Raw genomic sequence first — 122,466 nt, forward strand, 5'->3', positions numbered from 1 at the left:
TTTTCAATTATTTTTTCCATCGGATGTACTCGTGCCATTGGATAATGCCTAACCTTAAAAATGTATTAATTTCGTTTAAACTGCGAACGAATTGTATAAACATTCTCGTTTATATAATACTTTATTTAGAAGTCGACCCCGTTCTTTTTATATCAAGTGCATTATTTTAGGAAACTTATCTCTGAGATGGAACTAAATTAATATGTTAACGGTTTTGAAATCAATGAAACTTATCAGTTATCGGTAGTAAATAAACTTTCCAAAGTTGTCATCTTTGTGTTCGCTGCTGTGTAATAATTCAATCTAACAAGCTAATTTTCCTATCAGTTTCTGAATGTATGAGAGAAGAATTTCAACAGCATTTATATTTCAACTTCTTAAGAGCTACATATCTAAATTTAACCAAATTATGTTTTCGAAATACTGAACAAAGAGTATTTTAAATGATTTCATAGTCAAACAAAACTTTATCGCTCGCACTATCATAGTTTTAGCTGTATTCGTGCCTGTTTGTGATCCTCCGCCGAAGGCGGAGGGTTATGGTTTCGGCGTTGTCCGTCCGTCCGTCCGGAGCCAAATCTAGTTAGTGGTTTGGTATATTTGAAAAAAATCATATACATGTTCACCACACAAGGGTAACATGGCACGTCAAGTGTCAGTCAGATTGCCCAAGTAACACCAGAGTTATGACCCTTAGTAGTTTCTAGTGTTAACTATATAGGGTACTATAAATATGGCAATTTCTGCTTCATAGCTTCTGACATGTTTGACCTAGAACTATGAAACTGAAATGAAATTAAAATGAATTTAGAACACCTGAATGTGCTAGTGCACACACAATTTCATCAGGATCTCTTTAATAACTGCAGAGTTATTGTCCTTTAATTGTTTGAAACTCCACATATTTGTACATAACAAACTAACCAATTTCATGAAACTTCTTTCATTTTTTTCCATAAACAGTTATTATCAACATTTGGAGTTGTGTACCCACACCCGGTCACCTCCACCGCCCTGGACACACACCATCCCCCTTCCTACCCTACCTCACATTTTTTCTTATATTTTTTTCTTTTTTTCAAACCTTAAACGTTCCGTGAATATTTTTCAGCATGCAAAGTTGTACCCTTCTTCCACCTCGCTCCTTCGCCAGTTACATCCACCACCCAAATCATGCACCACTGACTGATTTTCCATCAAATTGAATATTCAATATCAACATTTTCAACATGAAAACTTCCTCACCCGGTCACCTCCACCTTCACCCCTCCACCAAAAAAAAAATATCATTCCTATCATTCTTTTTTTTAATTTTTCAAACATTCCATGTGAAGTTGTATCCCTTCCTCCCCTACTAACCCCTCCCTCTTTCTCGTAAGGACATCTGTCCTTTAAACTTCAGATGTAATGAAATAATTTGCTTCTTATAAGCATCCTTAACTTTTTGCCGAATATATTTCTTTGTCATTCCTCACCACAAACCCATTCGGCGGGGAATAACAGTTCATCGAATTTGCTTGTTACTATTATTTTGAAATGGTGTCTTGTGTTCAGCATACATATTTTCTGTACAGTTTTATGTATGATGCGAATCTCAGTTTTAGTTCAGTACTAGACCCTAGCACGAGTCATAAATTCTGCGGGAAAAAATACATGCTTGACAAACTTCGTTTTCTCGCGGAAATTTTCACTTTCTTACGTATGTTACACCTCTACATAACAGTAGAACATAGCCTCGCAGACTTAAGAGCTAAGTGTTATTTTCAGAATTCTTCGTACATTCCTCGAGTTGGCATTTTCCATAACAAAATGAGAAAAAAATCGCCTAATAATCTAAAATATTAGAAGACTTCTAACGATTTCTAATACTATGATATAAATGTTCAGTATCTAAGCAAGTTTACCTACTTTCATTCGTACCATTTAACAAAGTACGTGTATAAATAAAAAGGTATTGTAATGAAGAAAACCGTGCCGCGAACACGTTTCAAATAAATGAGGGATTTAACTTCTATACTCTTGAGTTATAAAATGAACATCTCTTGTAGACTCTATGTTACTTTAATTCAATCTACGTATTTTAAAGATTATTAATACTGTGAAGATTATTATTAATATTTTTTAAAACAGTTTACTATAAAACAAACACTTTGAGACCTGTAAGATTTAGATACGAAAAAGAAATAAATATTGATGTATTTTAGGTATATTTGATATGATTTTTTCTAACCTCGGCCAGTGCAACTTTTAGCAAATACCAACCTCCCTAAACGACAACCATTGTATATTATTTTACAAAAACCTTTCTCGCTGGATCAGGGAATAGGTTAAAGGTAAAAATATATGTAAAAACAAAGCAATCCATATGCTGTTAATACATGGTTTTTTTACGAATGTTCAATCTTGCGCAAATGTCCAGAATGGTAAATAAAACTTGAACCTAAATCATAATGCCAGCACCTATAAAAACGATACACGATAGTCTCTATTTAATGTTTTACGCAAGAAATCGACAGTGCACAATTCTTCCATGTATTAAGGTCTGCAGAAGCCCTTGGTATATGTTGGTGACCGATACCGAACTAACACTCAATCCTTCGGGCTCGGTAGACTTTAAATCATAACACGACGTGTATGATCCCAATAATTTCACATCACTCTGAAACAAACATGTATTAAATGAAAATATGTACCTGTACTAAAACATACGGCGTAAAAAGTCAGTAAAAATTAACAATGATGAATTCCTTTCAACTAGCCGAATCGAACACTTCAGGCATCTTCTTGTTGTACAGATTAAAAACAGTATTCGGAATACTTACCTGACGTAGAATTTGCAGTGATAACAATACAAAAAAAACACTCAAACTGCATTTTATGCGTGTGATTATATGTAGATACTTACGCCAAATGTGTCTATATTATCGTTTAATTCAAATAGTATCACTTGCAAATACTTGCGGGCAATAAATAATGTCAAAATTGGCGATAATATATTGAAAAGGCTATGAACGTATGAAATGGAGCTTTGATGGTTCCCGATATTGAGAAACTTACGTAGTACAGCCATAATAACACATAAACCAAGTAATAATCAAAAGAAATATTCTACGCGAGAGTTTCTATTCATATCATTTAATTCACGAGTGGAAAATTTCTATATATTTTGTTACCGATGTCATACATATTGAAATTGCTACAGCCAAACGAAGGCGCGAAATCGTTATGGTTAGTGTCATGAAAATAAAAAAAAATGCTAAAATAATAATCTGTCTGAAGCTACAGTAATTTCATTTCATGCACTTTATTTTTCCTAATGTAATAGAATCAGTACGCCTGATGTAATAGAAAGCTGCGTGGACTACATATCAGAGTTACAATTCCGATGACGGCTGCACTAGCATCTCCAGGAAGCTACGTAGTGCAAATTCAATTTCATTTTCTCTTCACAATTTAACTTAATATTTTAAGTACAAAATTGAAATCTAAAAGCTAAACTGTAGACATGCGAATGCAAGTTGAACCTGTGCTAGTATTTTATCAAACAGAATATTACACTGCATTGCCAACCGTTGCTTTTCGGTGTATTTTATTAGTGTTATTAAACAAGTTTCTTTACATACACGGGTTTGTTTAGAACTGTATAACACATATATTATTCAGATGCATCATCAATATTCTATTACTTATTTTCTAATATGTTAGACAAGGCATATTGTTAAATTGGAACTATGAGACAACAGATGATGTAAAACAAATTTAAGGTAGTTCTGTACGTTCGTAACAGATTTTTCCTACAATGTACAAATTGAGTAAATCCTGGGTTTTAAAACTTTAAAATGCACTTTAAATATTCGGCAAATAAAAAAATTGGATCGTGTACTTGAGTTTTTGCTAGACAGACTGGAAAACGTTGGACCTTACACAAGTTTTGCGTCTATGGGAAAATCTCAGTATTGATAAAATTTTCGCGAACAGAAGTTTTTTTATAATGTAATTTTTGATGATGAAACTTCGCTCTGAAGCATAAATGAACATACCTATCTGTCTATAATATGGTGTCTATAATATGGTGAGAAAACTGTACAGGTTTGAAATATTTGCCCAAATTAAAGAGGTCAGCAAATTACACCCTTAAAAGACATTATTTGAACTTATTTAATGTATCAAAAGTTTTAATATCAAATTTTATCTTTAAGCAGGTAATAACGTTGCCAATTTAAAAAAAATAACTCATGCATAAGAATGAAAAGTGGATGGGGTATGATAAAATTTATCTGCAAAAAGTACAAGGACTCGGTACATTAAATGGATACTGTTTCAACCTTTATTAGAACACAAAGGAATGCTCACCAAAATAAAGACGAAAACCGCTCAAATAAGAAAATTGTTGTTGAATAACATATGACTCATTGTGAACGTCCAAAGTCAACAATTAATAGCTTATCGTGTGAAAACCATAGCACAATACCTTGTTCAAACATTTATCAATATCTTACAAATATTATTGTATCATAGCTCGGTGTTTTTTCTTAACAAATTTGGTGCAGGTAATTCGTATACACTGGGTACAGGGTGCGGTAACTAAAAGTGTGCGGGTACTTAATACCCGCTTGCTAGTTACCGCACTGTTGGATAGGAAAGTATGCCAGCGTGTCTGGAACAGTAGACAGCGAAGTGTATTTTATTGATTTTCTGCTCTAGCATTGGTTTATTTTACCTGGGTTTTACACATTTGTTAAGCAAGGATTTTAAGTACTTACTGAACTGCTGTATATGACAATGTGGAACGCCTATAACTACCATCTATGGATGGCTATAATACAAAACAAAAAGAACATTAAAACTCTCAGGTAAACGATTTATACTCGGGGGCTACGTCCCCTCTTACAAATCGTTTACCCTCGAGTTTCAATGCTCTTTCTATTACATATAAAGAAAAAAGTGAAATAAGTCTCTTTTTTTTTATTTTGCACACAGTAAACTAAAACACAGTATTTAGTTTGTTAACAAAGTAGTGCATAATTTATGTAAAGATATGGTGGTCAAGAAAAACAAAAAGTGTAAATTCCCCTTTATACATTATACAATTACGGTTACAGAAGTTGAGTTGCTTGCAATTAGGGTGTAGAAATGATCCCATTATCCATTTTTACATGGTATATACGAAATACAATGCATTTAAATATCGAAAAACAGTTAAAAAAAAACTTCAGAATAAGTATTCTCTTAAAAATCTAATAACTATGGTATGAAATTGGGTTGAGAAGTCAAATCGATGTGAATACGTGCAAAATAACTTTCAAATCTTATCTATCTATCTATCTGTTTATCTATCTCTGAATACTGCCAATCCCGCGTATGTTAAAGGCAGGAAATAAGTGCACGTCGGATTATTAGTAAATAGGTGAGAGAGAGATAAAACCTGACAGTGAAAACATGTCAGGATAAGTGAGACTGGAAAAGAGTTCTAGTCATGATTAAAATGTTAATAGTGAGAAAAAAGTGAAAGGATAAAAAGTAAAAACACCGGGACCCAGACTAATACTGCATGCTTGAACTGATCAAGATCGGACGGGGTGGCAATATGACTTAGGAGTTTGTTCCAAAGTACAATGCTGTGAGGAAGGAAAGAGTACTCGTGGTAGTCAGAGGAAACCTGTTTTTGTTGCACAGATAGAAGTAGCATGTGTCTTGTTAACCTGAGGGCTTTGGATAAATGGCGGGAGATTAACAGCAACTAGGTTATGGTATATTTTCTAAAACATGATGAGCCTGCAGTCTAGTCTGCGATGTTCAAGGTCAGGTCTTCCTGCATGTAGTGTACACTCGAGAGAGGGAAGTAGTCCTCTTTACCCATCGTATCTCTGGACCATTTCTACCTTGTGAATGTTTTAGTGTAGGAACTCCAGATAGTTGACATACTCAACCTGTGGCCGGACCAGGGACTTGTATTCTAGTTCTCTGACTTTTTTATTTTTCGTTGTTACTTTCCTTTTAATGAAACCAAGAGACCTGTTTGCGTTGGAAGTTATTTTAGATGTGTGTATTAAACTTGAGGTCAGTGAATAGATCTAGTCCGAGATATTTAACATAAAATACAGATTTTGAATTTGGCCATGGAGCAGATATTGGTGTTTATCACAGTTTTGTTTTTGGTTATATGAATAACTTGGCACTTTGAAGGATTAAACTCCATGTCCCACTGCTTTTTCCAGAGTACCAGGATGTTTAGATCACGACAGAGTGTTTGAGGGTCTGAGGAGGAGTTGATGGTAAGGTACACAGCAGTATCATCAGCAAATAATCTGACTTGAGCATCTTACACAGAAGAAGGTAGCTGGATGATGTAGAGAAGAAAGCAGAAGGGTCCTAGGACTGACCCCTGGGGGCACCCCAGAGATAACAGGCACTTCGGAAGAACAGTCACCATCCACAACTACTGTCTGTCTACGGCCAATCAGAAAAGATCGAACCCAGTTTAGGGTTTGAGGACAAACACGTTCTTGAAGAGTGTATAGGAGTTTGATATGGTTCACTTTATCAAAAGCTTTGAAAAAATCAAGGAGTATAAGATCTGTTTATGTCATAAAACGTACTAATATACAGCAGGAATATTATGGATCAAAACTCAACTAAAATGCAGTTATCTTCACATTTATGCCATTTAAAATGTGCCCCTGAATTTCCACCATACTTTTCATAAATCTATTTCCACAAGAAAGAACTTAATAATTTTCAGATATTGAAGACACATTTTAATAGAATTCATTACTTGATAAGAATTTGTACACATCGATAGTTTGTCCAGCGCAATAATAATTTTTGCAGCGAATCGCCGATAATCCGTATGAAAATTAAAAACCATATAAATAAACTAAAATTAATCACTTTTTCAAGATCAATTTCAAGTGTTTGTTTTTGCTTTTGTAGTGTTAAACGTCGCACCGACACAATTATAGGTCATACATGCATGGCGACTTTCCAGCTTTAATGGTAGAGGAAAACCTCAGGTGCCCCTCCGTGCATTATTTCATCACAAGCTCGCACCTGGGTAGAACCACCGACCTTCCGTAAGCAAGCTGGATGGCTTCCTCACTTGAAGGATTCAACGCCTCGACTGAGGCTCCAACCCGCATCGTTGAGGGGCAAGTGGTTTGAAGTCAGCGACCTTAACAACTCGGCCACATAGGCCCCTCAATTTCAAGTGATCAACATTATGTATTTATCCCACCAGACCAGTGTAGCATCCTAAATAGCTGTACTAAGGTATTTATTTTGCAGAATGTCATGTTATGCCTCCACTCTGATTTATTTTATTTTTTTTTTACATTTTTTCAGTCAGAAAGATGGCGTCCAAGTTGAGATGGCCGAGCGTTAGGTTTTTACCTGTTTAAGGAAACCTGGTACTTTAGAAAGAAAAACGCAAAAGTACAATATGTTATGTTACACTGATAATATATGAAACATGTTTTTCTTACAGAAGCTTACTATTTTGTGTTGGCTGTACTTGCACGAAGACCTCTGTTTTCTAATTACATTCATAGTACCACACACTTATCCACAGACTACTGAATATTCCAGATGTCCATGAGAATTTTATCAATTTAGGAATAGATTTTATTATCTACCTACCATCAATTTCTTTAAAATCCACCCCTTCCTCATTTCTACATAAATTTCGAAGCAGCACTCTGTGCCCTCTTAATAAAATAAGCTTATTTCGTCTTTCTTTTCTTCCGTTACATCTGCAAAATCTCAAAATATTTTGCTTTCGTAACAAATTGTTATCGGTTTGAATGCCAGTGTTTCTCCTCACAGTTGTGAGATATTGAGTAGAAAATAATTCTAAACTCGGTTTTTGCTGAAATTTATAAATTAATTCCAGCTGGAACTCTAAATGAGAGTTTATTCAACGTGCTTCTGTATACTTTAATTTATTTCGGACTAGGTTTAAGGTAGTATAATTGAATGATAGTGTGCGCGAAAGTCAAAGAATATATTTTGATCACTGAGTAACATGTTAATCCCTACAACTGAAAATCACCAAAACACAAAAAGGGTAATATCAGCGCACAATGAATTGTATATGACTAAGCCATTTAATAATCAATAGTTTACACTAGCTTGTTTTAGGTCGATTTTGAAACAAGTTCCACAACTTATATTAATCACTCTCGACACCTCATCCCTGATGGAATCCATCGCCACAAGGGTACGACCAATAACAAAATTTAATAATCAATAACCAGAACATTGTCAGCCACAGAGGTATGTTGGTATCAGTGATTATATGTTTGTTTGTTTGTTTTGGGTTTAACGCCGTTTTTCAACAGTATTTCAGTCATAGTTCTGTACCTTAGTGTTAAGTGTCTTGAATGGCATTGTTGATCTAAACAAATAAATATTTCATGCAATATCTGTACTAGAACGGTCGGGGCTAAGTACAACATGTCACAAGTTATTATTCACACCTATTTGGGATGTTAATAGTCCCGCTCTTTAGAGGGAGTCAAATAAAAAAATTAGGTTAATTTGAACTATACTGAGCGAATTTTAAATTAACCATTTTATATGGTACGGAAGCTAGGGGAGCTTAGCTAAATGATTTCGGAGAAAGTGCCATTACATTGCTCTTAAAATAAGTTTTTATTATGTCAGTTGCTTTTCTTGTTTGTTGACTTAAAGCCAGTCCTAGTTTTGAGACATCATGTTTGTCAATTATTTATTTATATTCTGTTGTTTTCCAGAAGGTTCCATCTCAAATACACAGGGTGTTTTCATTATTTTAAAGTCCGGGTTTTTTCGAATTTTTTAGAATCCTCTTTTTATTCTTGGTTATACTGGCTTGAAGATTCCATGAATATTTAGTAAGAAGCTTCATTAGGACAGGTCAGAACCTAAATAAATTCTTGTTAAAAACTTTCCTATATTTCTTAACTAAAAAATATTACCAGTCTTGAATATTTAACAGTTGATGGGTTAACATTTATTATGTGGATAATTTTTTTTTTTTTGGATATACTAAACACAGTTTGAATTCAGTAAGGAATTTAGAATTAATACTGACTAGATTTTAATTTGACCAGAACAGGACTTGGACAATACTTGTAAATTATAATTGGATTTTATGGCTAGTTAACATTTTCAAGGTATTTGATTTCTTACTTTCCATAATATACTTTGTTATTGTTAATAGATGCTGCTTTGCCACTCTTCTACCTTTAGTATTTCAAGTAACAAGCATTTGTTACACTAAGACGGAGCAGGATAAATATATATTAAAAAAATCGTAGAAAAGGTTATTGTATACAGACAGAGAATGGAGGGTGCGATGCCTAACACAGAACATATTTTACATCGCACTCTACGGAAATCGTTGTCATTATGTCTAAATAAATCACTATGTGATATGGGAAAGTCTTTGAGCATGCCTAGCATTATGTCTGTATACAGAGTTCTCGACCAAGCTTGACTTATGTTATAGGACAGTCTTTCAGCATGTCTAACGTTATGCATGTATGAACAACTCTTAAACTTCCATCAAATAAAAGCCGGAATACAATAATGAAAAACATGAGGTTTCAAACGTAACAAGATGATTATTCATTAAAGACAGTCTCTATTTTTTTTTTACAAAATATAGATATAAAATAAAACAAAACTCGACAAAATGCATGCAGGTATCTATATATTTCTCAAAGTGGTAACAAACATTATCACAATCACATTAATATCACAGGTCTCTGGTTAAGAGAGTTATATCAATCATATACTTTATATATGTTACATAAATTAAGAATACACCAAAGAAACAAACTTTAATATTATTTCAAGACTAGATTTGTAGAAAGACTATGAAAAAGGTGTGTGTGTGTGTGTGTAATAACCTAGGATGGCCCATGAAAGCTCAATAGGGTCCAAGAATATAATACTTACTATTGGTAATATAATAAAAGTTCAAAAAGAAATAACATAATATAATATAACAATAAATAAAAGGATGTTGGAAATTGGAAGTTTCTATATAATTTGTTTTAATGGTTTATTAAAGACAATACACAATATTGTAAAAAAATCTTATTAATTCAATAGATTATTAGATTTTTATCAAGAAATAATCACAGTTCTGCAACGGAACATTGTGCGAATTTAGGGAGCGTAATATTATTCCGCGAAAGAACAATTGCACATTTTTCGATGCAAATCTAATAATCTTTTCATTACATACATATACTACACTTACAATTTAATATGTAGATAAAAGAAGTTTGTTCTTTAGCCTGAGTAAAATTGAAATGATCGTTCTTTAAGACCTTTTGAACGCGACGATGACGTCACAAATCAACATCTGATGCCATGTAATGGAATACTTACGGGGTGTCGGTCAATGAGTCTATACTGTTATATTCAAACCGGCTTTAAGTTAACATTTCACGTTGTTCAGATGCCATTATCTCTCTATATCAGGTCATATTAGAAACATTCATTGTTGAATCGCTTTTATCGATTAAAGTTTACACAACAATTCTTGTTCAAAATAAGATGTGACAATGACTTCATTCGAAGTATATAAAGCTTGCGTTTTGAAAAACTTTATATCTCCCGTTGAATTACAGTAACAAATAAATTAACTGGCGCTTGAATCAATGACCATTGATTCGCGAAATACTACACTAGTGCTTAAAGCTTTATGAAGGCTGAACTCTTGTTAGAAGCATAAATTTAACTTTTTCACGGAAATAATCGCAGTTTCAATAAATATACGTTTGAAGATATATCTTAAATTATTATGAAAGATTGTGTTCCGAAATATTCAGGCGCCACAATGTTCATTTCTCGTTCGCATCAGCAAGTGCATTATATATCGTATTTAAATATGGGAGTAGTGCATAATATTATGTTAAGTTAGTGTAATAGAACTATAATGAGCGCACAAGGCCAGTAATCTAAGATTATACAACGAAACAACAGTAAGTTACTGTATTCGGCTGAACGTATGGTAGTGGATGGTGATTTCCGCTCGACTGAATTTCTTCCATGTGTGATTTCGGCATTCTCCAGCCTTTAAGGAATCAATTGCCATTGTGTGCTACATTTATCATGGCCGACGAATTGCGATAGAATACTAGACGAGAATACGCAATCGCACGGAAATTGCCGATTGTCATTACGGACCATCTTCCTTAAAGCAGCTGTATTCCCATTGTGGGGGTTTCAAGTTATAAGTGCAAACGTTCTATTTCTTGTTACCAATGACATAATTATTAGACGTATTGCATTCAAATGAAAGTGCGTATTCGTTACGATTAGTGTGCTGAACGTAATTGTAGCTTTAGGTGTTATCTGAAACATTTTTCTGCAGCAATTAAATTTCTTGCATTAACGCTGAATTCATTTAGTTTCCCTGGTGCAATACAGACAATTGCAGCGCGGATACGGTATCCGCTTCTCAATTCCATATGAATCAAGATTTACCACACTATCAATGACAGCTGCATTGAAATCTCCCGGAATTTTCATTTCCAATTACTCTTCATAATGTAATGTAGTATGAATAAATTAAACTAAAGACTAATATCGAAGCAATTAAACTGTTGATAATATGGCAAATTCATGATAATTATCACATCAACATTGGTTGCTTTCTGGTGTGTTTGAAGAATGTTTTATACAAGTTTGTTAACATTTTTGGGGTTGTTTAGAACTCATTAACGTCTTATTACTATGACCAAAGCAATACCAATATAACTGAAAAATGGAATTGTTTGACTTACCTAAGAATAAAACAAGACACAAAAGTTCGCTTTTAATGTTTGTAAAGACGCCTGGTCAATTCTGAAACATCTGATATTAAAGCCAATACTTTTGCCTTTGTTAGAATTTATCTCATGCATCATACATGTTTGCTTCGTTTAAAGGGAATTCCGATAGTTTTTTATGCGCATCTTTCTGCGCAGCCGATACTTTCTATAGAAAACTGAACTGAAGTCAACATTTGTTGAAACATGTTACAGACAGTCTTAAATATGAGGAATCTTGAATGAAATAACATTTTTGATAAGTTTTATCAGTAATCAAATGTTGATACTGGTTTATGTTGTATTGACAAGTATCATGCCTGACAGGTATCTTGGTATTTTTGTGGTTGTGATTTTACATCGCATTTTGGTACAGACAGTGTTGTTCATATAATGTAAGATAATTGACTTAGTACTGATAAGACAATATCACCTTTCAGATTATTTAGTATTCAATTATAGAAAGAATTAAGAATTTTTAAAACTTTTTTTTAACTTCTAGCAGACATACATGTAATCAATTTGGCCAGGTTCGCGCCATTTTCCGTCCGAACAGATGTATTCTAGCGGTCTTAACATAAAATATAGCCTGGTGACCCATACATTTTTAGCCATTTTTATGCTCACAATACAATTATATATACCCAGGAAAAACAGGAAAAAATTCTATGAAAGAATTTTTTTCAAAATTTAAAAAAATATTCTTCACTATGGGTATTTTTCACTGAAAAAAGTTCACAAAAGTAAATATGAAACAATATTTTTTTTTTCATTTGTACCCATTATTGTAAGGATAGAGTATTACAAATATGACTATGATATCAAATAAGTATATAATAAAATCTGTAAAAAGAAAAAACCTTATTGTGCTGTCTTGATGTATATTTTGGTTGGTATTTATAAAAAAGCAGAAGATTATGAAAATGTTGAAAAATCGCTAGCAGTTTCAGCAACAGTGGGTGTGTTCAAAACATTTTTTCACAAAAACAAGCCTGGTGACCTATTGTTTTTATTTGTTCATTGTTTTCAGCACAAATTTTCCTATCATATATGTGAATTTAAAAAATTTCTATGAAAGGAAAAAAACTATAGGAATTCTCTTTAAAACTCTACTATTCAAACAGTGTACAATATCTACAAAGCCTCAGAATATTTCGGACTGGTAACAAATTGTTATTGGTTTGAACGCTGCCATTTCTCCTCACATCTGTTTGATTTTGAGTAGAACATAATTGTAAAGCTGGTTTTAATCAAACTTTATAAATTGCTTTTGAAATGTTAAATGCGCATATTTTCCCACGTGCATCTATTTTCCTTTATACATTCTGAACGTTTTACCAACTAAATTACAGTTTCGACCAGGTGTAAATATATTTGGGAAGAACAATTCTTCTGACTATTTTCGGAGCCTTTAAACTAAATTTGACTAAAATGCATGAATACTAGTGTATGCGAGGAAGAATAGGCGATATGTTGATCGCTTAGTACCTGGAGGGTAAGATGACTCATAAGATATAATTTATGAATGAATGAATGTGTACATTCGTACACTACCAATATCGTATAAGTGCTTAATGAAAAGCATTCGTGTTGTTGTATTTCTCCATTTTTAATACGGATGATCTTGTTTTAATTACTATTCCTTTTAATATTTACATGTATATATATCTTTGTATGTGTTATTTAATATCTTTGTAAAGCACTTTTGAACGCACATATTGTGTAGGAAAAGAGTGCTATATAAATGTGGTTTAATAAATAATAATAATCCATGGAAAAGTTCTTCATTATTTGTATTGACATTGTCTTAATAAATTCAGAAAATGAGACTAATGTTACGTGGAAGTGCTTGTGCATGACTAACATTATGTCTGTATTAAGAGCTTACTAGAAATATAAGTCGTATACACAACAGATGTGTCTATTGACGCAACAATATGATAAAAATAATTGTTATAAATGACACACTGATTTCCGTTGATAAATCAAATGTCTGTAAAGAATCGAACACACATTATCGATGGGTGACGAAGTGTAGCACTTGAATGTTTTTTTTTTTTATATAATGTTCTTTAAGGATAACATGGTGTAATAGCCATATTTTATATCTTGTAACTAGATGGTAATATTTAAATGAAATTTGGTCACTTTAAAGGCATTCATAATTAAAAACTATTCACCGAGAGATTTTTCAAATTTTATCATTTATTGGGGAGATAATCGGTATTGAAGTTAACAGTGATGCCTATGGGAAATATATAATTTCTTTGATTATGAGAAGCTGAACTCGAGTTTCGAGTAAATTTTGCGGTAGAAAGCTGCATTATATGATTCTGATACAAATAACAAAAAGAAATCTAAAATTCCCCGTAGGGAAAAGGAGAAAATCATATTTTTTTAGTTTTCAGGGGAGATAACTCATGAAAAACCAAAATTATCAGGGGAGGTAATCTAAAGGAAATTTTTGAGAACTTCTGTCACTATATAACTTGTCATTATGCACCTTCTTTCTATCGTTTGACATTTTAAAAGCTTAAATTATCAAGTTGTAAGTACGCTTTGGGTGAAATTGAGGCCTATTACACCATCATGTTATCCTTAAATTGTTAGAACAAATAGTTGTCAAAGGATAGACAAATTTGAGCAGTGTGTCATTCATGTCAGATTTTTCTACTGATGAATTTACACGATTATATCTTTAACTTACACACGAGGCAAAACTTATGAAACAAGATGTGAATGTCAAGCGCATTTCTTAGGCCAGTGTCACACTCAGGGGTCAAAGGTCATATAAGATCTTGTCTAGGCCGCATGTTTTGCATGCATTGAACAAACATTTTTAATTTAGCAGATGTAATTACCCCAAAGAATCATGTATTGCTACAGGACATAAGTCTCTGTCTCAAAAGTTAAAGTCACACTACACACTAAGGGGACAAATGCCATAAAAGTTTTCACTCTTAGGAATCCTATTCTAGCATGTAATTTATTTCGAAAGATTCATAATCACAGTTGTTTATTTTACCCCCTCCCCTGCAAGTTACAGCATTGGCGCTCTTAATACGTTTTACACATCTGCAGTTCAATTTTCGTTATTAGGCAGGCCCAATACGTTTTATGGGTATGCCTGTAAATCAATTTGGGATTACCTATAAGCTGTTTATTTCATTAGCAATAGTTTCGTCTGTATAACATACCAGACCATGTGAAATATAACTAATTACACTCAAGCTCCTACGTAAAATTATTTCTGAAAAAGAAAAAGCATTCTCTATACACGATCCTTTTTACTTCAAATACATATCTGCATATTACAATGCTTGTGTTTATATTTTGTAAAGACAGCTTAATCCATTTATAACTTTCAATAAAACTGTTATTCAGATAACTCCTTTGAAATGCCACTTTTACCGACAAAATATACTCAAAGGAAGAAAAGAACTTACGCACGTGCGTGTGGGCATTCAAACTGAGAATGTTTGATGTTTTAATTTGATTCATATTTTGTACAGACTGATAATAGGTGAAAGGAAATACCACAGCGTCTATTGCACTTGCTTTCCTGAAGGCACGATTCCATAAAGATAATATATACTGTAAAATCATTTAAAATTCATTGGCATTTAATTTCGTGATTTAAAAGTATTATTTTTTAGGGATATGAAATCGTTGATTTCTAGTTGTGAAGACAAAATGAAGGATAATTCCGGGTGATTGTTGGTATTAACTTTCGTGGATTGGCGCAACCACTTATTTATCGAAAATAAGTCCTTCGCGAAACTTATGGAATATATACTAGTATACACTAAACCAATCCAGTAACACAACATTTAGTATTTTTGTCGATACTTAACACATTTGATATTGTAACGCATACTGCACATAATGTTCAATAACGTAGATGCAAAATCTTATTTTTCTTTAGTATCTGCACCCATTTTAAAAGGTTGCAAAGTACAAATTAATAACACAGTAAATTGTATTTTTAAAGTAACTTTTCTCACATGTTTATGGCAAATTGAAGATATCTAATTTTTGAAGGTGGCATGCGAGATAATTAATTATTCTGACAATAACTTTTGCAGTTTGGATTCATTTTGGTCAGCATATTCTGAAAGGGTGTTGGACGAGTGTAACTGAACCCAGGCCACTTTTGACAGGATGAAGAAAATGAACATTTGCGTGTGTCTGACAAATATTTGTTACGGCATTTCACTAATGTTTGCTTTTTTTTAAGCCGCTGATACGTTTACACCACACTTGGAGTATACAGTTCCATTTGAATTAGCGACCACTTGTATCAAGGCAAATGGTCGTAAGCAGCTAGTCTGCTAACTTCCCTAAATTGCTTTTTTATCTTATATCGACAGCAGCCAGGCTGTGACTTTCCCTTGGTTGGCTGCTTAATGCAGATTTGACTGCATGGAGATTTTCACAATAATAACCAAAAGTGTATGCTTTAAATGGGCGAAACCCTTATCAAATCTTACCAAAGGTTTCTCAAAATATGCTTAAAAAATTATTAACTTTCTACAATTGGTAAAACAATAAATGATATTATACGAGTTTGTGTCAAAATAAATTTACATGCTCGTTCATATATTTATATTTATGTTGTGCGTTTGATATAAATCAGCGAATGTTGCTTAACTTTCTACGATGTTAGACAATTGAATGAATTGTTTATTTGTTATGCTTAACGGTATAAAAATCAATACTGGTGCAGACTGTGGTGTTGGCAGGATTGTAACAACATTGGATTTTCTGTGCACACATTCCAGTTTCTTTCATTAAGAATCCAAATAAGATTTTATTACGTTAAAATCGGTTGTTTAAGAGGTGTATAAATTTAATATTGGCACTTCTGGGACCGTATCGAAAAATTGAAGATAGTGCTTGATGAAACATTCCGCTGCTCTTTGTGCATCTGTTTCAACTAGAGTAAAATGCAATATCGTAATGTCTCATCTTGGACAGAAATGTGGTTGGATTTTGTGGAGTTGCCATGGGCATTGAAATATTAAACATTTGTGATTGTAGGATTATTCCGAGACGTAATCTTGAGAGGCAAAATAACAACATTCAAGGTCGAATCGAAACTCGAGTGTTTTTAAAAGCAAAATAACTGTATATTGGCATGAAATACAGACTAACAATATTACCAGCTAGTGACAGTTCAGGTAATATTTTGCATTACTATTTTATCAATAGATTTACAATTTAATCAGATGGCAGATAAGGAATTTAGATGTGTTATTATGCTTCAGTTTGTAAAATGTTTGCTGACTTTTATTTTAACATTTAATAGTGTCAAAATCTTGCAATTTATCTTGTACTTGTTTTAAAAAGTGGTAAAAATGCGAAAATATTGATATTTTTTCTTGTTCCCTTTCAGTTTAAGAACTTGTATGTAACAAGGGAGTTTTTTTTTAATCTACACGATTTCAGTTAATGTAAGGAGAATACAATAAATATTCTATTCACAAAAAATATGGGTATTGAAGGTTAAGTTATAAGGATATTCTGTTCTGTTTAAGCAAATGGCTTAAACAGAACCATAGTCGCAGAGCCTTTGCTAAACAGACAAGGAAGAAATATAATCGCAGATCATTTATAACCGCAGAGCTATTATTTAACAAGGCAAGGAAGAATAATATCCACAGAATATGTGTAAGCTTTACTTAACCCTTATCATACTGGACACGACTGATTCTGGCTTTGCGAACAGTGTAGATCATGATCAGCCTGCACATCCGTGCAGTCTGATCATGATCTGCACTGTTCGTCATTCAGTCAGTATCTGTTTGGTATGCACCCCTTTTAACAGTTAATGGTACTGTCCAAATTGAAAGATGGAGAAGTTCATTATAGACATTTAGCAGGCTTGGGGTTAATAGACCAGGAGAAAAAGTAAGTAGAAAACAAGACCCGGGGGTAGTAGGTTCAAACTGGCGCGATTCATGGATTTGCAAGAAGTCCAAATCTGGTTCATACCCACATAAACGCACAAAATATCATTTGATTCTTAAAGATCAGTCACTCGTCCTTTATTCCAAGCGTGTTTTCTCCTTGGCTGAACATAATACGTCCATAGTCATTCGTCCTTTACCCCAGGCGTATATTCTCCTTGTCTGAGGATTATACGTCCGTAGTCATTCGTCCTTTACCCCAGGCGTATATTCTCCTTGTCTGAGGATTATACGTCCATAGTCTTTCGTCCGTTACCCCAGGCGTATATTCTCCTTGTCTGAGGATTATACGTCCATAGTCATTCGTCCTCTACCCCAGGCATATATTCTCCTTGTCTGAGGATTATACGTCCATAGTCATTCGTCCTTTACCCCAGACGTATATTCACCTTGTCTGAGGATTATACGTCCATAGTCATTCGTCCTTTACCCCAAGCGTATATTCTCCTTGTCTGAAGATTATACGTCCATAGTCTTGTCCTTCGCCCTATGCGTATATTCTCAACGACTGAACATAATATGTCCACATTCTCTCGTTCTTTACCCAAGGCGTATATTTTCCAAGGCGTATATTTTGCAATACGAATATTCTCCAAGACTTTCGGAGTACACTCATATATACTGGTTAGGTTAAAGTTCTATTATGTTTTAATACATAAATCAGCTGTCCAAAATAGAAAACATGCATGACTAAATGGTCTTTCAATATTACATTAGACCTCGTACTGTCAGGGCCATAAAGGGAGGTAAACAAAACAAGGTTTCAATACTACCTTTACTTACTTCGATATATATTCAAATATATGACAAACATGTGGGAAGAAATTATCCAAAAATCATTTAACAAGAAATAATGTTATAATATTTTATTTTTTTTATATAAAAATGTGGCTGCAACATTTTAAACAAAGGTATCATGACTCTTTTTATACTTATGGCCGAATGTAATTGAAATAATGTTGTTATTTTGCCAGAAATATGCTTATCAAAAAGCTGAAGCACGAATAGAGATAGCTGCATATTTGCACTATCATTTTATGAATTAAATGTAACTTTGGATTTACTACTTATTTACAATTATTTTAGTGATGTGCAAATAAATGAAAGTGTTTTACGAACATAATCTTTAGACATGCCACATAAAAGACATCTTACGAGGAGTCTGGAATAAATAAATATGTATATATGACATATGTAGTGATTCGAAATAGTATTTGTGCATTAACTATTTCTATGTTTTATTCTTAGGTGAGTGATGTTTAATGGGTCATTTGTCAGTTGCACGTGCATTTTCGGTTCGTCTGCTCTTTGCTTCACATGGTGTAGTTTCAATATGGCGGCTTGCTAACGTCACAGACGAAAATAAGTTCTGGTATTTAGCGGGAACTCTAGTCCTTCTATTTTTGGAAGCGATGGTTACATTGGTCAAACGTCAAGGAAAAGAGTGGAAATGGTAAGATTCTTTATACTTTTTATGTACTTTCTTTGTTATAGATTTAACTTTAAATTGAAATGATTTTCGAATCCAGTTTAAGGAGCATAACGGCTGTTGTATGATCACAGAGTGTGTATAAAAATTTTCTCAAATGCAAGGATTATACATCATTTTAAAGGTTTCCAGAGGTGGTACATGTAGTAGGAAATTTTTGAATATTTCAAAATGTCGATTTTACAATGTATGATAAAAAATGTATTTTCCCTGTGTAAAATTTAGGCATATGAAACATTTGAATTTTATTTTTCGAAATGGTACAAAACTTTATATGGAAATGATGCTTTTGTTACTTAAAATATCCTGAAAGTTTTTACATTGATCCAACGAATAACATGGAAATTGAAATTCAAAAACAAAATGGTGTCCAAAATGAATAAAACTTGCAAAAATATACGATGGACAACACACCCATCAAAATCATAATCTTTTTACGATAAATTTTAAACGAATGAAGATATTTTAATTTTTAACAGTTACAACCCTCGGAACTGAAATTCATTACACTATATAAAATTAATTGTTTTTACTTATATTTTAATAGAAATTAGACCGAAGAAAAGATCCTGTCACGGAAAATGTAGATCAAATATAGTAAGGGAATATTTAGCAATTTATTTTTAGTAGAGTACATTGTGTATAAAACTGAGATCTTTACAAAGCAGCATCTTTGCTACGTGTAACTTTTGACGGCTGTCACTTGCTGTGTTGTAATAAAACAATCTTGATTATTTTTTTATATTAAAATTTGAAACTAAAAGGAACTGTAAAAAAGGTGTTAATTATAAACTAGTTGTTGTATTAAAATTAAGAAATAATAAATCTGCTTCTATATTTTATCAGCTAATAAAATATGGGCAGGAGTTTGGATGCGTAATAATTAAATCACGAGTGCGTAGCACGAGTGATTTAATTATTCGCATCCAAACGACTGCCCATGTTTTATTAATTGATAAAATTATTGGAACATATTTATTATTTCGATTCTAACAACGCAAATAATACGCATTTTACAGTACTACATTTTCAGCGAAATACGTCATTCGGGTCATATGCTGTTACAATTTACCCCCTATGGTCAGAAAGTGCTGCATAGCCAATGGAACGTATAGATATTTGTTTCTTTTTTATCAGAACTTTGAAAAGTATTTATGAATTAGTAATCTAACAGCTCGCAACTGATTATGAAGAAAATCATCAAATTCTAAGGGAGTTGACCCTGTGTTACGAGTTACGAGCTTAACTTTATATGACGTCACATCATTATGACGTCATACTTTATGTCATACATTTATGACGTCACCGCTGGATCATAATTACTAATTGAATTCGCTCGTAAAGATCAAAACGTGTTTTACATAGGTCAGTATGACTTTTTATCATATTTATGTTTTTGAAATGCTGTTTTCAACCGTTTGGCCCTGAAATTATTCGTATGTAATGGAACTGAAGTAGAATCTCTTATGCCCCAATCATAGGGGCGTGAAATGTAACAGCTAATCATATTTTATCGTAGATTCATGTATAGGCGATTTCGCTATATGTTTATATAGCAATTGCTGCGGATCGTGTTAGAATGTAGCTTAACCACTGTTTATATCTTGTTTGTATGATAATTTAACAAAAATAGATAAATGAATAAATAAAAAGAAAATAAAAAATCAAGATCTTCTTCGTATTGCTTATAGTTTGACTTACCACGGTTCAGAGTTTAAACTGCATGAATTGAACAACTAGGACGTGAGCACCTAACGTCATGCGGCTCTTTGATGCCATAATAGACGTCTTAACCTTCTTTTAACGGCCATTGCGTCTACTGCTGTTTATCACAGAATATACAATGCTTGACTCAATTCCTTTTTTACTGGCACAAAAACTGAATCGTGTAAGAAGTATCAAATATTTAAGGTCTTTGAGTAGTTTTCTTTGATTAACCACGGTTCAGAGTTCATATACACAGGAATTTAACGTCCTCGTGGTTAAATATCTTATCATCCGGCCGAGAAAGATTGGTAAATCATACGATAAACCGCAAAAGATCGTGTATATTTTCATCCTAAAATGTTATTGAAATATTATAATGAATATTAGGTTGGACTTCATTTATTTAAATAGTAATGAACCGGATGTCATTTGACGTCAATATTGAGTCATAAGGTTCTCTCACCTTTCCGCGAGCCAAACGTTGTTATCACCCGCCAAAGGCGGAGGGATATAGTTTTGACGTTGTCCGTCCGACCGTCCGGAGCCATATCTAGGAAGTGGTTGGGAATATTTAAATAAAACCTCATATACATATTAACCACTATAAGGTGATGCTGCCCGTCAAGTTTCAGTCACATTGTTAACTATATACTATTAGGTACTATACATATGGCAATTTCTGCTTCATAATTTGTGATATATTTGACCTAGAACTATGACACTTAAACTGAATTTAGATCACCATAATGTGGTAATGCACACACATTTTCGTCAGGATTTCTTTAGTAACTTCAGAGTTATTGCCCTTTAATTGTTTAAAAATCAACATATTTGTACATAATAAAACTAACCAATTTGTAGAATTTCATTAAACTTCTTTCATTCTTTTCCATGAACATTTATTGTAAACATGTGATGTTGTGTACCCACACCTGGTCACCCCCGTCGCCTTGGTCACACCCTCTCCCCCTCCCGCTCCCCACCCCCTCCAAAAAAAATTTTTTTTTTCATTCCCTGTTTTAATTTTTTTCAAACGTTTCATGAATATTTATCAACTTGCAAAGTTATACCCTTCCCCCACCTGGCTCCACCACCCAGTCACCCCTACCACCCCGATCATGAAGCATCCCTCCCCCCACCCCCGACATTTTTTCTTCATTTTTTAATTTCGTCAATATTTATTATCAACATGAAAAGTTTTGTACCCTCACCCGGTCACTCCCCACCCCACCACCTCACCCGGTCAACCCCCTACCCACTCCCAAAAAAATCAAAATATTTTTTTTTCATTCCTTTTTGTTTAAATTTTTTAAACCTTCCATGAATGTGAAGTTGTAACCACACCCACCCACATTCCAGATTTCTTACTAGATTGTGCTCTCTTTAAAGGACATCTGTTCTTTTAACTTCAAATATACATGTTAAACAGCGACACTTGGTGCCAAACTACTCAAATACAATAGTTTGTTCAAGTTACACTTCAAGCTCACATTTCAAATAACCATAAAATGGAATATATAATTATGAAAGCTAAGCTTATTACAGTAAACATATTTCATTGCCTAATAATTTCATTAGTCACGATTAAAACGTAACATACATTTATTATGTACACTTAAAACATTTATTTTCTGTTAAATTAATCCTGATTCATGAAATTATTTGCTTCCTAGTAACATTTCTAACTTTTTGCCGGATATATTTCTTTGCCATTCCTCACTACAAACCCATTCAGCGGGGGATACCAATTCATCGAATTTGCTTGTTTATTGCATATTTTCTGCCAACCGTTGTTTATTGCAGATTTTATCACTGTTGTTTTCCTTTTTTGTTTTTACTTAATATCTTAGAGTATGAAATTTACAATTTCAGGTTCTGTCCAAGTGTTTTTATCTATCTATTGACATCTGTGCCGGCTATTTGGTTTCTCGAGCTGCACGAATTTGATAAACGTGCACAGTACATTGAACAGGCTAAGTTGTTGTCACAAATGAGCAATGAGACGATATATTTTTCAAATGGACTTCCAGAATTACAAGAAGATCTTAGTTCACCTATTGGGTCAATACTTGGGGTAAGAATTACTAGTATATGCTTTTGAAATAGTTATAATTTATATGATATCATGATGTGCTGGTTTAGAATTACTTCATGTAAGGAAGCCATCCAACTGGCTTTTGAATGGTGGGTTTTTTTTTTCAACCCGGGTGTCTACGCTTGCCTGGAATAATGTAAAGAGCGGACAAGTGTCTTTTTGTACCATCAAAAGCCTGTGGTGTGACCGATAAAAAACAACAATGAAAAATAATTAGTATAGCTAATAAGAACGTGTGAAATATGTTATTAAAGTCTTCGTTACTCACTAGATCTGATCATAATTAAATATCTTATTAAATACCTAAGCATTATATGTTTAATGCTTCCTTGCAACACCTATAAGAACGGACATGGATGGCGGATTTTTTATGCGCAACGAAATGACTGACTTACAATGATGCAGACTGGTCTGTACAGAGATGATACACGCTTTTCTTTGTTATGTTGTCACGATTTGTCTATTTCTGATATTTTGATTTTTCGGGGCGGGTTTACCCGCTACCAAAGTTATGTGTTCTTCCGACAATCATAGAATATTTATTTTATCCCTAATCACATCAAGAATATGTTCATGCACTACACAATATAGTTCCATTCATGAAATTATCAATGATCAAGCAGTCTTATGATTTACATTTTATTGTAATGTATTTATTACATACATTATTTGAGTCTTGAACAGTACATGGTTTCGCTTTCATGCTGTTGTGATAACAAAGCTGTTATAAATTGCAAACTTATACTTTTAAAACTTACTTCAGAGTAACCAGTGTTACTATATTTTACGTTACCAACAAAACAATCAACATATATTAAAATAGATATACTTCCTTATCCTATCCAGTACCAACTTTTGTCATTCTTCCTCTTATCAAATCCTTATGCTACTCTGCATTGTCCCACAGTAAACCCCTTTAATTAAATCTATGAGTAAATCCTTTAATTATTTCTATTGAGTCGGTTCATAAGAGGTAATGAAATGTTCAGCGCTCCTCACGGTCCATATCCCCGGCTTAAGCGGTATTCTAATAGAATCCATTATTCATGATAACTGAATGGAATCCATGATTCGAGAAAATGGAAAGACGCCATATGGACTATAATTATTATTATCATACCAGACTTAAATATAGCACCCTTTTCATGATAAACACGTTCTAAGGCGCTTTACCTAGCGCAAAGGCTGCCACTACAATGTTGGTATGAACATAAAGAAATGCAAGTTTCTTTAAGCAGTTTTGGAAGAAACCTGAATCCGATGTTTGTACCTCTATCTTTTACCTGCACTATGTTGTTTGAGACGAAAAGTGTCTTTTTGTAATTGCTGACTTTTATATAAGGTTAAATATCGTTAAAACGTTTCAACGTACCAGGAGAACAAACTTTTCTGCATCATGTTATCTTACTCGTATGGCATATAAGTGTTACATAAAATGTAACATAAAATGTTTAATATGGAATCAAATATAACATGCAATTTTACAATGCTAAACAGCAAAAGGTAAAAAAAATATTTTGAAGTAATATATTTCATCATCCTGTTATTAACAAAAGGCATGCTAAAAATATACCTACCTAAAATTTAAAAGCACTGTGTCCTTGACGTTTTGGTACATTTTATCACGTAAAAGACAAACAAGTACATTACAACAATTTTACGATTGTGCATTCAACCAAGTGAAAAAAAATAAACATTTAGCATCGGATACAGAATTGTTCATGCACATATTCTGACAGTCTATAGAATTTCCCTTATAATCATACACATATTTAACCCTCCACCCTCAACTCCCCACTCGCACACACATACACACAGGCGCACGAACGCACGTACGCACGCATGAATTGTTATAACAATTGAAACAAAAAAAAATTAACATTTTTATTGGAAAAATACACTGAATGTATTAGGTTTACAAGCGTTTTGTCACATATCGGTAATATGTATCCGTCTCGTTACAGACATTTCATTTATTAACGGAAATTATCGTGTCATCTAACCCTCATGTTTTCCATTATATTGTTGCGCCAGTAGACCGATCTATTTGTATACGACTCTTATCTTTAGCAATGTCGAGAGTTCTTAATACAGATATAACACTATGCATGATCAAGACTTTCCTATACATAAAGTTCAGTTTACAATGCCAATACCAATAACTATACATATTTCTGTAAATTGCTATATAAAACTGTTTCTATACGAAATGTTATTTTAAAACAAAAGTAGCTAATAAGAGCAGTGTTCACGTATTTTGTACACGGACACATCAAGCTTAGCTTTACGAGGCAATTTACCAGACGCTATGTTTTGTTTAAAATTTCAAAAATTAAAAGTGAGAGACTGGTAGACTCCCTGGAAGCTCGGAGCACAGTAAACAATGCCAGAGACCAATATCACACAAAAGGCAACCCACAAATAGAAGCTGTAGTAGAAGGATATAGCAGACGGATTGCCTCGATAAGTTATCAAAAAAGTACAGTTTATTTATATGAAAGAGATAAGAGATATTGGAGAGGGAAAGATGTATATAAAATGAGGGGAGGGGACATAAAAGGGAAGAGGGATAAAGGCTTAACTGTTAACATCTCAAGTCAGTTACTTGAGCTATAATGCTTGTACGTTGCAATTGGTCCGTTCTTGTACAGTGATGACATTTTGTGCAATCATTTTAGTATCAATAAAACCAGTCAAAGTAAGACCGTTTAAACACAGTAGAACACTTATTTATATAGGTTATAAGTGGAGACTTAGATATCTGAAAAGTAATGCTGTATTTCTTAAGAATGATCTGAAACTTGATTATTGAAAGACTATATGTTACTGAAACACATGCGTTGTTTTTACTACTCTTTACGATGAAAATCGAAAAGCGTACTAGTATGTAACGCTTTACTCGAGGTAAATTGCCTCGATTATAAATATCTATATTTAGCGAGCATTTAACACTAGGTCCTCTATAGCTGTGTTGGTAACGACAGCGGATAACTTCTTTATTGCCGCGGCGGTCCGGGTTCGATTCCCGACGCGGTCATCTTTTTTTCTTGATTTTGGCATTTTTGAAATAGTTTAGAAACAAAACCTCATACTCAAATGTTGATAATATGACCAAACTACAATTTAAAAGAAAGATCATTTTTAGCCAAAATCTGTAGGTCAGTGCCTTTAACAAAATCGGGATAAGACGTTGACGTAGACTACAGAAATGGAAATGAAATAAAATCATGACAACTCTGTTGAATATATTGTTAATGGTTTAGAAGTGAAAGCGATTTCACTATTGATGAAGGCATATTTGACAATGGAATAATTTGAAATATTATTTAAACAGCCGTATATTTAGTAAGCCTAGAACCTTTATTTAAGCAAAACGACTTCTTTTCCGAATTTAATATATAAATGCTATTACCTTCTCTTAAACCATAAAAACAATAAAATCTACCGCGTAGGAATTACCTTGAAGAGAATAGTATGATTAATAAACCATTACCACACACGGAAAAGTTTATTCACTAAAGATAAACGGATCATGTGCACTGATTTCAGAACCGTTAATATGCTAATTTGAGATAATGTTTCACCCAAAACACACGTTTGACTTACTTCAAACGGATCTGATCCCCGCATCAAACGTTCATATACATAAATAAAACTAGGATATTTCGCTAAACAGTAAAATCCAGGCATTATCTCAGTGTACCCAATCATCTTCTTTGTTCTGGTGTAGTGTGTTTCTTTATAAACGAAATATTATAAATACATGCCTTCGATATTTAGTGGACAACAACATTAAAAATATAACGGTTAACACTATGTGACGTGAAATTACGTCATGATGTTAGAGGCAATTAGTGAACAGGTTGTGTATAAGGAAAAGGTGTGTATTAGTGAACATTTATCGTAATAGTAGTGGAACATTTAATTTATACTTCATTTTGCAAATATGATCAACTATTAACAAAATCAATCTATTTGCCGTTTTCTGGCGTTTTCTAATTAATATCTGATTAACACTGATTATTATGAACATCAAACACCAGTTACCACCAGTGTGGTTACGCAAGACATAACGGCCAGAATTAAATTGTAAAACAGTTTATCCGCATTTACTGTATGCCTAAATGTCGTACTCGGATAGGAACAGCATAACAAAATGTATCGGGCAACAAACGCTTATAAGTATTTTTTTTTTGCTCTAAGCAAACAAAAACGCTCAATGCAATCAACTGCCATAATCATGACTATTATACGGGTAACCTACTGCTAAAAAGTAATTCACGGTAGCAACGTGGCCAGTATTATCATACGACGAACAATAGTTTTCAAAGACAGTCATTCGTTAAAAGACCATTAAAATTTTGAAAATCAACGGCTTGTACTGGAGTTTATGAAATTTTCTGATGTTTTGGTGACGTGTTTAATGATAGTCACATTCAAATTCTCCGCTATTTTCCCTTCACTAAGGACTTACAATGACTCAACACTAGGCAGCCACGTTAGACAATTGTAACAGGCGATCCAATTGTTGCTGGTCCCATCAAACTCGCATTAAAAGCGTAACACTAATTTTGTTCTATTGAAGTGTCATAGTCTGCAACCGAAGTTCGTTATCATTATTCAGTGATTCACTACATGAATTGGAATCAGTGTTTCGTTGCGGTTTTGCTTTACTACCCATTGACTCATTTTTGTCTGTTTATTTCTGATTTCATCTTTGCATTTTTCTTTCACTGCTCCTTCCTTCAGTTTTTTTCTATTGTTTCTCTTGTTGTAATAGTTTCGTTCTTCTCATTGTTTTTGTCTTTCTTCCTTACCTTGCATTTCATCATCTTTCTTCCATACTTATCTTTCTGCCAGTATTTCATAGAACTTTTGGTAGGTAATAGCCATGCAATGTTGGGTTACGTATGTTTTCGGCATGATATGAGATTTTGTCAGTTAAAAGAGGGCTGATGACTGTGTTGGCGGCTAATTTGACAATTTCATTGCCACTTTAAATATACCTGCAACAGCAACACTACACCCAACTCAAGCCCTTGAAGTAGAAGCTGATTGTGTGCTGTATGTAGTTTTCATAGTTAAAACAGACAAGGAGGAAGTAGAAGCGGTGGTTGCCAAAACTGCTGTGATTGTCATGCATGGTTCCACTTGACATGCTATAACCGTACATTTTCTCTAAAGACATGATGTGTGCTATTCCATACTGGTGCTAGAGACCAGTACTGACCATGTGCTTTAATTTGCATCGACTGGACAATGGAAATTTTCTTCAGATGATTTTAAGAAGATCATGCTTGGCTCCATTTTCAGAGTTCCCAGTTTTCGAGGATCAAGAGGGAACAGACCACTATCCCTAAACTCTTTAACGGCGAAATCTACAATGGTCTTTCCCCATGCTTATTTAAATACACTGGCAAATCTACACTTTGTTGCGTATTCTTCGCACGGACTGGCGCCAAGAATCTACCAGAGGACTAAGTAATTTCAAGTCATCTAGCTTGATGATGTATGATCCATGTGCAAGTAAACAGAATAATATATTATAATTCTGACGACAAAACATTGATGTGGCAAGCGTTGAATGTGACAAAGTTTCATTTGGAGTCCATCTAACCCAGGAACAACTACATCCAGGTAACGAAAAGCTCGCTGTCCATCCAGACTGAATCAGTGCGACCCATTACAGCTTCAGGGCCTCATTCAGGAGGATTTGTTGAAAACCTTTTACCAGCCTGAGGGTAAACGATAAGTGCCTTCATGTAATAACCATTGGTGCTGACGTACACCAAAACAGTTACTTGTGTTTGTCAGATGAAGTGAAGTAATAAACATTTCGAACATCCATTGAGGTCAACATCTTAACACTTTAGGGACAAAATATTAATCCATATTCGTCAGCATGAAATTATCTGGATGGTACATTCCTTAGTGTCGGCACTTCGAGAAATCTCGGAACCAATTTTCTATTTCTACAGCCGTTATTTTGTTGCGCTGTGATACTACAGAGAGCCTTTTAAGAAAAGCGAAACAGTCTTTACCTGCGTTTGTGTTTGAATGGTGTTTTCTGACCATCTTTATTAAGAAATCATTTGTAAAAACTCAAGTTGAAAATGAAATTAGTAAACGCATACTCACCTTTTTCAAAGCAGACGCTCGTTTTGACCGGAAGTGTGAAAAGGGAGTGTGCAGGAAAAAAGTAGGAATTCAACAAGCACATTAACGAGACCTGACGTGTTCAATAATTGCCGACAATACACGAATACCCAAACCCGCTCTTAGACTAGTTTTAGTTTTTCGCAGTGAAATACAACATAAAGTAGGGAAAGATATATTTTGTAACAGTAATATTCATTCCGGAACGAATTTGGATTTTGTTTGATAGTTGCTATGCATCATAAAATTTATTTAAGTTTTTCTTCTCCTGGAGGCTAGTCCGTGTATCGATTTTTGAAGTTCAGTCAAAATATAGCCACTCACATGATTAATGTTTGACGTGCAACGTTCTATTGTTGTCAGAACTTGCTTATATGGGGCACATCATGCATTCGCTACAGTGGTACTTGTGTTTATGCAGCTTTCGAAACCTCGACTTAAATGAGACATCTCAATATGTTACAACACATTATATATGTGTACTGTAAATCGATGTCATACCTTGGCATGCAACTGTTTTAACAATTAAAACATTGTATCAGTATGATTCTGCCATTTTCTTATTGGAAAAGAACACTAAAGTTATTAGATTTGCTAGCATTTTGTCGCTAGCTTGTTTTCGTCTTGTTACAGGCATTTCATTTATTAATTTAGAGACCGTACTAAGAGTTTTTTGCGTACTTTAATTTTGATGATGGACCGAGATTTATTTGTACATCGGTGGCGAGTAAATGTAAACTATGGACTTTATACCTAGAATGAATTAAATGAAAGAAGATCAATCTTGATTAATGTGTCTACAGAGAGAGAGAGAGAGGTGATCAGTTTGTAATTTCCTAACGATTAAATTCCTGTCAAAATCGGAATATCATTGCTAAAGTTTGGACAAATTTTGCTACCTTGACCGTTTGCCCGCTTTTAAAAGGCAAATAGAAAAGATTCGGTGTGTAATATTTCACTGATACTGCCAGTTAGCAGTTATTCATTCTCTAATAATCACGTCAGAGACATGTAGGCAGTTTTGACAGATTAAAATGTTTTTACACGACAATTGCCGTTAGCTACCACAGTCAATACACCGGAGATTGTGACAAAACTGTTCCAGTTCACGTTGTTTCAATGGGTACAGTTTAAGGGTGCACTTACACTAACCATCAATAGAAACAGCTATTATATCAATGTGGCGGAGATAGGCCTTAGATGTAAGAGGTATTGCGTTCGAGTCCCAAACAAATGTATATCATTTATGTAATAATTATAAGTACAGATGCTTATGTAATAAAACATTATTAGATTTGCATCGAAAAATACGAGGGTCCTGCAAAAAGATCTGTCACTAATGGGCTTCCGTATTTTTATCCCAGGTAGTATTTAAAACGCTTCGTTGCACGTGAATGATGTGTCCAGTAGCAAACCATATCCGTTTGTTTTGCGCAAATTGCTTTCAAATGACCGAGCTATTTCAAATTGAAATACATGCAGTCATATACACTGACCAATTTACTTGTTACATTGTAAAGTGGACGAAAAGACTTAGATTTAGTAAGAAGTATTTAGTTCTGATCTGTCCTCCGCCAGCTTCCTATTTAAAGTACCATGGAAGGTTGAAGCATTTCATGTACAGGGGTTCCACTAGACCTGAAAACCCAAGAGTCCCAGGACCCTTGGGGTCCAAATTTTGAAGGGTCCTTTTCCAAAATACAAGAGTCCTGTCCCAACACGTCGATACAATTGACTATATTTTCTTATATAATAATACTATGTTATAAATAGCTAATAAAACAATAAAACCAGGAACATGTTACAGCATAATAACAGTGTCTGTTTCAGGTCATATAATCTCATATTGTAAATTAATATTTATCAAAATTCATGTTCATTTGATGAGGTTTTCCTTCAATATTTTTATTTTTTAGCAGAAAAGTGCTAAAATAAACTCTGTAAAACTGTATCCAAAACGTACTATCCGGATACTGGTACACTTTCGGAATGTCATCTGAAATGTTGATTTTGCTCAGTTTGCTCTAGGTAAACTAATGATAGTTCCTCAAATAATGATGCTTCTTTTCATTAAAAATTGCATTGAAAGTCGTTTTTTTAGTGAAATTTGGAAAAAATGCATATGTCATCAGGTGTAATTAGAATCGTGAACGGACATTCTAAACTTATTTTTACTTTCCAAATTCATTAAAATTTGTGGACATTCTTGTTGAAATTAAGGTACGATCACTAAACAATGATCTTATTTAAAGTTTGCATGAAGAAATCTTGCAGAGCACTTTTCACATGCTCGATAATCAGCTGGTCGCTTTAATACAGATAATTTAATAACTGGCGCCATTTTGACAGTACACAATCAATACGCTTTATTAATTAATCTTAACACTTCACTGATTTTCATTAATTACCTATGTGCACTCGCCGTGACGTAACTTGCTGATCAAGAAAAATCAGCCAGGCATGTCTACAGTATAAAGGGCGGGATTTGGCAGAAGATCAAAGGCAGGAGGGCATGACCGCGAGTGTTTATTTTGAATACACGTGTTTATCGTAGACATAGTTTTACTGTAGGAAATGAATGATAAGAGGAAGGATTATCAAAGGAAAATGCCTCCGGGTCCCGAGTGACGCACAGGCAATTATCATGCCGGGTCCTTTGAGCGTCTTTTGAAAATCTCCTGGGTCCGGACCCGAGGTCCCGGGTCAAATTGAAACCCTGTATAATCAAGACTAAACAAAAGATTAGGAAAATCCAGTAAAACGTAGATTTTGAAATAAAGCAAACACCCTGTTTATCATTATTGTGATTGAACCTTCTGAAAAACCATAGAATATAGATAACTTTTTGACATACATGATGTCTCATTAAAGTAAACATTAAGTTATCATTATAAAAAAATGATATGAACTAAGCTGAAGGAAAACAACGTGATTGTTTAACTAACAAACAAAGCAACTAGCATATAATAATTCTCTGAAATTTTTTAGCTGAGCAGCTAAGCTTCACTAGCCAGCGTTCTGTTTAAATTTTGCACAAAATAATTTAAACCTTCCTAAAGATTAGAGTTGTAATTAGCGCTCTTTTTTCTTGTACAGTTATTGTACAAAATGTTTATTTGTCTAAATCAGCAGAACTATTTCTTCACTGACACTTACATACTTGTAAGGCTGACGCTAATCTGGTTATCGGTTATTAGTTGATTGAGTCATATAGAATATGTATTTTATTATTCATTGTGCGCAGAGATTTACCGTTTTCGTGATTTCAGTTGAAGGGTTACCATGTTACTTAGCGATCAAAATATATTCTTTTCTTTCGCGCATACGAGCATTCGATTAAACTCCCTTAAACCTTGTCATCTTTAAAAATGGTTAGTCCGAAATAAATGAAAGTATACAGAAGTTTGTGGAATTAACTCTTATTTAGAGTTCCAGCTGGAATAAATTCATAAACTTCAACAAAAACCGGATTTACAATTATTTTCCACTCAATATCTACATGTAACAACTGTAAGGAGAAACACCGGCATTCAAACCGATAACTTTTTTTTTGCGAAAGTAACAAATTTTCAGACTTTGCAGATGTATTTACATTTGAATGATAAAGGTTTTAGAAGAAAACAATATATGAAATAAGCTTATTTTATTAAGTAAAATAAATTAAATGACTTTTTTATTTAAGTACCAAGAACAGACAACAAAACACAAATTGAAACAAACAAACGAGGAAAGGAAGTTGATTTTGTTTTTTATACCATCTATTTCTCATGCCTTATCTAAACTGTTATAAATAAGTGATTATTGATGATGCAGATGACTAATATAAAGTTATAAACAAACCCGAGTATGTAAACAAACTTGTGTAATAACGTTAATCTAATACACCGGAAAGGAACTGTTGCCAATGCTAAAAGATTCAGTCTGTTAACAGTGTAATATTCTGTTTGATGAAATACAAGCACAGGTTCAAGTTGCGTTCGTATGTCTATAGTTTAGCTATTATTTTTTAATTTTGTACTTACGTTCTGTTCAACCCGGGGCTAGAGGGCGTGGACGGTAGCATGCATTTCCACTACCGTCCATGAACAGGATCAATCAAACCGAGCCTGCAACATTTTCGTTTTTGTCGTGTTGAGCGACCTGTGGAGTTTCCACTTTAAATTTTCTATTTTAAATATTTAGCTAAATTTTGAAGAGAAAATGAAACTGAATGTTACACAACGTAGCTTCCTGGAGATGCTAGTGCAGCCGTCATCGCATTTGTAACGCTGATATGTTGTCCACGCAGCAATTATTTCTATTACATCATGGAACCTAATTCTATTACATCAGACAAACTGATTCTATTACATTAGTAAAAATAAAGTGCATGAAATTAAATTGCTGCAGTTTCAGACAACTCATAATTTTAGCATTTTTATGTTCATGACACTTACCATAACGAACGAGAAAGGGCCATCAGACGCTAATACGTTTTATTACGTTACAGGTGCGGAAAGGATATAGAAAGTTTCCACTTGTGAACTCTCGCGTAGAACATTTATTTTTTATTAATACTTTACATAACATAATTAACGCTTTTTGAAATATTAAGCTAAGAAAAATATTAAATACATGTAGATGTTATATTAATATGCATATTAAATTACAGGCAATTCTCGGCGTTTTGCATTATTCTCGAGAAAAACATGCACTTTGGTTTATATGTAATTTTGACTCTACTAAGTAAGTTTCTTAAAGGCACTCGCTACAGTTTTTCCGGACGGGTCGATATTTACCCCAGCACCGTGCCAATTTGGTTTCGACGTAGCTCACTGCAGGGTAGAGAACACCAATTGTTTTCCCATAGACTTCCATTATAACATTATGGCGTGTACGGCCTTCCATATATCGAAACATGTATATCCAATCACATTTTTTTCAAGAACTATCTTAGTTCCACCAAAATATCGGACGAAAAGCATATGAATAGTGATACTTTATTTAAGTAATTTTCGTGTGAAGGAGATGACCCCCTGTTTACATCGTTGTCATGGCGGGAGAAATTCATTTGATGAAACTTTTTTTCAATACACATAAAATGTAGCAAATTTTGTCAAAATGTATAATGAAATACTGTAAATGCAGTAAAAATATTCCATTTTGAAAAAAAAAAAAAATCACTTCTTGGCTTTTTTTACATGACTGACCAATCAGAACGCACAGATGCTACCTTATTCCCAGGTATACACTTACCTCATTCCCGGTAAGTTCCCTGTACTTTTTTGAATTGGTGGTCTCTGACCTGCAGTGTTGGTGCGGTCCTCTGCGTTGTAATTTGATTTAAGTGAAATCTAATATGGTGACCTATCAATTTTCTTTTTGTTTTAGATTAGGTAGACATAACCAAACGTATGTGCAGAGTTTGATTAAATTCTATTATGTGAAACTAGATAAAATAGCAGAAGTACCAACTTAAACTGACAAAAATATGCAAAAATAGCCCTTGGGTCTGCTGAACAAGTATTCCTTTCTGTACAAAATCATGTTCTTTTGATTTCTCTGAGCATTTTTCAAATAGATATACTGTTTTCCGTTATAAAAATGCTTAGAAAATCAAAGTTATGCTGATTATTGTACTTTACTGAAATATATTTTAGGATTACAGAAATTTTGAAAAATGTTTAAAATAGCACCATATCTAGGGGCAAATTAAATTGAAACAAAGCTGGTGACCTATTTTTTTATTTCATTTTTCAATATATCATAACATTATCTTTTGATACAAAACATTTCATCAAAATCTATTATTGAGAAAAGAAATACGAAACTGTAGCGAGCGTCCTTAATAACGGGAACCATCAAAACTCAATTTAATACGTTTTTGCCTTTTCAATATATTATCGCCAATGTTGACACTATGCATTGCCTAAAAGTAAAAGTACACGTGATTCTGTTTGAATTAACCGACATAATAGACACATTTTGCGTAAGAATCCACATAAAATTACATGCAAGAAATGCAGTTTGAGTGTTATTTTTATATTGTTATCACTGTGACCAGGTGTGGGTACAAAACTTCACATGTTGATAATGTTGATAATAAATATTGATTGAAAATAAAAAATGAAAAACAAATGGTTGGGGCTACATGATCGGGATGGTGATTGGGTGGAGCAGAGAGGTCGGGGATGTACATGTTTGCATGTTGATAAATATTCATGGAAGGTTTAAGGTTTAAAAAAAAAAACTGAAAAATGTAAAAAAAAATTGTGGGGTTAGGCGGGGAAATATTTATGTGACCAGGGCGGTGGGGGTTACCGGGTGTTCGAACACAACTTGATGTTGATAATCAATGTTCATGGAGAAAAAATGAAAGAAGTTTTATGAAATTCTACCAGTTAGCTTCTTATGTACAAACATGTGGATGTTTAAACAATAAAAGGGCAATAACTCTGTAGTTTCTAAAGAGATCCTGACAAAATTGTGTATGTGCTACCACATTAAAGTGATCTAAATTCAAATTTAGTTTCACAGTTCTAGGTCAAATATGTCACAAGTTATGAAACAGAAAATGCCATATTTATAGTACCCTATAATAATTAACAAGGGCCATAGCTCTTTTGGACAGTCTGACTGAAACTTTGCGTGCCGCATTTCCCTATAGTGGTGAACATGTATATGATGCTTTATTTAAATATACTAAAACACTTCCTAGATATGGCTCCCGACCTACGGACGGACGGACAACGCCAAAACTATATCCTTCCACCTTCGGTGGGGGATAATAAACAGGTATGCATATCGCTAAAATTATGGTAGTGCGAGCGATAAAGTTATGTTTTACTATGAAATCATTTGAAATACTCTTTGTTCAGTATTTTCTAAACATAATTTGGTTAAATTTAGCTAAGTAGCTGTTAAGAAGCTGAAATATAAATGCTGTTAAAATTCTTCTCTCATACATTCAGAAACTGATAGGAAAATTGGCTTGTTAGATTGCGTATTAAATTGTTACATAGCTGCGAACCCAAAGATAATAACTTTTGGAAGTTAATTCACTATCAATAAACGGATCAGTTGCACTGATTTCAAAAGCGTTAACATGTTAATTTAGTTCTATCTTAGAGACAAGTTTCCTCAAATCATGTACTTGGTATAAATAGAACGGGAACGGCTTCTACATAAAGAGTATTTTATAATTTATATAACGGGGACTATTTATACAATTCGATCATAATTTAAACGAAGTTAATGCATTTTTAAGTTTAGACATTATCAAATGGCACGAGTATCTCCGTTGAAGAAAAAACAATTAAAAATCATATTCTTTCGATATCAAACATAATACGACAGTTTGAATCCCATCAAACATCTGAGGGATAATTTGCACCAGCGTGTTAGACGTCGCCCTATTCTACCGTCGAACTAACACAAGCCTTAATTCAGGAGTGGAACAATATTCCACATGCCGAAATCAACACACGGGTCGCTTCTATGCGCCAAAGATGCGAGGCAGTCCTCGATGCTCAAGGTGGCCATACCCGGTATTAATGTGTGACTTTGGTGTACGATCCCTACCATATTTAATCAACCATATCATCAGTTTTGGGTAAACGTAGAGCGAAACAATTTTCCACACAAATTCACATTATCACATTGCAATACTCTTGCAATACATATAAAAATAATTTAACCATTATTTTCATATTTACGTATATCTGTACTTAAACACTGCGGAAGTTACTTATTTTGTTCAGTATATAAAGTTTGATTAGTCAATTTTTTCTTGGAAAGTAACTGACAATATGTTGCAGTTTATCAATATCGTTCATGCTAGTCTACTGTATATTATTAGTTACACTGTTGGTGACAGGATACGGGATATACGCTGTCGAGGAAATCCATATCAGGCAAGAGCGAAGCTCGAGCCTGATATGGATTTTCGAGACAGCGTATATCCCGTATCCTGTCACCAACAAACAGTGTAACGATTTTATCTTGCTGACTACCCTTTACTTACGATATGGATTTTCGAGACAGCGTATATCCCGTATCCTGTCACCAACAAGCAGTGTAACGATTTTATCTTGCCGACTACCCTTTACTTACATGCTATAATCAACACATTTTGTAAATTAACAAACCTCTTACAGTGCAGACTGGAATCTTACAAATCATTTGTTTGGTCATCACTAGTTGATTTACACCAGCCATAAAATGCACAATGACCTGTGTTTTGGTTAAATCACAAAACACAAAAGCTCATTTACACAGGTTATGAACTGGTTTAGATGAGAAACACTAAAAAACTTTTTGTTCCATCCCTTCGAAAGTTACCGGATATCACGATGTCATTTTTATACGCCCGTTTGAAAAACGGGACGTATTATGGGAACGCCCCTGGCGGGCGGGCGGGCGGCGTCCACAAACTTTGTCCGGAGCATATCCTCTACATGCATGAAGGGATTTTGATGAAACTTGGCACAGTTGTTCACCATCATGAGACGGAGTGTCATGCGCAAAAACCAGGTCCCTAGGTCTAAGGTCAAGGTCACACTTAGAGGTTAAAGGTCAAATTCAAGAATGACTTTGTCCGGAGCATATCTTCTTCATGCATGGAGGGATTTTGATGAAAGTTGGCACAATTGTTCATCATCATGAGACGGAGTGTCATGCGCAAGAACCAGGTCCCTAGCTCGAAGGTCAAGGTCACATTTAGAGGTCAAAGGATACAAGAAAGAAAACTTTGTCCGGAGCATATCTTCTTCATGCATGGAGGGATTTTGATATAACTTGGCACAAATGTTCATCACCACGAGGCGGAGTGGCATGCTCAAGAACCAGGTCCCTAGGTCTAAGGTCAAGGTCACACTTAGAGGTCAAAGGATACAAGAATGAAAACCTTGTCCGGAGCATTTCTTCTTCATGCATAGAGGGATTTTGATATAACTTTGCACAAATGTTCACCACCACAAGGCGGAGTGTCATGCGCAAGAACCAGGTCCCTTGGTCAAAGGTCAAGGTCACACTTAGAGGCCAAAGGTCAGCTACAATAATGACTTTGTCCGAAGCATTTCTTCTTCATGCATGGAGGGATTTTGATGTAACTTGGCACAATTATACACCATCATGAGACGAAGTGTCATGCGCAATTCCCTTCTTTAGAATTACCTTCCTTTGTTGTTACTATAAATAGCTTATATTGTAACTTTTTCATTACTAGTCGTAGGGAAAAATCGAGACCACTTTTCTGTAGTACAACATGCATGCTACATCCAATTATGAGGTGTATTTTGACTAATCTCTACCTGGTAAAGATTTTTGTGTGGACTTACAATTTTTTGGGGATTTTTTTTTCTTTTTTTAAGATTATCTTCCCTTAGTTGTTACTATAAATAACTTATATTGTAACTTTTTTATAATTGACCGTAGGGAAGAAACAAGACCACTTTTCTGTGGTACAACATGGATGTTACTTTCAAATTTTAGGTGTATTTTAAGGTATCTCTACCTGGTAAGGATTTTTTTTGTGGACTTAGAAAAACAAATGACTTACAATGATTACTAAACAACCACAAAATTAAAATTCCATTTGCAAATACAGGTGCTAGAGAAATTTGCTGTGACGGGCGTATATTGTGACATTCTGGCACTCTTTTTATAAATGTCTTGATACTTCGGCTTTCATCCCGTTTCCTGTTAAATCATTTATCTTTCACGTAGATTAAATGATCCTACAACGAACTGCTGAGTAACAAATATGTCAATTCCTTTATTTCACGATGATTTACTATTTAACTTCCAAAACAAGATTTCAACGTCCGTGTATTCCATACAGAGTTATTTCGCTTTTACGGCTAACTTTTGTCAAACTTCATGAGCCTCAACTTAAGTAGAATGAAATCGGCAAGAAAACACTAAATTTACTCTCGGAAACGATACTATCACCGGAGCTGATAAATAATCTGGTTTGATTCAATTAAGCCAGCAGTGTGGCAGCCATTTTGTTTTAATCAAAATTCATATCTGAAATATACTAGCAGGATATGGAATATATCCTGTCTCCACGTGACGTCAATTGACCAATAGAAATGCAAGAAACTTGTAGGAGGCAAGATAAAATACAATTAATAGCATATGGAGAATATATGCCCTGTCATTATAAACTGAACACCGAATTTAACAAATGCATCTCATCTTCAGTTTGCTGATTATAATTATTACACTAAAGATAATCCTGTTATTTTATTTGCAGAAAAAAAAACGACATGAATGACACACTGCTCATATTTTCGTTTGCATGTTACGATGACAAAATCATTTAGCATAAAGAATATAGTTAGTTACTCTATACCTATTTTATTCATCCAATCGTGAACGTTTATTTGCAACACGTGACAGTACAATATATTACCGTATTGGACGCACGTGCGTACAAAAAAAAAAACTGTATTTTTTCCGTATTTGGACGTTTAAAAAAATCCCATGTTAAACATAAGATACAGCCCGAAACGCGTGAAAATGTTCCGAATGTAAATCGGGTGATGTAGGCGCTCTATGTACAGAGTTTGAGCGTCTTGAAAAGGTAGAAATACAATATTCAGTGAATCATTTTTAATTTAAACTAAAATAGATATAGAATAAAAAGGTTATTAACATTGTACTGTTCAATTCGAGATATTAGCGGCTCGTCCAATGTGGTTTTCTCAGCTGGGTACGAGTCCAAATATACTGTTAGATAACCTAATATTATGAAAAAATAATGGTTTGTACAATTAAAAGATCATTGTATCTGAAAGCATTTAATAATGTGTATTCGTATCTTTACAGACATCTTATTACAGACATCTTATTTATTACCGGAACTTTTTGCGTCATTGATACCTCATGATCTGCATTATAATATTATATTGCTACGTCAATCTGTTGTGTATACGATTTATATTACTAGTAAGCCCTTAATACCGACGTTGTGTTAGTCATGCTCAAAGACTTTTATGTAACATTAGTCTCAGTTTCTGACTGTACGTATTTACACAATGTTAATAAAAAATAATGAATCAGTGTTCCGTGGATTGTGATTTTAAACATGAAATGTGCTCTGTTTCGAGCATCCCCCTTCCATTTTTTTTCTGTCAAATATAAATTATTCGACAAATTATAAACAATTTTGATAAAAAAAAATGAACCATTTACACGTAATGAGAGCTATGTACATGTAATTTCTGAGGAATTGTCTATCTAAGCGTTATAGGAGGAACCTACCGCACGATATTTTTGTTTATAGCACACACAAAATAATTGAATCTTACCAGAAGTTTACATCACAAACAGTTGACTTCCTCTGCATAAATGAAGTCATTATTAATATCCTAAGTACATTGTAGGTGACATGAGCATTATCAAGTCTTTAAAGGTTGTTATGTTTGTAGAGTGGGGACACGATTTCAGTAAAATCATGCAAATATAAATCCTTAATATTAAATCTCTGCAAGAAAAGATGGAAGACTATAAGTTCCATTTACTGGTTTAAGGTGCAGGTTGAGGATAACTGTTAAGGCGATAACGTGGCTCTGTCGATTTGCTGCAAAAACAGGTACCAGAGAGCATAAGTTTTTCATCCACATATTCATCCAGTGATAGATTCTTTATCACGCATACCATATTCTTAAAAAAAATAGAAGAAAGACAACAAAACGAATGCTTTTCGTTTAAACACGTATTTATTTTAGTAGCTTATGAATTTACGCATTCCTTCATAAATTACAACTCTTACACTCCGGGTACTTTGTGACCAACATATCTATTCCTCCTCGCATACTAGCATTTACGAATTGTCGTCAAATTTAGTTTAAAACTTCAAAAATGGTCAGGAGAATTGTTCTTCCCAAATATATTTAAATGTGGCCGAAAACGTAATCTAATTGGTGAAGCATTCAGATCGAAAAAGATCAATGTGTATAAAGGAAAACAGAAGCACAACGGAAAACGCGTATATATAAACTTCAGATGCAATTTATACAGTTTGGTAGAAAGCAGGTTTGCAATTATTTTCTACTCGATATCAGACAAATGTAAGGAGAAACAGCAGTGTTCCAACTAATAACAATTTGTTACCAGTGCGAACAATTTTGAGATTTTGCAGATATTTAACAACATTCGAATAGTAAAGGCTTAAACGAAGAAAAGATGAATAAGATAACGTTTTTCAAATAAAAACATTGATTAATAAGATTTGGCCAGGCAAGGCATTTTTACAAACATGAAAAGCGATTTTTTTTCTATGCTTTTTTTTGGTCTGTCAAATATATATATAGGTATTGTTAGAAATTAGTAATAAGACGTTAATGTTATACTTAATAAAAGTTCTGAAAAGGCCCAAAAATGTTAACAATTATTGTACAAAACATTCATCAAATGCACCACATGTTTATGTAATTATCACGAATTTGTCACGTTATTAACAGCTTAATTGCTTCGATATTTGTTTGTTGTTTTTTTGTACTAATTAATCCATGCTATATTATGATGTGTGATTGGAAATTAAGCTTCCGTGCGGTATCAGTGCAGCTGTCATTGATAGAAAGGTAATGGTGATCCATATGGAATTGTGAGACCGAAACAGTATCCAAACTGCAATTTCTGTATTACACCAGGGAAACTAAATGAATTTAGTGTTAGTGCAAGAAATTAAATTGCTGCTCATAAAGGCCATAGGTTTATTTTCAGTACACTTACCTTCCTTTGGGTGCAATACTTTTAATGATTGTCATTGTTAACAACATATAGATAATTTATATAACGCACTTACTAACTCACATACACCGAAGAGCCACTTGGACGACTATGTCTTTGCTGTCCGCAGGCGAGATCGAGATCGACAAAAAGGGTTACATCGATTTAATTTTCTTCCGCTAGTAAAAACTAATTTTAGCAGGTCAAACTTTGTAAAACTTAAAACTAGCTGAGGATACGCCAGTTGGCAAAACGTTCAATATATGAGCCGCGCCACGAGAAAACCAACATAGTGACTTTGCGACCAGCATAGTTCCAGACCAGCCTGCGCATCCGCGCAGTCTGGTCAGGGTCCATGCTGTTCGCTAACAGTTTCTCTAATTGTAATAGGCTTTGAAAGCGAACAGCATGGATCCTGACCAGACTGCGCGGATGCGCAGGCTGGTCTGGATTCATGCTGGTCGCAAAGCCACTATGTTGGTTTTCTCATGGCGCGGCATATAACAGACATTGTGTCAGGAGTAATTTCGTCCTCCAATTATGAATCATGTGGAGAAATTGGCAGTTACTTGCGGACAACAGGTTTATACTGAACACTAGTTAGGTTAACTGCTCGCCGTTACATTACTGAAATACTGTTGAAAAAAAAAACGGCGTTAAACCAAAAACAAACACTTATTGATATCATAGTCGGATGCACATGTTATGTTTTCTAAAAAGTAACATTTGATGATATATGGCACTATTTTTACCTGTGTATGCTGCATTGTTTGTTTGTACAGTGAGTATTGTCTATATACTTGTCAGTGTTGTCATCACATGCACATTATATGCGTTGATGTGAAATAAACTTGAAACTTGAGTCGTAGACTGGCTCCCGTCTCTATGTTTGTTCTGTCATATTTTTCTTATATGAGCCCCGCCATGAGAAAACCAACATAGTGCGTTTTCGACCAGCATGGATCCAGACCAGCCTGCGCATTCGCGTAGTCTGGTCAGGGTCCATGCTGTTCGCTAACAGTTTCTCTAATTGTAATAGGCTTTGAAAACGAACAGCATGGATCCTGACCAGACTGCGCGGATGCGCAGGCTGGTCTGGATCCATGCTGGTCGAAAACGCACTCATTTTAATTGCAAATTTACCGATTGATCCTACTTATGAAATATGAATGTAAAACTGTCTAAATTATTATGCCTCACTAATACAGTAAATATTCTATCTCATCCAGGCTTGTGCCTAATTATAATTATAATTTAATTAATTATAATTAATTAACAAATTTGAAATAAGTGAAAGTAATTAATAATTGCGACAAAAGTCAATTAAAATAATTGTAATTAAGTAATTACTTACTCAAATTTGACCAATAATTGGCAATTAAATCTAATTATTTTTAATTATTGTGCCTCATCTATTAGTGCAAAGGTGAAATTTCACACTAAAGTAGTGATAATTTACACCTATTGTGCTATAAATAACAAGGTGTCAACACCTTTTGTGTTCTTTCATCACTTGTAGCTTTAAGGTTCATTTCTGGTCTGAAATAACTTTAATTTTGGTTGCAACACAAAATCTGTTTCTTTAGAAAATAATCTATTAAATGATAGTAATTCCCTCTGGCCTTTTTTCAATCTATTGAAAAAAATAACAGGGCAACACGTTTTGTCCAGTAAATACTGTTTGCCAATATAAAATGCTTTTTACCGAAGAGTTATTTTTGAGTGAATACAGCAGTTTCACTTCATAAACACTGGCCAACATGTAGGTAGCACGTTATTAGTCTAGTTTGCTCCAGTAGCATATTCAGTTTTATACCAACAACTCCATCACGCAGAAGGCACACATTGGGGGCACATCAGGACAAATGTCAGAGTTTGACAAATAACTTGTAGAAGAATGTGAATCTTACAATTCTGAACTTTTATAGTTTTGGTCACTAATGAAAAAAGGTTGCCTTCATTGTTAAAATAGTCGCTAAATACTTAGCACTCCCAGCATCGTCTGCGCCAGTTGAAAGACTGTTTTCTATTACAGGCAAGGTGTTTCGTCCAGATCGGTGCAGAATAACAGATAAAAACTTTGAGGCTTTGATGGTGATAAAATGCAATAAAGCAGTTTGAGATAATATATTGAATGACAGTAATTTTGAGGAAGAAATTAAAATGTATATTAAAGTGCTTTTTTCTAAAATCTGAATGTATGTGCATGCTTATTGGCAGTTATTCTGAGAATGAAACTAATATGTGCATTAAAGTGCTCGTTGCTAAAATCTGTATGTACACAATGTATGTGCATATTGGTGCCACTATTAATTAATTAATTATAATAATTAATTATTTGTCCTGAATAATTGTAATTAATTAATTATTTGTCCCCTAAACCAAGTAATTAATTGTAATTTAATTGAGAAGATTGTCAAAATAATTGTAATTAATTAATTATTTTACAAGATAATGAGGCAGAACCCTGATCTCATCCGAATTAGAGCTCGTTTTATGATACAAGCGATCATTTTCATTTGAAAAGAAGTAGGAAGACTTTGAAATAGCATTTATAACTCTATTTAGTACCATTTAAAATATGTTAATTAGCACTTTTGTCCATTAACTACAAGTTTAACTTACTAGCAACAGTTACTTATATGTGGATTTACAAGACGGGCTAACAGTTACTTCATCTGTCGTATTCGAGTCTTTACAAACTACATCTGCATTATTTGTAACGCTTTTTTGACAGTACGTAACATTTTCAAAAGTTAGCAAACTGGTATTTACCTGACTGATGTTTCCGTTCTATACAGAATCTGTTCCAGTGACACCTCCGCATTCAGCACGCTTATAGTTAGGCTTTCCTTTATTTAAGTGTTATAGACGATCTAACGACCTAGAACGACATAATATAATATTTTTAAGACTATAATATAGAATTTTTATTTGTCTCAATAATTGACCAAGTGAAAAGTAACATGAAAACGTTTACCTTATTAACTTTATAAGATCAGATAAGATAAAATAAGACTTTTATTATAATGACATGTGTGTGCAAGCGATATATGCATATATATGCAATATTAAACACCCGGCCCAACGGACCAATAAGTCACCTTACATAAATTTTCAAAAAAATTCACGGTTACACTCACTAAAAGAATACAATGATGAACAAGACATTTTAAATCTAAAGTATTTAAATACTCGTTATTATATAATATAATAATAAGTGATTTCTATATCCCCCCCACCAAAAAAAAAAAAAACGGTTGAACTTGTTTAATAACAGCTGGTAAAGGAAACTGCGTATCAATGTTGTTGCTTTGTGTATGTCATAACATGTCATTTAGATAAAATATCAAATACATTATTAACATAATTTGTTTTCGACAAAAGATACCACTTGCTTACTGATGTATGTAGTTTAGTCTTATTTATTCGGAGATACTGGGATTGAATAATACGCAACTTAGCGTCCTGGAAATTCCAATGCAGCTGTCGTTGGTAGAATGGGCAAACATTTTCCTCGTATTTTACAAGGAAAAATAGATTGTTAGTAGTGCAAAAAATTAAATTGCTGTAGCTTGAGAAATTGCATAAAAAATTAAAAACAATTATTTTTCATAACGGTAACGAATTGATATGTATTTAGAAACAAACTATATAGAGCTTTTCAGCTTAGGGGCTGAATGATATGAACAGAAATGTTCAGGTTGGGAACAAAGTTGCCTTCGTTTCTCAAACTGTTGCCCTAATATGGTGTGGAAAAATGTTACAAAACTAACTCAATATTCAGATCTGACGTCATATTATTTAGAAAATTAACAGTTTATAATACGCTAGCTAAAATTTGAGGCGTATATTATATGATACTGCTATATTTTTGTATTTCTCTGACAAAGTCAAGAATATGCTAAAAACAACAATTCAGCCAACTTAAAACTATAAAATTATAAAGTATTTCTCGAACATGTATTGATAGAAGACAAATCGAGCAGGAACACTGAATATAATAATATTTGTTACTTATTATGTCGACAAGGGAGATTAAAACTTCCTTTCGAAATGCATATTCAAAACACTAACTATATATTTTAAATGTACTAGATTTCTGCATGAAAAGATCAAGTAAAGTGTACAATCCAGTTTTAAACTAGATTTCTTCATTTAAAAAATTAATAAGAAGTCACTATGGAAGCATAAAACGTGACTAACCTAAATAATAGCATATTTGATTTAATTGAGTCAAAAACGTTCAGTTAGGAGCGTTTGCTTATAATTATAACATAATGACAAAACCTTATTCGAAAGAAAAATATCAGTTTTTAGATTTTGTTATCATGGTTGTTTCCGCTTTACAGCTTGACTGGAAACGGAAAAACTTTAACGAGGCAAACTGACACCAAGTTGATGGCTTAGCCTTTTCTTTCATCTGTATTAATCTTACCTAAAGGATAGTAGCCAAAAATGTTGAAAACAATTAATGCGCGTACAAACTAAACCCAAACCAAAACTTAGTAAGAGAAATTACAAGTTTGTTTATTCAATGATTATGATCTTTTTATCAAAAGTAACAAAATAAAAATGAAAAAAAAAAGATAATTGCTGGATTTTATTAGAAATTAAAGAAGCGTTCAGTTGCATTTTTAATAGATAAAGAAGGTATATAGACAGAAGGATGTTATATATTAAAAATGCTTAATTCCTCTTGTGTTATCTAAATAATGTTAACTTTCTTTTATGTATAATAAAATCCAGCAATAAAGATATATCATTGTTCAAAATACACACTAATTTATTACTTCTAAAAGCTATGTGCCTGAATGCATTTTTTATATTTTTGATAATAAAAAACAGCAATAATGAGATGTAATTGTTAAAAAACTTACTTTATTTAAAAAGATAAGATAAAACACTGTTGTATCTTATCACTTTGTTTATTTAGCCCTAATTCAATCAAGCTTTCTAAACTCGTTATAAAGGTGAGAACTGATTTGCTATAAAGGTGAGAAATATCACCTGCAACTTATTTACTGCACAGTAGCTATACAATAGCTTATTATGATAAACAGAAGCAAGTCTACCAATGGTCATGACTTGTGTATTGGCCCTTATCGCCATTACGCAGACCTTATCATCTCCATAGGCCACATACCAGGCATACCAGAATCAGTGTCTTTAAGCTTGTATTTTGTCCTGTACTGAAAGGAAAGTAACAGAAACGTTGAAACTCTTCAGCAGCATTTCAATACTTTTGTTGAACTTTTGGTTTAAAAAATCTGTTTTGCTTTTATCCTGAAAGTTTCTTGCATATTGTCAGCATTACGGTAATCACCAGGTAAGCATATTATGTAAGACCTTTTTCTTGGCTGATACTTCGAAAAGCTATTTTCTTTTGATATGTGAAGTCCACAAAAATAGCCGCTAACATATCGTGTTAATCCGGAATAATACTTTTAGAAACTGTTTTAACATGTCTCTCGTGTCTACAGTAATAAATGTTTTGAAGCGAAGCGTTGTTCATCTTAAATGAATTGTTTTAGCAACAATCAGGTATGTATATATATCATTCTCCGGGGCATGCTGACTATCGTTTAGTCATACATCGATCAATGCAAAACTTTCAGGTATTGCCGGAAATTAATGTGCCATCTAAACATCGTATTTCCCATTAAAGTGTCATAATTGTTGCGTAAACAGACACCGCCCTTGTGCATCTGTCAGACATTTGCTTCCTAACTTTAATAAGTCAGTTATTGATTAATTTATAACTTCAGATAATTGTACATATTTCTTCACATTTCTTGGGACTTCGAGCCTGTACTCGCATTATGTACCAAACCCGTTTTATACAAAATACAGCAAGGAACGATTAAAATCAGAGTATCTCAAAAGTATTTAAAGGACTTGGGATATACCATTGTTAGGTGCAATTTATATTTGTTGAATGTTGGGAAAAGTCCCGAAAGCGACATATAACGACTCGCTCGTATGATCAATACACCGACGCAAATACAGATGTATTAGATGTAGAAAATATTGGTCAGATTTCAGGATGAATATGCTGTCTCAAGATTACCTTTCGTGACACACAGCTCCTGGAGTATCTGAGCAGAAACAACATTGGGACCTGAAGTTTTAAGGTCATTTATACCTTTTTGCTGTTATCAGTAAGAAATAAAGAGTCTTACAACATGAAAACATCCCTTTGGATAACTTTGTTCCATTTATTTCCGAAATCCAAGGCTAACGCAGTAGGATTCATGTTACAATACATTGGTAGATTGCCATTAATCGGAGGAGCAAATTTCCATAAAATTACATAAATCTTTAAATTTCTTCCAAAGATTTCTTCATATAATGAGATAGATGCAATGGTATTTATTCACAACGTTAAACATTAAATCTGATTAAGTGTAAAATTCTAATTTTGACTTCCAGAAGTCTGTAAGAAATAAAAATGTTGTTGTTTAGTTGGAAAAGTTCACAAATGCAGTATCTACATAATGTAACGTTTCTATAAATACTCATCTGGGATGTAGGCTGGATGTCAATAGATTGGTCGATAATATTACATAGCATGGGGTTTTTGACAAGTATCTCATTTCACTGTACCCTTAAGATATTATTTTTCCGTATTTCTGATGAAACTGGAATTAGACGTCGACTTTTTAAGTGGAAATTACGACTACTGCTTATAAGATCATACCAATTCAATAAATTGGAAAATATCAAAAAGTATATACACCCTATAATCATTTGAAATGCTATTAGTTATGTCGTGTTTTGATGTAGTTTAGAGATGCAACAAGCAAAGTAACTTCTCTATAGACGTAAAATGTAAATTTGGTTATAATGTTCCCTTAAACCATTAAAACAAGAATGAAATTAGCCTGCTGGGATTACGTATTGAATTATAACATAACAAAGAACACAAAGATTATCGAGTCGAAAATGTTTATTCACCGAAGATAATCTGATTAAGGAAATGCGTTTGCTTCAGAAAAAAAAATATTTACGGTAAATACTAACTTGATATAATTTGAACAAGATCGACTTCTTGAGGCGACCTGTAGAGTTTTCACTTATTTTTCTTTCTACATGAAAAAGAAAATATAAACAATTATTTGATCAATCTAGGATTGTTTATATAATTCCTCCAATAGTTAGTTAGATTCAGACATTATCTGATGAAGCGACTGTAACCATTAAATAAGTTATATGTTAGATTAATCACGTTGAAGCTGAACAAGAAAAATATTGTCAAAAGCGTTGATCGGCGTCGAAAACTCCGTATATACAATATGGCGGAAAAAATCTTTAATAATGCCAAGTACAGGATAGATTGTATCCTATTCAAGCAAACAGTGTGACAAATTCGTGTAAATTAATTGGAACATAATTTGTTATTTAAAACGCCGAACATTTTTTGAAGTACCCTCAAATTTTTGCAACTCACATTTTTAATGTGATTTGTTTCTCTCCAATGTTTTCAATACTTGCTTAAATGGTAGAGTTATTATATATAATTCTGGTGTTAATGCATATTTAGAGAGTGTCTGTTCGGGTTTAGCGGCTTTTTACATTATACTCCACTCAGTCACAATATACTGACATCGGACTGACCAGTCCTATAATTATGCACTTAAGGTATGACCCGTGTAATAGTGTGCCTCCTTTTGAAGATTATTCAGTTCCTACAATAAACCTATCTTTGACTTAAATTTGTCGGGGGGCATAGGTTTAAGCCCCACTGGGACCATTTTTTTCATTTTTCTTCTTTTTTCCAGTAAGTTTTTACTCTTTTCAAGACTTATTATTGATTTATTGTACAAAAGTGAAAAATTTTCATTTTATGAGTGATTTCTTGCTGTTCAAAGTGAATTTACCTCTGAAACAGAAAGGGGCAGAGTTAGATATCTTTAAAAATACTGAGTTACATGCGGTAAAAGTTCTCTATTTTGCCTTTGCTCTTTAGATTACATATTGTGGAAAAAAAGTAGGTAGGTTTTACTTCTGCCCAAAGGTTAATTTTTGAATGAAGTGAGCAAAATCTAAAACAGTCCCACAGCACTCGGCCTTAATTTTTCAATGTTGGAGTTAGAATTCTGTCTCATTAAATCTTATTACTTGAGGCACCCTAGAAAAAAAAACATGATATTCACAGTTCTATTTTGTGTTTTATAATTGTTTACCAATACATGTAGTTTGAAGTTTCTTTTATCAAAATTGATAGTATAATGAATTCTCTGCAAACGTTTTGGACAGTGTCCATCGCTTTGAATTCTGTATCTACTTCAGCTTGAGGAAATACCATTAGTTATACAAAATGTATAAAAAGAAATTCGGCACGGTAAACGTTGTTTAAATTGTGCATACAAGTCACTCACTGGATACATTATATTGCTGTAACATTGTTTTGAAGATTTGAAATATTCACCATTAGGTAGGTCATACCTTAATGCACAGCAGCGAACCCACGACTTCCCTCATTCGAAGCGGGCGCTCAATTACTTGACTACTGTGGCGATTGATGAATCAATAAATGTCTAAATTTGTATACAAGTATACATGTTGCAAATTGATGTGTCAGTGTCAAACATTGATACAGAAGGGGTTAAGTTTATTATTTGAAAATGAATTATCGTAACAATTGAAGGAACATTGTATTAGTATAAATTCCTGCCATCCTTCTTATTGGAAAAGAGACTAAATTTATATGATTTACTAGCATTTCTTCGCACATCGATTTTGTGTATTTGTCTCATTTATTAACGGAAATTCTTGTGTCATCCATACCTTATGTTTACATTATATTAATGCGTCAATAGAGTATTGTATATACGGCCTTTATCCGATAAGGCCGAGAACTCTTTATACAGCTGTTATGTTAGGCATGCCCAAAGACTTTCCAGTTATGTAAGTCTCAGTTTCTGTATTTATTTAGACAAGTAGTATTGTTTTAATTTACAAACCATCTTTGGCGTACGTTTACTGGCTTTTCCTACGCATACAATTGCACACAAAAATGCAGCATATCTTCTCGTTACTGTCAGTTATATGTCAGGTGTATACTTTGAACACTGTTATATTGAAGGTTTCTTGGATCCTTTGGAATAAGATAACGGGTAGTTGAAGTATTCGACTAAATTATGATTGATGATAGTATTGAATTCTGATATCTTATCATTTAGTACAGGTGCATAATGTCAATTGATTCATGTTTGTTTTAAGAGCGAAAAATGTAGTGTTAGATGCCACCGAATTCTGCTCATTATGTCGCTCCACTGAATTAATGGATATGTGTTTATTTCAGTTTATAATAGAAATATCTTTCACTGCGTGAATACCATTTGTAATGTTTACACGAACGGCGCTTTCGCGAGAGAAAGTTAAAATCTGGTGTTAAGAATTGTAGCCTAAGGTAGTTCAGTTTTACATCGGAACAATTTGATATTGTTATACATAGCTGTGTGCGTCAACTTTGAGATCTATTTCATTTCAAGTAATATTTGGCGCCCAAGGTTTTGCAAAAGATTGCATTGGATTTATAATGTTTTTACATAACAGTAAATGTGAAGGAACATTTATTATTAGGTAATATACTAGCATTTGTGACTCTGTTGATAACTCTGAAAGTTATAAGTTTTGATGTGAAAAAGAACATGAACATACTTCACTTTACCAGCTCAAGGTGAATTACACTTCCCCACAAACAAACCAATACATGTGAGAGAGTCCATGGGCGAGTGGTTTAGGTCGCTGACTTCAAATCACTTGCCCCTTACCAATGTGGGTTCGAACCTCTCTCGGGGCGTTGAATTTTTCATGTGAGGAAGCCATCCAGGAGGCTGACGGAAGGTAGGTGGTTCTACCCTGGTGCCAACTCGTGACGAAATAAGGGAAATCTTGGGTCTTCGTCCACCAACACAGCTGGAACGTCGCCATGTATATATGACCTATAATTATTTGTCGGTGCGACGTTAAACCCAACAAAACAAAACATATACATGTGAGACATTTGCTGTAGTTTTGAAAGTCCGTTTCATAGAAAAGCCATTGCAAGTGTTTTATGTTAGAAGTGGTATATCCCACAGTGACACACTAACTTTAAAACCATATTCAGCGCTATACATGCGACATGAAATAGTACCTTCATATCTCATCTACTTGTTTACAGAAGAGCAGTGTTAAAATTGAAATATAGTATAGCAAGATTTATATATCTAACCACTCCGAATCGGTTATATGCCGGGTTATATAATTCACTTGTGTTACGGCCTCGTAAACTGATTATTGCGAAGGCGAATAACCTCTTCGTACTGTACCTTGTTCAGCTATACACTCATTCTCGCATACCAGAGGCATATCATGGTTTGTGTCTCGGTATTTTGACGAACCTCTGATAGATGGGAATGTTATACACTAGTTTTTAAACAATGATTCAAAGTTTTGACATTCTTCCATAAAAGGAAAACAAATCGGGTAGTGTTAGGATACATATTGTTTCAGTTATTTATTGTAATATAACAGTACTGCGTTATACGCACTCAAGGACTTGATTAATACCCATATTTATGATGCATATTTCATAAATACAGGCATTAATAAAAGCTTCTTGGATCAACTTTTACAAATATATATATGGAATGTTTTAAAGTGTGTCTGGTTAGTACAACAGAAATGTCCCCTGGTTACTTTACACAAAACCTTCCGCTTCTGAAGACTGTGTACTAGCGACTGAGTTAATGAAACGCTGTTTAACTGAAAAAAAACTTAAACACAATGTAATCCTGTTTATATTTACTCGCTTACTTTTTCACAACATGCAGTTAGTGATACGTCAAACAAATTGATATTGTCTATCAAGGTATGAATATGTAGGATATGAATAAGGAAAACTATCGGAATTTAGAAACTGTATTATTTAAAACCGCTACAATGCCATAACTGAAAAATATATTATCATTTTTTGTTAACTGCATCACCTGACGCTTCACAATAGCCGTATTTCAAAAGACTGGATGATATAAATGAATACTCTTCCTTGCAATTTTCTCGTATGTTTTTACTGCGCCGCAGTTGGGTGTGGTATTATTAGGAGAACTTAAAACATTAATGCAAATGATACATGCGTACAAAGAAGAATTTAAAGCTACTCGCCAACAGTTTTTGTGAAATTTTTCAGCATATTTATTTACACCATGTTTGGCATAGAATTTATATCTGACACTGAAAAATGATACACTGGGTGGAAATAAAGGTAGTTCTGCACGTTCGGATCGGATTTTTTTCTACAATGTAGAATTTGATTAAATTCTGATTTTTCAAAACTTCAGAATATACCTAGAAAATTCAGCAAATAAAAAAGATAGGGTCGTGTGCCTGATTTTTTGCTAGACTGCTTTGAAAAAATGGACCTCATAATCATAACTTTCATAACATTTTCGCGAATAGAATTTTTTCTACAATGTAGATTTTGATGAAACTTCCCATGGTTGTTAATAAACATATGGAATATAATTTGGTGAAATAAAATGTATAGGTCCGTGTGCTTATTTTTGAGATTTTTGACCATGATTAAAGTGAACCAGACATTTCAGGCTAATTTTAACACATTATTTTGAATTTTTAACGTGCCGTATGTTTTACTATCATATTTTGACTTTAGAAATATAGCAACAGTGCCATTGTAATAAATTTACTCACAGGTTTCAATTAATTCATAAACTGATTTTCATTTCCGTACGCCAAATCCAGGCTTTATTCTACGTTTTCCGGATATATAGCGTTACGCCATCACTTCCGTTTTTTCAAACGTGCAGAACTACCTTAAAGTTAGATATTGGTAAAATGCAACTTGAAGAAGAATGTAAATTTTCTGCATTATTTCAAAAGTGTTGCAACGGTTTACTACCTTCTGCACACACACTATTTTTGTTATTTATAATAATATGCTGCAACAAATCTTATGTCAATAAATTTATTTAGAGGCACAATATATTAAATTGTTCCCCTCTTTGAACATGTTAATAACGTATAACTGTAAATCCACAAAAGGGAATTTCATGACTTTACACAGAGAAGGATTAGTGAGAAAGGAACAAATCCCATAGCTCTGTCTGCTTTCTAAAGAAATTGTTTTCCTTTTCAAAGAGAATGACATTACATCACATGAAACTTAGTAAAATTATACATATCATTATGAGCAAAAGAAAGACACAAAAACTACACACCCGCCTTGAATAACGATAAAGTTAATGACGAGAAAGTTGGTTACTTATTCCTTATTCCTTTTTCGAATAAGGAATAAGTAACTAGGTACTTTTTGTTACTTATTCCTTATTCAAATGCGAAAAAGTAACAGACACATTAACACCAGATAAAGTCTAATCTCCTACAAAAACGTGTTCTGAACACATCTCATATCTATTTCGCCAAGCAATGATAAAAGTCGAATAAGAAATAAGTAACTGGATTCATTTTGTTACTTATTCCTTATTCAAACGCGAATAAGTAACAGACAAATTTACAACAAAATAAAGTGTCATCGCTTTCACTATTTCTCCAGCATGATTTAATTTTTCACTTTAAAACCAACTAAGCGTGTTCTGAATACATGTCATATTGTTTTCTCCGAGAAATGAAAAAACTCGAATAAGGAATAAGTATCTGGCGTTATTTTGTTACTTATTCCTTATTCAAGCGCGTATAAGAAACAGGCAAATTAATACCATATAAAGTCTCACCTCGTTCACCATTTCTTCAATATGATTTAATTACTCACTATTAGACCTACAAAACGTGTTGTGAACACATGTCATATTGTTTTCGCCGAGAAATGATAAAACTCGAATAAGGAATAAGTAACTGGATTCATTTTGTTACTTATTCCTTATTCAAACGCGAATAAGTAACAGACAAATTAACAACAAAAAAGTCTCATCGCGTTCACTATTTTTTTAACATGACTTAATTACTCACTATAAGACCTACAAAATGTGTTCTGAACACATGCCATGTCTTTTTTCGCCCAGAAATATTATTAAGTCGAATAAGGAATAAGTAACTAGTTTCATTTTGTTACTTATTCCTTATTCCTTATTCAAACGCGAATAAGTAACAGAGAAATAAACACCAGATTAAGTCTCACCACGTTCACCATTTTTTCAGTATGATTTAGTAACACACTTTTCAACCTACAAAACGTGTTCCGAACACATGACATTTTTCTTTCATCAGAAAATTGCAGAATTCGAATAATTAGAACTGGAAAAAGTAAAAGATGAATGAACTTAAGATAACACCTCATCTCGTTCATCATTTCTTCAACTTGATTTTATTACTCACTATAACACCTACAAAACGTGTTCTGAACACATGTCATATCGTTTTCGCCGAGAGCTGATATACTTCGAATAAGGAATAAGTAACTGGATTCATTTTGTTACTTATTCCTTATTCAAACGCGAATAAGTAACAGACAAATTTACAGCAAATAAAGTGTCATCGCTTTCACTATTTCTTCAGCATGATTTAATTATTCAGTTTAAGACCTACTAAACGTGTTCTGAACTCATGTCATATTGTTATCTCCGAGAAATAAAAAAACTCGAATAAGGAATAAGTAACTAGTTTCATTTTATTACTTATTCCTTATTCAAACGCGAATAAGTAACAGACTAATGAATACCATATAAATTCTCACCTCGTTCACCATTTCTTCAACATGATTTAAATACTCTCTGTTAAACCTACAAAACGTGTTCTGAACACATGTCATATCTTTTTCGCCGAGAAATGATAAAAGTCGAATAAGGAATAAGTAACTGAATTCATTTTGTTACTTATTCCTTATTCAAACGCGAATAAGTAACAGACAAATAAACACCAGATTAAGTCTCATCACGTTCACCATTTTTTCAATATGATTTATTTACACATTTTTCAACCTACAAAACGTGTTCCGAACACTTGACATTTTTCTTTCATCAGAAAATTGCAGAAGTCGAATTATTAGAACTGGAAAAAGTAAAAGATGAATTAACTTAAGATAACACCTCATCTCGTTCATCATTTCTTCAACTTGATTTTATTACTCACTATAACACCTTCAAAACGTGTTCTGAATACATGTCATATCGTTTTCGCCGAGAACTGATATACGTCGAATATGGAATAAGTAACTGGATTCATTTTGTTACTTATTCCTTATTCAAACGCGAATAGGTAACAGACTAATAAATACCATATAAAGTCTCACCTCGTTCACCATTTCTCCAACATGATTTAAATACTCACTGTTAATCCTACAAAACGTGTTCTGAACACGTTTTGTAGGTGTTATAGTGAATAATTAAATCAAGTTGAAGAAATGATGAACGAGATGAGTGTTATCTTATGTTCATTCATCTTTTACTTTTTCCAGTTCTAATTATTCGAATACTGCAATTTTCGGATGAAAGAAAAATGTCATGTGTTCGGAACACGTTTTGTAGGTTGAAAAGTGTGTTACTAAATCATACTGAAAAAAATGGTGAACGTGATGAGACTTAATCTGGTGTTTATTTCTCTGTTACTTATTCGCGTTTGAATAAGGAATAAGGAATAAGTAACAAAATGAAACTAGTTACTTATTCCTTATTCGACTTCTAATATTTCTAGGCGAAAAAAGACATGGCATGTGTTCAGAACACGTTTTGTAGGTCTTATAGTGAGTAATAAAATAATGTTGAAGAAATAGTGAACGCGATGAGACTATTTTTGCTGTTAATTTGTCTGTTACTTATTCGCGTTTGAATAAGGAATAAGTAACAAAATGAATCCAGTTACTTATTCCTTATTCGACGTATATCAGTTCTCGGCGAAAACGATATGACATGTGTTCAGAACACGTTTTGTAGGTGTTATAGTGAGTAATAAAATCAAGTTGAAGAAATGGTGAACGAGATGAGTGTTATCTAAAGTTCATTCATCTTTTAATTTTTCCAGTTCTAATTATTCGAATACTGCAATTTCCGGATAAAAGAAAAATGTCATGTGTTCGGAACACGTTTTGTAGGTTGAAAAGTGTGTTACTAAATCATAATTAGAAAAATGGTGAACGTGATATGACTTAATCTGGTGTTTATTTCTCTGTTACTTATTCGCGTTTGAATAAGGAATAAGGAATAAGTAACAAAATGAAACTAGTTACTTATTCCTTATTCGACTTATAATATTTCTAGGCGAAAAAAGACATGGCATGTGTTCAGAACACATTTTGTAGGTCTTATAGTGAGTAATTAAGTCCCGTTGAAAATGTAGTGAACGCGATGAGACTTTTTTTGTTATTAATTTGTCTGCAACTTATTCGCGTTTGAATAAGGAATAAGTAACAAAATGAATCCAGTTACTTATTCCTTATTCGACGTATATCAGTTCTCGGCGAAAACGATATGACATGTGTTCAGAACACGTTTTGTAGGTCTAATAGTGAGTAATTAAATCATGTTGAAGAAATGGTGAACGAGGTGAGACTTTATATGGTATTCATTTGCCTGTTACTTATTCGCGTTTGAATAAGGAATAAGTAACAAAATAACGCCAGTTACTTATTCCTTATTCGAGTTTTTTTCATTTCTCGGAGAAAACAATATGACATGTGTTCACAACACGTTTTGTAGGTCTAATAGTGAGTAATTAAATCATGTTGAAGAAATGGTGAACGAGGTGAGACTTTTTATGGTATTCATTTGCCTGTTACTTATTCGCGTTTGAATAAGGAATAAGTAACAAAATAACACCAGTTACTTATTCGAGTTTTTTCATTTCTCGGAGAAAACGATATAACATATGTTCACAACACGTTTTGTAGGTCTAATAGTGAGTAATTAAATCATGTTGAAGAAATGGTGAACGAGGTGAGACTTTATATGGTATTCATTTGCCTGTTACTTATTCGCGTTTGAATAAGGAATAAGTAACAAAATAACGCCAGTTACTTATTCCTTATTCGAGTTTTTTTTCATTTCTCGGAGAAAACAATATGACATGTATTCAGAACACGTTTAGTAGGTCTTAAAGTGAAAAATTAAATCATGCTGAAGAAAACGTTAACGCGATTACACTTTATTTTGTTGTAAATTTGTGTGTTACTTATTCGCGTTTGAATAAGGAATAAGTAACAAAATGAATCCAGTTACTTATTCCTTATTCGACTTTTATCATTGCTTGCCGAAATAGATATGGGATGTGTTCAGAACACGTTTTTGTAGGAGATGAGACTTTATCTGGTGTTAATGTGTCTGTTACTTATTCGCATTTGAATAAGGAATAAGTAACAAAAAGTACCTAGTTACTTATTCCTTATTCGAAAAAGGAATAAGGAATAAGTAACCAACTTTCTCGTCATATAAAGTTATCGTTTTCAATAATTCTAAGGCAATAACTTTGACTTGACTGATTGACTTGACTTAGAGGAAGTGAAGGTATCCCATTCACAAATAGATAATGTTTCGATGCCTGGTGACTCAATGGTTTTTATGTATCATTTGAAGGAGCTGTGTCTGCTGAACAAGAATTAGTAAATAAGATGACCATAATAATATGCATGAACACTACGGTCATGTTTGTCACTGCCAAATGATGAATCTTACACTGTAAATACTGGATTTCTGTTTAAGTATCGTTGAAAACTATAAAGTAAAAAATAAAAAATACATAGAATATTTTTGCCATGTAATCTATATTTTCTTTTTTTAGTTGACAATACATTTTCAAATGATATCAAAAATATATGAGTTTACCAGGCATCAATATTTCATATAAATTAATAGCCCTGTTAAATAGAACTGACTTATTTGTGAACCGGATACCTTAATGTAAATTTATCAGTAAAAGATGAAAATAACTGGAAAAGAAGAGTAGAAGAACCGTAAAAACAAGGATGAATATCTAACAAGGAGAGCCATGTTCTAAAAACGCAACCTCCCCAAACGTAAACACAGCGCGCGGACGCGCACACGACCAACACACACACACACAAAGCAAACACACAAGAAAAAAAAAGAAATAAAGGAACACAGTGGGGCACCGTCTTAGAACGGTCTGTGGCAAAAACCACCACCAGGGACCATAAACCGGTTTATGGTGCACATAACCTCACTCTTACCCCCACCATGGACAGTGTAAATAAATGTTATCACCGCCAGGTGAAACTTTAGTATACGCAAAGGCAACAGAAGGCATGTAATGTAAAACACAAAAATGCTCTTGTATATTTATATAAATGCAATCCTTGAGAACCTAAAACGCATGTACTCAATGCCTTTGCAGAAGACAGAACAACAAGGGAAACGCCCTTAAGGGCCCGACAAAACAGGCCGGTAGACAGAAATCATAATAGCCCTGTCCCGATGGGATATAAATACTAATTATAATAGAGTCCCCCACCTGTTCCGCCAGACACAATCAAAGAGGAAAACGTAACGTGCAAAGGGCTGAACACCAAACACGCGGCGTGTCTCAAAACAGTTGGATCATAACCTCTTTTAATGAAACGTTTAATAACTTTACTAAATACAATTGAAAAATTGCCATGACCCTAAATCTTACAAAGTTTGTAAACCACATTCTCATAATAAAACGGGTATTGATATACCTTCTCGCACAAGTGTCTTTATATTGCTATTGTATTTTAAAACCAAATCTGAATTACGATAGTAACACTATCCAGATGTATAACTGGGGTTTTGCACGAAATTCTGGCTATATCTACTACGCGTCAGTTGCAATGCAACATCCCAATTGCGCGCTTGCGCTGAATTTGATTCAGTCGTGCAATGCAACCAATAACAACGTTTTAACTTTATGCTGTTTTTCGAGTGAGTCGATCATCAATGTTTCCAATGACAAAAAAAAAATCACAAAGAAAATCGTTAATTACAAGCGCACGTGAATTTCGTGTAAAATAGCTATTGTGGGACTACTGACTTCACGGTTGATCGATTTTTTAGATTTAACACGTGAAGTTGTTCAAGTGCAATGTAATATGAAGAAAACAAGTCAAATCTATAAAATTAAGTTTATCATTAAAAAATACCCCAGTTATACATCTAGATAGTTTATTTTGCTGTTCAGTATATTTACGTTATTTATAAGAATGGTAGCCCTGTTGAAGAAGCTTATTTGTAATATATTGATTACGTTCGTTGAACTCCTCAACAAAACTACACGCTCTAGCAAACCGAATTAACTGAAAAAATATATATCCTATAAGATGTTGCCTGAGGTAAGTCCCCCTATGGCGGAAATTTACAATACTAAAATCAAAATCCCCCCACCCGTCCCACTTGTCATCAATTTTGGTATGTATAAAATTGTCGTAAATAGAGAGATGTAAATCCAGAAATGAAGCAGTAGTATCCGAGAACTTAGTTTGATTTAACTGCAGCCGCAGGGCGCAAATAGTAGCCACCAGTTGAGCAAAAAACGGATTATCCATATTAAGTATATCATCTGGATAGCGTGATGTATTATTAAATGCAGTAATAATGTCTGCCTGTGTATCTCGAGAAAGGACCAACATAAAATCTCTTTCTTAACAATATAAAAACAAATCTGCGACAAAGGGGTGCACAATATGTTTCCATAGGAGTACCAATTTCTTGTCTGAAAATTGCATTCTCAAACCTGACGTAAATATTGTTCAATAAATAGGAAAGGGCTTTACAAACTTCGTCACATGTATAATTTGTTATAATGCAACTAGTAAAAAAAAATGCCTTATCGAAATTGCAAGCGAGAAAAGCAGCATTTTCCCTTGCAAAAGTCTTTTGAATAAGGGCAGTTAGTTTTTCATTTATTAAGTTATGTTGTAAAGTGGTATACAAATTAGAAAATTCGTATGTACTGACTGAATACACCTTGTAACTCTGTAATTTATAGTTAATGTTTTTAATATCAAAACATTTTATGATGTATGACAATAACACGAAATACCTTGTAACATGATAGAAAGATAGAAACAAATTAAAATAAAAAGCACAAGAAAAGTTACTCTTTCACGAATAATTAAAAAAAATGTCTCCTAGATTAAACATAAAGACACAGCGGGTGATAATCAGCAGGATGATAGTGAGTAATACTTATCACCATTGCAACGTTTTCAAACCTGGCTTTTCAGTGGGGCTATGAATCACTTTTATTAATAGGTCTACTTTCACTGGCATTGACATAATAAAGAAATGATAAGAAATTAGTATTTCCAAGCGCGTTATATTATATATACCTACTCCGACATCTGGAGAGCGATAACTATACAGTACAAATGATTAAACTATTCTGCATAAATTTGCAGGTGAAATTTGAGGTAAGAATACCTATCAAGTTGACACCAGATCAATGGATACGAATGCTAGAGCAGATGTTATTGCTTATTTTGATATTGGGAAGATGGCTTTTGCCGAAAGGAAAACTGACACATGATCAACTGTCACAGTTGCTGCTCGTCTATATAGGAACAGCGGCAGATATTGTCGAATTCTTTGAGGCATTTAAGGAAAAAGAGGTAAGCAAAAGACACATAGTATCAACTATACTCTGTTATACACTGATATTCAAATCAGTTACAGCTAAATAAAATGATATTCTGCGTTTAATCGAGTTACTGGCTATAGTATAATCTGTGTAAGTAAAAAACTATATTTTACAACTTCTTTTGAACCTGTGCAGATATCTAAGTGTCCTGTACTAAAAATCACACCTCGGACGCTCATTGAATCAAAAAAGGAAATTCTGAACGTGCACATACACGTAAGAAATTGCAAGCTCCCTACTAACAAAACTTGGATACTCTGATATATTTTTTTCGTGTCATTACTTTTTTAATACAATGTATAATGTCAAGAGTCCAAATAAAGAACTCATCGTGACGATATTAATCAAATCAGATCTTCGAGGAAACTAATTTCACTAATTTGAACGTCAATATATATTAACAAAGCATGCTTTAAATAGAAATGTATCCATATAACAAAAGATGATTCTCACGAGTAAATACGGTTACTTTGTTTGAATCCCATATGACAACACCATACAAATAAACAACATTGACTGTAGCCATGATCTAAAAGCATTTTGATAGCATGCATTCCATGAAAGTGAGATAAGCATTTTGTAAAATAGAAACATGCTTAATAGTATGTAATATTGATTAAATTCATAAAAACCTTTGAAATAGCAAAATATTACGAGTCAAAACAGTATGATAATTGCTGTGTTATAGAAGAAATGCAATGAACTTTTTAGAAAGCCCTTTCCATTAGATTCGAAATCTCTACTTAGATATATTTGCCACCTGTTGTCACATAAATTTCTGCAAGAATATGTGCATGCAACATGTTAATTACCCAGATTGATTTGGTGAAAAGTTAATGTTAGACTAAGTACTAAACCAGATTCCGCTTAATATTATCGATGTATCATGATCAGCAATCATTAAACTTAGCAGGCACATTGCTGACACAGTGTCTTCAAGATCATTACATGAATGTTCAAGGGCACAGTGAACGTTGCATGCATTGGTATATCATCATTAAACATTCGGCTAGCCAATTTTCCAACGTCGGTAAAGAGTCCTTATTGATTTTAACGTCTGTTGCTCAATAGCCAAGGTCATTACAACGATTATTTATGCAAATTTTTAAAACCGTCTGCGCTGAAACTTTTTAAGACTCTTTGACATAGATTCTTGCACTTATCAAGCACATTGCCTATGATTTTGAGGTCATGTGGCTTAAAGTAAAGAACACAGCTACTATTAGTACCAAAAAAAACTTTTCCACTAAATGTCTTAAGAACGCCTGGACCTGCGATTTTCAAACTTAATAGGCTCATTGCTCATGGGCTGTGAATCACTCCTCTAATGATTTTGAAGTTAGTGGGTCAAAATTAAAATTACAATGACAATTGGTATAAAAAGGTTTCTAATGCTTGCCATGCTAAGTGTTCAAGTGGACGTATTACTTAATTTGTGTTTATGCCTGTCGTCCTGTCGTCTATTTTTGATTTATTTTCCGCTCAATAAACTCAAAATACTTTGACCTATGATTATAAATCTTTAAAGCCACATTAACTCCGCACAGCGTTGCTCTTATAGTAACTTTGCTGGAGAAAGATAATAGCTTATGCTCCTCTGACGGTCCTGGCACCTGCAATTAATTTTCTTATTTCACAGTCTTCGCCGCAAGATGTATGTACTGTATGCATTTTGTTCGTGACGTAATAATTGATTAACCTTTTTTTATTTTCAGGTCAGAAACCACAAAATACTCTGCATTATTATTCTAGGGATTTGGTCGACGAGTCTTGTGCAGTTTTCTTTAGTTCTCACGGCTTCACGCGCCCGTAAAGACCGCTCAACACTGTACATGACAAAATCAAAGGGAAGCAAGCGCGGCTGTTGTCATGCGGACGTCTTTGGAATTCTTATCTCCATCATCTTGCAAGACTTACCGTTCTTGGTCTTGCGGATGCTACTGATTTTCAAATATAACGTATTAAGCTACACAAATATGTTCTTCACATCCAAAAATACTCTTGTGATAGCTTTGTTAATGTACAGATTGGTTGTATTATTCATCAACAGGAACGAGCCGGAAAAAGAGATTTCTGTAGAAACAGTGAATGGTGATATATCATCGATCCCGGAATCCAGCACATTCCGAAAAACATCGGAAATAAGGAAGAAACTTCTTGAATACCACGTGAGCGAAAACTTTGATCATCATAAAAGTCGACCATCGTCAAAAGAATACGAAGTGATACCTGAGAAACATAAATGGGGCCGTTCGTATCATTTTGAGTTGATGCAAATTTAAATATTGTCAGATCTGAAAATTCTACATATCATTCATATGCTGTCTTTCTTATTAGTTGTTAGCAACATAAAATATACATTTTTATGTTTTACATTATGTGTAACTTAAGATAAATAATATTGTTTGACATCATTACTACTGGTAAACTTTATTCGACATCTTTTAGTTTTTCATTAAAGTATTGCATGGAGGTTATCTGATATATACTCTAAACCTGTACATATCAACAATGGGCGGATTAAACTTGTAACAAATCAATATTATGAACATTAATTTTGTTCAGGCTGTTAATGAGATGAATATTTGATTGATAAGAACAAGTAATAAATTTGTCATTAAAATTTCTGACCACTTCACAGCTGCGTACATATCTATCAACTGAATCAACTGATTGACTTTACTGTTATCCTGGGGGAGGGAGGTTTAAAGGGTCATTAAACGGGTCGTGTTGGAATTTTTTTTTAAGTTAATATTTATAAAAATGGTGTAACCTTATCCTGCCGCAACCCAGAGCTCAACCCGGGGTTGAAGTATGTTTTATGGCAGGAATATTAACAAGTTCTGTCGCAACTTAGAGTATTAGAAAACGTATAAGGGCAGGTATTCGTTTACAAGTTTTAAAGACATCCAGAGTATAAGTTCGTGTAAAGACAGGAATTCGTTTACAACTTCTGCCGAATTCGTTAACAAGTTTTGCAGAAATCCCAGCTATACATGTAAGTATCATACACTTTCTCCACGTATAAGTGCCTGTCGAGACCCCGAGTATAGGTATTTTAAGAGCAAAAATTCGTTAACAAGGTCTGCCGAGACCCTAAGTAGAAGTATGTGGAACGTTGGGAATATGTTTACAAGTTCTTTCGAAACCCGTAGTATAAATGCGTATAAGGACAGGAATTTGTTTACAATTTCTGAAGAAATCACGAATAAACTTACGTGTAAGTGCAGAAATTTGTTGACAAGTTTTGCCGAGACGTATTTTAAGGGAAGGCTTTCGATCAAAGTTCTGCGGAAGTCATTGGTTTATGTGTGTGCAAATCCTAAACACACTTAGGTACAAAAACTATTTCAACACTGACACCCACATACATACCTCTGCGGCTTACAATGTTTTGGTTATTGTTTATTTATTTGCTGAGTCATATACAATTGGCACTTTATGATTCATTGTGCCCATATATTTGCCCTATTTGTGTTTTGATGATTTTCACTTGTCAGTTGTAGGGATTGATATTTTACAAACAAATATATATCTTCTCTTCTTTCTTGCATACTAGCATTCAATTAAACTACTTCAAATTTAGTTAGAAGACTACATTTGTTAAAATATCTTTAAAATGGTTAGTCTGAAATAAATGAAACGTATAATAAACGTTCGATATACAAAATGTAAAGGTATACAGAAGCACGTAGAGTAAAATTTCATTTAGACTTTCAGTTTGAATTTATTCATAAACTTTAGCTAAATCCGGGTTTACAGTTGTATTCTACTCAATATCAGACAACTGTAAGGAGACACACACTGGCATTTAAACCGCTTACTATTTGTTACGACAGCAAATTATGAACTGAGATTTTACAGATTTAACAGCATTTGAATGAAAAGGTTTATAAGAAAGCAATATACGAAATAAGTGTATTTCATTAAGAAAAAACAAAAGAGATGGCCTTTGTATCTTCGTAACAAAAACTAGCAACAGGAACTTAAACAAACAACAACAACAACAACAAAAAATAAAACGAAAATTTATGCATCTGTGTCTCATTCATTTCTTCTCAAAGTTCCCAATTTAACAATATGCCTTGTCTAACATTTTAGAAAATAAGTGATAGAATATTTATTATGCAGATGAATAAAATATGTGGTATAAAGTTCTAAACAAAGCGAAGAATGTAAACAAACTTGTATGATAACGTTAATCAAGCACATCGGAAAGGAACGGTTGCAAAGCTTTTATCTTCACTCTATTCTGTTTGATAACACCAACACAGGTTCAACTTACGTTTGAATGTCTATAGTTTAGCTATTAGTTTTTAATTTTGTACTTACACATTTAAGCTAAATTGGGAAGAGAAAATTACATTGTATATTACACAACATGGCTTCCCGGTGATGTAAGTGCAGTTGTCATCGGTACAAAAATGAAGTTTGGTCATATTACGTAAATCAGAACATGAAGTTGTGTTTCTAAACTTTATTAAAAATGCTAAAGCAAGAAAAACATATCTGAGTCGGGAATTAAACCCAAGTTGCCTCCGCAAAAAATACTTTCCTACCATCTTGACCAATACACCACTGAAGACTTAAGACTAAGGCAATTACAAAGAATTTTGAATTTTAAAAAAAGATAAAAAAAAAAACAATTTTCATATATAATAAGTTTAAATGACTTCTAAAAAATAAAGCAATAATGTCCTGCTATCTTAACATTTTCATTGTTTTTGTCTTACAATCTGGAGGTCGGCTCCTTTAATCAACTGGGATTGTGTATGTCATCGGTTACCAATTTATAGAACATTGTATGTTTAAAATAAAATTGAATCTCGCGAAGAACATTTTTTTTTCTTTCAATATTTTACATGCATGTAAGGTAAACGCTTTATTGAATTTAGTTAAGAAAAAATAAACATTCAGTTTCTGGAAACGTGTGCATAATCAACTGCAGGAAATTCTCGGCGTTGTGCAATCTTCATCTCGAGAAAACCATGCACTTCTGTTTATATGTAATTATGTGTTCTTATTTACTATAAAAGTTTCTAAATTACAGGAGCCATCCAAGCGATAGTTAATAATTATGTTTAAAGTATTTTCCCTATATTTCTGCCAATTTTGACATTATTTATTGCTAACAAGTATTTCTACGTGGTGATGTTTGAATTAAAAGACGTTATAGACACACTTGGCGTAAGTATCCGCATAAAATCACACGCCAAAAAAAATAGGTTTCAGTGTTATATATTGTTTTCACTGAAAATTATACGTCAGGTAAGTATTCAAATACTGTTGCATTGAAGGTGTTTTTGAACATGTCTTTACAATAAGATGCTTGAAGTGTTCAATTCGACTAGTTGAAACGAATTCATCATTGGTGGTTTTCATTAAATTCGTACGCCGTATTGTTCAGTACAGGTACATGTTTTCATTAAGTTTATTTTTCTTTCAAAATGATGTGGAGTGAAAGGGATCATATACGTCGTGTTATGATTTAAGGTATACTGACGCCTGAAGTATTGATTGTTTGTTCGGTCTCGGTCACCAACATATACCAAGGGCTTCTGCAGACCTTAATACACATGTCAAAAGAAATATTGTAGTGTTGTTGTTTTTTTTTTCTTGCATAAAACATTACAAAGTGACTAAATGTATCGCTTGTAGTGCTGATTTTATGTTTCCGATACAATTTTATTACCATTCTGGTCATTTGCGCGAGATTAAACATTTCGGAAAAAAACAACAACATGTATTAAAAACATATGGATTGCTTTATTTGTACATTTTTTTTTCCTTGAACCAATGCCCTGATCCAGTGAAAAAAGTTTTCTATACAAGAATATACAATAATTGTCATTTAAAGAGGTCGGTATGAGGATCTATCGACCATTGAAAAGTGGCATCGGACGAGGTTGAAAAATGTTCAGGTCGAATAAACCAGACATAAGGCAAAATATTTGTTTTGCTGTCAAAACTTTCAACTTGCACAGATTTTGTGAAAAAAAAATGTTTAAAAGAGTATATCAGACCTAACCAATTAGAACGTAATTTTGCTTTTTATATTATAAGGTATAATAACTAATTATCCACAAAACGCAAGAAAGAAAACGATAACTCGATTTCCTCATGCATGCATGGATCCTTAAAATCCGTGTTTATAAAACTAAATCTTTCAGTCTGATTTTATAGACTTTGTTGTCAATAAGAAACAGACGTTGAAAAAAATGAAATTTATTCAGTTTTTTTTCTTTTTGATATACCCAGAATTCTACAAAATTTACGTAAATTGACATGCTTGATATTGGTATGGTGAGTAATTGGTTGCTAGGGTTGTTGGCAGTTCTAGCCGTGCTATTCGAAACCTTAGGCAACGTTTTCAGGATTACCACGTAGCGGATGTTTGCGCGTCACGACACCTGGGCAAGACTGCTATATCATGAACACCCACCTATGCAACCGTTCCCAAACTGACACTGCCACTGCAACTAACACCCCTGGTACACATAACAACCGAAGATTTGACCAAACTGTACGCAATCGTCTGCGCGAGGGTGGTCTACGTGGACATCGTCCTTACGTTGACTGTGTTATGACGCGACGTCACCGCGTAAATCGTGTTAATTGGACACGTACACGCCATTGCTGGTTAAGGTGACAATAGAATAGACGAGTCGAGATTTTCCATTCATCGAAAAGAAGGCAGGGTTCTAGAATACCGTAGACGAAATGAACGTTATGCCAACTGCTGTGTATTTGAACGAGATCGTTTTGGGTGTGGAGATTCCGTCTTGGTCTGGGCAAGCATTGCGCAATGTTATCGCAAACCTCTTGTGATCGATGGGAATTTGAATGCCCAACGTTACCGAGATGAGATTCGTACGGGGCACACCATCCCACTGGTTAAAAAAAATGTAAATATCTCTCTGTTTCAACAGGATAATGCCACAAGCCACACAGCTAGAGATACTGTGAACTTCCACAGGACGAATATCATTACATTTATTAATTTCTGGCCCACCAAAAGCCCAGATCTGAATCCCATCGAGCATCTGTAGGAAAATTTGGACCAGCGTGTTAGACGTCGTCCTATTCCACCGTCGAACGTCATTGAACTAACACAAGCCTTAATTCAGGAGTGGACAAACATTCCACATGCCGTAATCAAAACTCTTAACGGTTCTAGTTCTATGCGCCAAGATGCCAGCCAGTCCTTGATGCGCAAGGTGGCTATACCCGGAATTAATATGTGACTTTGGTGTACGACCTCTACCACATTTAATCAACCATTTCTTCAGTTTTCCGAAAATCTGGAGCTATAAAATTTTCCACACAAATTTACATTGAAATATTCTTTTAAATACATATAAAAATAATTTAAACCCTGTTTTCATACTTAAATATACTGCGGAAGTTTTTTCAGTACAATTCAACAATAAAGAATTTAAATCCCCAATTTGACTGAAACGTGTTTATGTCACGGTTTTCTTCTTTACAATATTTTTTATTTATAATTTACTTTGTGTAATTGTAGGAACGAAAATAAGTGAAAACATTAGAATGCAGTGTGCTTCGGTGTCTGGATACTGAACATTTATATCGTAGTGTAAAGAAATTGGTACTTGACCCCTGATCATTTTGAGGCGGATTTTGCACTTTAATAAGGAATATGCGTACTGGTGGATTGCACGAAGAATTGCAAAAACTACATTTATTTTTTAAGTCCTTCACTCTTAAGATCTCTAAAGCTATCAACCAACACAAAGACAAGGGTAAATAAACTCGGAACGGTTGATTTGACATTTAGGAGCAAAGATACGGGGAAATAACAAAGGAAGGATAAGACTATGTTCTACTGTTGTGTAGATGTGTAACATACGTTAGAAATAGTTTGAGAGAAATCGAAGAATGTTAACCCTTAGCCTGCTGGCGGCAGATGATCCTGCCTTTGCGACCAGTGCAGACCAAGATCAGCCTGCACATCCGTGCAGTCTGATCATGGTCTGCACTGTTCGCTATTCAGTCAGTAAATTTTCAGTGAATACCCCTTTGAATGATATGTGGTACTGTCCAAATTGAAAGATGGACCAGTCCATTATAGAAATATAGCAGGATAAGGGTTAAGCATGATTCTCTTTGACTACGAAACTCTTGTTCAACATTTAATAAACATAACTGGCTAAGTAGCTGCTCTTTAGATGCTCGAATATAAATGTTATTTAAATACTTCTCTCATACACTCAGAAATGCACAAGAAAATTAGCTTTTAAGATTGCGTATTGAACTATTACATAGCAGCGAATACAAAGATAATAACTTGAAAGTTAATTTACTATATATAAACTGATCAGTTGCACTGATTTTAAAACCGTTAGCATGTTAATTTACGTCTATCTTAATATCGGTTTCCTCAAAGTATGCACTTGATACAATACACATGTTTCTTGAATGCCGGACAGGATTTTCCCGTGCTTTTCCGGTGCTAGAAAAACTCATCTTACACCCCTGGGTGTAAGACGACTCACGTGCTATAATTTATGAATGAATGCGTAAATTCATACACTACCATAACAAAATAGCGCCTTAAAGAAAAACCTTCGTTTTTCTTTGTATCTTCTAAAAATTGAAGAATAAGGCATACAAGAAAAAATCAATCACTGGCAGCGGGTAAATATGGGAACATCCGGCACTCGGACAACTGTTTAGTCGGTTACTCGGCAGGAGCCTCGTTACCGCCTAAACAGTTACCCTCGTGCCGGATATTCCCATCTTTACCCGCAACCAGTGAAAGATTCTTATAATACATAAAAGTATATATAATAGTACATATAAAAGTGTTATATAACGTGAAATTGTTACACAATTCGTTCGTAATGTTAACAAGTAAATGCATATCAAATAGCACGAGTATGAAACTCTGCAGCATAGCCCATGCTGGCTGATATATTTTTGAAATTAGATAAAATTTAATGTTGGCTATATTTTTGTCGAAAAGCACAACATACCGCTGCGCATGGTTTAAATTCTTAGCATTTAAAATATAATGTAAAGAACTATTTTTTTGCTACGAATTTTGGATATTGTGCCATATCTTTTATTGGTAAATAAGTAAGTAAGGAAGGAAGGAAGGAAGAAATAATTGACTGTAGTGACATATGTAAACATTTCACAAATCTAATTATAATAATCGATTTAACACAACACCCGACCTTATTGACCCGTTAACCAACTAGTATCAACGAAATCTCGACTTTCCTACATGCATCATACATCTTGACAGCTACGTTATGCAGATATGTTTAAGTATACATTTTTATTATTGATTAGACATTATTATTTTCTGGATTCAATGCAATAGAATGTCATTCAAGGCTATTAGCTGAAGTTAATACTGTTTTATGGGCAGCATCTGGTTAGGCGTAGGGATGCTTATATACAATATCCCCCACGTCTGCATTTTTAATGCTTCGTACCTGATCGAGTGACCGTTTGTTCATATTTGTTAATGTTTCCCACTAAAGATGTCTTTAGGTTTATACTTACTCTGACATTCTAGCTGACTGTGCATGATACACACTTTTATATCTAATAGAAACTCTTATGCCCCCACGAAATCTTTGTAAAGTACCATGTTACTTCTAGTACAATTGTGCAATGTCTCTCATCATGGAAAAAACATGTCAAAATTCATTTAAATCGAGTGTTGCTGTGATATCATTTTACTCCTTCCTCGGCATAAAGTCACAAACGTACACCTAAATGTCTACAATGAACAACTGTGTGATGGCACAATATACAAAACAATCGCCTTCTGGTTCTGACATGTATCATGTGAATGAATCTAAAATTTGTTTTGATTTATGGCCCAATTGGATTAGAAATTCTGTATTTTCACCTTTGTATTCTCCAATATGGTAAACAAGCACTACTATTATGCGTATTTTGTTCACAAAAAAAGAATAAAATGATGTATATGCATATTTTGAAACTTTTATATGTTTTATATCACGTCTTAATGTGCAAGAAATTTGAAACATAGGCGTAAAACATTTCGATCAGTATATATGACATTGACATTAGCGATAGACCCAATCAAGCAATCAATGAATGTTAACTCATCATCCAAATAATGACGTTAACATCCAAACTCTTGTTTAATATCCTGTCTTCTCTTACGTGTAAAGTACCTGAATGCATATACTGTAAGCAAACTAAATTAAAGTTAAAAGGTTGTCAGTGTTTTTACTGCCCCTTTTAAAAGCCCCAGCATATAAAATAATAAAATTAATTAGAATTCAAACAATTTTCAAATGTCGAGGTGCTCCAGTACATCATCCGAAAGCAAGCCATGTTGCTCCATTTCCCTTTCAATAACCTCTACTATTATGCACAATACACACGTGTGTATACAATTTTGTCAAAGTACCACTCTAATAAGCAGTCAGACAGCACCAAATCAATATTGCAAAACATTTCCGGGGTAGGTCCCCCGTACCCCTACCGGCGGGAGGGGGTCACACCCTCCCACAACCACCCCCTTTCCCGTGAGTATAATTCATATCGCCCTGGGTACGCCCTTGAATACAGTAACTATGATTTGGTAAAACTAAAACCAGCTGTGGATATGCCAAATACAGAAAGTTCAATACATAATAGATTTGTCTCCGATGACACAGATTATATTATAACTCTGATGCTCCGGAAAATCATCAAATGTTGACAAGCTCTCCCTCCCTCATCCTCCATATCGAAAGAAAAAACAAATACTTATTTTGATTAATTGCCAATTTACCGATTGATTATGGTAAATGTATATGAATGTAAAAAGGTTTAGATTAGTATGCCTAATTAATAAATAAATGCACGTAAGTATTCTATCTCATCCGAATTAAATCGCGTTTTATGATACAAGTGATCATTTTCATTTCAAACAAAGAAAGAAAATTGAAAAAAGGGCACTTTAAAACTCTATTTAATACCATTTTAAATATGTTCATTTATTATTTAGCAACTGTCTCCATTGACTATAATTCTACTTTAGCTTACCAGCAACTTATGTGGATTTACACGACTGTCAAATAGTTAATTATTCTGTCGTTTGTGTGTTTGTTTGTTTTGGGTTTAACGCCGTTTTTCAACAGTATTTCAGTCATTCTGGTAGATTCTGTACCGGTACAAACCTGTTCTCCGCAAGTAACAGCCAACTTCCCCACATGAATTATCAGAGGTGGAGGACGAATGATTTCAGACACAATGTCTTTTATCAAATCGTCACGGAGAACACACTGCCTGCCCGGGGATCGAACTCGCGACCCCTACTGAGCTAAGCGGGCGGGCCTGTCGTATTCGAGTCTTTAAAAACTATATCTGCATTATTTATAATGCTTTTCTGACAGTACGTAACATGTTCAAAAGTTAAAATACCTGTATTTACCTGACTGATGATTCCGTTCTATACAGAATCTGTTCCAGTGACACCTCCGCATTCATCACGCTTAAAGTTAGGTTTTCCTTATAAGCGTTATAGAGAACGACCTAATTGTCTCAATAAACGACCAAAAGAAAACAAACATTAACAAATTTACCTTATTAACAATATAAGATATGATAAGATTAAGATAATTACATGTGTATGCCATCGATATATACAATGCCATATAAAATATTACAAATTCTATACACCTGACCCAACAGGCCACTAAGTTACCTTAGTTAAATTTTCAACAATAATTCACGGATACAAACACTAAAAGAATACAATGATGAACAAAGACATTTTTAATCTAACGTGCTTAAATACTTGTTAAGTGATTTCTTAATTAACAAAATTCTGATGAACTAATGTATTAGCATTAATTAAAGAATGTCAATATTATTGTTTTCAATGTCTTTAGATATCACTTACACAAAAATATAAATATATTTTTAACATATTAATATGTATTCGACAACAGATTCCACTTACTTACTGATGTATGAAGCTTTGTCTAATTCATACAGGTATGTTGGAATTGAATAAAATACAACTAGCTGGAAATTCCCATACAGTTTTGTTTGTTAGAATAGGTAGAGATGTTATCGTATTACATAAGTAAAACTAAACGAAATTAGGTGCATTAAATTAAATTGCAGCTACATATAATAGCTTTAGAAAATGCATAAAAGATAGCTTTTTTCAATGCATTAATCATAAAGGTAATAAACTTTCCTTTGTTTGTAAAAGATGCGAATAGAATTATATATTTACTAACTAACTATATAGAGCCTTACCACTCTGGGCTGAATGATATGAACAGACATTTTCAGTTTGAGAACAACATTGCATTCTTTTCAGCTGGTAATGTTTCAACATCTTAAGCTGTTGCCCTAATATGGTTTGGAAAAAATGTTACAAAACTAACTCAGTATATGCGCTTCTCCCATTTTCAGGTATGACTTTATGGCTGAATAGAAATACACTTTATGGTGAATGTCAAATGAAATCGGGAAGACATTGTCTGACGGTCACATCAACAAAAGGACAAGTCAAGTATAGTATCTCCAGCATGTAGGAGATTGAACTTTTTATCATGGAGTGATTTGCCTGATCCCGGAAATTATCTAGCTCATAACTGAAATCATTTAAGAAACATTGGTACACGAATCATTTAGGCAAAGTAGCCAGAGAATGAGTTTATATATGAGACATATGGTCTCACTAGCTATACGTTTTAACAAAGGACATTCTACTTCGTATATCAGCCAGTCTAAGACATAGTCACCTTAGTGACTGGACTCATTTCATTGTTCAAGATACTCAAGGCATAAGCACACACCTAGGTCATATAACTCGTAACCTGACACAGAGTATAAGTATGTGTAAGGGCAGGACTTCGTTTACAATTTCTGCCAAAACCCAAAACCCCGAGTAAAAGTATGTGTAGGGACAGGAATTCGTTTACAAGTCCTGACAAAACCCCGAGTTAAAATATGTGTTAGGGCAGGAACTCGTTAACAAGTCCTGACAAAACACCGATATAAGTATGTGTAAGGACAGGAATTCGTTTACAAGATCAAATAAAAAAAGCGAGTATAAGTATGTGTGTGGGTACGAATTAGTTTACACGTTTTGCTGAAACCCTTTCGTTTACAGGTTCTGACAAAACTCCAAATATAAGTTTGTGTAGGGACAGGAATTCGTTAACAAGTTCTGACAAAGCCCCGAGTATAAGTATGTGTGAGGGCAGGAATTCGTTTAAAAGATCTGATAAAACTCCGATATAAATGTGTGTATAGGGGCAGGGATTCGTTTACAAGTCCTGATTAAACCCCGAGTATAAGTTTGTGTAAGGGCAGGAATTCATTTACAAGTTCTGACAAAACCGGGAGTATAAGATTGTGTATGGATAGAGGAAGGAATAAGATTGTGTATGGATACATAATTCGTTACGATAAGTTCTGACAAAACTCTGAGTATAAATATGTGTGAGAGCAGGAATACGTTTACAAGATCTGATAAAACTCCGAGTATAAATATGTGTATAGGGACAGTGATTCGTTTACAAGTTCTGACAAAACCCCGAGTAAAAGTATGCGTAAGAGCAGGAATTCGTTTACAAATTCTGATAAAACCCAGAGTATAAGTATGTGTGAGGGTAGAAATTCGTTTACAAGTTTTTACCAAAACTCCGAGTATAAGAATGTGTAAATATACTTAGCATGAAGAATTATAGAAATATAATAATATGTTCCTAACATGTGCTGGTAAAAATATTTTTAGCAGCCATTCAGCCTTTAAGTATGAATTCTCATTTATGTTTGCATTGGCAGCGCAACAAAGACGGAGCACTAATGATTCAAAATGTTAAAATATCCCAATAGCTATCGAATGGAAATACGAAATATGGATTGTCTATAGATATGAGAGATATTAGAGGAAAGCACAGAAGATAACCGAAAAATTGCTCATAAATCTTTAGTCCACTTTCTGTTCTGTTAACATTTGAAAACCATTGATCTACTAGACTTAAACAGTATTATCGGGTCTCCATGGTCGAGTGGTTAAGGTCACTGACTTCAAATCACTTCCCAGGTGCCCTCTGTGTGATAAGTCGCCATATGACCTATAACTGTGTCGGTGCGAAGTTAAACCCAACAAATTAAAATAAATAAATTAACATTATTGAGTATGAATTCTTAAAACTTCAAATTTTACAGTCTAAACATTTTATTTATCATTTATAAGTCAACGTCACTGCCACTAAAACGGTGAGGACGCCGTAATATCAATTAAATTTAACCTTCCAGTGGCTTCATATTAATTGCATTTTCTACACCTTCCTGCGAGCACATCAGTTTTATTCATATAAAAATTCTGTGGTATTTATAAAATCAGACGCTGAACATGACACACTTTTCCACGTCAACACGAGATTGGACGTTAACGTTTTGTGACGTATGTCGTCAGTGGTACTTTCCTTACAACTTCTTTTTTTTCAAGTCTTCTTTAGTCTTTTGCAGCATAACAATTGTCCAAGTCTTTGAATTTCGATTCATAACACAAACATTTATTTCATGTAAGAACTAACACATTAGTACAATTACATTCTTACAAATTTGAGCTACATTCCAGAGGAGCTACGTTCCGGGGCTGCTACGTCCTTGTGCAGCTACGTCCCGATGTAGCTTTGTTCTGGTGCGGCCACTGCCCGGGGGAGTACTTCTAGGAGGGTACGTTTCGTGACTGTGTCCTTCTCTGTAGGATATACTAGTACTAGTTTCCTTGTCCTTTAACTACTATAGTCTATAGTACAAACTTTATCTGCAGCGGTAAAGAATCTCGCAAATAAATTCGGAACAAATAAATTGTATACAATAATTTTTCGCCGAGTCATTTATTTCTTTACTGTATTGTGAGAGTCCCAATAATGAACTTCGAGGAAATTTATTTCACATATTTGGACGTCAATATCTATTAACAAAGCATGCTTTAAATAGAAATGCATCCATATAACAAAAGATGATTCTCACGAGCAAATACGGTTACTTTGTTTGAATCCCATATGACAACACCATACAAATAAACAGCATTGACTGTAGCCATGATCTAATAACATTTTGATAGCATGCATTTCATTGAAGTAAGATAAGCATCTGTACGTACGAATTCTATAAAATAGAAACATACGTAATAGCAGCTAATCGATACCTCAATGATTAAATTCATAAATAATCTTTGAAATCGTTAAAAGATACGAGTCAAATAATACGATAACTGCTGTGTTATACTAGTAGCAAAAATGCATTATTTTTAAAGCTCTTTCTTCTTTATACAAAATCTCTACCAAGATACATTTCCCATGCCACTTGTTGACACAGAAATCTTTGCAAGAACACGTGCGTGCAACATTATAAAATATGACCAGTCTAAGTTTTAAAAAACATGCAACTGGGAAAATCTGAAAACTGAATTTTCCGCAGTTACAACTCAGTTATTCTGTCACGATAAGTGAGGACAAGTTGTGTTTAATGGTATGCCTGTTTTAGGCTCCCGAAGGTCGGCATATTAAAACCACAATGTCCGTGCGTCCGTGCGTCCGTCCGTCCGTAGCTCAAAATATTTTATATAAATTAATGAAAACTTGCATGAGTCTTTATCATGATATAAACTTGCGCACTTCCTATTTTTCGTCTGGTTCCAACCTCTATTTCCAAAGTTATGGCCCCTGAAATAGTAAAAAATGCACAGTTTCACCCAATGACGTAATGTAATAATTTGTTTCTTGCAAAATCATTTAAAAGGTTATATTTTATCTTTATGACATTTGCGCTGAAAATGTGGTTTAACAAGCAAATTCGATGAATTGGAATCCCCCGCCGAAAGGGTCAGAGTTGAGGAACGGCAAAAAAATATATCCTGCAAAAAGTTAAGAATGTTACCAAGAAGCAAATAATTTCATTAGTCAAATCAAATTAAAAGAAAATGAATGGTTTGTTTGGGGGGGTGGGTGAGGATACAACAGTTTACATGTTGATTATAAATATTGGTAGAAAACGAAAAATGAAAAAAAAATGGGGGGGGGGGGGGGGGGAGAGGGAGGGGAGTGACCAATGTAAGGTGGTGACCAGGTGTAGGTATACAAGATCACATGTTTATAATTAATGTGCATGGAAAAGAATGGAAGAAGTTTAATGAAATTCTTCCAATTGGTTGGTTTGTTATGTACAGATCTGTGGATTTTTAAACAATTAAAGGGCAATAACTAAATGGAAAATTGACCAATCGAAAAAAAACTTGAAGGGCATCGTCGCAGTATCTTGGTTCATGTCTATTTCAAGTTTGATGAAATTCTACCTGCTAGTTACTGAGAAATGGCTGCAGACGGACATTTTTCATTAAATCAAGGGCAATAACTCTGAGGGAAATTGACCTATCAAAAAAAAAACTTGACGGGCATCAGGGCAGTATCTTGGTTCATGTCTATTTCAAATCTGATGAAATTCTACCTGTTAGTTACTGAGAAATGGCTGCAGACAGACATTTTTTATTAAATCAAGGGCAATAACTCTGAGGGAAATTGACCAATCAAAAAAAAAAACTTGACGGGCATCATCGCAGTATGTTGGTTCATGTTTATTTCAAGTTTCATGAAATTCTACCAAGTAGTTACTGAGAAATGGCTGCGGACGGACGGACTGACTGACGGACTGACGGACTGACGGACGGACAACGCCATTTCAATACCCCCCTCCCGATTTCATCGGCGGGGGATAAAAACACAACGTCCATAAACATTTGATTAATTATGCCTCAACCATACATCTACACGTATTACTTATCATATATGTAGAAAGTACATATCACCTATCTTACTGGAAATTCCCTAAACTTTAACTTACAATTATTCATTGGCAATGCTGAAATCAATGGCAAACAACTGCGTTTCCTTCGTATTGAACAATAGAGAGATTCTTCTACTCAAGTCAGCACGCCATCTACATCATATATTTGTTTAAGGTTTAGATGTATATCTTCATAACACAGAAATATTGGATAAACGAACAACATCTTTATCAACCACCTACCTGACCATTACATGTTCTACCGTACTGTCCCGTACGATGGATACTTAAAATATTCTCCATAAGCTGTCCCCCTTTAGAAATGAATACCATTTGTATAGAAATAAAAATAAGCAATTGCTGAAAACTACGTTCAACCTAGTTATGTGAAATTTTAGCACTTGGACATTATTACAAATTCATCGAAACGAAGATATGTAACAGTTCTTTTAAAGTGGTGAGTTTTTAAGGCGTTGAACTGTCCAAAAGTGTGGCCCTTTTATGCAACCCTTTTCCGGAATTCAATGTATATATCTATCAGTAAACTGACAGTTGCTGTGTAGAGTAATATACATGTTTTATATGCTGTTATATGTTCACGTGAAACAACATTTTCTTTCTATGATTTGGTGTTATTTGTTTTTTTTTCTCTCAAAATGTTAGGCTAAATCTTAAGTTGTACGTGAAAGGCCATATCTGCGTAACCATTGAATGTATTGAATCGAAACACCAGTCATCAAACCTACTTACATAACAAAGTTATATAACTTTTGTTTGAGTTCAATGTACGACATGGTCCTTTTTAAAGTTATAAAATTCTGTTACAATTTTGCTTTCAATCTAATATAAATCCATATATCACTTAAAACCACTTAGTACTTTTTGGACAGAAACTTCACACAAGGCTTCTAATCATCAAACGTATCTACAGAGTTAAATGAGAAAACTTGAATGAATTCGCTTTTGCAAAGTGTGGCACTTTTTCTGTTGGAACCGTGTCCGTTATCTTGTGTTAGCTTTTTGATTTTAACTACTCCTTTTCATGAATCTCATAGATCTTGATCAAACTTGAGTTCCGGCATCTTTCCATGGACTTCAGTAAATTTTGTTCAGATAGTTTTGCTTGGTCCCTTTAGAGTGTAAAATTGAAAAAAAGTTTAAATGACTTCATCTCATAAAATAGCAGATCATCACCGAATTAGGTCTGTGGTATCCTTTCAAGGTGTTTCTCAATTCTTTTCTAATAGTTTTGCATGGCCCCTATTATGGGTTCCCAGAGCTAAAAATAGAAAAATAAACTATGAACAAAGTCTTCTCATCAACCATTTGAATGATCTGCACTAAACTTGGTCTGTAGCTTCTTTGTCAGATCCTCCCTCTGATTTATTCTAAGGATTCTCTTCGGTCCTTTACTGACCACCACAGTAAAACTAAACTTTTAATCATCTCTTCTCCTGAACCACTGATGGTTTTCAAAACGTTGTCTGTAGCTTTCTTACAATATTATCTCTCAAAATTGTTAAATGCTTTTGCAAAACCCCTTTAGGTGATCATAGAACTAAACTTGATCTTGTTTCAAGTTAGTGTTGCATGTATCTCAAAAAGTAATCGACTAAGAGACATAAAACACTAAGGGAATTTTATGTAGCACCTGTGTTCTGTTGGGATATTACTTTACCAGACCAGAGATGTGGCCTTTTATTTAACAGACTAAGTGAAAATACTCTTAAAGTCCTTAAAAGTTTGTGTTGCTCATATCTTAAAAAATATTTCACCTTGAGTCATGTAACCGTGTAAAGTGACAAGATTAGGCCTCACCTGTCCTATAAAAACATACCTAGTTAGTTTGTACATGGTTCGAAAGTAAGCTCTAAATTGCTTGAGGACACGTCACGGCTGAGATATTTATGCATTAGTGCAATACATAATCGGTATTCAAATTGTGTACTCATTTGATAAATCCTCAATATCTATGTGAAAATAAGGGATGTGTTTTGTATGATTGCAACACTGTACACTGTGAGTTGCTCTGATTAGTGACAAATGACTGAAACTATAGGAATTCTTACGTGATTTGGATAGACAAACAAACGACAGTAAGGTAACAATATATTCATTTATTGTTTTAACTTATGAGTTGTAAGCTACAATATACAAGATTCATTTTAAGAAAATCAAACTGGAAGGTAAAAATAGCAGAAAAAATTTAATTAGGTCATGAGTCATCATACACCTGTCAAAATTTGTCATTAGTTTTCACGAGCTGTCAAAATTATTTTTATCTCTCCATTCTGCATATTCATTGTTTTTGTAAGTATCTTGGTATCATTCACCGGAAATTCAAAACGTGATTCCACTTTAAAGTATGAATTTAAACTTTGTAAATAAATAATCTGACCCTACGTCCAAGGTAAATAGATAGCAATTTTCTCTAGAGTGAGGTTCCATACGGTCAAACTTAACAACAGAAAATGCCGTTTAAATGTTTTGATGATAGATTTAAAACTGCCTTTAATATTTAAACGAAACCATCCTGTCAATACGCAGTTGACAAGAGAGCAGACACAGTGTTGCAGTAGTAACATGCCTGTCTACAAAACTATCAATCTGACTAAAGTACTTGATCTTCTAAACGAAGATCTGAGAACGACCCATTCACATTCGTCTTCTGTATATTTTGGATTTCCAATATTGCTATTTTTATTTTCGCAAATCTATTTTTGTTTGAACCAACCAGACAACTTGTTCGAATGTCAAAGAGTAAGAAAAATTTGTAGTTAATCCAGGGCTCGAACCCGGAACCTCTCATTTACAAAGCAAGTGCCCTACCGACTGAGCTAACCGGCTATCTGACATCTTTCAACATAAAAATTGTTGATATCAAAACCCACGGCTTTTAAAGCTTGCAGGATATTGTAAGGTAGCTTTTGATTGGCTAGCGGAAGGATTGTCAGAACGAGGCCATGAATAGCTCGTTGTCAGATCCTATGTGTAGCGTAATAGGAGATGTACTTTAGTCAGATTGCAAAACTATAGGTTGGGAGTCCATGATACTTTAAGTAAAATTTACTAACTTTTGGAAAAGAGTCCACTGTTACTTTAGTATAAGAGCTTTAACACGTGACATACTAAAGAAGCAGGGATTTTGGCGTCTTCTTTATCTTACCCTGTGACTATCATTCTTCTAGAGGTAAAAGGTAACTAATTTAAATCCTTTTTTGTCTTAACTTCAGGTCGCACTTACGTATCTTTATAGAACATCACTCTTTTCCGACACCTATTACTGACCTTATTCCTTCAGGTGTCGCCGATGGTTACCTGTGGCGGAGGTAAACAAACTTAAATATACACACTATTAGGTACGGTGGCACAGAGGTGGCATACACTACTTTCTTTAATTGCACTTCATTGTAGCTAATTCGTTCCTACGAGTTAGTAAGTCGTTCCCTCGACATAGCTAGCATGCACTACTCTTTTTTTTTTATTGCATTTTTTTTATTACATTACATTACATTTTTTATTGCGCTACTCCTTTTTTTCAATGCAATACTTTTTTTTTAAATTGCACATCTCTTTTTTATGTCGTTCCCACGACTTAGTAATTCGTTACCACAACATACTAAGTCGTTCCCTCCAGTTAGTATCTCGTGGGAACGACAAAAAAAGAGAAGTGCAACTGTGCATGTCACCTCTGTGCCACCGTAATTAGGTCAATCGGACGTATTAGTTTTGCCTTTTTACAAACACATGAAGTGTGCAAATAAAATCTGAACATATACTTTGAAAATTCCGTTGTCACTGCGTAGATTGGCATTTATCCCAGATATGAATTTATGCATCAGGTTTCTCAAATTTTTCAGTAGACTGACAGTGTTGTGGCTAGATTTCCGTTGAAATGATACGTATACTTCAATTGTCGCTGATTATTGCTCGTAAGTTTTTGTTTTATTCAATACCTACCAATAACTAAAAAGTTTCGAAATAAACCCAAATTTAATTCAAGCATAATTTGATGAACGGATGCAATAAATGCAAGTTTGGGAAGAATGAATTCATAGTTTAAATTTATAATGTTGGGACTGTACTTTTGTGTTTACATAAGTTTTAGATAAAAAGAATACTATATTTGACGCACCTGTTTTTATGAGGATTTTGTTATTGTTGTTGTTGTTGTTGTTAAAATGGGTGTTTTAAAAGTTTTTCGTTTAACGTTTAGGAGTATATCATCAAAACACAGAAATATTTAAAGAGCAACATCTTTGCCAACAATCTACCTGACCATTATATGTTCCGCCGTACAGTCCCGTATGACGAATACTTAAAATATTCCGAAAAAGGTTGTCCCTCTTTAAAAATGAATTTATAAAGAAATAAAAATAAATAATTGCTGAAGACTACGTCCTACCGAGTGATATTTAATTTCAGCACTGAGACATTATAGCAAATGCATCAAGATAAAGATGTGTTACAGTTCTTTGAAAATGGTGAGTTTTTAAAGGCGCTGAACTGCTCGAAAAGTGTGGTCCCTTTATGCTGTATATATCAGTATATTGACAATTGTTTTGTAGAGTAATATACATTTTATATGCTGTTAATTTTTCATGTGTATGAGAGCAACCCTTTCTTCCTATGATCGAGTGATATCTGATTTTTTCCTCAAAATATAAGGCTAAGCGTTAAAGCGCTGCTAAACCTAAGGGCGTAAGAGTTCTGTTATTATTTCCCGTGAATAGTTTGCTTGCTTGCCTTCTGTGTTTCTAAAGATTTCATTGAATATAATGCTTATAAAAAAAAAAACATATTTTGAGAAAAGTATATTGTTTGAACATGCATTCTATCCATCCATATGGACCGCGCGTTTTAGCTGGTCTGAACCAAAGGGTCATGGTAAACTTTTAGTATAACGGGATGGCTCGGCGTCCTTCTCCCATCGTCTATAATTCACACACACATCTTCTCTGAAAGCACATGTTAAAATTGTATCACACTTAGTCTCTGGCACCCTAGCACGGTCCTCTCTCAAATTTGTTGTAGTTTTGCTTGAACTCTTTTAGGGGACGCCAGAGCTAAAATAGAAAAACCTTTAAACATTTTCATGGCATGTACCGCTCAATGGATCTTCATCATACTTAGTCTGTAGTAGTCTTTAATTGCCATCTCCCTAACATGTTCAGACAATTCTGTTTGGTCCATTTTAAGAATCGCCAGAGCTAAAATTAGACAGCACATTTACACAACCTCTTCTTATGTACCACTCGATGAATCTTCACCAAACATGGCCTGTAGCATGTGGCATTCATAACTAGACTAATAGACAGCTCTCTCTCTCTCAATTTGTTCTGATGGACTTTTCGTACCTTATGTTCGGAACCACTCAACATATAATTCACAGACGTCTTACAAAATATAGAAAATAATGGATAAAATGATCTTATAACTATGTCCAATTACGTGTGAAAAATAAACCATATACATGAATTATGTAAGGAGAAAGATAAGCACTGTATCAGGAATTCGTAAAGTAATACATACTGGAGAGAAACACTATTCAACATTATATATAAGTTTTACACGATTAAAAAATAACTATCATCATGTTTTCCAATACAAAAGTGCGTTCTTTTAAAAAATTATTTGAAACCAAATGTAGCAGATATGTATAATAAAATGACACAATGAAATGTTTGTTCCTTAACCTATATATTTAGGAATATAAGTTTGATTGAGAAAGCTCGCGCTGATTAAACTCTATAACAAACGCGACATAAGTTGGTATCATTAAATAAAAAATCAACAAACAAACAAATGTGTAAGGAATTAACTCATTATTATAAATGGTATACCATATTTTCAATAAAATGTATTTTAGTGGTACAGTATGAGGGCTCACGTGTGCTCGGAGATACATGTTCCTGTCCATCATCGCTTGGTACCAGTAGTGCTGGGTAAATTTTCTACATTATCTTAATCAACTTATTGTACCAAAAGCTATATTCTAGTTGTTTCTAAAAACATGAACGCCTTCGAGTGTTTTTGACGCCTGATTTATTGCGGTTCAAATTTGTATATAAAGATAAAGACATAAGAAATGTTTGTAACACTGGCTACTTGCATTTCTTATGAACTTTAATAATGCTAATCATGGTCTATTAATTTTTAAATTCAGGTTTTCCTCAGTGAGCTTTTCCAAACTTGACGATAGTGAAGATGTGGTAAATCCTGGCCGCGGAATGTATATGATGGTCGAAGCATTTACTTCGAAATTCAGTCCACTCAAGGTCAGTTTTTGACATGAGAACATACAAAAGCATGCAAAAAATAAATCTTTATAGTGAAAACGTAATAATTCTAAACTGTCTAAATTCCGATCTGTATAACAAATATTTAATATTTTTATCATCAAAAAATTATAGACTTTGCGTAATAAACGAAAACTAAACAACATTCGTTCTGAAATAATATTATTGTTGATATAATTGATTCGGCTTATGTCCAATGTCAATACTTTTATACTTCATGACATTTTTATTCATGAACAATTTGTAATATCTAGTCGGATGCATTGAACAGCAGTTATAACATTGTGTTACGTCTGTACTACCTGGACACGTATATCACGGGAGATTTAGACAGCGATTTCCTGTCCAAGGTCAGGGCCGATCTTGCAATGGCGCAGTCAAGAGGGTGGACAGTAATTCTGCGGTTTGCTTACACTAGGACCTGTTCAACGGTAAGTGGCATCATGTATCCATGACACTGCATCATGAGTGGTGATTTTATGACAAAAATACTGGTGTAAAAGAATTCATATAAATCAGTTAAAATTACCTTTACCTTGTTTGCTTTGAAGTATTTCAGGCATTCGATTCTGGGTGCTTCTTTTTTCTTGAATAAGTATTTTGATTTACGAATATATTCATATTCACACAAACTGAAAATGTTTGTTTACGCTCCATTATAATCTTAAACTGTACAAGACAATTGAGATTTTTCTGAACATTACATTGATATAGCACGATTCAAAATAAATTAAGAAAACATCTATGCAGATAGCTAAGCCCTCGGCCCCTCCAATACAAATCGAACAAAGCAAACTAATTTGCTTTTGAGGCCTAGCTCAGTTGATATGAGACATTGAGAACCTTCAAAAATGATAACACCCTTAGCTAGTTACCTTTCTCAGGTTGACACTATTTTATAATCTATAAACCTCACATGAAAGCGTTAAACAGTAAACTGAAAGTACAGTACAGTCAACCTGTCCATAAAGACCACCCATTAGAGATCCAAAATGTGGTCTTTATTCACATGTGAACATAGAATGTTAGTGGTAAAATGAGAAACAAAACATGTTGTCTTTAGAGCCAGGTGGTCTCTGTTCAGAGGTGGTCTTTAACATAGGTTTGACTGTACTTAATAAAAGTTTGCTCTTATATAACATGTCTTGCACTTACCTTTTTTCCAGCACGACGCAAGTCTGAGTCAGATGCTCCAACATATTCAGTATTTAGACAGACATAACGTGTTTCGCGATTACGGTGGAGTGATAGCAGCAATACAGGCTGGCTTTATTGGAAAATGGGGTAAGCATCATTTGTTAGTTTGTTTGTTTTGGGTTTAACGCTGTTTTTTCAACAGTATTTCAGTCATGTAACGGCGGGCAGTTAACCTTACCAGTGTTCCTGGATTCTGTACCAGTACAAACCTGTTCTCCGCAAGTAACTGCCAACTTCCCCACAAGAATCAGTGGTTGAGGACTAATGAGTTCAGACACAATGTCATTTATCAAATAGTCACGGAGAGCGTACGCCCCGCTCGAGGATCGAACTCGCGACCCCGCGATCCATAGGCCATTGCTCTTACCTACTGAGCTAAGCGGGCGGGCTTAAGCATCATTGTAGTAAAATACATACGAATACTTGGTAGACCGCTATTATTGCAAAACTGACGGCATTTGTTTTACCTTCAGACATGAGATTTTTGACGCAGTCGCAGCCATGGGCAGAAAATTGTGGATATTTACCAAAACCGTTTTCTGCGAGTATTTAAAACAAAAATAGTTCGCTCTGATCTATTACCGTATAAAAATGTATGAACGTTGAGACAAATTGCCTTGAGCAGAGGGACGTTGAGAAACATTACGCAGATTAGTTTCATGTTTGTCTCGATGCCTTATGAAACTCGGACATACCGTGAAAATTTTGTACATTTGTAGGAGAGTGGCACTATTGGGATGAGAATGGTAATTGTCCTAACAAAGATTTTGGCTCGCCTAGTGGGTGCAGCTCTACATTTGACCTCACACCTGACCAATGGAGTGCCAGAAAACAAATCTTACAGGCACTGCTAGACGCCAGTCCTAAATCTGTGTAAGTCATTGATAATCATCCAGTTGTCAATGAAGGTCAGTTGTGGAGGATCACCTGGGTTCTTCCTCCGCCCCCAAAGCGATGGAAAATTGTCGTCTGCCCACATCTATAATTACGTCTGTGCGATGTTAACCGATAATTTTGGTTTGCGACTTCGTTCAATGTAGGTCATACAAAATCATACAATGCATGTTGATAATACAGGTACAAATGCACTGCTTGTAAAGTATTTTTGATAAATCCAGGTTAAGTCTTAATTCATACTGTCTGCAGTTATATTTAGCAGGTTGCCACGTTGAAGTGGAATGTTGATTGTCACTTCATGTAGAATAAAATGATAAAATGCGAAGCTGTGGTGAGCATTTTATCTCTCTTTTTAGAAGCGTTAAACTTTACCCTGCTTAATGCCTATAATAGATTGGTCCATCATTCAATTTGGGGCATAGCCTTTATTATTCAAAGGGGTGTCCACTGAAAATTTACAGACCGAATAGCTGGTCGGAAAGGCAGAAACACTTGCCGCCAGTAGGCTGAAAGTTAATAAATTCAGTGTGGAAAGACACAGTTGAATACTGTTTTTATCACATGTCAGTTTTTCCTACTGAATCTTTCAAATTTTGGCTATTTTAGACCAAGTCAGTTCGAACCAACGTCTCTTAAATACGTAACGCGGCCTCAAGAATTGTATTATCCCAAATTTATGTAATGTTTAAACTCAAGCGTGTTTCTCGGCTGTATTTTATTCGAATCAGAACTACTTTGCTTGTTTCATACACGAGTGCCCTGTTAGAACCTATGATATATAATATACAGAAGGCAAAGCATGAGGTACAGTCGGCGAATGATAAGAAAAATGGCGCGAAAATGTCGGGCGAGTCTAAGAATGATAATTTATGTTGGTCAGTTATCACGGTAAATTAGATAGACATTCTTATGATACTTGTCAAGTAAAAATCAACATTTACGTGAATGGTGAAATAGCTCAGGCGGCTAAGCTGTCGGTTTTCAATGCAGAGCGGAAAATAGCACGAGTTCGAAACTCGAGAGAGGTTTATTTTTGAAGGAAATGTTTTATCTAGCCTTGCTTTATTTTTTGTTTTATTTCAGTTTAATTCTCAGTTTGTCTTCTCTTTTTTTATTTTTTTTTTATATTAACATCATTTCAAAATTACAATAAACCTTTAGAACTTGTCAAATGATCTTCCTAGAATCCTCAGAATAATGAAATCGCTCATCAGAAGCTTTTTCAATGTTCACCATTTCGAGCTATGGAATGATATGTTAGTGTATAAAGTGGGGTACTGTGCCTACATTACATCGGTATAAATGGATATTCTAGAAAAACCCGTGTATGCTGTATTACCGTATTACATGTATTTTCAAAGCCAGTGGAAAACCCGGTATTGTATCTATGCTGAAAAAAAGTAAAAGTTTACTTCAACCCAGTATCGAACTTCGGACCTCGGGTGTCATACCTAGTGGCCTAACGCGTTGCGCTAATACAGTACTTCGTTCATCGAGTCTCAGTTTGAGATACTAATTCATATCGTCTATGCGTGATTTACCCAAACTGATAAATAATACGGTCGACTGGATTTGTTTACAAATATCAAATTAATCGTTCGATTACGTAAGTAATGAATGTTTTATTGTAAGGAATCGTGCGTAACTGAATCAAACTAGCGCGTAGGAATTTACAAATGTGTAAAAATCAGTGTGGATTATTTTTGTATCGAAAAACATTTGTTAAACAAATATTATGTTACACACAGATTTTATTGACTGTAGAATAAACAGAATATTAGGTTACTGTCTTTCTGAACTTAGGTTTATCCTCTATGACGCTATATATGGTAAAACACTTTTCTCTAACTTGGCGGGTAAACTTTAGAAATAAAGTAACCTAATATTCTCTATAAAACTGAACATTTTCCTTACAGAGATATACAGGTGCGAATTCCTGCTTACAAGTATCATGAGTTTGGTAAGACCGCGACAACTTTAGCAGACGACCAGGCAGAAACGGATGCTTCTAGAATAAGTATAGACATCTTAAACGCTTTCTTTTCTATGATCAATATTTTTGTTTTTCTTAAGAATTCACCTGTTAATATTTCAGCAATTTCTGATTCTGTAAGAATAATAATTTTGATTAATTAGTGGTTTTAATGCATAAAACAGATCTTGTAAACAGAGTTGTTCTTCATTATGTCTCCCACCACATAGTGGTGTGGGAGACATATTGATTTACTCCAGTTTGTGTGTCTGTCTGATAATGAGTCTTGAAATGAGTAAAGCCGAAATACAATACTAGTATTCAGTGAATCATCTTTAATTTAAACTAAAATAAAGTAGATATAGAATAAAAATATTATTTAACATTGTTCTGTACAATACGGAAATATATTTGGACGAGTACCCAGCTGAGAAAACCATACTTGACGAGCCGCTATAATTTAATAGTGAAAGATAACATACAGCGTATGTTACAGGTTACCATAACGATGCGTTACTATCTGGTCCGGGAAATCAAGGCACTTTCCCGTGTGATGGCGATGCCACATTCATGGCTGACGATTCAACGTATACCGTCGTAACTGGGGAAACTAACGATCCTAGCCATACCAGCTAGTAAGTCTTTTAATTAATGAGGAAAACATTTGAGCCGCGCTATGAGAAAACCAACATAGTGGCTTTGCGACCAGCATAGATCCAGACCAGCCTGCGCATCTGCGCATTCTGGTCAGGATACATGCTTTTCGCTTTCAAAGCCTATTGCAAGTAGAAAAACCTTTACCGAACAGCATGGATCCTGATGCGCAGGCTGGTCTGGATCCATGCTGGTTGCAAAGCTGCTATGTTGGTTTTCTCATGGCGCGGCTCATTTAGCGTTATTTATACCAGACAGCTCAGACGACGAAATAATATTTGACAAGTCAGAGACTTAACATTATTCTTGAATTTGGATAAAATATTTGCTCATCAAAACTGAACAGACAGTTTTTGTACATAATTTATTGGTCTAGTTAGTACGATACGAAATGTACTATGCTAACTGCCAAGGTCTAAATGCCAATTGCTTCATTGCTTGAAGTTAGATATCAACTGCTATTGCTAATGGTCAAAATGATAAATGCTAATTGTAAATGATACATTTTAATACTAGTTAATTTAGAAATGCAGAACAATGCACATCGAATCTTTATACATGTATTGATAAATATCTATGTAAATAAGGAGCTAAAGATACAAACAGACAAATGCCGACTTTATTTGAGCCATGCCATGGGAAAACCAACATAGTGGGTATGCGACCAGCATGGATCCAGACCAGCCTGCGCATCCGCGCAGTCTGGTCAGGCTCCATGCTGTTCGCTAACAGTTTCTCCAATTCCAATTGGCTTTAAAAGCGAACAGCATTGAGCCTGACCAGACTGCGCGGATGCGCAGGCTGGTCTGGATCCATGCTGGTCGCATACCCACTATGTTGGTTTTCTCATGGCACGGCTCATTTAACAATCTGTGGCCTTTTTGTGCATTGTTTCTTTATAAAAAAGTTCTATTATGATATTAAACAGTTCCGGTTATGCTTTTGCTACAGATCAGACTGGTGGAACGTATTATGTTTCCAAACAATTGAAAGTAAAATTTATTCGTTTAATATATATTTTAAGCCATATTTGTTTCTAGTTCATTACTTTACATCAAACGCACGCTATTCTGCACATTTAGATTTATCTGTTAAGTCGTTTGAAACTGACTCAAAATAATAAATTAAGGCGTCAGAAACCTGTAAAATCATACATCATGATAGAGTTTACATATGTAGCATGTAATGTAAAACGATGTATATTTTTTTTTTTTGCTAATTGAAAATAGAATATCAAAATAAATATAAGGTGTTCCGTTATTTTTATGTGTAACGCGTAACAAAAAACATATTTAATCTGTTTTTAAAATGTTGTAGGAGTAGCAATTCTTATCCGATTTTGATAATTTTTGCACCAACGTGTTCTGGATTTGGCGCGTAAATACGACGTTATAATTATGACGTCAGATACTTTAGTTGCGTCATTTCAAATGTAAATAACGGTAGTGCGTCGTAGCGTAACGCATTCGATACAACTAGAACACGGTATGTAAAAATGTTTATCTTGTGTTATTCTATTTATTTTTTTAAAAGAAAATTATATCATGTAAAAGTACATATTACAAACAGATGGATTTTGTAAACGAAAGTATAAAATGCCATTGTGTTATTGGTCAATTTGAGATTTAAAATAATTACGAATTTTCTGACGTCGTATTTTTTGTCGTATTTGTTCAACGGGTATCCTACGTGATTCAACAGTAATGTGTTTTATGCTCTTAAGCCTGTAACCAGTTAACCTCTAAATAAATGTACAAAATCATATCTTCCTATTGGTATATAACATAATACACTTTTAGATAAAACAGCGTATATAGTGTTATGCTAAAAAAATTACATTATTTCTGCCTGACGTTCAAATACGAGTATACAAGGAAGTGTCAGTTTCTTGACGTACGTTTTTGCTCCAAGTTCTGATCTATATGCTGTACGTAATTTTGGGGTGGATATACGTAATAAAAAAGCATAAATACATTTGTAATTAATTTTCAGATGAAGGATAAACCTCCTATAGGTCTTTCTCCGGCAGAAAGGTTACAGTGGTATAAAAATAAAAAGAAAGAAAAAAAAAACAAACAAGCTGTCAGTAAACATAGAAGCTCTTTTCCCAAGTCTGAAAGGAAGACACCAACAAATAAGAAAATACATAAAGTATCTAGAGAAACTAAATAAATTTCAGCAAAAGAAAGAACACATCAGACAATTAACAAAAGAAAGAGTACGTAAATTTCGGACAAAACAACATACTGAAACAGAAAGCAGCATAACTGTCACTAAGCCATTTAAAAACAGAATGCAAAAGAGCAGGGCCGTGAAATGTGTAAAAGATACTATTAGAGATTATACACCTGAGAAAAGATCTGAAATTATATCTGCTTTAATATCGGCAAACAGTCCTAACTCCTTAAAAACAAGACGGCGCCTTGAATTTGAAAAGGTGATTAAAGGTGAAGGTGAAAAAATTCGTGAAAAGGTCGCAGATGCTGTTCTGTCTGACGTACAAACTTCTTTAGGTATTATCAAAGGTTTATCAACGGAATGCAGAACAAAAGCTCAGGAAGTCGTCTCATGTATAGTAGGCAACAATATTGAAACAAATAAACTACAAACTGCCCTAAGTAATCATTCCAGTTTAAATAGGCGACTGGTGAACAAAGGTTTGAAACTTAATAAAAAGATAATCAGTGGCGAAGCTGTTAATCTACCACGCACGCGCAAGACAAGAAAAGACAAATTGAGCGAAGGCGCCCGTAATAAAATAGCGGAATACTGGGTCAAAAACAGTCAACCTCTCAATGATAAAAGGAAGGTTATTAGAGAACGCATTGGTCCGAAAACATACATAGAACATCCAAAACATATCTTAACATCAACACAATCAGGTATATATTTAAATTTTGTTAAGGAAAATCCCGATATCAAAATAGGCCAACGGCTCTTTGAATCTCTAAAACCATACTACATTAAATCTGCAAAAAGAAAAGATAGAATTACCTGTTTATGTAAACAGCACGTTGAAGTTTCCAGCTTATTTAAAAAAGCAAAAGAGTGCAGAAAGTCGATTTTGGACAAAACGCCAAATTTAAAAGATGATTATTTTTTATGGGGAAGTTTGTCTGATATTACTGAAGAAAGTCTATGCCCGCCTGTATCAATCAATGATGAAAAAATGTTTAGAATGTCCTGTTTAAAACGTGATTGTACAAAATGTGGTGTAAGTAACATAAAGTTGATGGCACAAGAATTGGACGATAGTACTAGTTTTGTAACCTGGAACAGGTATGAGTACGTATTTACAGGTAAGAAAGACAGAAATGGTAAAGATATAAAAAAGCAACAGTTTGTAAAAGTTACTTCCACAATGAAAGAAATGTGGGATTACATCAAAAACTCGCTTTCAAATTTTCCACTACACAATTTTTTGTGTCATTGGAAGAGACAACAACTACATAGTATCGTAGATAATTTACCGGAAGGGCATGTTGTCATGGTACATGATTACTCGGAGGACTTCAAGTGTGAACTTCAGGACGAGATTCAATCCGATTATTTTTCACGAAATGAAGTATCTATACATGTAACTGTTTTATACCGTCATGAAACAGAAAATACTGAATCAAGCTCGACGCATGTACCAAACATTGTAAAAGAATATGCTTTTGTCATTTTTGAAAGTAATACTCATGACAGAGATACAATTCACCATGTTCGCAAACTTTTGATCGAATCTTACCTGAAAGATCAGTTGAAGTACGTTTTAAAATATGTACATGAATTTACCGATGGCTGTAGTCAGCAATATAAATCTAAATTTTGTATGCGTGATGTCAGCTTCTCAGAGTCAGATTTCAACTGTTCAACACAAAGAAACTACTTTGAAACGTCCCATGGTAAAGGTGAGCAGGACCCCGCGGGTAGCCATGTTAAAAACAAAGCACATATGTCTGTAATTCGTAGAGAATGCGAAATTCATAACGCAAAAGATTTATATTTGTATTTAGATAAATACTTCCGTAATCCATCAACTTCTTCATACACGCCTAGGAATGGGGATACAAAACTAAAAGGGCGTTTGTTTTTCTATGTTGAGGACAGTGAAATAGACAGACAAAGGTATACGTTAAAGGTTAAAGCTGTAAAAGAAAACAGAAAATTACACTGCATACGCTCAATGCAGGTATCCTATATGTAAGGAAAATATCCTGCTACTGTCCTTCGTGTACTGACCAAGATTATGAGAACTGTGTATACAAGGGTATAATTGACCCCTTGGAGAAACGACACTTGAATTAAGTTTTCAAGTCTACTAATATCTGTGTATAGTTTTCATTATTAAAGATCTGTGACTATGTGAACCAAGCGAGCTTATCAAATAAGACTTAAATCTAGTTATATACAGACACTCTGATATACAAAATCTAGAATTTGAAACTTTTTAATCAAACAATGCCCAATATAATGCGCGTTTGTTGTCCTGAATATTTGATTAAGCTATTATTCGTAGTTAGATCACACAGTGTAAATGTAGTCTCTTTTCTTTTTCAATACCATGTCATTTCATTCGTAAGGTCTTTAATAGACTGGTCCCAGTCCTTACATTTGCCAGTCATAGTCTCTTCTCATATTTTATGTTAAATTACTTCCCTTCATAGTTATAACATGGTTACCTTTTCTTGCTGCCGAATGTAAGGTCTGATAATACAGCCAGATATTCAAAAGGGAGCAGTCTATAAACAGGGAGCTATCTATAAATGAAAGATATATGACAAGGAAATACATTAGTATATAAAAAAACTTATTATCAGACTAGTAGCTAGTCTAGGTCTTTAACATTTGTAAGCGTAAGAAATTACAGTTTGACAGGCCTATTATATTTAAACACTTGATCGAAATTTATATAGCACTGGTCACTTTTGTACACCTATTTTAAATGCTTGATGGTTTATGACGTTCTAAAGCTCTGTTTTTATAACACAAAAATAGTTGTAAGAACTAAGTTTTTTAAAAACATAAATATACACAAGCATACTCCTGTTGTATTATGGTGTGTGGCGTGGAAGCCGCTAACCCTCCGGGTTTTCTTTCTGCTGATAAGTGATGAGTAAATTACGAGTTTTGGAGTCGGAAATACAGACCTGTTTTATTTTGGTATATTGTGGTGTGTGGCTTGGAAGCCGCTAACCCGTTTGTTGTTTCTTTTTCCTGTTGATTTGTTAAACATATTTTTGTTAAACCTAAACTTTGTGGTGGGTGGCATGTAAGCCTCTAACCCAGTTCTACTTCATGTAGAAATTTCATTTGTTGTGAAAATAGCTTGTTTTGTAAATCATTTTCACTATGATATGCAACATAATTATGCTAATGTCAGTACTTAGGGAATATAAACATGTTTTGATATTTGGTTATAGAGTTGCACATTTTATAAACAAAACAATTTTGTAATATGAATGTATTTTGTATGTATCCGATGATGCATTATACTGTATCATTTTCGTTGTCGGTAAATATGACCTGTATACAGACAAATTTGAACATGTAAAAGTAAAAATCAACTTGTATTTCCATCTTTTTTCTTTGTTTTGCGTATGGTGGTACATTCATTTTTACGAGTAAGCTGTTAGATAAATTATTCATCCCGAACACATGAGACCATTTATAAATAAAGGAAGAGAAAAACGGAGATTTCGGCAACCGATAACTGGGGAAGAAGCTTAGACAATATTAATCCTTTTCTCCTGGGCAAGTTTATTTGGATTTTCGATTGGCGTAAAATAAATTAAATGCATCATTCTGCATTTTATTTTGCATCAGTAGTTAGCTCCCTCTAATTCCCGCGATCTGTCAGATCTGCACGTGTCGGTGTTTACGCATGCGCGGGCCTAAAATTAGATGTACTTGGTTCCCGTTCCTGTTCAACATAGCTGTGTAGTGCGTATCCGATAAAGGAATCCAGAGTACATGTACACAGCGGAGGGAGTTATTTATAGTTTAATTTCGAGGTCAGTGATGTTATTGTACTTAAAAAAAACAAATAAGGTAAAGTAAATTATGCCGAAGTCTCGTCAATAAATCGAATTGGCATAAGTCAAAGCTGCTATACTGATAATATTTTACTGTTTTTTCATTTTTTTTTTTGGATTTGAAATACAATGTAATGGACGTACAAATGATGCATTGAAAGGCAAACTCACTTAAATTGTACGTTCGAACCAGCTTTCTTTCTTTTTGGGAGAGGGGCGGATTATGGATATTTTATATGATCTTGTGACGTCCAAAATCATATTTTAGCGTCAACACGTTGTTTAAATGACGTTACATAAATGTGCAGAATAGCGTGCGTTTGATGTTTAGCTATAAGCATTTTATCATTTGAAAAATAGCTTTAATTATTTAACATTTAAAACTTGACATTTAATATAAAGTATATAGCATTGATAATCAGCATTTGCTATAAAGTATTTGGTATTTAGCATTTATAATCTTAGCATTTGGCATTTAGCATTTGACATTAAGCATGTCTTCAGTAATTAACGTATGTTTTATACATAGATGATTACATTTGACAGTTTACCATAAAATATTTTTCTATTACTAAATTATTGAGAGAATTTACTGTAAATCTGCAGTTTAAATAAATCATTAAACACGTGCTCTGGTATATTACTTACAGTTACGAGTGCAGCAAAGCAAAAGCGGACCTGGCGAAGTTTCATTACTCAACTGTACATGCCTCATACGAACCTCAAGTGATATCATATTGGCAACGTCACGGTTGTTTTAACGAGATAGCTGCGAGACTCGGATACAGATTATATTTGACAAATGTAAGTTCAAGTTGTGTGTATATGTTTAAAACGTTTTTATTTTTATATACGTACTGATTTTGTGTTGTCCGTCCGTCCCTCCGTCTGTCACAAAGTTTGTCCAAGCAACTCTTCCAATACAACCAGATTTACACCAAGCTTCACGAGGCCAATTATTGATAAGGGACTCAATCAAACCGAGTCTGTTATTATTATTTTTTTTGTTGCATTCTATGTTTCCAGGGGATCTTTTAGCAGATTTTTATTAACTATCACAACAGCAATCTTTAAGTGCGTGTGGCGGCCCGTTCCTGGATTCAGTGTGGAGTCCATTCACAGGTGTAATAGTGTTCCGCTTAAGCCGATGCTAAGGGTGTGAGATGTGTTGCTCATTTTATTACCTCTCATGAACAGACTCAGTTAAACCGAGTCTGCTATTATTCTCATTTGGCTGCATTCTGTGCTTCCAAGGGATTTTTTTCAAATATTTTATTATCATATTTACCAAAGTATATTCATGTTTTAGTCTTCTTTCGACTGTGTAGATTCGACAAAGAGGATATATAGTGTATCTTATCTTGGTGTAACGCTTTTTAACGATATTTGCTTTTATTCGTAGAAAAAGCGATTTAACAATGTGTCTATCTATCCCGTAACTAAAACTATATTATATTCTCATAACTTTTTGGTCAAAGGGAATTCAAGACAAAGACTCTTCAAAATATTCATGAAATAATTTCGACTTTAGACTAGTCTAATATACATTGTCGTCATTGTAGGTAAATTCTGTTGAATGGCACTACTGTTTAATTGCAATCTATATTTGTATATTAGATCTGTAACTGTATGTATATTATAACTGTATATTACAGGCAATTCTCCCTGATAGCGCTCAGAGTAGCGGACAGTTCTGTTACAAGATTACGCTACATAACAATGGCTATGCCGCACCGTATAAACCGCTCGAAGCTAGGATTGTACTGCAAAACACGGGCGATGGGTAGATACTGTCTTTAAAACTATTCAATTTTATTTATTTACCCCCCTCCACGAGTGGTAAGGGGTTATAGGAATGGTCTCTGTCCGTCCGTCCGTATCATTTGTGTCCTTTCCATATAATTTAAACCCCTTGACGGGTTATCATGAAACTTGGGTCAAATTATCACCTCATTAAGAGGATTTGAAAAACTCATGAATGGGCGTGTCGGCTCATGGTAAAGGTCACAACTCAAGGTCAAATGTTTGAGTCTTCCATTTTGTGTCCGCTCTGTATCTCCTAAACCCCTTGAAAGATTTAAATATGACTCTTTAATATTCCCTTATCAAGACGATGTGCAGATCTCGCAATTCAACCATGCCAGCTCAAGGTCAAGGTCACAACTTAAATGTTTTAGCCTTCAATTTCATGTCCCCTCTTTTTATGCTAAACTACTTAAGGATTTTCTTAAAACTTCCGTCAAATGTTGACGTTATTGAGATAGTTTACAAAGCACACGAGACAGCGATGCAGGCTCAAGGTCAATATCACTACAGAATACACCAATCAACGTCAATGCTTCCACCCAATATAATTCGCTTTCCATAAGGTGTGTGTGTGTGTGTGTGCGTGTGTTCGGGTTTAACGTCTTTCTCAACAATTTTTCAATATTGTGTTATAGTTTAACTAGCCTAAACAAATTTTCAACATTTATTGTCAAACTTTTTATGTATATTATTCTAATATTGAGTAGTTCATTTAGCTGAAACTATGGGGATGGATGATGGTTACCTACGTTATCGTCATTATTATTATTATTATTATTATTATTATTATTATACCAGATTTATATAGTGCCCTTTTCATGATAAACACGTTCAAAGGCGCTTTAAGTAATAACAAACGCAGCCACACAGGGCGCGAAATTCATCCTCTACTAGTACAGACACAGCGATCTGACCATAGGGACAGAGTGAGTTAAAGCCTCAAGAACAGATAAAGAAAAATCCCTTTTAGATACAGGTCCGTCCGGCTTGCTTAGCCTAGCTCTTTTGCAAATACACAATCAGGTTCTTTAACGTGCCTGGTGTATAACACTGATACACGCGAAGCCGTATTTCCTGGGAAGAACCAGTACAGGTCTCTTAGTTAGGTGGGAGACACTCAAGAGTATCTCAGAAATTTCCAGTGCCTGGACCGGTACATTTACATATATGCCATTGCTCACTTATTGACCTGCGAATTAATTAAGTTGTTACTTTTATTTCGCCGCGCTTCATTATTGCAAAAAGCAATATTACATGTTTGTTTTTTATGTTGTAACATTCTGACGAGCAGATCCCAGCACAATCTCAACATTCCGAATGTGGATGTTAGAACATGGCAGCCGGGGAAAGATATACATCTCAGTGGTTCTATAACGATACCTTCCAATCTGCATGGAAATTTTAAGGTAATATCGACGAGTTACTTATTATTTAAGAACGACCACCTCGGTAGCTTTGTGGTAGAGCGCCCGCTTCGAGTATATGAGGTCACGGGTTCTCTCCCTGACCGCATCATACCACAGACGTGAAAAATATTACTAGAAGCTTCCACGCCTAGCGCTCAGCATTAAGGAGATCCTCGCTTAGCGCTCAGCACTGTTGGTTCTCTCCCTGACCGCATCATACCACAGACGTGAAAAATATTACTAGAAGCTTCCACGCCTAGCGCTCAGCATTAAGAAGATCCTCGCTTAGCGCTCAGCATTGTTGTGTCAGTATCAGTCTGACTAAGGTACTTTATTTTCTAAACGAAGATCTGAGAATGACCCATTCACATTCATCTTCTTTATATACTGGATTTCCAATATCGCTATTTTTATTTTCGCAAATCTATTTTTATTTGAACCAATCACCCGAGGTAAATATTTTTTAACAACATGCTGTAAGTAAGGCTCTGATTGGCTAGCGGAAGGGACGTTAGAACGAGGCTATCAATAGCACGTTTTCAGATCCTAAGCGTAGCGTATTAGGAGATATACTTTAATCAGATTGGTGTCAGTATAATATGACCGCTTGTGCCACGCGTCACGTCATATTCCTGTGAGGCAAAACTATAAAGATGGGTATTTTCAATGAATAAGCTAATGAGTGAGTGAAGTTTATATTAACATACTGACTATAATGTGAAGTAAACAATTCTATTCACGTTCGTGTAATAATTATTTTTTCAAAGTTTGACTTACGGACAGACATAGAACAGCCTGCTAACATTTAGATGTGTCCTTTTGCATTTCAAACCCAAACTTGCAGTTTATCCATTCACTTTGAAGTTGTTTCTGTCCCGGTATATAACTTTAATAGCAACATTGCTTATATAAGACAGGAAGATTATAAAACTATCACTTTAGTTCCATATAAAAGTATATGTTTTTTTCACTCTAATTAAAGAGCAGTACATATACCCATAACTGAATGATTTATATATTATAGTTTTCCGCTCTATTATTTTTGTTGTTTCAGTGCTGGAGACTGGTATTGTATCTTAATATAGCTATAGGAGAGATCGTGTTTGTATACAAATCCGTTGTATTTTCTATTTTTAGAAATCGGGTGGGCAGACGCCAAACGTCCATGTTTTTTGTAAACAGTGATGTTTTTTTTTCTAACGACCTGAACATTTATAAAACGCAAACTATATCTGATTCAGTAATTTTTTGATCAATGGAAAGGTTATAAAACGAGCAATTTATTAATTTAATTACTTTTAATTATTATTTCGAAATAAAATGGATTAATTCTAAACGTTTAACTTGCAGAGTTTTCTAAAAGTTTTGAACATCACTACGCACCTATTACATTTATAGGCTATAAATATGTCATTTCATTTTAAAAAAAAATATTTGAATACGAAAACATGAAAAATGTAAGTATTTCAAAACTTCTTGAATTTTGAAAATCCATAGATAAGCGAAAAAGTTATTCAAAATTAATTATTCCGATTCCATACAAAAACGATGTAAATGCATTTGTTTTGCCCACCACAAGATAAACAGATAAATATTTTAAAAATGCGTGACGTCACGGCGATCTCTCCTATAACAGATACAGTTCACAAACATGTACAATGTATCTGGTACAGAATGCGAGTCGTATATTTATGCATTCACCTCATGTTTTTTCTATCTTAATTTTCATGCAGACGTATCTTGTTTTGGCGCACGAGACAATGCGGACAAATTCCAAGTATTATGTATTGTTGGCGAACAAAAATGGTGTTCGGCATACATCGTCACGTATGAACGACCTTCAGCATACTGTGTCCATTTCCGCTGGAACATGTAGTGGTAAGAATTATACGGATCATTCAATGTTGAATTATCTCTGACAAAGGCCACGCGGTTGGTCGAAATATATATACAAACACCATGACATGGACTTTTCTTCTGTCCATCGTACATTAACCTACGCTAAATCATTTGATATTTTGAATACGTACATCTTACATACTAGGTACTTCCGGTTCTGGTACCTCCTCCTCGACCTGCCACTCGCTGCATTTAAGTGACGGCTCCTTTGAGAATAGTGCACACGGATGGAAGCTCTATTCGCATGGTTTTACTGTACAATCGGATAATCATGCAGAAGATGGACGCAAAATCATTCATATAACAAATGGAGGTGCTCTACAGACTATAGATTTCTCGAGGTAACTAGTTACATTCATTGGCGTGGGAGAGTACTTAAAGTGGGGAGTGGGAACTTTGCGGACTGCAGTCAAATCGAAACTTGCAAGAGAAATGTTTCAATTAAGAAAGCTAAACTTACAAACTTATAAAAAATACGGTAGCGAGGCCCTGCCGAGAGTTGGATCTTCAACTAATTTTCATGCTTATCGATAATCTACAAATAATAAAAAGAAATTATATAAATTTCTTTGCTTGAAATTAACACTTTTGTCTCATAGAATTATTAATTGATAAATATAGCACGTAATGATGTTATTTGTTGCGCGAACGCCACCCTGCATTGCACGATAGTCATTTGACATTTTGGGATAGTCATCCTACACTGCACGATACACATTCGACATTATCATAATCATTCTATACTGCACGATACACATTCGAAACTGCATGATTATGATAGTCATCCTACACTGTACGATACGCATTCGACACTGCATGATAGACATCCTACACTGCACGATACGCATTAGACACTGCAAAATAGTCATCCTACACTGTGCGATATGCATTCGACACTGCATGATAGTCATCCTGTAGACTGCACGATACACATTCGACATTATGATAGTCATCCTATACTACATGATAAGCATCCGACACTGCATGAAAGTCAAACTACACTGCAGAATACACATTCGACACTGCATGATAGTCATCCTACTCTGCACGATACGCATTCGACAGTGCATGATAGTCATCTAACACTGCACGATACACATTCGACACTGCATGATAGTCATCCTACACTGCACGAAACGCATTTAACGCTGCATGAAAGTCATCCTACACTGCACGATATGCATTCGGCACTGCATGATAGTCATCCTACACTGTACCATACGCATCCGACACTGCATAATAAACAACCTTCCCTGCACGATATGCATTTGACACTGCATGATAATCATCCTACGCTGCACGATATGCATCCGACACTGCGTGATAATCATCCTACACTGCACGATACACATTCGGCCCTGCATGATAATCAATCTACACTGTAAGATACACATTCGGCACTGCATGATAGTCATCCTATACTATACGTTACATATCCGACACTGCATGACAGTCATCGTACACTGCACGATACACATTGAGCACTGCATGATAGTCAACCTATACTGCGTGATACACATTAGGCACTGCATGATAGTCATCATATACTGCACGATACGCATTCGACACTGCATATTGTCATCCTTCGCTGCAGGATACGCATTTGACACTATAGATAATCATTATATACAGCACGATACGCATTTGACACTGCATGATAGTCATCCTATACTAAACAATACATATTCGATACTGCAAGATAGTCTTCGACACTGCATGATAGTCATCCTTTACTGCACGATGCACATTCAACAATGCATGATAGTCATCCTATACTGTACGATACACATTCGACACTGCATGATAGTAATCCTATACTGCACGATACGCATTCGACACTATCGGATTGTCATCCTACACTGCATGATACACATTCAGCACTGCATGATAGTTAACTAAAACTGCACGATACGCATTTGACACAATAAATAGTCATCCTACACTGCACGATACGCATTCGACACAATAGATAGTCATCCTATACTGCACGATACATATTCGACACTTCATGATAGTCATCTTACACTGCATAATACACATTCGACACTGCAAGATAGTCATCCTACACTGTAAGATACGCATTCTACACTGAATGATAGTCATCGACACTGCATAATAGTCATCCTATACTTCACGATACAAATTCGACACTGCAAGATAGTCTTCGACACCGCATGAAAGTCGTCCTACACTTCACGAAACGCATTTGACACTATTGGATAGTCATCCTTCACTGAACGATACACATTCGACACTGCATGATAGCCATCCTATATTGCACGATACACATTCGATAATGCATGATAGTCATCCTATACTGCATGATTCACATTCGACACTGCATGATAAGTCATTCTGTACTCCATGATACACATTCGACACTGCATGATAAGCATCCTACATCGTACGATACACATTCGACAATGCATGATAGTCTTCGACAATGCATGATAGTCATCCTATACTGCACGATACATATTCGACACAGCATGATAAGTCATTCTATACTCCACGATAGATATTCGACACTGCATGATAAGTCATTCTATACTCCACGATACACATTCGGCACTGCATGATAAGTCATTCTATACTCCACGATACACATTCGACACTGCATGATAAGTCATTCTATACTCCACGATACACATTCGACACTGCATGATAAGTCATTCTATACTCCACGATACACATTCGGCACTGCATGATAAGCCATGCTATACTCCACGATACACATTTGACTATGCATGATAGTCATCCTATACTGCACGATACATATTCGACACTGCATGATAAGTCATTCTATACTCCTTGATACACATTCGGCACAGCATGATAGTCATTCTATACTGCACGATACACAGTCGACATTACATGAGAATCACTGCATGGTAGTCTTTGACACTGCATGATTGTCATCCTACTGCGCAAGATATTGCACGATTGAAACTGCATGACAGTCATCCTACACTGCACGATACACATTCGACAGTGCATGATAGTCATCTAACACTGCACGATACACATTCGACAGTGCATGATAGTCATCATACACTGCACGATACACATTCGACGCTGCATGATAGTCATCATATACTGCACGATACACATTCGACACTGCATGATAGTCATCCTATACTGCACGATACACATTCGACAGTGCATGATAGTCATCCTACTCTGCACGATACGCATTCGACAGTGCATGATAGTCATCTAACACTGCACGATACACATTCGACAGTGCATGATAGTCATCCTATTCTGCACGATACACATTCGACAATGCATGATAGTCATCCTACTCTGCACGATACGCATTCGACACTATCAGATAGTCATCCTACACTGCACGATACACATTCAACACTTTATAATAGTCATCCTTTACTGTACAGTACACATTCGACACTGCATGATAGTCTCCAACACTTTATGAAATTGTCCAGCAGCTTAGCTCAGTAGGTAGAGTGTTGGTTTACGGATCGCGGGGTCGTGAGCACGATACACATTCAATATTATGGGATAGTCATCCTATACTGCACGATACACAATAGACAATGCCTGATGGTCATCCTATACTGCACGATACACATTCAACACTATGGGATAATCATCCTATTCTGCAAGTACTGTTGGCTAACTGCACAACAACAACAATATTAGCAACAGCAACATTTATTTGCATACATCCCAGAATAAAGTACATAACAACATGAACCATAGTTTCATTTAGATAAATACGGAGAAGGAATTAACGCGGCGATAGTGTTTTGACTACAGAAATTATTTCTGTATTCGTTCATAAAAGCATGTGTAATGGACAAAGATCCTTTTACATTTATATATAATAAAACGACTGCTGTTATTATGATTTTAGGGCGCCAGTGTATGAGTTCAGACTAAGCGGTTATAGCCGACATAACTCTGCAGCTCATGTTTCAGACCCGACTGACTATAGCATATATTGTGACCTTGTGGTAAGTTAACATGGCATACGGTCAGTGGTGTGACCATATTGTAAGTTCTACATACTGTGTCATTATTGCAAGTTCTATAAAGTAAGGGCTTAGTTGTTACCATGTGGTAAGTTCTCCATAGTGAGCGTTCAGTGTTGTTATCATGTGGTAAGATCTCCTTAGTGAGCGTTCAGCGTTATTACCATGTGGTAAGTTCTCCATAGTGAGCGTTCAGTGTTGTTAACATGTGGTAAATTCTCCAAAGTGAGCGTTCAGTGTTGTTACCATGTTGTAAGTTCTACACAGTGAGCATTCAGTGTTGTTACCATGTGGTAAATTCTCCAAAGTGAGCGTTCAGTGTTGTTACAATGTGGTAAGGTCTCCATAGTGAGCGTTCAGTGTTGTTACAATGTGGTAAGTTCTCCATAGTGAGCGTTCAGTGTTGTTACAATGTGGTAAGTTCTCCATAGTGAGCGTTCAGTGTTGTAAACATGTAGTAAATTCTCCATAGTGAGCGTTCAGTGTTGTTACCATGTGGTAAATTCTCCAAAGTGAGCGTTCATAGTTGTTATCATGTGGTAAGTTCTTCATAGTGAGCATTCAGTGTTGTTACCATGTGGTAAGTTCTCCCAAAGGGAGCGTTCAGTGTTGTTACAATGTTGTAAGGTCTCCATAATGAGTGTCCAGTGTTGTTACAATGTGGTAAGTTCTTTATAGTGAGCGTTTAATATTGTTACCATGTGGTAAGTTCTCCATAGTGAGCGTTCAGTGTTATGACCATGTGGTAAGTTCTACGTAGTGTTCGTTCAGTTGTGTGACCTTATTGTAAGTTCTCCATAGTGAGCGTTCGGTGTTGTTACAATGTGGTAAGTTCTCCAAAGTGAGCGTAATTGTAAGTTCAACATAGTGAGCGTCCAGTGTTGTTACCATGTGGTAAGTTCTACGCAGTGTTCGTTCAGTTTTGTGACCTTATTGTAAGTTCTCCATAGTGAGCGTTCAGTTTTGTTACAATGTGGTAAGTTCTCTATAGTGAGCGTTCAGTGTTGTTACAATGTGGTAAGTTCTCCATAGTGAGGGTTCAGTGTTGTTATCATGGGGTAAGTTCTCCATAGTGATTATGTCAGTGTTATGACCATGTGGTAAGTTCTACGTAGTGTTCGTTCAGTGTTATTACAATGTGGTAAGTTCTCCATAGTGAGGGTTCAGTGTTGTTATCATGGGGTAAGTTCTCCATAGTGTTCGTTCAGTTTTGTGACCTTATTGTAAGTTCTACATAGTGAGCGTCCAGTGTTGTTACCATGTGGTAAGTTCTACGCAGTGTTCGTTCAGTTTTGTGACCTTATTGTAAGTTCTCCATAGTGAGCGTTCAGTTTTGTTACAATGTGGTAAGTTCTCCAAAGTGAGCGTTCAGTGTTGTTACAATGTGGTAAGTTCTCCATAGTGAGGGTTCAGTGTTGTTATCATGGGGTAAGTTCTCCATAGTGAGCGTTCGGTGTTGTTACCATGTGGTATGTTCTCCATAGTGAGCGTTCAATCTTGTTACCATTTGGTAAATTCTCCAAAGTGAGCGTTCAGTGTTGTTACCATGTGGTAAGTTCTTCATAGTGAGCATTCAGTGTTGTTACCATGTGGTAAGTTCTCCAAAGTGAGCGTTCAGTATTGTTACAATGTGGTAAGGTCTCCATATTGAGCGTTCAGTGTTGTTACAATGTGGTAAGTTCTTCATAGTGAGCGTTCATTGTTGTTACCATGTGGTAAGTTCTCCATAGTGAGCGTTCAGTGTTGTTACAATGTGGTAAGTTCTTCATAGTGGGCGTTCAGTGTTGATACAATGTGGTAAGTTCTTCATAGTGAGCGTTCAGTGTTGTTACCATTTGGTAAGTTCTTTATAGTGAGCGTTCAGTGTTGTTACATTGTGGTAAGTTCTTCATATTGAGCGTTCAGTGTTGTTACCATGTGGTAAGTTCTCCATAGTGAGCGTTCAGTGTTATGACCATGTGGTAAGTTCTCCAAAGTGAGCATTTAGTGTTATGACCATGTGGTAAGTTCTCCATAGTGAGCGTTCAGTGTTATGACCATGTGGTAAGTTCTCCAAAGTGAGCATTCAGTGTTATGACCATGTGGTATGTTCTACGTAGTGTTCGTTCAGTGTTGTTACCATGTGGTAAGTTCTTCATAGTGAGCGTTCAGTGTTGTTACCATGTGGTAAGTTCTCCATAGTGAGCATTCAGTGTTATGACCTTATTGTAAGTTCTCCATAGTGAGCGTTCAGTGTTGTTACAATGTGGTAAGTTCTCCTTAGTGAGTGTCCAGTGTTGTTACAATGTGGTAAGTTCTTTATAGTGAGCGTTCAATGTTGTTACCATGTGGTAAGTTCTCCATAGTGAGCGTTTAGTGTTGTGACCTTATTGTAAGTTCTCCATAGTGAGCGTTCAGTTTTGTTACAATGTGGTAAGTTCTCCATAGTGAGCGTTCAGTTTTGTTACAATGTGGTAAGTTCTTCATAGTGAGCGTTCAGTTTTGTTACAATAAGGTAAGTTCTCCATAGTGAGCGTTCGGTGTTGTTACAATGTGGTAAGTTCTCCATAGTGAGCGTTCGGTGTTGTTACAATGTGGTAAGTTCTCCAAAGTGAGCGTTCGGTGTTGTTACAATGTGGTAAGTTCTCCATAGTGAGCGTTCGGTGTTGTTACCATGTGGTAAGTTCTCCAAAGTGAGCGTTCGGTGTTGTTACAATGTGGTAAGTTCTCCATAGTGAGCGTTCGGTGTTGTTACCATGTGGTAAGTTCTCCATAGTGAGCGTTCAGTGTTGTTACCATGTGGTAAATTCTCCAAAGTGAGATTCCAGTGCTGTTACAATGTAGTAAGGTCTCCATAGTGAGCGTTCGGTGTTGTTACAATGTGGTAAGTTCTCCATAGTGAGCATTCAGTGTTGTTAAAATGTGGTAAGTTCTCCATAGTGAGCGTTCAGTGTTGTTACAATTTGGTAAGTTCTCCATAGTGAGCGTTCAGTGTTGTTACAATGTGGTAAGTTCTCCATAGTGAGCATTCAGTGTTGTTACAATGTGGTAAGTTCTCCAAAGTGTGCGTTCAGTGTTGTTACAATGTGGTAAGTTCTCCATAGTGAGCGTTCGGTGTTGTTACAATGTGGAAAGTTCTCCATAGTGAGCATTCAGTGTTGTTACCATGTGGTAAGTTTTCCAAAATGAGCGTCCAGTGTTGTTACAATGTAGTAAGGTCTCCATAGTGAGCGTTCAGTGTAATGACCATGTGGTAAGTTCTACGTAGTGTTCGTTCAGTGTTGTGACCTTATTGTAAGTTCTACATAGTGAGCGTCCAGTGTTGTTACAATGTGGTAAGTTTCTTCATAGTGAGCGTTCGGTGTTGTTACAATGTGGTAAGTTCTCCATAGGGAGCGTTCAGTGTTGTTACCATGTGGTAAGGTCTCCATAGTGAGCGTTCAGTGCTGTTACCATGTGGTAAGTTCTCCATAGCGAGCGTTCGCTGTTGTTACAATGTGGTAAGTTCTCCATAGTGAGTGTTCAGTGTTGTTACCATGTGGTAAGTTCTCCATAGCGAGCGTTCGGTGTTTTTACAATGCGGTAAGTTCTCCATAGTGAGTGTTCAGTGTTGTTACCATGTGTTTAGTTCTCCATAGTGAGTGTTCAGTGTCGTGGCCTAGTGGTAAGTTCTCCATAGTGAGTGTTCAGTGTTGTTACCATGTGGTAAGTTCTCCATAGTGAGCATTCAGTGTTGTTACAATGTGGTAAGTTCTCCATAGTGAGTGTTCAGTGTTGTTACCATGTGGTAATTTCTCTATAGTGAGCGTTCAGTGTTGTGACCATTTGGTAAGTTCTCCATAGTGAGCGTTCAGTGTTGTAACAATGTGGTAAGGTCTCCATAGTGAGTGTTCAGTGTTGTTACCATTAGATAAGTTCTCTATAGTGAGCGTTCAGTGTTGTGACCATTTGGTAAGGTCTCCATAATGAGCGTTCAGTGTTGTTACAATGTGGTAAGTTCTCCAGAGTGAGCGTTTAGTGTTGTTACCATGTGGTAAGTTCTTTATTGTGAGCGTTCAGTGATGTTACCATGTGGTAAGTTCTCCATAGTGAGCGTTCAGTGTTGTTACAATGTGGTAAGTTCTCCATAGTGAGTGTTTAGTGTTGTTACCATGTGGTAAGTTCTCTATAGTGAGCGTTCAGTGTTGTGACCATTTGGTAAGTTCTACATAGTGAGCGTTCAGTGTTGTTACAATGTGGTAAGTTCTCCATGATGAGTGTTCAGTGTTGTTACCATGTGGTAAATTCTCCATAGTGAGCGTTCAGTGTTGTTACCATGTGGTAAGTTCTCCATAGTGAGCGTTCAGTGTTGTTACCATGTGGTAAGTTCTCCATAGTGAGCGTTCAGTGTTGTTACAATGTGGTAAGTTCTCCATAGTGAGTGTTCAGTGTTGTTACCATGTGGTAAGTTCTCCATAGTGAGCGTTCAGTGTTGTGACGATGTGGTAAGTTCAACATAGTGAGCGTTCAGTGTTGTGGCCATGTGGTAAGTTCAACATAGCGAGCGTTCATGTTGTGGCCATGTGGTAAGTTCTACATAGTGAACTTTCAATGTTGCGACCATGTTGTGAGTTCTACATAGCGTGCGTTCAGTGTTTGCGAACATGTGGTAAGTTCTACATAGCGAGCGTTCAGTGTTGCGACCATGTGGTAAATTCTACAGCTATACATAGTGTGCGTTCAATATTGAGACCATGTAGTAAGTTCTACATAGTGCGCGTTCAGTGTTGCAATCACGTGTTAAGTTCTGCATAGTGTACATTCAGTGTTGCGACCACAAGGTAGTTTTTATATGGTGTACATTCAGTGTTCACAGTGACCATGTGGTAAGTTTTACATAGTGAGCGTTTAATGTCGTTTCATGTTTTGCAGTGTAATAGTCAACTTGACCTTTTATCGCTTGAATAAGTTTATCATGTAACGGTGTATAGACTTAAACAGATATTCTTTTCCGACGATGACAATCAAGTCGCTGTATAACTGAATAACACTAATCCAAATCCGACCGCTTCGCAGAAAAATCACCACTTTAAGAAATACGCATATTTCATACATATATTATATGCATTACGAAAATCGTCCGCTGATTTAAATTTCCAAAATGCAGAATGACTTATTCGTAAAAAAAAAATGAAATATACGTGAAATATACCTGAACGTATCACTTTGAGATTTTTCTCTACTTGAGCTTGAGGAAATATCATGAATTATACAAAAATTATAAGAAAATGCACGGTAACAGTTGATTGAATATTGCATACAAGTCTCTTGCTGGATACAGTATATTGCTGTAACAATGTTTTTAACATTTGAAATATTCGCCATTAGGCGGGTTGGTCATACCTTAAAGTCCTTGAGTATATGTTACAGTTATACAATACAACATTTTTAATATTTTAATATTCAACATAGTAATTTTGTCTACGCCGTAATACATTTAAACAGCTAATAGAATTTAAGAAATATATGCAGAATTAAAGCTTATACAAATTGTGAACTTTGAAGACAGATGTTTGCAATTATGAAATGAAGATTACATTTCACTGATAAAACAGTGTACTATATCACCAACTAAATTAGAGCAGAAAACACGTTTATTTCTAGCAATTCGTCTTTAATTTTAGCACACTGACGGCAAAGAAACGTACGGACAGACAAGTAATTTTGATTCCTCATCCACACCGAATGTCTGGCACTTTAAGGAATTACACGTTCATACTAGCAAGGTAAATGGAATTGTTCGTGTTTGCAAGTTTAATATCTGCTAATTTGCTAATTATATAATTATGTCCCATTGGACCTCTACTTTAGGTTGATATGAATATAAAGGAACAGAGTCAAAGGCCAGACAACATGTGAATTTAAAAAAAAGTCACCTTTGAGAAATTCAATTTTTTTTTAAACAATCGGCTGGGTTTCCCGTGATATATCAAAATTAAACAGATGTCATGATTTGAACACTGTTTATACGGCATCAGTTAATCAAAGATGTTAGTTGTTACCTCAGGCTTTTATATATGTTCATACAACTTCTGTTGATTTATATGTTCATACAACTTCTGTTGATTAAAAAAGGCTAATTGTTATGTCCTGTTTTGACAATGGGTTCATAAAGCTTCAAAGGATACTCATCACGTCATGATTTGACAATGTGTTCATATATAGCTTCCTTTGATTAAAAGAGCTTATCGATATGCCCTGTTTTGACAATGTGTTCATACAGCTTCATCTGATTAAAGATGCTAATTTTAATGCCATTATTTGATAATGTGTCAGGCTAGTTTTTACGCCCTTATATGACAGTGTGTATTTAACAACAGTTGATAAGCGAGGCTAGCTGTTATGCCGTGATTTGACAATCTGTTCATACCACTTCAGTTGATCAGAGAGGCTACGTGTTATGCTATGTTCAGGAATAGTCAAGGATATGCGGAATTTGATCACTTTAAACTCAACACGTGTTCAGGTATTTTAATTTGTTCATGTTTTATACAAAAATAGAATGATTGCTAACAGATAAAAAAGTGATATTAAAATAACAATGCGCTTGGTATACGTCGATCAAGGGAACGCTATTTAAATTATGACGTATTTGAAATTATAATGCTTTCAGTTAATGTTATACTTTATATACATATAGGTTTAACGTATTGGCCATATTGATAACTGTTTAAGGTGAAAGCTGTGCATATCAGACACTTGACGGATCGTTTGAGGTTGGAGATGGGTGGGAGAATTACCACGATGGCTTTACAAGAACACACAGCCACAGCAGTGCTGAAAGTGGTAACTACTATATCACTGTTACAAATGGTGGTGCATCCCAGTATATCGACTTTGACAGGTTAGTTTTGTTTTGTGGAACACCGCTACCACACTGTGACCAATGTGGTAGAGTCAAACTGTGACCCTCGCTACAACACTGATCCTCGTTACCAAATTGTGACCCCTCGCTACCACACTTGCTACGACGCTGTGACCCTCACTACTACACTGTAAAGCATGTTATTACACTTTGCCTCTCGCTACCACACTATGACTCTTATCTTGCAGCCACACTGTGACTTTCGCTAACAGTCTGTGACCCACGCCACCACACTGTGATCCTTGCTACTATTCTCCAACCCTTGCTACCAAACAGCAACCCTCGCTACCACGCTGTGACCATAGCTACATCACTGTTACACTGGCTACCAAACTATGATCCTGGCTACTTGCTACCACATTACGACCCTATCGAAATACGAACGATAAGTTTTATATGCCTTTATTAGATATATTCCATTGACAGGGGCGTTTGTGTGAGGTAAAACGATAATTTGAAAGGTTTACTTACTAACATTTTGCTTTCTTTCCAGTTATCGATGTGTTCTTCTATTTTATATGACAAGCTATACTAAAGAAGTACGGCTGTGCAGTTTCATGTACTTCTGTTTCGAGATTCGACAGTGAGCATTGTATTACGACCTTGTTTTCTTGCAGTCGTATGGGATTCGAGAGTGAGCATTGCATTACGACATTGTTTAAGATTCGACAGTGAACATTGCCTTATGACTTTGTTTAATGCATCCGTATAGGATTCGACAGTGAGCATTGCATTATGACCTTGTTTTATTGCAGCCGTATTTGATTCGACTGTGAGCATTGCATTATGACATTGTTTTATTGCAGAGGTTCGGGATTCGACAGTGTGCATTGCCTGATGACCTTGTTTAATTGCAGCCGTATGGGATTCGACAGTGAGCATTGCCTGATGATCTTGTTTTATTGCAGTCGTATTTGATTCGACTGTGAGCATTGCATTACGACCTTGTTTAATAGCATCCGTATAGGATTCGACAGTGAGCATTGCATTATGACATTGTTTTATTGCAGCCGTATTTGATTCGACTGTGAGCATTGCATTATGACATTGTTAAATAGCATCCGTATAGGATTCGACAGTGAGCATTGCATTATGACATTGTTTTATTGCAGCCGTATTTGATTCGACTGTGAGCATTGCATTATGACATTGTTTTATTGCAGAGGCTCGGGATTCGACAGTGAGCATTGCCTGATGACCTTGTTTAATTGCAACCGTATGGGATTCGACAGTGAGCATTGCATTATGACCTTGTTTTATCGCAGCCGTATTTGATTCGACTGTGAGCATTGAATTACGACCTTGTTTTCTTGCAGAGGTTCGGGATTCGACAGTGAGCATTGCCTGATGACCTTGTTTAATTGCCGCCGTATGGGATTCGACAGTGAGCATTGCATTATGACCTTGTTTTATTGCAGCCGTATTTGATTCGACTGTGAGCATTGCATTATGATATTGTTTTATTGCAGAGGTTCGGGATTCGACAGTGAGCATTGCCTGATGACCTTGTTTAATTGCAGCCGTATGGGATTCGACAGTGAGCATTGCTGATGATCTTGTTTTATTGCAGTCGTATTTGATTCGACTGTCAGCATTGCATTACGACCTTGTTTAATAGCATCCGTATAGGAGATTCGACAGTGAGCATTGCATTATGACCTTGTTAAATAGCATCCGTATAGGATTCGACAGTGAGCATTGCATTATGACCGTGTTAAATAGCATCCGTATGGGATTCGGCAGTGAGCATTGCATTATGACCTTGTTTTATTGCAGCCGTATTTGATTCGACTGTGAGCATTGCATTATGACATTGTTTTATTGCAGAGGTTCGGGATTCGACAGTGAGCATTGCCTGATGACCTTGTTTAATTGCAGCCGTATGGGATTCGACAGTGAGCATTGCATTATGACCTTGTTTTATTGCAGCCGTATTTGATTCGACTGTGAGCATTGAATTACGACCTTGTTTTATTGCATAGGTACGGGATTCGTCTGTGATCACTGCCTTATGACATTTTTCTCTCGCAGCTGTATAGGATTCGATAGTGAGCATTGCATTACGACCTTGTTTTCTTGCAGAGGTTCGGGATTCGACAGTCAGCATTACCTGATGACCTTGTTTAATTGCAGCCGTTCGGGTTTCGACAGTGAGCATAGTATTATGACCTTGTTTAATTGCAGCCGTTCGGGATTCCACAGTGAGCATTGCCTGATGATCTTGTTTAATTGCAGCCGTTCGGGATTCGACAGTGAGCATTGCCTGATGATCTTGTTTAATTGCAGCCGTTCGGGATTCGACAGTGAGCATTGCCTGATGATCTTGTTTAGTTGCAGCCGTTTGGGATTCGACAGTGAGCATTGCATTATGACCTTGTTTAATTGCAACCGTATAGAATTTGACGGTGATCATTGCCTTATGACCACTTTTACAGCGGTAATGGATTCGTCAGAAAGCATTGCCTTATGACTGCGAGATTTCACAGTAGGCATTGTCTTATGGGCTTTATGTTTCTTTCTACAGCGGAACCGTTACAAGATTCACACTTAGCGGATACAGCAGAGCTCATTCGGTGTCCGGTATTTCTGGGAGTGATTATTCCATTTACTGTGACTTGACAGTAAGTAAATACGTATCAGTCGGATCGTGTTAGAAAACATAATCACTACTAAATTCAACTTATTTTGTCACACATGTTAAATTTCCCGTACGTTCAATTTTTGACAGTCTATAGCACCGTAAAATCACCAGCCTCGAATCGCCCGGACAGTCTCGGACAACAGGCAATACAAACCTGTTTTTGTACGGTACTTAATGCACGAACATGAAATTTATTTGATTTTAATCAAGTTATAATAAGATTTAATCAATGGTGTTTATCAACATAAAAATCAACAAGGAAAGCAGAAAAAATATCTCATTTACCTAAGTACAACTTACCCAGTTTTATTCAGCTTGTTTTGAATGGCTTGGAATAATCCATATTTCTATCGCGCTAATAATACTGAAAAATACAGTGCGTGGTTTAACGTCTAAAAATTGCGTTTTATTGATATGTACAAAATCGCTTGTTTCATGTAATGTTATGACATCCATTACTTTAACCTTTAGCCTAATGGCAGCAAGTGATTTTGCCTTTGCCCCCAGTGCAGAGCAAGATCAGCCTGCACATGGTACAGGTCTGATCATGGCCTGCACTGTTCGCTATTCAGTCAGTAAATGTTCAGTGAACACCCTTTCGAATAATAAATGTTAATGCCCAATCTGAATCATAGATCAGTCCTTTTTGAGAAAATTAGCAGGAATAAAAATAGAGTTGATTTTCAGCACCCGGGCCATACAAATACATGGGGTGAACACGCCAACTTTGACCCGACGAAATCATCATGGCATAAAGCTGTTTTACAAGTGGTTTCACAGAAGGTAAATTAGTTTGTTTGTCGTTTTTCAACACTATTTCAGTCATGTAACGGCGGGTAGTTAGCCTAACCAGTGTTCCTGGATTCTGTACCAGCACAAACCTGTTCTCCGCAAGTAACTGCCAACTTCCCCACATGAATTATCAGAGGTGGAGGACGAATGATTTCAGACACAATGTTTTTTATCAAATCGTCACGGAGAACATACGCCCGGGGATCGAACTCGCGACCCCGTGATTCCTAGACCAACGCTCTCCCTACTGAGCTAAGCGGGCGAGATAAATTAGTATTTCAGTTATAGTTAGAATATGAAAATGTCTGATGTCACTTAAACACTCGCACAAGTGCCAGTACGTGAAAATTGCATTCCTGAGGGCGATATGAAAAATGTTCACCTCGAGATACAGGCCTACGTATAAAATTTCAAACATTAAATTGTGATATCAAATTAAAAGAAAATGACCGTAACGTGATGTGAAAAAGACTTATTTAGAATTTCAGTTCAATTACAAATGCTATGTACGTAATGCACAATCTATTTCTTGTTTCAAAGCACTGTATGTACATGTATATGCATTTTACGAATACGCATGCTCTTCAGTGACGTGTTAACTTTTGTCTATGCAGGTTATATCGGGTGCTAGATGTTATGCCATGTTCCGCAACGGACACGGGAAAGCTGACTTTGACAACTTTCAACTGGAATTTTGTGCATAAACAGTCAAGCAGAAATATATTACTTGTTTAATATGTGAAGGTTTTGTGCAAAAGCACATTGTAATTGAATTATGTATATATATAATTATAAAACAACTGACAAAGCAAAATTGAAGAACGGTTTCGACTATACACATCCTGTGCGAAAAAAGGACCTGTTTTACAGCTGTTAAACGTCTGTAAAAGACCTGTATTTTTAAATTACAACTGTAAAAGACCTGTAAGTGTAAAACTGATCAGAAATACAGTTAAAATTTTCAGGTGTAAAATATGAAGGTCTCAATTTACAGCTGTAAAAAAAATACTGTTGAAAGTTACAGCTGTAAAATGGTCATGTCTCAAAATTACAGCTGTAACATTTTTGGAGGGAAACATGAGTATTGTCAGCCATCTTTAATGCATTTTGGCGGGATATAACTGAAATTCACACAGACATCACATCTTGTAAAATTTTGGAATTTAAAGCGGTATAGAGTAAGTACAGATGTTTAATCATCTATTATAGTTGTAAAAGGACATGTATAAGTACATACATTGACAATTTACTCTTTACTGGAAGCCGAAGTTTAAAAGAAATAATTACAAGATTGTCATATGTTTTCATGACTGACAAAGAAAGTTTTATAAACAAGATCTGCATATGTTCTACTTTGTATCCTACTCTTGAATTTTGCTGTTGCTATACTGTAATCATACCACATATACTTTACGTACTAGATCATTTATTTTGCCATTTTCATAGTAATTGCTACCTTATCTAGGGAATTGCAATTCATCCTAAAACCTTTTGCACCTTTACTTTCGTCCCTTAAAATAATGTCCTCTTTTTCAATACCTACAATATTTCTACAGCTGTATTTTTTGGGCAATTTTACAGCTGTAACTTTTTTCATTTTTACAGCTGTAACTTTTTTTACAGGTGTAGCTCATTTGCATATTTCGAACTGTTTTACAGTCGTTCGACAGCTGTAAATTGAAATCTACAGCTGTAAAATCAATCTTGTTATATAAAATCTACCGGTGTAAATTTGGAATAAGCATGACTGTTATTTTGAACAAAAATACAGATCTTTTACAGCTGTAAAATTTCGTACAGGATAACATTTGAGATTTTAAACATGCAGAATTATAACAACAGGTACTTGTTGAACAGCCTAATTTTCATCTTTAATGAAACAAAGAAATATAGATAAATGTAAACAGATTTCAAAAGTGAAAGCATTCTATCATCTATAATTGAATCCCTTCTCCAAATAATTGAACAGACACGCTTGACTAAACAGACTAAACGAACAAGGCAGAAGTAATGCCAGGCCAAACTAATGAAAACTCACTTGCAAATATATACAGCCCACTTTATAGGAAGATCCAGTCACAGAGTGAGTTGTCCGCAATCTAGTTCAAGCTTAGTTGCTATGGTATCGCAATAGTTGTTATGATAATTGTTTTATAGCCTTTAGAACTTGCATATGTATCTGTACAAACATTAATGCGTGTGTAAACTGAAAGCAGATCTGCCGAGGCCTTATAAGTGAACCCATCTGCTTGTACACACGTTCGTCAGCCGCCACGACTTAAGTAGCCGGGCTCCCTGGCTGCACGGTCTTTTTTTTGTTTAAATACTGCAAACATTTTATAAATATATTTTAAATCCGAAAATAGCACATTTTTATCTGATGGCTAAATGTATATGTTCGGCGCCAGGGACAATAAAAATGTCGATTTATAAAGAGCCTGCCGGAGCTACTTCCATCGTTAATGAAGAAAACTTATAATTGAGCCCCGCCATGAGAAAACCAACATAGTGCGTTTGCGATCAGCATGGATCCAAACCAGCCTACGCATCCGCGCAGTCAGGTCAGGAACCATGCTGTTCGCTTTCAAAGCCTATTGGAATTAGAGAAACTATTAGCAAACAGCATGGATCCTTGATCCATGCTGGTCGCAAACGCAGTATGTTGGTTTTCTCATGGCGGGGCTCATATATGAAAAATAAGACAGAACAAACATAGAGACGGGAGCCAGTCTACGACTCAAGTTTCAAGTTTATTTCACATCAACGCATATAATGTGCATATGATGACAACACTGATAAGTATAAAGAAAATACTCACTGTACTAACAACAATGCAGCATACACTGTGAGGTAAAAAAAGTGCCATATTTCATCAAATGTTACTTTTTTAGAAAACTTAGCATGTGCATCCGACTATGATATCAATAAGTGTTTGTTTTTGGTTTAACGCCGTTTTTTCAACAGTATTTCAGTCATGTAACGGCGAGCAGTTAACCTAACTAGTGTTCCTGGATTCTATACCAGTACAAACCTGTTGTCCGCAAGTTACTGCCCATTTCTCCACATGATTCGTAATTGGAGGACGAAATTACTCCGGACACAATGTCTGTTATCAAATCGTCACAGAGAGCATACACCTCGCTTGGGGATCGAACACAAGACCCCATGATCCTTAGATCTGTGCTTTTCCTAGTCAGCTAAGCAGGCGGGCTATGAGATCAATGAACTTGTTGGGTTTTTTTCTGCTGACACTAAAAAGGTCACACTTCAAGAGATAATGAAATTCATCACCCTGTTAAGTTTTTGTCACAAAGTGTTCAGTTTCTTTTACATCATTCAATGTAGCATAGCTCTAAATTGGCAGAGTTTTAGATAAATTGTACGGCAAAATATCAAAACAATCATCAAACCAATTTTCTTTTTAATACATGCGATATCCAAGGAGAAGTAAGTATATTGTTGTTATGCAAATAAGGAACAGTTTTGTATGATATTTTACCAATTCTTTCATCTTTAGGCCTAAAAAAAAATCTTTGTTTCCGGTAACATGCTCCAAAATATTATGGTAGGTAGGTCGGAATGTTTTTTTTTTTTTTGTTGTTTTTTTTTTTTTTTTTTTTTTTTTTTTTTTTTTTTTTGGGGGGGGGAAGGAGGACGGGGGGTTTATTGAGAAATACTTTTCGGAAATTATTTTATGTAAAAAAATGAATACAAATAAGGATGTTATGCCTTTAGAGCATCAGTAAGTTGATCTGTAACATCAATGAGCATGTTCAAAGCATAAAAAGTGCAGTTTTGCAAGTTTTTGTTTAAAAGTTGAAAAAACATATTCTCCAAGGCCATAAAACATTTAGGGTCGGGCCAAAAATTTAGGGTAGGTCAGGATACCGGAAACAATTTTTTTACGCCTTATCAGTTAATACTTAGCTCCAATAACATTATACTCTAGATTTGGCCTGAAGAATATTAGTGTAATACCTAACTCGCCATATATCATACAATTTGGTGTTGTTTTTTCCAGTTCTAAATAGATTTTCAAAACTTTAAATGGAACTGTTCAAAAACCTTATAGATTTTTAACACCGTAGACCTCCATACCATACAACAAAATTGGTGCAATCATGGTATCGAATAAGTGTTACTGTATAGAGACAGCGGGATTGAGTTTGCAAGATTTCTGAATAACTGAAAACATGGCTCGTCTTGCCTCTTCCATCAGGCGTAAAAAAATTGTTTGTTTCCGGTGTCCCGACCTACCCTTAATTTTTGGCCTGACCCTAAATGTTTTATGGCCTTGGAGAATATTTTTGTTCAACTTTTTAACAGAACAGAACAGAACAGATATTTTATTTGACTTGGACCACAGGCACATCATCATAAAATAAATTTACAAATACAATACATATAATAAAGTCACATTTCAACAAGTGTAGATTATAATTATAATAATATTGCTCTTAACTTCTGAGAGGATGGGCTGCTATATATAAGTAACAGATGTTCTCAAAGTCATAGCGTGTTTAATATGTTTTGCTAAGTTTGATAAAATTGCTTTCTTCTCAGTTCTTAATAGTTCAATGAATTTAAACATGCTCGGTCTAATATAGTAATATTTCTTAATATACAATTTTCTCAAATCAGAGTAACATGGGCAAATCAAAATGAAATGATATTCGTCCTCAATGTCATGCTTATCACAATATATACAATAACGCTGATTTCTCTCGCTTCTCATTATACCATATCGGCCTGTTTGAATTCTCAGAGAGTGAGAGGACAGCCTTATTTTTGGTTAAATAACTTCTTAGATTACTAGGTAAGATGTCCAAGTAGTTTTCATACTCAAAAACACATTTAACATTATTGTATAATTCTAAAACAGAACTATTTTGCTTGCCAACATATCAGCCTTGGACAAAGCAATCAATCACACGTTGTTTAAAATATGAAACAAATTTCTTATCACATACAGTATCGGGTGATTCCCAAACATACGTAAAACCATAATCCGATAATAGTTTTTTAACCTTTGACAACCAGTTAATCTTACCAACCAAACAGTCATTATATGCAAGTCTATATATTAATAAACTTTGATAATGTGGCAGTTGACCTCAATACAATCAACACTGTTTATTTTATAATACAGGTAACTAATAATTGCTTTGCTATGTATAGCCTAAAGTTAATTTCATGACGGATTATCTTTGAACACCCCTGGACTTATTGGACTCAACTGCCACATTATCAAAGTTTATTAGTACATGCTGCAATATTATATTATCAGTGTTTACTAATTTAAACCAATATTTAATAATCTTAACGTATCTCATAATATAAAGGGGATATCGTGCAAGTTCCCCATATACGGCATTTGTACATGTAGTTGGCTTAACCTTTAATATCCTTTTACAGAATTTTAAATGTAATCTCTCAATTTCCTTTGATTTGCTAAACCCCCATATTTCTGATGCGTAACTTAAAATAGATCCAACGAATGAATCAAACAACTGACACAAAAGTTTAGGTTTTAACTGGTATTTATTACAATTAACAAGTAATAAATTTAAGGCCTTTAATGCTTTTCCAACAAGGTGCTCTTGGTTAAGTACAAAGCTACCTGTATAGTTGAATATAGTACCCAAATAATTAAAATCATTCAAAATTTCAAGTTTACTACCGTTGTAATAAAATTCCTCATTTGGCAATAAACCACCCCGTTTTCTAAATACCACAACTTTTGTTTTATCGGTATTTACTTCCAAACTCCATTTTTTTACAATAATTATTTAATTAATCTAAAGTTTGATTCAATTCTTCAGGAGAATTACCTAAAATAAACATATCATCTGCAAACAGAAGTAAAATAAGTACAATATCATCTATAGTGAGACCACAACTTCTATTTTGTTGAAGAAATAATTCAAGGTCTTCTACAAAGAGGGAAAATAATATGGGTGAAATTACCTCCCCTTGTCTCAAGCCAACTGCATATTCGAAGAAATCTGAGTAGGTACTACACAATCTAACACAAGACTTGACTTTTTCATACATATCTTTTACAATGCGGAGCATTTTACCTCTAATTCCACTCTTATACAACTTTAACCAAAGAGCATTTCTATATATACTATCAAAGAACTTTTTAAAATCAATAAAGACACAATAAAGGCGTTTGTTTTCATTGATATACTTCTGAACTAAAGTTAACAGAATAAACAATGCATCAACTGTCGATTTACCTTTTCTAAAACCAAACTGTGCATCAGATATAAGATTATTTTTTTCACAGTATGTCATTATCCTTTTATTTAAAATTATTGTAAATAATTTCGACAAGCAGCTAACTAATGTAATTCCTCTATAATTATTGACATCGCTTTTATTGCCCTTTTTATGTAATGACAAAATAACAAAAAGTTGCAAAACTGCACTTTTTATGCTTTAAAGATGGCCAGTGATGTTAGAAATCAACTTACTGATGCTCTGAAGGCAAATTACCCCCTTATTTGCATTCATTTTTTTGACACAAAAATAATTTCCGAAAAGTCTCCCTTAAAGGTCCATTACTAAGGGAAAGTGAGTTGGCAATTTTTTTCATACCCAGTGCATAGACTTCTGCAAGACACTAAATAATGAAGATTGGCAGGTCAAAATTTACAGAAGGTCTTTGGAACTCAAAGAAATGTATGTGTATTATGTTGAAATTTCAATGAATCGACAGAATGACCCACCAGGTCTTTTCAACTTTCAGGGCTAGCGCTGGAATGGGCATTTTGAGCAAAATGCTTAAAATGCTAATTTTGGCTCAAGAAAATTCAGAAATGGCTCAAACTCTAAAAAAAAACCCTACTTTAAGAATTAAAACCAGTCATGTTATTTTGGACCAAAGAGTGCCAAGACAGACTGTGTCAAAACATGCAATATACAAAAGGCACCATCCACGGTCCATTAACACCATTAAGTGACAATAAACCTATGCCATTGGGGTAATTAAAAGCATCTCTCACAGTTTGTTTAGCTAAATTGGTACTGATTAATGAATATACATGGATCAAAGGTGTTGTTTGTGGCACATGCCATGACTAAAGTTCCTTGATTGAATAAAATATTGAGCCATCTTTTATAAACTCATCAAAAGACAAGATTAAAGAATGTTGAAAGGTATGTGTGTTTGAACTTTATTGTTCAAAAAAGTGAAAGTAAACCCTAAATCCAGCTATAAAATGGAAAAATAGACTTTCCTTGGTTGCTTGTGGATTACTTGTAAGTTTGTGTGATTTATTTCAAAACTAATAAATAAAAACATTGCTTAAGAGTTGTCCCAGCAGTTACATGTATATAATATATTGTTAATTTATTGAGAAATGATATAAATTATGGTTAAAAATAAATTTATCCTTGATGCACTGTGAAGCCCTGTCATGGACACACGAATGGACGTGCAAGCCTATATTGTTAATTTATTGAGAAATGATATAAATTATGGTTAAAAAGAAATTTATCCTTGATGCCCTGTGAAGCCCTGTCATGGACACACGAATGGACGTGCAAGCCTATATTGCTAATTTATTGATAAATGATATAAATTATGGTTAAAATAAATTTATCCTTGATGCCCTGTCCTGCTTATTATTACACAAGGACAGACCATTCAGTTATGAAGCATTTAGTATGATTTAACATT

General features: G+C 34.7%; 2 protein-coding genes across 3 annotated transcripts; both read left to right on the top strand.

Moving 5' to 3' along the window:
• Positions 1-16,541: 16,541 nt before the first annotated feature.
• LOC123527091 (transmembrane protein 26-like) lies at positions 16,542-64,533 on the top strand. Its single transcript, XM_045306364.2, has 5 exons — positions 16,542-16,981; positions 19,019-19,223; positions 22,839-23,040; positions 61,265-61,474; positions 63,219-64,533. The coding sequence occupies exons 2-5, from the start codon at positions 19,033-19,035 to the stop codon at positions 63,783-63,785; spliced, it is 1,170 nt and encodes a 389-aa protein (XP_045162299.2). The 5' UTR covers positions 16,542-16,981; positions 19,019-19,032; the 3' UTR covers positions 63,786-64,533.
• A 15,645-nt stretch (positions 64,534-80,178) lies between these two features.
• On the top strand, positions 80,179-116,116 carry LOC123527092 (uncharacterized). 2 transcript variants are annotated; one of them, XM_053523106.1, is made up of 22 exons: positions 80,179-80,416; positions 81,549-81,644; positions 82,176-82,247; positions 84,185-84,260; positions 84,482-84,593; positions 84,869-85,045; positions 85,781-85,898; positions 86,531-86,684; positions 88,625-88,725; positions 89,177-89,315; positions 96,005-96,158; positions 97,010-97,137; positions 98,452-98,566; positions 100,300-100,444; positions 100,611-100,806; positions 104,346-104,445; positions 110,106-110,207; positions 110,860-110,947; positions 111,157-111,325; positions 113,871-113,967; positions 114,675-114,770; positions 115,394-116,116. In XM_053523106.1, exons 3-22 carry the CDS (start codon positions 82,211-82,213, stop codon positions 115,481-115,483), a joined length of 2,394 nt encoding a protein of 797 aa, XP_053379081.1. In that variant the 5' UTR covers positions 80,179-80,416; positions 81,549-81,644; positions 82,176-82,210; the 3' UTR covers positions 115,484-116,116. The 2 variants fall into 2 exon arrangements, with proteins under 2 accessions (XP_053379081.1, XP_053379080.1); XM_053523105.1 differs by lacking the exon at positions 81,549-81,644.
• Positions 116,117-122,466: the final 6,350 nt, after the last annotated feature.

This window comes from Mercenaria mercenaria, chromosome 14, assembly GCF_021730395.1.
Source record: "Mercenaria mercenaria strain notata chromosome 14, MADL_Memer_1, whole genome shotgun sequence".
In the NCBI taxonomy this organism is placed as follows: domain Eukaryota; kingdom Metazoa; phylum Mollusca; class Bivalvia; order Venerida; family Veneridae; genus Mercenaria; species Mercenaria mercenaria.

Excerpts from the sequence above, each read along its gene's own strand:
- LOC123527091 (XM_045306364.2), top strand. The coding sequence starts at position 19,033 with ATGGGTCATTTGTCAGTTGCACGTGCATTTTCGGTTCGTCTGCTCTTT. Across the intron at positions 19,224-22,838 it reads CAAGGAAAAGAGTGGAAATG|GTTCTGTCCAAGTGTTTTTA; the intron begins GTAAGATTCTTT and ends TTACAATTTCAG. Across the intron at positions 61,475-63,218 it reads AGGCATTTAAGGAAAAAGAG|GTCAGAAACCACAAAATACT; the intron begins GTAAGCAAAAGA and ends TTTTATTTTCAG.
- LOC123527092 (XM_053523106.1), top strand. The coding sequence starts at position 82,211 with ATGATACGTATACTTCAATTGTCGCTGATTATTGCTC. Across the intron at positions 100,807-104,345 it reads CAGACTATAGATTTCTCGAG|GGCGCCAGTGTATGAGTTCA; the intron begins GTAACTAGTTAC and ends TTATGATTTTAG. Across the intron at positions 114,771-115,393 it reads TACAAGTGGTTTCACAGAAG|GTTATATCGGGTGCTAGATG; the intron begins GTAAATTAGTTT and ends TTGTCTATGCAG.